The sequence below is a fragment of the Podarcis cretensis genome (assembly GCF_951804945.1).
Source record: "Podarcis cretensis genome assembly, chromosome: 5".
Taxonomy (NCBI): Eukaryota; Metazoa; Chordata; class Lepidosauria; order Squamata; family Lacertidae; genus Podarcis; species Podarcis cretensis.
In genome coordinates, this window is record NC_137174.1 from 11,208,171 (window position 1) to 11,352,349 (window position 144,179).

Sequence of the window (144,179 nt, forward strand, 5' to 3'; positions counted from 1 at the left end):
GTGCCCCAGGTCTATCAGTGTTTTGCAGGAAGGATTAAATGCAGATGAGGAAACTTAGGTTGCAGTTAAAGCAGATTAAAGGGCTTTGCCGCCTTAGCAGAACAAATCTACTTATTTTTTAAAAAAAACCCTGGACTTTTTGCTGTTAGGAAAGTGATGGAGAAATGCATTGAAAATTGTGGAATGAGCAAATGATTAACAGGAAGAGGTATGAACACTGGGAGTGCTAGCTGACAACCCACATGGAACCAGGTGGTTTTCTTATAACCTTGCTAGATAATCAGTTTATTGCACAATGAATACACAATCATGACTAATCTGAGTGGGATCCAGCTATCATCCACGAAGGTGGAACTTCTGTTGCAAGGAGGAGGATATTGCATTTTCCCTGCACTGAAGGCTGCAATCAATTGTTACTGGAAACACGTCATTCTTTCCCCAACTCAAAAAGCTTAGCGATGGAGAAGTGGATGCTTAATTCAGATTTGGGAAAGGGAGCCTCACTCTGAAATTCAGCCAGCTGGTCACTCATCCCACAGCTCTGAGCCTTTGTCCCCTGCGTTCGGCTAGTCCGTGATGTCGACAGCATCAAAGAGAATTCACGGTATTATGAGGACAGCTTTGGTAATGTTGCAGAGAAACACCTGAAAAGGAATTGCTTACATGACCAACTGATATTCTTTCCTTCTGGACACACTACCAGTGCTTTCTTTTTCTTCTAAAAAAATGTTTAGGGGTACTCGCATTCTGAGACTCAGGAAACACTGTGACACAAAATGAGCCTGCCATCAGGAGTAGCAACGGAACTGACGATTCACCATGCTATTCAACGGAACTGACGATTCCCTGTGCTAGAGAAGAAACTAAAAATTTTAAGTTTCTTCTCCCGTTAGATGTTTAGGGGTATGCATACCCTTGCACCCCCCCAAAAAAAGGATTGCACACTGCTAAGGGCGTGCATTGGAGACTTAATAGTTAGGAAAAAAGAGATGCATTTATACTATGCATTAATTTTATTGTCACTGTTTTCTGGTCTTATTATTGCTATAAATTTCTATATTATTATTATTATTTTTTTTTTTTAAGTAATTTTTATTCAATTTTCCATATATTTTTTTTAACAAATAAAACAAAACAACAAAAAACAATAAAATGCAACATGTATAATTTCCTGCTCTTAATTTCATATTTCTTACTCTCCCGACTTCCTCGTACCTCCCCTTTCTGCATTCTCATGTCAAATTAATTAATTAACAAATCCCTCCCTTACTTTCAAATTTATTATAAAAACATTCATTTTCTTCCACTTAATCATTATCGCTGTTAACCCCTATTTTTCTTATTCAACATCAATCTAGCATTCACTAATTTTGGAATATTTCTTTAAATAGTCTTTAAATTTTTTCCAATCTTCTTCCGCCGTTGCTCTTCCCTGGTCTCGGATTCTGCTCGTCATCTCTGCCAGGCCCATGTAGTCAATCACTTTCATCTGCCACTCTTCCACGGTGGGTAGGTCTTGTGTCTTCCAGTACTTTGCTATAAGGATTCTTGCTGCTGTTGTAGCATACATAAAAAAAGTTCTATCCTTCTTTACAACCAATTGGCCGACCATGCCCAGGAGAAAGGCCTCTGGTTTCTTAGGAAAAGTGTACCTAAGTACCTTTTTCAGTTCATTATAGATCAGTTCCCAGAAAGCCTTAATCCTTGGGCATGTCCACCAAAGGTGAAAGAATGTTCCTTCTCTTTCTTTACACTTCCAACATTTGTTCTCGGGCGAATGATAGATTTTCGCAAGCTTGACTGGGGTCATGTACCACCTATAAATCATTTTCATAATATTTTCTCTCAAGGCACTACATGCCGTGAATTTAATCCCGGTGGTCCATAACTTTTCCCAGTCAGCAAACATTATGTCATGACCAATATCCTGGGCCCATTTAATCATTGCAGATTTAACCACTTCATCTTGTGTATTCCATTTCAACAGCAAGTTATACATTTTTGACAAGTTCTTAGTACTAGGTTCTAACAGTTCAGTTTCTAATTTTGATTTTTCCACCTGGAAGCCGACTTTCCTGTCTAGTTTAAAGACTTCCATTATCTGATAATAATGCAGCCAGTCTCTCACTTTCCCTTTTAACTTCTCAAAAATTTCTATATTATTGTAAGCCTCCTTATAACACAGGTTGTTGTTTTTTTTAAAAAAGCCATGATATAAATCTATTCAATAAAGAAATAAAAAAAATAAGGTTTAAGTGTGCTCACTGAATGATGAGCTACTTGCCTGGTGAGAAGACTGCTGACATCACAAAAGGTATAGGTAGATCCAAGAGTGCTAGAATCAGTGGCCTCTCTATAGAACAGTGGGCAAATGAAGTGAAGGAGTATTGGAAGCCCAGTTTAGGTTGCCATGTAGGTTGCTGAAATGAAAGGCATCCAAATGTTTTCGGAAATCCTTTTCCCCCTCATGTGTAGGGCTGCTTTAGCAAGAAAATCTGCAATCATGGTGTTTGGAGGAAGGGCTTTGGTATGGTAACTACCGGGGAACATTTTGGAACAAAGTGAAACAGATGGATTCCCCTTAAATCATAATGGAACCAGATGTCTTATACTTGAAATCCAAAAGGTTGTAAGAGCACCTTTTAATTTGGCAGGGAGAAGAAGGTGACTGGGGAGGAGGGCATCTGGTTTAGGGTGATTCAGTCCTTTAGATTCCATTCTAATCTAACCTGACCCCCAAGTGCTTAATGTAGGAAATCCAGAAATAAAGCTCTCTCAACTAATTGGTTCTACTTCAAGACTTCCTACAATGGAGAACACATCACACTCTAGGGCTAGGCAATTTGTTTCCATTGTTGAACTGCTCTTAAACATCAATATTTATCTGAAGATTCAACTGATACCTGCCCTCCTATAACTTAAACCATTCGATCTAGTTCTCTCCTTGGGTGCAGTTGAGAACAAATCTTTGCCCTCTTCTGTGCGACAGCCTTCGGGTATTTGAAGAGTGCTCTTGTCTTCCACCTATGAAGTCATTGGTGAAATTTGGGTAATATAGTTGGTGACTGTGTAACGTTACTGTTGCTGTTGATTTTATCCATGAATATGGATAATTGTCCTTAAAATGGAAATACTGAAGGGCAGTGTATGATTTTTTTTAAAAAAAAATATGTATTTTTAAAAATACATTGCTGTGAAGGAAAAGTGGGGTGGGAGCAGCAGATATGCTCACTGAGTCTTGCATAAAGCTCAGAGACAGACACTATCAGATGTATATTTGACCAAAATGGATAGATAACCATCAAATTCAATGTGATCTTTTAGCTGAATGACGAACAGGACAGTGACTTATAAAGTAGATTTATTTGTTGTAGGTGCAACTTATTTTATCACAAGTTGTAACTAAAGAGCTACATGATTTGTAGAAGTGCTTATTGTTACCAACTGCTTCAGTGTTAGTGGAGTATATGGCAGATCTTGATATTTTTGGCACACAAAATATTTTTGATATTTTGTTTTTCTGCATACAAAAGCCAGTATTGACATATCTCAATCAACGGAGTACCGCTAAGCACAAAAATCCCAACAAAATGAATTGTCCACGTTCTTGTCTCTAGATCTTCCGTGGTTTATTTCTTATTGCCAGAATTCTGCAACTGAGAGAGTAATAACATCAGACCGACCACACACATTGCCACCAACACCAGGAATCATGTCCATTCTTTACTCAAAGGAATTGATGAAGACTGTCAGTTACTAAGGTTGCCTTATTGCAGGGCAAACAATAAATCACTAAACTTTTTAGAAATCTTTTTCTGGCGTACTGTGCTTCAGTTTGCACTCATTATCATCTGCCCATAACTCGTGGAGTAAGAAATGTGCAAGTTCCCAATAGAACCATACCCCCGAAAAGAAAAAGGTGGTGTTGGCGGCAGAATCCGAGATCAGGGAGAAGAGTTGGTGGAAGAAGATTGGAAGAAATTTAAAATCTATTTACAGAAACATTGTAAAATTATTGAATGTTAATGACGTTGGAATGAAACGAAGTGTTTCTAGCAATAAGGTAAAATAAGAATATGCAAGAATGGATTAATATTAGATGAGAATTTGAAGTTAGATGAATTTGCTGAACAAATTTTTAAATGGAATACAAAAAAGGAAGGTGTGAGGAAGTCATGAAAATAAGTAAAAGAGTGGTAAGATATTGAAAGAGGGATTTTTATTTTTTAATTTTACGTTAAATTTTGGTTTTTGCATTTTCTTTGTGTGTTCTTTGTTTACTGTTTTGTAATCCTTTTTTTCTTGTAAAAAAACTTAATAAATATTATTTAAAAAAAAGAAAAGAAAAAGGTGGTGTTGGATGAGGCACCCTGTCCAAGTTTGTCTCAATCATATTCATTTAGTAACCAAAGAGAGAATCATGACTTCTCTCTAGCCAAGCCTATGGCTTCCAGCCACTGCAACAAGATAGGCATTCGAATGGATAACACCAAGAAACCCCTAACCGAGAGTGTGAGAACTTCTGATATAGAGGGAGACCTGCCCCTCCGTCATTGCTAACACCCAAATAGGACACTGAGTCCCAGATCTAGACCAGTTAAAATCCGGCAGTAGAAGAAGTTATCATCTACAGATCACTTCCGAAGAGTATACAGTGCATATATATCTCAGGATCAAATGCAATTATTCTTAACATTGTAAATCACTGTGATTACGCACCCGGTACCCACCTAAGATGTCATCATGTGCAATACACATTTGGACCAACAACTTGTACTTTCTGATTTTTATGGCGTAGGTTATCAGAAAGCGGAATGGAAATCCAGTTATAAATCAAGTATTTTGAGTCACAGTCGTGTTCTTTTGCAAAAAAACACTGGGCTGCTAGCGATGCATTTCGAGGTAGACGGCACTTCGTGTGTGAAACAGTATATAAAGGTATTTAAAGCAGAGCACCAGGCACCAACCAGCTCACTACATATGATGAGCACAGCATCACTTTAAAAGCTGACTGCAAAAAGTGTCGGATGGACAGCACACACCCAGCAATAATATGTCAGGTAAACTCTGGTTTTAAGTTCCAGAGTCCTTCCCCGCTCGGCCTCCTATAAAAAGTGCAGAGGTTTCTCAGGAGCTCTCGAAAGACTGAGGACTGTTCCACAGTCAGTTTTGATTCAAACTCCTGCAGTATTTCCTGAGTGCTGGCTTGACCAGGCACCCGGGCCTGGAAAGCCAAGAAGTTTCGGACGTCCATCAGTAACTCCTGATGTTCTGAAGCTACAGAGGGTGCAGCTGCTCCCTGCGGGAGATTCTCCTCCGTTTGACTGTCAGCTGTCTGGGATACAGTCAAATGGTTTCTTTCCCTCATTTTAGCTAGCAGAGATGATGAGTCCATGGCATTTGAAGAAGACTCTCCTGCTTCCACCCTTCCATCAAAGTGAGCGGGAGAAATATTTCTGCTTTTATTCTCTTCTCTCCTTTTCTCAAGATCCTGCAAACAGAAATGGGAAAATACTGAAGGAAGCTCTCATATACACAGAACCTCATCCCCTTGTGAAAAACAGCAGTTAATAGCGAGAAGAACAACAGAAATCTTCTGCAGATGGCGAACTGCCAAGGTAGTGTGAGCCCAGAAGTTTACAGGTCCATCTTTTCTTGGTCACGAAATCTCTGTGGCTTTATAGCTTAGTGATCAAGTAGCGGAAGGGCCAGTGTCACACCAGCCCTGTTTTACACTATCAATTCAAGTCATATTGGACCTATCAAAAATCGAGAAAAAATATATATGTAGGAAAGCATTTTCAAAACAGCAAAGGAGGTGATGATAATCTGCCAATGCAATAGGAACCAGTTGAAATTATAGACACACAAGATGCTTTTGTGAGAAGGTTTTGGGTAGCTTTTCATTTGTACAAGTTAGAACACTTATGGTGCCTTCTGTCTGCACACTGGCTAATCTGGATCCAGCCAATTGTGATTTGAAAACACACAATTCTAATTTCCTTATTATTTCCATATATACACAGAAATTGTGTGTGTGTGTGTGTGCACACGCGTGCACACATGTACACATCATTATATTGCTGTATAACGAATGTAATTTATAATAATTATTTGTAGCATATTTTATCATCTCTCTGGAAGATCAAATTACATATTCTGTGCTTCACTGGAAAACAATGGTTTTTTAAACTGAACAGTAACAGATGTGTTTTGTTAGCGCAAGTGTTAGCACTGAACACTGACAAATATATCAAACAACATCACATTAAAGTGGCAATCACTTTGCAAAGGGTGATATTTGTCTACATTTTGATAGCTTCAATGGATTATATTATACAGGCATGGCTTCTTTTGCACTTAGTTTGACATAAAACTGCATTTTTACTTGTCTCAGTCTCAGCCCCAGCTGCACTACTGAAAGGAAGGAATAATGCTCCTGTTTTTAAGTTTATCTCAGCTAGATTGAGCAGTCAGCAAGCAAATGATGATCTCTGCTGGGAGCTTTCAAGCTGTGGAATGATGTTGTAGGCTTGTCATATGAAGTGCTTATTCACCTTGCATTTCTTTCCTGGAGATGGAGAGGAGGTAGACTCTGTCACCAAGGTTGGGTTCCTCTTCTGACCAAATCTGCTTCTGAAACATACCAAAGAATTGCACACAAACTCTTTGCAAATGTATACCCGTGATAAGATAGATAAATGCAAGGGAATGCAGACACCTTTTTCCACCCGTGAATAACTTTCTGGGGACTGCATGCTCACGGTGGGTGAAGCCAGAGGCAAAAGTGGATGCAGCTGGAAGATGTGACTTTTACTTTGTACAGTAGGTTACATTCCAGCCATGTGAAGGCTAGGTAAAGGTAAAGGTAAAGGTACCCCTGCCCGTACGGGCCAGTCTTGACAGACTCTGGGGTTGTGCGCCCATCTCACTCAAGAGGCCGGGGGCCAGCGCTGTCCGGAGACACTTCCGGGTCACGTGGCCAGCGTGACATCGCTGCTCTGGCCAGAGCCAAAGCCGCACACGGAAACGCCGTTTACCTTCCCACCAGTAAGTGGTCCCTATTTATCTACTTGCACCCGGGGGTGCTTTCGAACTGCTAGGTTGGCAGGCGCTGGGACCGAGCAGCGGGAGCGCACCCCGCCGCGGGGATTCGAACCGCCGACCTTTCGATCGGCAAGCCCTAGGCACTGAGGCTTTTACCCACAGCGCCACCCGTGTCCCATTGTGAAGGCCAGAGGTTTCCACAAACCTATAGTCATCTTTCCACACACACCCCGACAATCAAGAGGCATTATCCTAGTTCAAGGGCACATTTCAGCCAGACAAAGCGCTCAGTATACCTGAAGGAGTGTCTCCACCCCCATCGCCAAACCTGGACACTGAGATCCTCCTCCCGAGGGTCTTCTGCTCTTCCCCTCATTGCAAGAAGTGAAGTTACAGGGAACCAGGCAGAGGGCCTTCTTGGCAGTGGCACCCTCCACTTCAGATGTCAAGGAGATAAAGAACTATACAACTTTTAGAAGACATCTGAAGGCAGCCCTGTTTCGGGAAGTTTTAATGTTTGATTTTATGTTTTAATATATGCTGTAAGCAGCCCGGAGTGGCTGGGGCAACCTAGACAGATGGGTGGGGTACTATTATTATTATTAGGTAAAGATAAAGGGACCCCTGACCATTAGGTCCAGTCGTGGCTGACTCTGGGGTTGCGGCGCTCATCTCGCTTTATTGGCCAAGGGAGCCGGCATACAGCTTCTGGGTCATGTGGCCAGCATGACTAAGCCGCTTCTGGCGAACCAGAGCAGCGCACGAAAACGCGGTTTACCTTCCCGCCAGAGCGGTACCTATTTATCTACTTGCACTTTGAGGTGCTTTTGTACTGCTAGGTTGGCAGGAGCAAGGACCGAGTAACGGGAGCTCACCCTGTCGCGGGGATTCGAACCGCCAACCTTCTGATCGGCAAATCCTAGGCTCTGTGGTTTAACCCACAGCGCCACCCGCGTCCCTATTATTATTATTATTATCATCAGATAGGCTGCAGAACAGCTCAGGACAGCTTCAGAGCACCTTGCAACTGTTCTGCTTAGGCACAAGCCCAGCTCCATGCTGCTCTGTGGGAGATTATGAGGGCTGAAGCAGAGAATCCAGGCAGTAAAATGAGTTTAAAATTTGATCGTCCATTTACCTTTCTCCTCTTGGTGAAACTTTACGGAGGTAAAGCATAATGGTACCGGAAGTATACAGTTGTACCTTGGCTGTCGACCGGAATCCGTTCTGGAAGTCATTTTGACTTCTGAAAACATTTGACAACCAAGGCGCAGCTTCCAATTGACTGCAGGAGCTTCCTGCACACAATCGGAAGCTGCGTCGGATGTTTGGCTTCCAAAGAATGTTCGCAGACCAGAACACTCACTTCCGGGTTTGCGGCGTTCGGGAGCCAAAATGTTTGACTCCCAATGTTTGACTTCCAAGATACGACTGTACTTCAGATATACAAACTAGTAAAAGTCAATGAATCTGAAAGTGGCGTCATAGACCTTACTTTGTTCTTGCTGGAAAACCAGCAGAAGTGGCTCCCTGGTATCGCTGCCGAGAGATCTTCAGCACTCTGAGGGCATCCTGAGCAACACGATTGGCTTCTGCTTCCACCAGCACGTAATCCGGACTGGAGGCTTCCATAATGGCATCGTGCTTCATTACACTGTGTATTCCTGGGAAAAAGGAGGAACATGGCTTGCTTCAAAAATCAGAAAGCACATTTTACAAGACCAATGGAGGGGCTTAGGCATGGGTGGTGCCAGGGGGGCAGGGAGCAAGCCCCCCAAACAAGGGAAAAGATTTATAATGAATTGAAAAAAATGTTGAAATCTACATTTATAAAGAAACCAGAGGCCTTTCTTCTTGGAATAACAGGTTTGGAATTGCCCAAGAAAGATGTTAAATTATTTTTGTATGCCACAACTGCTGCTCGTATTTTGTTAGCTAAAAAGTGGAAAAACCAAGAATTACCAAGAATAGAAGAATGGCAGATGAAGATGATGGATTTTTCGGAGCTAGCCGACCTAACCGGAAGAATCCGCAACCAGAAGGAGGAGGAGTATCGGGAAGAATGGAATAAATTTAATGATTATCTAGTTAAATTTGTTAAGGTAAATTAACTGAAAATAGCTTGCAGATACTTAATTGGCTTAGGATTTTATTTATGTTAAGTGATGAATTAATATGTTTTAATTCCATAAGGTGAAGATTTAAGGATGTTAATGTTTAAGTTAAATTTCATAAGAATTGGGATTTGGAAAACCGTTAAAAGGACATGCAATGAAATTCAACCAAGGGGAAGCGAGGAAGTCACCAAACAAAGTCAATAAGTGTAATTTTCAATAAGGCTATGATTTATGTTTGTATGTGTGTTTGTTTGTGAAAACTAATAAATTTTTTGAAAAACAAACAAACAAACAAGGAGCTCGTGCCCCACCATTTGCCCCCCCATTTCTGAACCTCTGTCATTAACATATGCTGCAATTTCTCTCTCTAGCCCACTTAGAAATATACCGTATTTTTCGCCCTACAGGACACACTTTTCCCCTCCAAAAATGAAGGGGAAATGTGTGTGCATCCTATGGGGCGAATGCAGGCTTTCGCTGAAGCCTGCAGAGCGAGAGGGGTCGGTGCGCACCGACCCCTCTCGCTCTCCAGGCTTCAGGAAGCTATCTGCAAGCCTTGGGAGCTCCACGGGAGTTCCCGTTGGGCTCCCAAGGACTGTGGATAGCAGCTTGCATCCTGAAGCCCAGGGCGCGCTGCACAGCGCGCCCTGGCCTTCGGGCAGATATCGGGCAGCCCCACAAGCTCGGGGGACAGCGGGGAGGCCGAGCGCCGCCATCCCGCTATTCCCCAACCTGGTTTGGAGGCTGGTGGTGGGGAGAAGCGGCCTTCTCCCCAGCGCCAGCCCCACAAGCTCGGGGGACAAATATGCGCAAGCCTGGGGAGACTGGCGTGACTTCCCACCGGGCTCCCTAGGCTTGCGGATAGCAGCCTGTTCTGGGGCTGGGGAAGCTCGGGAATCCCCAGCCCCCCCCTTTATTCCCCCCCCCCCAAAAAAAACCTAGGTGCGTCCTATGGGCCGGTGCGCCCTATGGGGCGAAAAATATGGTACTTTGCCCCTTCTGTCCGCTCCCAGGAATTTCTTTCTGGTGCAGCCACAGGACTAAGCTTACAGTAATCCTTGAGACATTTTTCAATCTAAAAGAACAGCTCTAAGGGCTAAAGATTAGCACTCTACAATACCACGATTAACACAACAGAAGAAATAAGTACAACCTTGCTAAAGATTTCCCGTATCTCTTTTATGGGAAGAAAAATTTTGCTCAATGACCTTAGCCTAGCATGGAAGGTCCCTGAAGCTCCCCAAATATTACCAAATGATTTCTACCTAGACTACTATTGTCATGGGGTGAGAAATATGTAAGAGAGGGTAGATAAAATAACATCCTAGTAATTACCACGCCAGCCTCGATCCAAAGCATCTAATTAACAGATAATTAATATCTGAGAGGTAGTGTAAGTGGTTAAGTGCCAGACTAGGATGTGGGAGACCAGGATTCAAATCTCCACTTGGACATGAAGCTCACTGAGTGCCCCTGGGCCAGGCACTGCCTCTCAACCTCACAGGGTTGTTTGTGGGGATTACAGTATTTTTCGCCCTATAGGACGCACTTTTTCCCCTCCAAAAATGAAGGGGAAATGTGTGGGCATCCTATGGGGCGAATGCAGGATTCAGGAAGCTCTGCGCAACCCTTGGGAGACCGGCGCGACTTCGCTTGCGGATAGCAGGCTGTTCTGGGGGCTGGGGTCAGGGGAAGCTCTATGGGGCGAAAAATACGGTAAATGAGGAGGGGAAGATCATGTACGCTCCTTGGAGAAAAAGGTAGCCTATAGATGCAATAAATAAAGTATACACAGGCTACAAATATGCATGAACTTACATACAAGTTCAATTCAACAGTTTACTGGGACTGATTCATGATTTATTATCAGAAGCCCCAAGACCAGTATTGTAACTGGTAGTCAGGGATAAAAATGATCCATACAGAATGACAAGTTTATAAGGAAGCTCACAGGGTATTGCATCTCCTTACACAAATTCCATGAAGGAAAGGTTCTTTTCCACATGACAATTCTATTTTTTTATATATATTTTTGGATCTTAAAAACAAAACAAAACCCTGAATCAATAATGCAAAACAAGCAAATCTATTTAACATTTCTAATTATTGTTCAAGTGGCAGAATTTGGCTTATCCTTGTATCATATTTATAAAAGTATTTACATGCTGTCCACCAATACAAAACATCAAGTTGGGATAAAAATAATCATAAAAATGACTGGCTCGCCTTAAGAATATTTAAACAAAAATACTTGAGCTAGAAGAGCACTCCACATCTTGGGTCTGGCAACAGTAAATGCTTGACTTGCAGTTGAAGTTAGCTGGACTTCTGTGAAATGGGGACAACTGTCAGTGCTCTTCCAGATTATATCAGAGATCAAGCTGGGATAAGAGAGCTCAGGGGGTTCTTTTTAAATATATATATATATTTATTAAAGATTTCTTGGTTTACAAAAGTATGCGCCATGTCTCTTTTTTCAAGTTACATTTTCTACAGATCAGTTTCATTTGTTGAGACATTAGTGTTACATTAGGAAGAAAAGGGGGAAAGAGGTGATGAGGGAATGGTGAGTGGGGTGGGGTCGGGGGGCGATGCTTCTATTCTACTTAGTGTATGTGTGGGGTTTTGTGTCAGCGTCACTTGTGTGGGTTCTCTTTACTATTCGCTTGTATTCCTTTGGTGGTGAGAGAGGTTGGGGTGCCCTAGGGTGTGGTTGGTTGTCTTTGATTGGCTGTAGTGAAATTTGTTTTTGTGTGTGAGTGGTGTGTGTGTGTGTTTGGATCAGGTTAGCCAGATTGATTTGTATGCTGTTGGTGGGTTCTTGTTGTCTTGTTGGGCTGTGTATGTGATAAAGTGTAACCATACTGGGGTGAAGGCGCTTTCTTCAATTTGTCCCTGTGTCAGTTTCAGTTTGTTGATTAGTTTTTCTAATAAGGCTGTTTCCCATACTATTTGATACCATTGGTCTATGTTCACTCCTGACAGATCTCTCCAGTGCCTGGCTATGTTGTTTCTGGCTGCTGAGAGTAGGTGGGTTATGAGTTCTTTGTGATGTAAATGGGCATTGTTGTCTTGGAAGATGTATAGTAGGGCCAGTTCTGGGGTGCCCTCTAATCTCAGGGGGTTCTTAAAGTATCCTGGGCCCACGTTGTTCAGGGCTTTGTCTATTAATACAAGAACCTCGAACCTCGCTGGTAACATCTGGCAGTGCAGATGTTTTAGCAGAGGTGGCGCACGCTGCCATCCGCAATGGGCCTTCTGGGCCTGTGCCAGGCTAAATTCTGCACAAGGAGAGAGTTACCTGATTTTTTGAAAAGCTTCTCCAAAACATAATCCTCAACTTTCTTGGGATGCTTTTCTTCCTCGCTGTCCTCCTTTCGGTACTTTCTCTGCTTCACAAGGTGAGGAATCCGCTGGCCCTCAAATCTGGCATCCCGAGAACGTTCCTGCTTCCGTGGCCTGTGCTTGTGATGTTTCGTTTTCGAGGTGTGCTTGCTGCAATTATTCTCCGGTTCCTCATTCCCATCCTGCGCCTGGCAATGGCTATTTTTCTCATGTAGGAGATCAGGCCGACTTTCAACAAATACGCTTGTATCACCAACGGGAAAGGAATCCAAACACGCCATGTTCTCGGGCGCTTCTTTCTTCTCCAACTGCGCTCCCTCATCACCTGATCCTAAAGCTTTCTCTTCCACTCCACTCAACGGATCTGTAGGAGCAGCTGCCGTCATCCAAGCATCGCTTTTGGGAAGACTGCAAATCCGAGGAGACATTTCTGTGCTGTGCTTGACTGTTTCATCTGGTTCTGTTGCTGCAGTAGGTGAACTTACACGCTGTCTTTCCGAGAAGGCATCTGGCAGCCTGGTGCTTGTGGGTGATGTACGTCCTGCAAGGCGGTGCCGTCGCTTAGAAGCATCAGGTAAGTTCACAGCTTTACGCTTTAACTGCCATTTGGGTGTTGGAACATCAGAGCCAGTGCCTGAAATGAATTACACAGAAAATCACTGGCTGTTGCTATCCCATGTTTTGTTGTGCAGGTGCTACAATTCCTCATCAGGTAAAAAGGTAAAGGTAAAGGTACCCCTGCCCATACGGGCCAGTCTTGACAGACTCTGGGGTTGTGCGCCCATCTCACTTAAGAGGCCAGGGGCCAGCGCTGTCCGGAGACACTTCCGGGTCACGTGGCCAGCGTGACATCGCTGCTCTGGCGAGCCAGAGCCGCACACGGAAACGCCGTTTACCTTCCCACTAGTAAGCGGTCCCTATTTATCTACTTGCACCCGGAGGTGCTTTCGAACTGCTAGGTTGGCAGGCGCTGGGACTGAGCAGCGGGAGCGCACCCCGCCGCAGGGATTCGAACCGCCGACCTTTCAATCGGCAAGCCCTAGGCGCTGAGGCTTTAACCCACAGCGCCACCTGCGTCCCCCCAATTCCTCATCAGACATACCTGCAAATATAGCGCTGGTTTCGGTCCCTTGTGTCCCATCTGGGCTGCTCAACGTAAAGAGTTCATAGAGGTCGTTTGATTTGAAGAAGCGCCTCTGCTTTGGATCCTTCAACACTCTATTTGTTAGAAACTGTTTGAAGATTTGTCTGGAAAAAAACACAGAATTTTGTGTTAAGATATGCATAGCTTTCTGTTCAAAGTACTAAACTTAACATTGCGAATTTTACCCCAGGGAAAAATTACACAGTGCAGCAAGACTCTTGCTTCACATGAATGCTCTGAGTTGCTTTGGTAACTTTTAAGCAATCCACAAACTGCTAACCATATGAGTTTACTGCACTTAATCTCATGACACACCAAAGATATATCCCACGAGACACTGTTTATCCACAGCAGAAAATACAAACAAAAAGGAAATCCCCATAAAAGAGGAGGAAGGGGGAAAGAAAGCTAAATCCAGCAAGAAGTTTGGCAGAGGGTTCAAACCAACAAGCTATAATAAAAATTGCTTCAGAGATGGTAATATTAAAAGAAAAACTTGAGGGGAGTGAGAATATGGAACTGAGGGGAGCTATGCTCATCATTAAGCCTATCAATGATAACTTTTAACACTAAATTCACACTAGTCACCCACATAGTACCTGCTTCAGGGGCTTCCTGATACAGAGCCAACATTTTTCTGGTACATTTGCATCCCAGCATCTCATAATAAAAGAACCAAGCAAACCCCAGCCTAGAGAGGGCAAGTGAGATGATCTTAAAAGCTTAGAGACTGGTTAGAATAAAAACAACTTCTCCGGGACTTGAACCTTAGTCTCCTGCGTCAAACCTACAAGCTGTGGTTGTGCACTGGCCAGGCTTAGATGTCACAGCCAAACCATGGTTAGGACACGAGGAATATGCTGCAGAACGTATTGCTTTTTTCTTTACACCACGTCAGTGAGGCCAAGAGAGGGGTCCTGTCATCTGGGCAGCCCAGGACTGCCATACTGCTAACGCAGCAGTTTGACTTCACCCCCGGAGGCGCACTCCACTGACAGAGGGATGCCAACAACAGCAATAAGGCTCCTCCTCAGCTTCCAGGTTCGTGATAATTCTATTTACTGTGACATCTAAATCAGACAAGCGATGGTTGTTACTGAGCATAATTCACAGATATTACGGTTTGAGATAGGTTCCTAATTCGGGCTTGGAAGTGATCTATGCTCCATACAAACTTACAGCAGATTCTCAGTTACTGAACCATTGTTTTGCTCATGATGTCTAAGCCGCTTATTTCAGGCACAAACAGCTCCTGTCCTACTGGAAGTGGCTACCAAATGTTATTCTCTACTGTCAGAAAAGGCTTCCTAAGGCTTGTTGGATGGAAGAAGCTAGATCCACGGATACAGATTTGTGTCAGTTTTTACAGAAACAGGACATGCAAACTTTTGTTACGCTATACTGCCAGCCTTTAAAGTGTTGATCCGTTCTGGGACAGGGTGGGGTGGTTTGGAAGGAAGGAAGGAAGGAAGGAAGGAAGGAAGGAAGGAAAAGAAAGGACACCTTTTCTCTTTCCCATGTCTCCAAAGACCTTCCTTTGTGTGCAATGTGCTTTGTGTTCAGCCCAGTGGTGTAGCGTGGGGGGTGCAGGGGGGGCCGGCCGCACCGGGCGCAACATCGGGGGGGGGGCGCTCGCCGCCTCCAGAGTTGCCGAAGAGCCTCGGGCGCAGGCTGTAGCAGAGCCCCATGTCTCGCGGAACCGACGAGCTGTGCCCGCATCCGGGCTGAAGGCATCAGGCAGGCAGCGGCTCTCAGCGCTCGCCGCGCCAGGCAGCCCCACCGCCGCCGATGCTGCTGCTGCAGCTGCTGGGCCATGTTGCATTTTCCTTGCCTCTCTGCCCTCCTCCTTCTCCAGGCAAGCGGTGTCGTGTGGGCGGCAGTGCCAGCGGCAACTCGCCTCAGATCACCTGACACGGACCCGCCACCGCCGCCGTGGCTACCTTACCGTAAATACCCCAGCCCAGGCAGCAGCAAGAAGAAGCTGGCAACGGCAGCAGGTTAGGGGTTAGGGGCGCAAATTACTTGCCTTGCCCCGGGTGCTGACAACCCACGCTACGCCGCTGGTTCAGCCCCCAAACTGAACATTTTGTAGCTATGTAGTAGCTGCATTCACCAAGATATACACAAGCAGCATGCACTTCCAAGTAGCCCCTGTCCTGCCACTGCGCTCCTTGCTTAGCACAAATGGTGACACACAAGCCAAGACATACCCCTTTCCCCCAGCCCTCCCACCATCCATGGCTGGAATTTCTCTTTGCACATGTTGTCGGCATGGGCTGAAAAAGAACATGATGCAGCAAAACGGCTGAAGCTAAGTAGGTTTGAGCCTGGTTAGTGCCTGGATGGGAGGCTGCCTGAGAACCCTTTGTACACCACTTTGTAAGTTTCACAGAAGGGAAAAAAAACAGCAAAATACAAATAAATGCTGTTCCTCAGAGCTGCACCTTGTGAAACACTAGCAAGTCAATGTGAGTGTGCCACTCACCTGTGGTAAATCTTTTCTTCGATAGTGCCAGCAGTAAGAAGTCTGTACACGGTTACTTCTCTCATCTGGCCTATTCTCCAAGCACGTTCGCGAGCCTAGAATACAAAGAAGTGTTTTGCAAACGGCATTTTCAGACACAACATTCCGGAAGCCAGACCAAATTAAAAACCTTGACTAATTGCTTAAAAGCAGCCACATCGCCGCCTTTAGAAAAAGAAGCAGAGATGCAATTTTTTGCATGAAAATAGTTCAGGGGAAGAGGATTAAATCGCACTCCATCCGCACTGTGATTAAAAACTGGACCAGGATTCCCAGAGCTACGTTTTCTAAAGGAAGAGATGTGAGTGGTTCTAAGCACATTTGGCTAAAACACCTTCAACATGGATGTGCAGACTGGAAAACCACAGTAGTTCAACATCCTGAGCCTTGCATGCTTCTGAATGGTCAAAGTTAAGACATCCTGGCTCAAGGCAGATGTTGAACTGGCTTATTTATAAAGGTACATCTCAGATTTAATATTCTTTCCCATGAAACCTACCTGAGTGTCTGTGCTGGGATTCCAGTCGGGGTCATAAATAATCACTCTGTCTGCACCCGTCAAGTTAATACCAAGCCCACCGACTCGAGTGGTAAGTAGGAATACAAATAAGGATTCGTCCTGTAAATACATACACCATAAGGCACATTTAGGAAAAGTTTAAAAATGTGTTTGTAGGTCTTTCCCGCCTAAGGATGCAGTGAACATGCTTCTTGGCTGCCCAAGGTTGTAAAATCCTAAACATGGGAACAAATTCCACTAAAATAAAGCTAAAACTAACTTACACCTGTGATTCACATATAGCAAACAGTTATTTGCATGTGCGTTCAAAGGAGCAAAGCCAAACATCTGCAAAGTTCAAGTGCTAAGAATTATTACAGCTGATCAAATAATTGTTGTGACATGGGAACCATTAGAACTGAACAGAATAGTTGAAGGAAAACCTTTATTCACTGTTCCGTCTGAACTGTGAAACTAAATTTAAACCCTGCCAGGCTTGAAATTCAAAGGGTGGGTGGGTGGTTGGGCAATTTATGCAGTTTTAAAAACTATTTAGGAGCTATGGAAGTGATAAATAATAATCACAGTACAGTGGTACCGTAGTTCTCAAACTTAATCTGTTCCGGGAATCCGTTTGACTCCCGAAACTGTTTGCAAACCAAGGCGCAGCATCCGATTGGCTGCAGGAGCTTTCTGCACTCAATTGGAAGCCATGTTGGATGTTTGGCTACCGCAAAATGTTCGCAAACTGGCACGCTTACTTCTGGGTTTGCAGTGTTTGGGAGCCGATTTGTTCGACAACTAAGCTGTTTGAGAACCAAGGCACCACTGTAACTTTAATTTTAAATATTGGTGCATCTTCGAATCTCATCCTTTCCTGTTATGTAGCAGCAACAACAACAGCAGCAGCAACAACAACAACCACAACAACATTAATAATAATAGTTATTATCGGAACCTGGTAAATGTTTTGTTATTTTGAGTAATCCCTCATTCAAAATGTGTTGGGAATGCTGCACCAGAGGTTTCCTACAAGTCTTTTCATCTGAGTCTTGCTCTTCTTGTTAACCCTTACCAAACTGAATGCTAAATTCAATGCTTCTCCAACAAAGATCAGAGACTACCTGGCTGATCCAGAGTTTCTTACCTCATTAAATCTTGCAATAAGGGGTTGCCTTGATGCCACTGTTGTGGTACCATCCATCTTTAGATAGGAATAGCTTCTCTGCTTTAGAAACGCTTCGAGAATGTGCAGCATCTGCAAAATTGAGGGGGGAAAGATTTATGCTGAGCAGGAAAACAAAATCAAAAGTCACCGTACAGCATAAAAACTAATGGCAGAGATCATGATGATGATGACTTATTAAATGTCTATACTGCCACTCGTCCGAAGATCACAGGGTGGTTTACAATATAAAAACAGAAAAATACATTTAAACACTTCTCTCGTACAGAAATTGTTTCTGCCCACCCATGCCTAATAAGTTCAAAGCAGGTTCTAAGTAGGACATTTTTCAGCCACAAATTAAAATCCAGTATGTGCAACTGAAATTAGAATAGGGAATGCTCTCACTAAAGTACCAAAACCTGATTTTATTCATTATCTAATGGACTTAAAAATGGAAGATTCACTTTTACCCCTAATTTTTTTTTTTAATACCAGTTAATCCAATTAATAGCTATCTTATTTAGGTATATTAAAGGCTTGGTGCTAGCGGATGTCAGGGAAATTGTTCAGCATATATTGACAGTGGCATGAGCAACTATCTGTTATAATTTGGGGGGGAGGGGAGGGAGAAGGACTCCAACATTGGAATGGTAAAACTGATCAACAGAGTCATAAAAGCGAGGCAATCTTATCTCTTTGTTGAAAAATCTAGTTTTCATAATTGAAAACAGGTGTAAGAAGTGCAAGAAAATGTAAATCCACACACATTGTTGAGAATATTGTGAAATATTTTATGTATTGGAAGAAATTGGCATATGCATTTCTATTTGAATTCTTTAGGTGGTTCTATGTTGGAAATTTGCATCTATTTATCTACTACGTATCTTGCTAAATTGTACCCTGTTATTTTTATTTTTCTCAGTACAGTGGCAAAGGACCCCTGACTGTTAAGTCCAGTCGCGGACGACTCTGGGGTTGCAGTGCTCATCTTGCTTTACTGGCTGAGGGAGCTGACGTTTGTCACAGCTTCCGGGTCATGTGGCCAGCATGACTAAGCCACTTATGGTGAACCAGAACACCATTTACCTTCCCGCCGGAGCAGTACCTATTTAGCTACTTGCACTTTGACGTGCTTTCGAACTGCTAAGTTGGCAGGAGCAGGGACCGAACAATGAGAGCTCACCCCATCGCAGGGATTTGAACCGCTGACCTTCTGATCGGCAAGCCCTAGGTTCTGTGGTTTAGACCACAGTGCCAACCGCACCTCAGTTTAAGAACAGCCCTGTATACGAACTATTCAATATATGAACTCCGCAAAACCGGAAGTAGTGTTCTGGTTAGCGAACTTTACCTCGGTTTGCGAACAGAAGGCCTCCTTAGGGAAAGTGCGCCTCAGTTTAAGAACAGCTTTGGTTTAAGAATGGACTCCCGGAACAGATTAAGTTCGTAAACCGAGGTACCACTGTATTGTTATCATGTATTTATTTGAAAATATAAAGGAAAACATTTGTGCATATTCCCCAGGCATGTCAATCAGAACTACACAGAACCTTGCCCCTTGGCTTTAAAACGTTGCTTTCTGCGAGGATTCTGCAGGCAACTTTCTAGTATGCAGCATCAGGTCACAGCTGTGGGCTTCAGACAGAGAAGATGCAAAGTGTGATTTACCTGCCGAGACTGAGTAAAGAGAAGTACTCTGTGGCCTTGCTTGTGCCATATTTTCAGCAGAGACTCTACAACTATCATTTTCCCAGAACGCTTCCAGAATCCAAAATGGTCTTCTTCCTTCAATTCTTCATCAGGGACACCCTTCAAAATTTTAGGACCACCGGAAAAGAGGTCTGGGTGGTTGCAGATCTTTCTCAGGGCCACCAATCCGGAGAAAATCTACACGGAGGATAGCCAAATGTTTATTCTCTGCATGTTCCGGTCCTTCCACATTTAAGCCAGCATAACAGATCAGAATGAAAGCAAGTGGACACTGGAAGAAGGTTTTCAACAAGAGACTAGGGCTCTTATATCGTAACATATCACCAGCTAAACTTTGCAGTATATTAAGGCATCTGGGAGGAGGAAAGAAAGCGGGGAGGGAAAAGGCAGCTGCTGGCCATGCAGACGATTTGTGTCACTGTGCGCAACTTCTGCCTCTTCCTGGTGAGGCTGGGCAGACAGTGCTGCCCGGGGCAGAGCCTATAAGCCTGGGTACCGCATGACATGGCACTGCAGAGCTGCCCATTTCCCTGGAACCGCCAGCTGTGGCTCGTCCTGACGACAGCCGCTTGCTGCTTAAGAAGAAGTGGCTACCAGGAGCCACCATTCTGCTTGGTGCAAGGAGGGAGGAGGCAAAATGGAAGCAAGGAGAAATTCCAACGAAAGAAGAATGGCAGACGAAATTAATGGACTATGCAGAATTGGACAAAATGACAGGAAGGATTCGAAACCTGCGGGACCAGAGATTTACAGAAGATTGGAAGAAGTACATGAATTATTTGAAGAGCAATTGTAACCAACAAATTACGTTAGTAGGACTACAAGAAGTTTTGTAAGGAGAAATATACAAAGTGTTACAAAGTAGAAAAAGATAGAGATATTGGTTATGAGTTTGAAATGTTGTAGGGAAGATAAGAAATGCATACTGAGAGATTAGATTGGAAAATTTTCAGACAGGATTGATGGAAGTCAAAAATTTGAATAAGATGTAAAAGTATGTTTAATTACTGTTGAAAATGATATGTTAAAGAAAACACTAATAAAAAATTATATTTTTTTTTTTAAAAAAGGAGGGAGGAGGCAGCCTGCCAACGCTCGCACGGCTAGAAAAAGATACGAAGATGTTGGCAGGCAGGCAAGCACGACTCCCGAGCCTGGTAGCTGCGCCGCAGAGGGCGAGTGGGCAAGCATCAGGTGGCCTACTGAAGTGTGCAATGCCGCTGGCACAAGCAGGGACTCGCGATACATTGCCTGATTGGAAATTCTGAAATCGCTCTCACAATTTTAACCTTAAACCGGTTTCAGGCAATGCACTGATACATCTCCCAGGCCTACGAGAGACGTTTATTTCTCCCTCAGTAAAACTACTATAATTCTCATGCCAAATAAGTTATGCACTGCCAAAGGTACTGGCTGCAGAATTCACTCTTTCAATTCCACTGCCACTCCTCTGCTTTTCTTCCTACAGTGCTTGTTTTCACTGAGACATATGCACTACATGAAAATGCAGCTCCTTAGATTGAAGACGTTGGCCAGCGCAAATTTAAAGGACTTATTTGAGAACTGTAAAGGTAAATATGCTATGTTGTTGGTTCTGTTAACTTCTCATGCCTACTAACTAACCCTCTGCTAGTGCTCTGCTAAGCTGTTTGACAGCAAATGGAAAAGATGAACTTTTTCCTTTCATGCTATCTAGCACGCCAATTTCTTCCTTTGCACTGACCTGCATGTCTCCGTTGAGAATCTGATAAACCTCTTTGGAATCGATAAACGTTTTGTATACTTTGTGCTGCTCATCTGTCAAACGGCAAAACAGTACCTAAAAAAGAGACACTGCAGACATTATTACATGTAGAAAGTATGGAGCTATACTTAACATGAATGAAAAATACAGATCCTTCCCCAAGGAGCTCACGATCTATGAACTGGCATAGGTTTTGCTTTTATCGCAGGGATTAGCAGCTCTGTAGAGACTTTCCCAGCCCCTGGGCTCATCATCTGTTAAAACTCACGAGTTGCAGCCACAACATAGAATTTCCTCACCCTTGGTCCTCAAGGGGAAATCTTACTTAATTCTATATTGTGAGCTCTGCAGAGTTCTCCTGCTTGCTAATATCAGCCTGTGCTGCTACACAGTTATACATAATTTATTTCATGTTCTTAAAGTACCCAAATAAGCTTAGATCCGACAAGAAAATAAATATTGCAAAAAACAAACAAACACCTTTCTCAGGGCGGAGTAAGGGGAAGTTCCATCGTTAGAAGCAGACGTCTGTTGCATGAATGGAACAGCAGCATTGGATATAACCCATATCTTTTACTACGAGGTCAGAATTCATTAAATTGGTGGAAGTGCGTCACGAGGAAGCAACAGGAAAGCAAGTGGGGCAATGTACTATGGTTATCCCTGTGACTTCCCACCCTAGACATGCAGTGAGCTGCTCAAACCATAACTTCACATGTAGCCTCTCTCAGATAAATTTTGGGGTGCAAAATATAGAGTCAAACAATACCTGCTCATTTTTCTCCGGTAGTGACAGGCTCATTTTAACATCCGCCTTCATTCTCCGCAACAGATAGGGATTAATTGTGTCCCGTAAAATGCAAGCACACTTATAGGCTGTTTTTACCTTTTGAAGGGAAAAGACAACACCAATGCTAGTTTATTAATCATACTTGCTCGCAAGACCTACCTACCAGGGAAGAATGGCAGATGAAACTGATGGACTACATGGAAATGGCAGAAATGACTGGTAGAATCCGAGACCAGGGAGAAGAGTCGATAGAAGAAGATTGGAAAAAATTTAAAGTATATTTTAAAAAATATTGTAAAATTAATGAATGTTAGAAAGATGCTGGAGTGAATTTACATGGTCTTAGCAGAAAGGTTGTAAAGAATTAAGTTAAATTGGATTGTTAATGGGTTAAAGTGAAAAATTCAAGGTTAAATTGCGTTAAGATAAATTTATGGAACAAAATCTGAGAAAGAGGGAAAGGACTTGCTGAAACAATTATGAATTAGAATACAAAACGGGAGGCATGAGTAAGTCAAGGAAATAAGTAAATGAAAGATAAAGATACGAAAATACTGGATGTTAGTGTTTTTAAAATGTTATTGTTTAGGTGTATTGTTTTTCTTTTCTTTTTTTAGTATTGTATCCTCTTTATAGTTTTGAAGTATTGTAAAAAAAAAATCTCTTATTATTATTGTCTGTTTTTCTTTTATTTGTAATTGTTAAACCTTAATAAATATCTTTTTAAAAAAATTAATCATACTTGCTGTTCACATTTTACCCCAAACCTCTCACTGAGAGCTCAGCATAATATGCATGGGGCTTATTCCATTTTATCCTCTCGCAAAAACAACTGTGACGTGGGATAGGCTCAAAGTACGCTGACTCAAAGGTTACCTGTTAGGTTTCATGATTGACTGGAAATCATAACGCTGGTTCTCCTGGTCTGTCCAACACTCCAACCAGTGCACCACACTGAATATTTATTTTAATGTACTTTGGAGGATAAAATACTTTGCTGGTTAGTGAAAACTTTGTGCTGATATTTTGCACACTTATTATGTCTGTTTCCATGTACATTTAAATGAAAGCAAACTCATACAGGCACCAGTTGCGTCTAAACCAGTTGTTCCCAACCTTTTTTGGGCCATGCCCCACCTAAGCATCTCTAAAATCCTGATTCACCCCTACCCCCGACATATAATTCTTATTATTCAAAAAGTGAACTCCTATTCACGTGGAGGAAGCCTAAAAGACCATTAACTGTTGCCCACCTTAAAAATCAAATTGCCCCCCCCCCCGGGGGTTGGGAACCACAAATCTAAGCCAACAGCAAATCATTCTCCATTCGCTTTAAAATTAGTTGGTGGAATTTATTTGAAAGGACATAAAAATAAAAACTACATAGAATTGCAGCAAACCCCACTTGAACATGTGCTATTCCCTCCAGCAGTGCAGCTGGGTGCCTATCAATCTGGAATCAAAATAGGGTCACCCAAAAAAAGGTAGAAAGTTCGCTATATTCAGGAGAAGCCCAAGGTAGGTCGAATTACACAAGTTTGTAAGTTAAAAGTGAGGAATGTGGACATCCGGAAAACAACCAAAAATGACCTGGCAGAGAGATTGGGAGTGGGGAAGTGTCTAAAGAATTCAAAATCAGCAGACTGGGTGAGTCTACCAATCAAGTCTATAACTGTGAGCAATCTGAGAAACTGAATGAACCTAAGTGAAGTTGAAAACCCCTCTCCTGCCCTTGGAGGGAAAAAGAATATCAACTCCACCAGACATCATTTTAAAAAGGACTTTGGTGTGACTCCAAACTGTGTTCAGAAACGGTTTGTCAAGTGACGTGGGCCTTGCTGTTAAGAGTACAAGTTCAATGCTCCCTTGGCAAAACCTCTGCTTGGAAGCACGTTAGTGATTGCTTGGATACTGGTCAGTGCGCCTAAGACACCCTGCTATAGAATCTGCCTTTGTATATTATGCTATCCAGTAATTCTCTTGCATTTCTTCAAGCACTAAATGGTGGATGGCCTTATGTGGTCAGTTTGGAATTAATAAGGCTCTCTATATCATCCTGCTCATTCATTTAGATCAATAGGGGAGGCCTCCTGTGGTTCTATCATCAGATGAAGTTTGTGGGACAGCAGTGTGGGACGGGGTCTTCTTGATGGTGGCACCATCTCTGAAATGCATCCTTCTGGGGTTCATCTGGCACAAACATCATTTACCTTTTCAGTAGCAAATGAAGATGTACCTGTTTGCCCAGCTCTTTGGCAGGGGGTGAGGTAAGACATTCAGTCACTATGTTATGATGGCTCAATTTTTTTTAGTGCCTATTAGCACTTTTGTTAATTTTTACCTGATTTTTGTATTTTGTATGCAATAGTTTTTATTGTCTGTTATATGTAAACTCAGCCTTGGATTGTCTGATGAAGGGCACAATTAAGAATCCAGTAAATAATAATAGTAATAGCATGTCTTCATTAGCCGGAGATCTAAGTCTTATTTAATTAGTTTTGAATTGTGGTTTTATTCTGCACGGATTTTAGGATTCTCTTTGTTGTTTACTGTTTTATTTTTTTTAATGTTAACTGTCCACGAGATGATAGGACATTTAGTGACTGTGTTAGAACATGGCCTGGAACTGAGCTTTCAATGGGACCTGCACAAGGCACATTTTCTGAGAACTGCATTCTTTACCTGAACTGGAGAGGCATTGGAATAGCCTCCCATGGTTATTGGAACAGAAAATTGCTCCATGAAGACAGGAAGTGTTCCTAGTTTTCCTGGAAATACGAAGTCAAAGAGGGACCACAGCTCTTTTAGGTTGTTTTGCATAGGTGATCCAGACAAGATGATTCGATGAGGAGTGCAGAACTGTAAATGCAGGGAGAAGCGTATTCATGTCATAATAAAATACAGAAAAGTGCAAATTCCACCAACAATTTACACATGACACAAAGTCTTTGAAACATGGCCTAAGCGTGAAGTAAGTGTTAAGACCAAGTTTACCACTAATTTAACCGATCGAAATGCTTTTGTTTTTAAAGAGTCTTACCTGTTTGCAAGCAACTGTGACTGCAGCATTTGGATTCCGAATTTTATGTCCCTCATCTAGAATCACATAATGCCAACTGTAACCATGGATGTTATCTTGCAGCATGCGAATGTAAGAGTAGGAGGTTATCAGAATGCCACTACATGCTACAATTTCCTGAATCAGTTTTACCTGCAAAGAGAACAATACGTTGTCAATTACTGAAACTATGAGAGTCCATAAAGAAAGTACTGTTTTGGATAATCAATGTCCCAGGCAGCACTAACACGGCAGCACTTGTCACAGGACTTAAGCACGCATTAAAATAAACACGTTTCATTCCAATATTGCAAGGGGGAAAATAGCAAGTCCCGAAAAGCCAAATCTAGGACTGAACAATCCTCCATTACAAGGTATGAGTTAAGGCACTAACAAATTCAATTGTATCTCTTCCCCTTCCCTTAAAAAAGCATGAACACTGTAAGTTAAGACACCTACTTTGGCTTCAGCATCATGTATGCAAGTAAGGATACTGGGCTCACATAGAGTTTAGCGAGTCACAACAGGGCACTACAAAGCACTGAGAATGCACTATGAATATAGCAGAGCAGCAAATTGAGAACTTGCTGGGCTACATCAACTTGATTTGCTGCTGTGTCACTATCACCTCTTCCTCCCCTTACAACTTCCTGAGGAACGAACAGACTAGGACTTGATTATTTTTTTTTAATGTCTTTTTTAACAGAAAGGAAAAAAAAACCACATTTATTTTAAAAGGAGACTAACTTTCATGAATAGTTATTGAATTTGATACCGCTAGAAAGGATCTCTAATGCCAAATGTCTATTTTTGTAAGGAATCGTATTTCCAAAAGGAGAAAGGAAGTATGATCACTAGTTAATGAAATTAACAGATTCAGTTTACTATGGAGGTAAAAAACAGACTCTCTTACCCCTATAGTAAAATCTGATATTTTTAAGCCCCCACTGCAACCCACATTCATTGCATCTATTTCCTAGCAATGGTCTACTGCAGAATACTATAGGCATCTCTACTCAAACACTTAAGACAAATCATCTCAGGCGATTTCAAATTAAAAGCTTGTAAAATATGTAACCTCTCCTAGATTTTGCAATTAATAGGGTATGTCTGCAATTAGCCTGACTTACAGAAGGCTGCTACAATGTTGTCATTAAAAGATGTTTTGTGAAAGTGCTCCTGTTATTATGGGGGCTCAGGAGACCAATCCCTCCTAGAGGGCAAACAGTGTAGTGGTAGAAAACAACAGCCATAAATCACACTGTCAGGCAGCACAGAGAACAGGAGTAAAAACACAAGGCACATGAAGGCCATTCACTGTAGACACAGCACAGCAGAGAGTCCTACTCAGGATTTACTGAACCTGTAATTAATTAAAATTTCCTTCAAGCCAAATCTTTTATTAAACAAGGATTTGTGCTGACAATGAAGGAAAAACACAGAAAGGCAATTCATCACCGACCACTTCCCCCAGTTCAGGTTAAGGTAATGTAAGCTTTGCCACACGAAAGTCTGTTGAGTTCTGTAAAGGGAAAGGGATTTGCAGAGCTCAGAGGGACCTTGTGGTCCACCCCGACAGAACTCTCCGATAATTTATAAGCATATTCAATGTTGTGCTCTAAGGACGCGTCTGCTTCCGCATTTCATCATTGCCCGTTTCTACCCAGGAACTGACCGACAAACACATACCTTCCTCCTAACATCACAGGCGAGGGCTTTTAATATTTTCTTCTCTTAAAATTCAATTTCCACAACTACAGCCTTTTACAGCCACTTCAATCACTTCTGACACAGAAAAGCAGGATGGGATAAGACTAAGGATTATGAAGTAGCCAGAATCTGGGATGGAAAAACAGTCAGGTTTTCAGCTTCTATCGTCAGGTTAAATGAGGATGGCAGCTAAAATAGCAGGTAAAAGCCAGAGCAATCCCCTAACAGCTTTAACTTTTGTAATGAGACACATGATTTTGTGGAAGAAGGGAAATGGTTTGGTGCCCTAATTCCCCCCTATGTTACTGCATAAATGCTTTTTAGCACGTGTGTATTTTGAACCTGCTTCCACCAGCACACCCCAAGACATAAGGAAGAGCTCCTAGGTTACCCAGCAATGACTGTGAAAACATATACAGTGGTGCCCCGCAAGACGAATGCCTCGCAAGACGGAAAACTCGCTAGACGAAAAAGTTTTCCGTTTTGGAGGTGCTTCGCAAAACGAATTTCCTATGGGCTTGCTTCGCAAGACGAAAATGTCTTGCGAGTTCCTGCGGGGTTTTTTTCCTCCCCCCCCCCCCTTTCGCTAAGCCGATAAGCCGCTAAACCGCTAATAGCGCTAATCTGCTAAGCCGTCAATGGGCTTGCTTCACAAGACGAAAAAACCGCTAGACGAAGAGACTCGCGGAACGGATTCTTTTCGTCTTGCGAGTCACCACTGTACTAAACTTTACAGAGCGAAAGGGTCAGCGTAGTAGGTGTGCTATTCTAAAATCTGTTTTGTCAAGAAAAATAAAGGGCTGAAGAAATACTGCACATGCTCTGCTCTGCTCTGCTTTAGAGAGAGGTCTACTGAGAGAAGGAACTACTTTACATCAATATGCCTTCTGGCCCTGAAATTGTGCCAGCCTTATGCCTTAACTCTGCACTTAATGAAGTTTCTGCCAAGGGATTTATACACTTTGGGAGCAGATACGAATGGTGAGAGAACAAAACAGATGTCAAGATTTCACAGAGATGTGTGCTACTAAATGAGAAGTGCCACCCTACATTGCCACAGTATCCTTTCCCCACTCTTCCTCCGACTTCTGTCGTAGTGACATCTCTTTTCTCAGCCCCCTTCTACTGCTTAGCCTGACCTCTTCTGAGCTGTTCAGATAGTAAGCTCCCTTTGTAACCTTATGTCCATATTCTGCTGGTGCCCAGATCAGGACTGCACCATGCTCACAATCCTTTCTGCAGCTCAGGTTTCCCCAAACTTGGGTCCCCAGCTCTTTTTGGACTACAATTTCCATCACTTCTGATCACTGTTCCTGCTAGCTAGGGGTGATGGGAGTTGTAGTCCAAAAACGGCTGGAGACCCAAAGTTTGGGAAACCCTGCTATAGCTAAACAAAATATTGGCCCCTTTTGAAAGTGGGTGGGAAGGGGCTTCAGATAATAATGAAAACAAACAGCTTTAAGCTCAGGAATCAAGACATATGACATTTCGAGAACTGAATACTCACAAACGGCTAAGGCTGCTGAATGATCAGAGAGAAGTCCTGCCGTTTTAAGACCTAGTTGGGGTGGCTGCTGGGAGCAATGGCTTGGGTAAATAGGATTGGGTATATGCAATGCCTGTTGTCTTTGTCCATGGAGTTTTCTTGGCAGGGATATTGGAGTGGCTTACCAGTTCCTGCTCCAGGTGGATCACGTTTGGTCAAAACTCTCCACTATGACCTGTCCATCTTGGGTGCCCTGCATGGCATAGTTCATAGCTTTTCTGAGTTATTCAAGCCCCTTCGCCACGGCAAGGCAGTGATCCATGAAGGAAATCAGCCCTGAGTGCTCACTGGAAGGACAGATCCTGAAGCTGAGGCTCCAGTACTTTAGCCACCTCATGAGAAGACTCCCTGGAAAAGACCCTGATGTTGGGAAAGATGGAGGGCACAAGGAGAAGGGGACGACAGAGGACGAGATGGTTGGATAGTGTTCTCAAAGCTACCAGCTTGAGTTTGACCAAACTGTGGGAGGCAGTGGAAGACAGGAGTGCCTGGCGTGCACTGGTCCATGGGGTCACGAAGAGTCGGACATAACTAAACGACTAAACAACAACATATGCAGTGCTATTTTTCTAGAAAAATATGTGCTTTAATTCACCATGAACGCCTATCTGATTCTCTAAGAATAGCAATGGCACCCACCTGAAAGGTGCTGGAACCCACCTGAGAGGTGCCAGAACTGAGTTCCAGCTGAAAAAAGCAGGGATAGCCAATGGGGGCATGTTCCAGATTTTGTTGCACTCCAACTCCCCCGAGTCCCACCAGCATGATCAACAGCCAGGGAGTTACAGTCTAGCAATACCTGGAGTGTTACATCTTCCCCACCTCTGATTTCAGTGAAGCTAGTGGGCAAAACCCTCTGTGGCCTTTGAGAGCCTTGCAGGGTGCTCGTTTCTATGCTTGTGGCACATATTTACAAGTATGTGAACAATAGACTGGTGTGCGCTCATAAACGGAACATGGAATCTTTGTGCTGTCTACAACTTTCTCAACAGAATCCTGAGAAGCTTCCCCTACCGGAGTTCAGTAAATTCCCAGCTCTTGGGCATGCCAATAAACCGTGTCCTTTGAACATTGGAGAATATTTACAGGGACTGGTGAACAGCCCCCTGCTCTCTTTAGTATTCAATTCTTTGGATCCTATCCAATGCTGGCGCAGCAGACTTCCACTTGCGCAATGGAATTCCCCCTACCGGCCCCGTGCGCAATGCTCCAGAGGATCAGAGGACCCTACGGAAAAGATTTCGATGGCGCCCGGGGAGAGAAATGGAAGGGAAGTCTCTTGTGGTAAGTGGGACTGTGTATACACAGTGTTAGATACAACCCTTTGTAAATACATGGGGAAAAACTACCCTAAGGGAGTTCTGTGAGTATTTGCACGTAATGCTCACAAAATCAAGATGGCATATGTTTAATTAAATCCCGTTCCCAGCCACTTCCTCCAGCTTCACAAACAACTCTCCCGCTCCCCCATCCCTTACCACTGCGGAGGGATAACCAACAGCTGGAGGGAGCTTAGTTTGCCCTGTCATTTTACTCTGGAAGTGTTTGGGCTTAGAAGAATCGTTCCCCCCTCCCCCCCAAAAAAGCCACAATTCCTGTGATCACCGCAGAAAATGTGATGCTTAAGTTCTGGAATTAGTTCGTTTGCCAGCTGGTTGACTGGCCCACCTGCCTGGTTTTCAGCTTGGCTCACTCCCGCTGCCAGCTAACCTCCTAACAGTACAGTTGTCTTGTTTAGTTTTAACTTGCAAAAGAGCAGTAGCGATGGAGGAAAATTGCAGGTGAGAAAACGAGGGGTCCGGGTGTGTTTAAATACACAATAATCTTTGCAGAGGACCCTTTGTGCATGTTTCGGTGCTTCCCAGATAAAGCGAGATCCTCGGAGGTGACAACACCAACTTAGCTAAACCTCAGAAAACTATCAGCACAATTTATCAGACTGATCCATTTGTGTATATAACGCAACACGTCACTCCAAGATTCACCATGGGCTTAGTGCAGATGTGCGAGCTCCCGGAGTGGAGACTCCAGCCGTTTCGCTGCTGTGTATCATTCGCCTGAGGCTCATGTTTTCGATCTCTCCAGACTAATAAATAAGTTATTAGTCTAGGTAAATAATTATGATGTGCAATAGTATCATGGAAACACCACCGACGCTGATCACTATATGCGGCAATGATTCTCAATAACAGAGTGGAGCTTTTGCTCTTACAGCCCCTACTTTGTGGAATGCACTTCATCACGTTATCAGACAGACGCCGACAATTTTGTGCTTCTACCTGCTTCAAACTTTTATGCTTACCCGGGCATTTCCAGAAGGATGATATCAGCTACGAGAGCCACACCATAGTGCAATTTTGTTGGACCCGTTTTTCAATATATTTAACGCTGCGTGTAATTTTGTATTTTTATCTTGCATGCCACTTTTGAGATCTTTCTGGAATATGAAATGGCCCATAACCGTTCTAGATAAGTAAACAAGATGCTCAAGAGCCCAAGAATTCACCCAGGCGTCTGCAACGTTGCCCCCAAACTCACAAGATTAGCACTCAGGAGGTTGCACTGCTGCAGGTTTCCTAGGCAAGTGCTCCCTGAAGACGGGAAGATCATGGTAAAGTCTGCAAGGGGCATGGGGAATGGTGAGATCAGCTGCCAAGTCCAGCTGCACAGGGAAGGCCAGCCTAACTAATCACTGATCTAAGGGCTGAACTACGGAAAGCATGTACGCATGTGCAACAGAAGCTAGGGCAATTCTGAGTGGAGAAGCAGCAAGGAGAGGGAGAAAAGAGCAAGTTTGGGGTTGTTGTTTTTTTAGAAAAAGAACCCCAGGCAAGACACCTTGCTGCAACAAGTTCCATAGAAAACTATTTGCTGGGACACCCGACTCACAGACCTTGGTGCTGAACGAAGGCAGACATGGATATAAAAGTAGCAACCCTATAAGTATCATTAAAAAGGTGGCCTTTGTGTATGACGGAACCTATAGCAGTGGTGCTAAGCCCTCTGTGCTGTATTTGTCCTTAAATTATTTGGGTGGAGGGAGGAGTGTGTGGGGGGGGGGTTATAAAAATGGAGGACCTGATGGGCTGGGCTTTCACTGATGCTGAATCGCTGCACCATACAGCTCGCTCAATGTCACACAGCAACAAAAACTCTCAAGGTGTTTCATGGGGAAAAACATGCATTCCATTTAACAATGAGAGGGAGTGAGCAAAGCTAAAACTTCAAGGGTCATCTTCAGTACTGGCAACAAAATTCTCACGACACTTTCGAAAGAAAGAAGTGCAAGCTGTTCCTATTCAGTGGAGAAAGAGAAGGTCTGAATTTGCAGCATCCTGAATGAGCAGGTACCTTTTTATTGGTGTAAGAGCCCGTGTCGTGTAGAATTGCAACTCTAAACGGAGGCCACCATGTATGAAACTCCTTCACCCACTGATGCATCACTGTGGTTGGGCACACAATCACTGTTGGACCCAGCCCTTGGAACCTAGAAGAGATCACAAGATGACAGCACCGTGAAATAAGCAGCAATGCATTATGAGAGCTATCAGAACAACTGTATTCAAGTTGGAAATGAAGAGATGGACTAGATGACTCTACAATTCCATGATTTTATGAAATGGGTGCAAAACTATAAAATTAAATGGCAGGATGATGCTGTAGAAGACAATGGAAAGGGGGATGCTAAGGAGTTGGAGTCAATAACAGCCACAACACTAAATGAAAAGTTTTGGGGAAGCTATGCTAGCTTTCTCCTTCCAACCAATTAAACCAGTAAAACACAGAAACAACAGAGGACTGCAGGTTAAATTTAGAGAACCAGGCTGATCCCAATTTTGAAATAATGCCTGCAAGAGCCAGTGGCAGGGGGCGATCGTGGTAGAGAAATAAAAGCAACAGCATATGAAGGGATGTAGCAGATAAAGTTACTAGGAATAATTACCAGCACAGAAAAAATGCCACAAACTCAATCCAGTCTACCGTCTGTGCAACAGCCACAAAGAGAGGAAACTCAGTAAGGCATAACAGTCTGGAATAGCCTTGTGCATAGAAGGTACTACATGCATCAATCAGGCTTCTATGTGCCTTCTACATGCCACACAGTCTGCAAGTCAAGGAATGCAAATCCAGACAGGATCTTATCTTATTTAGACTAAGGCTTGGATACACTAAGCAACAGCCATGGTTGTTTGCTTAGTTCTCCAGACAGCAGCATAAGTAACAGCCTCTTGGGGGCTGCTGGGAACCCCTTTTGTTTCAGCCAGGGGCACCTGAATCAGCAGCGAATTTGTGAATGCCCATTAGGGCTTCCAGGGGCTGCAAGACATTTTCCCCTGACTGTTCCGATTGCTGGACTGATAACTACAGTGGTGCCCCGCAAGACGAATGCCTCGCAAGACGGAAAACTCGCTAGACGAAAGAGTTTTCCGTTTTGGAGGTGCTTCGCAAAACGAATTTCCTATGGGCTTGCTTCGCAAGACGAAAATGTCTTGCGAGTTCCTGTGGGGGTTTTTTCCTCCCCCCCCCCTTTTTCTAAGCCGCTAAGCGCCGCTAAACCGCTAATAGCGCTAATCTGCTAATCCGTCAATAGGCTTGCTTCGCAAGACGAAAAAACCGCTAGACGAAGAGACTCGCGGAACGGATTCTTTTCGTCTTGCGAGGCACCACTGTACTGATACTTGAGGTTCCAGGCGAATGGGGTGGGAAGAGGAAGACAACAAGGAGCAGGTTGTATAAGAAAAGAAAGCGGGAACTCCCTCTACTTGAACGTGGGTTGTCTGTGCTGACCCAAGGAAGGATCTTGCAAGGAGGATCCCTGCTCACTCTTGACTCTCACTTCCAGCATCCCAAAGAAGACTGTAACTGCCTATGAAAGTAGTCCACTGGTCTCTTGCCAGAGCAAATATTTTAAAGTAAAAACGTAATAAGTTGACCTAAAGGTATTACCCCTAATTGAAAATTCCATACTGTGTAAACTATCAATATTAACATAATTGAATTGGTAAGCAATCCATTTGGGCTCTATAACCTTAAGACATAGTATTGACCCAAAATAACTGGCGAGGCTCATCTGCAAAATGAAGCATCAATGCCTGGAATTCATTAAGAGTGTTACATGTTTAATTTTTCCTGCCCTCCAGCTCCATTGTCTCGTAAAAAAAATTTCCTTTGATGTCCCCCGCTAAAAGAATTAAAGGAATATTGTAATTGAAATGCCATTAATAATTCACGGGGCCCTCCTCCACGGCAATACATCCAATGAAATATTCATCGCGTTCCACAGACTGACAGTCTGCGGAAGAGCACTTGCCTGTAATTTGAACCACGCGTCCTGATCTTGCTGTAGCTCAGACCTGCCAAGAAAGCAATTATCTGGATGGTCTTGCCCAATCCCATCTCGTCTCCCAGAATTCCTCCCACCTGCTGGCAGTGCAATTCCCAGAGCCACCCAACACCTGTCTGCTGGTACCTGCAAGCAAAAGGGCAAAATCAGATGGCAAACAAGAGACCGCAACAGGACAAACACATGAATTAGTCATTTGCAATGCTCAGAAGCTAGTTACCGTAACATGCTGCAGCATGTGTTTTACATGAAGGCTGTATTTACAGCGTTATGCATTTTTTATGCCTTTGGACGTTGGATGTGATGAACTCGCTCTTTGTGCAATGTTAAAAGTACATCTAATTAAACCGGGACGTGATAATTGGAGGGTGTTTTATTTCGTTTTGTATAAATATTGCTAGAACGGCCCCTTCTGGTTCTTCAGAACAGTAAGTGCAATTGTTTCCGTGGCCCAACATATAGGAGGACTGTTAAATCACAGTGGAATGTGGCGGAGTGGTTCCATGCCCAGGAGCCCAACAGCTAGTGCCGGAAAGGAACAAAAAGTAAACAGTGGCTACAAACTAAGAAGAGGGAGGTTTTAAAAATAACAGTAATTCCTTTGCCAGTGAAAACTTACCAGGCTGTTCTTGCTAAATTACACAAGTTACAAATTGCAAAAACACAGAATCATAGAATTGTCGAGTCGGAAGGGAACCCGGGGGGGGGGGGTCATCTAGTCCAATCCCCAGCCATGCAGGAATATGCAGCTGTTCCATACAGGGATCGAACCTGCAACCTTGGCGTTATCAGCACCACGCTCTAAGCAGCTGAACTATCCAGGCTAATTTTTGTCTCTCCCTATTTGGAAGCAGGAGGATGGGCTATGCTTTGGGCACAGTTCACCAGCAACTTCTCTTTACGTAAGCAGCATTGAGATAAAAGATAGCTGTCAACCTAGATGAAAGGGGTTGGGAGCAGGGGAAGAGCTGTCCTTCAGGGATGGATACAGCAAATACAAACAATGATATAGGTTAGGTCAGATTAGGAGTACAAAAACAACGGCTGCAAACTGCCTGCTAGTAAGTTTAGGGGTGGTTTTCAACCAAGAATGTAAAATTCTGCCAAAACAGAAGTTTTGCGGGAAGAATCTCCTTTGTTCAGAGGAATAGTTGGATAAATGCGTGAAAGATGACAGTATACTGTAATTCCATCTCATGCCTCAACTGGGTGGTCAGTGAGGTCAGAAAGAGATTATGGTCCCCCAAAAGCACTCCAATTGGGAGAAGGAACATATTTCCATCAGGTTAGATTAGCGAGTGATTCCCTAGGGGTCTTCTGCCATCTGTAGTGTGTGGAGAACGTCTGGCTCACTTGCTAATCTATCCCCAGGGCTTTAAGGCAGGTTGCACACATGAGACATGATCTAAATTTTGGCTTAAAAAAGAATCTTTCTCTCTCTCACCACCTTCTCTCATCTGAGGATGCTGACTCCTCACAAAAAGCTCGCCAAATTCTTCAGCTCAACTGAAAAGCCTATTGTTTATTTCAAACCATTGCCCTCTTTCTCCCATTGACAGTTGGAAGGGTGCCTTTTGTAGATTCCTACTCGCATCCCTCAACAAGCTAGTTTCTTAACATTTTCACTTCAGTAGGCACAAGGATACAGAGACCGTTCTCCCCCTGATATTGCAAAACAAAGCATTTCTTCACATGGGGTGTGGGATGTACAATGATGAGCAACCAGTGTGATTGCTAGAGGAGCAGGTAAGTGTGGCAAAGTCTTCCTTCTCCCTTCAGATGGCATCTGCCGAACAGAGGGAAACAGTGAGTTCTTGCCGAGAGTGAGCAAGGCACAGGAGTCCTTGCTCATTTCATTCTCTGCAACGTATCAGAACCAAGAAGCTAAACTCATGCAAGAGAGAGAAGAGCAGCAGCAAGCAGAGCATCATGGGAAGGGATACAGCCCATCTCTCCTCACATACCAGATGGACTCCAACACTGAGCTCTGGGCCTGCCATTCTAGCCCTAGATGCAGAGAAAAGCCTAAAAAAAGAATAGACCAAATTCTCCATTTAAAAAACAACACCCAGTAGGACCTACCAAGTCACATACACAAGTTTTGGCCTCTTCCTCATGGTCTCTTGTAGCTCTCAACATCCTATGCCTTAAAGTGCCTCTTAACTGCATAGAATTTAGCATATTTCATAGTCTTTTCAGAGAGACACAGTAGGTTGCAACTGGTATAGATCTCTATTCTATTAATACTTGATATACGAACAGAATGCTTGAGAGTTGGGAGGAGAAATGGGCAAGCCACTTTCTACTCTCCCATTTCTAGCTTCTCTTTTCCAAATATGTTTTTGAAACTGCAAAGCACAGAAACTAAAATGGAGTTTTCAGGACTGCCCTCATTCAACTTCAGCGAAAACAAACCCTAGAAAAGGATAAAGTTTTCAGAAGACCTGCTGAGAAAAATTAAGAGCCAGAAACAAACTAACTGGGAGTTGATCAATCTGCTTCGGGATTCACTGCTGCCATCTTTGCGCTCCAGTGTGGTCAGAGGAGCCTCTAATGCTTAATGATGGCAACCTCCTTTTCCTGCTGGGGAGATCTTATCTTTTAAATTGCATGTCAGACAAATCATTCAGCTCAATTGATCTTTTTAACCACTCAGGAAGTTTTGCCAGCTGACTCATGCTTGCAAGGGGATACCCTTCATTAGGGACGGCTATCATGCCAAGACTCATATTTAGTTGCCCGTCTTGGTTGAATTCTCTTTGGGTTTCTCTAATCATAGATCCATTTTTAGATTCTGGTTACAGCAGCGTAACACACCCTTAAGTCCACCAGCAGTTGGTGACGAACCTGTAAACCAAGCAGTGAGGTCCAGGGAAGCGATAAACACTGCTCAAGACCACCATGCTCAATGAAGTGTTACAGCCAGGCAGCTCACAAGCTACGCTGCTTGAATCAGAGGAGAAGATGCTTGAATCAGAGGAGAAGATGTTGAAATGCAAACAGGGGACACAGAAAGGGCTGAACTCCTCAATGCCTTCTTTGCCTCAGTCTTCTCCGATAAAGAAAACAATGCCCGACCTGAAGAATTTGGAGCAAATGATTCAGCAGAGGAAACACAGCCCAGAATAACTAAGGAGATAGTACAAGAATACTTGGCTAGTTTAGATGTATTCAAGTCTCCAGGGCCAGATGAACTGCATCCAAGAGTATTAAAAGAACTGGCAGATGTGATCTCAGAACCACTGGCAGTCATCTTTGAGAATTCCTGGAGAACAGGCGAAGTCCCGGCAGACTGGAGGAGGGCAAATGTTGTCCCTATTTTTAAAAAGGGGAAAAGAGATGACCGAAATAATTACCGCCCAGTCAGTCTGACATCAATACCAGGGAAGATTCTGGAGCAGATCATTAAGCAAACAGTCTGTGAGCACCTAGAAAGGAATGCTGTGATCACCAATAGTCAGCATGGATTTCTGAAAAATAAGTCATGTCAGACTAACCTGATCTCGTTTTTTGACAGAATTACAACCCAGGTAGATGAAGGGAATGCAGTGGATGTAGCCTACCTTGATTTCAGCAAGGCATTTGACAAGGTGCCCCATGATATTCTTGTAAAGAAGCTGGTAAAATGCGGTCTTGACTATGCTACCACTCAGTGGATTTGTAACTGGCTGACTGACCGAACCCAAAGGGTGCTCATCAATGGTTCCTCTTCATCCTGGAGAAGAGTGACTAGTGGGGTGCCACAGGGTTCTGTCTTGGGCCTGGTCTTATTCAACATCTTTATCAACGACTTGGATGATGGACTCAAGGGCATCCTGAACAAATTTGCAGATGACACCAAACTGGGAGGGGTGGCTAACACCCCAGAGGACAGGATCACACTTCAAAACGACCTTGACAGATTAGAGAACTGGGCCAAAACAAACAAGATGAATTTTAACAGGGAGAAATGTAAAGTATTGCACTTGGGCAAAAAAAATGAGAGGCACAAATACAAGATGGGTGACACCTGGCTTGAGAGCAGTACATGTGAAAAGGATCTAGGAGTCTTGGTTGACCACAAACTTGACATGAGCCAACAGTGTGACGCGACAGCTAAAAAAGCCAATGTAATTCTGGGCTGCACCAATAGGAGTATAGCATCTAGATCAAGGGAAGTAATAGTGCCACTGTATTCTGCTCTGGTCAGACCTCACCTGGAGTACTGTGTCCAGTTCTGGGCACCACAGTTCAAGAAGGACACTGACAAACTGGAACGTGTCCAGAGGAGGGCAAGCAAAATGGTCAAAGGCCTGGAAACGATGCCTTATGAGGAACGGCTGAGGGAGCTGAGCATGTTTAGCCTGGAGAAGAGGAGGTTAAGGGACGATATGATAGCCATGTTCAAATATATAAAAGGATGTCACATAGAGGAGGGAGAAAGGTTGTTTTCTGCTGCTCCAGAGAAGTGGACACGGAGCAATGGTTCCAAACTACAAGAAGGAAGATTCCACCTAAACATTAGGAAGAACTTCCTGACAGTAAGAGCTGTTCGACAGTGGAATTTGCTGCCAAGGAGTGGGGTGGAATCTCCTTCTTTGGAGGTCTTTAAGCAGAGGCTTGACAACCATATATCAGGAGTGCTCTGATGGTGTTTCCTGCTTGGCAGGGGGTTGGACTCGATGGCCCTTGTGGTCTCTTCCAACTCTATGATTCTATGATTCTATTCTATGAATCATTTGCTAAAGGACTGAATGGAAAGACTAACGGCATGAATGGAGTGATCTCTCTGTTTTACACACTGACTATGCTTGTGTAGGATGGACACATGTCTATGAATTTGGCAGCTACAACACAACACAAACGTATAACCACAATGGATTTCAAGTTCTTCAGTTGGCTGCAGAAAGCCATAATAGACTTTAGCTACCCAGTTTGTACTGATACATTAGCAAACCACTTATAGCAATGAATTGTTGTTCGCTACTTTAGCATACATACTTGAAAAGTTTTTTGAAAAGGAAACCTGGAACTCTAAAACCCTCAGCAAATTCAGCATCGCTATCATCCGAATCTTCCCCCGCCTTCTGCTGCTCCTCTCTGTCTTTCAGTTGTTGCTTGTGCCACCTCCTGAAATTACAAGAAGAATCACCATTTAATCACCAGTGTTAGTTTAGGCAGCTAGGAGAGAACAGAAAGCAAATCTGAAAAGCAGCTATTGTGGTCCAGCAGACAGTGTGTTGTTTTTGACATAAGAAACCTGGGCTCAAATTCCAGCTGAGCTTAGGTGCTTATGCCTTGGGCAAGCCTCTGGCTGGCTTTCCTACAGGAGGAATATAAAGAAGTGAGAAAGACTGTAAGGCACTCTACAAAGTAGTGCTCTGCAAATTGCAGGCTTCCTGTAGGCATCTGGTTGGCCACTGTGAGAACAGCATGCTGCACTAGACGGGCCTTTGGATGGATTCAGCAGGTTTATGTGTTTAAATTTAGAAACATAAGAAAAAAATGGGTGGTTGGGGAAAAGAGGGAGAACATGTTTTCATAGTATCTGGATACAAAATATGTTTGCAAGACATTTCACACAGTTAACTGAATCACTAAACCCAACCAAAGTTCAAGGCAAATTAAATGTCGGCATAAAAACTTTTATCAATCTATTGTGTCCACTGCTATACGGCCTTTAGAAGACATTTGTTATCGGAAAAATAGGATCATTCTGTACAACAGGATGACAACATGCTACAGCAAGAGAGAGTGTGCGATGATTTAAGATGGAAGTGCAAATCCACACCTGCTAACTTCAATGGGAGGTGATCAATCCATTGTACATTTCAGCCCCATCCTTACCAAAACTTTCTGTGTCCTGCGTACTTTTCCCAGCTGGAGCCTGCACCCAAGTAGAAAAAGGTGGGTGGAGGGAAGAGTGGGAGAAACTTACTTCAAACTAACACTATTTCATTATACAGAAGGGAATTTCTCAGGGATCACCACCATGAACAAGACATGTCATTTCCCTCCAAGGTATACAGTGGTACCTCGGGTTAAGTACTTAATTCTTTCCGGAGGTCTGTTCTTAACCTGAACTGTTCTTCACCTGAAGCACCACTTTAGCTAATGGGGACTTCTGCTGCTGCCGCGCCGCCGGAGCACGATTCCTGTTTTCATCCTGAAGCAAAGTTCTTAACCTGAAGCACTATTTCTGGGTTAGCAGAGTCTGTAACCTGAAGCGTATGTAACCTGAAGCGTATGTAACCCGAGGTACCACTGTATTCCCTACAGATTAGAAACAGAAATTCATCTGGAGCAACCAGATTCAGAAGAGTTGAAAGCAGTTTAAGAGCTTTTGCTTTTTTTTTCTTTTTTTTGCTACATCCCCACCTTTGGTAAAACATTATTTTTAAATGTTTTGGAAAACAATTCAAAAGCTTCTGATATTTGTTTGCCAGAATTAAGGAGGGAAAGGTGTAAACAACCTGATCAGCAACCCTTCTTTCAGATTACCTTCAGGTTGTGTGAAGGCAGATACATTTAATATGACTTTCCCAAGCAAAATAAAAATAAACCATCTGCAAAATGTTGACAGAAGTTCCAGTCTCTGCTACAGCAGACAGGGGTTCAGACACTGTCAAATACCCTAAACTCTAGCCTAGAGATGGGAAATTCATGGCCTTCAGTATGTTAAACCATAAAGCTCATCATTTCCCCTATCGGCCATGCTGATTTGGGTTGACTGGAGTTGTAGTCCAACAATATGGGAGACCGGATATTCCTGTTCTAGTTAAGATAAGCATGGTCAAGAGAGAATAAAGTTGCTCCAAAAGACTCTGCCAAAGAGTGATTCAAATTCATTTACTAAGAGGAAAATGGGTACTATGTTTGTGTATGAGCTGAGTTTTAATGCTGGTGATAAGGTAAGGAGCACCCCAGTTGCAACAAAACTTGTCTCTCTCCTGTATTCTCCCAGAACTTTTAAACAATTTAAGATTTAATCATAGAACTGCAGAGTTGGGAGGAAGGAGCCACGAAGGTCATCAAGTCCAACCCCCTGCAACACATGAATCTTTGTGCCCAACGTGGGACTTGAACCCATGTCCCTGAGATGAAGAGTCTCATGTTCTCCTGACTGAGCTATCCAAATGCTTAAAGGTAAAGGTAAAGGTACCCCTGCCCGTACGGGCCAGTCTTGACAGACTCTGGGGTTGTGCGCCCATCTCACTTAAGAGGCCAGGGGCCAGCGCTGTCCGGAGACACTTCCGGGTCACGTGGCCAGCGTGACATCGCTGCTCTGGCACCTTCCCGCTGGTAAGCGGTCCCTATTTATCTACTTGCACCCGGAGGTGCTTTCGAACTGCTAGGTTGGCAGGCGCTGGGACCGAGCAGCGGGAGCGCACCCCGCCGCAGGGATTCGAACTGCCGAACTTTCGATCGGCAAGCCCTAGGCGCTGAGGCTTTAACCCACAGCGCCACCTGCGTCCTATCCAAATGCTTGGGAAAGGGCTAAAGATCTGTGGTAGCAGACATGCTTGTGTACAGAACATCTCTGATTCAAGCCCCAGTGTCGCCAGGTAGGACTGTATTGTCATCGCTTGCCGGCAGTGGCACTCGACTTGGTTTAAGACAGCCTCCCAGTCAGATTTGGTTTAAGACAGCCTCCTATGTGGTCCCCCTTGCTAGGTTTTAGTTCCGTTTATGGATTCCATACTGCTTTTTAAGAATTTTATGCTGGTTCTATGGTAACTGTTGTGCCAGCGCTGCTTCTGAATTTATTAAGCTGAGTGTTGATTGCATAAACGTTTTACTGATTTTAATTTGTCAGTTGGTATGTAAAATGGCAAAGAGCAATGAATAATATTTCACACATTTTGCATGCCCAGCTAAAGGTATCATTCGTGAAGCTGGCAACCATTTTTCCACCACCTGTAACAGCTTACCTGTGTGCCAAATGTCTGAACGAAATTCGCCAAGCAAAAAGAAAAGGCGAATGAGCATTTAGCAAACTGTACTCAAGTGTCATACGGCCACGACAAAGAGCCATCAATACCAACAAATAAAGAGGTAAAGGATAAATAGTGAATATTGCTGCTATTTCCAGGTTTTGCGATGGCAATAAAGTCACTGATAAAACAATTGATACATCAACTAAAACCCAATGGAAGCATATTAAAATGCGCAATTAAAAGCTCTGATTTATCACTTGTTAGCAAACTATTTTATTTTGTGCAAGAGATGCAAGCAGGATTAGTGAATCATTTATGTTTTTACAAGGATTTTGAGTGCTTCCAAATGTCTACTTCCTCTAGCAAATCGACCATAGTGCATTTGCAGGAGACTGGAATACTGACAGGCTGTCATGCTAGACACCCGTAAGCTAAACATCAACAGCAGCTAACAGAACGGGGAGTGCTGCTGGTCCAAATGTATTGGACGCAAAATCAGCATAGGTTGATACCACTGTGAAACAAGGCATTCATTCATTCATTCATTCATTCATTCATTCATTCATTCATTCATTTAAACTAGTTACGGAGCCACCAAACCACTGTGATGAGAGCTATCTCCTTTTGTGAAGTATTCATCTAGCTCCGTTATCACATGCTGAAGGGCTTTCGCATCACCCTACAGAAGTGGTGAACTTTTCTTTGGCCTAAAGGATGCATCCCGGCTTGGCCAACCCTCTGCAGCCATGGCCAAACTCGGCCCTCCAGATGTTTTGGGATTACAATTCCCATCATCCCTGACCACTGGTCCTGTTAGCTGGGGATGATGGGAGTTGTAGTCCCAAAACATCTGGAGGGCCTAGTTTGGCCACGCCTGCTCTAGGGGACATACACCAGAGGTGTGCATGGTCACCCAACATGCACACAGAATTCTCTCAGCAATTAAGCTTGAAGAAAACACTTTAGCTTTTCTTTCCAAGCCTAATTGCCAAATTACTTTCCCCCGCCGCACTCTCAAGAAAGGCTGCCCTATGACTTGTTCTCCAGTTTCCTGATACGTTTGAACCAAGCGAGTTTGTTGGCTCTTTGGTTCAGCTTTAAGAAATTGCAAGCATCGGTTTAAAATGCTTGGATTTGGATTTAATTTTAACCAGGAAACCTACAATATTAACAATTAAAATGATAATTGATCATCGATGCAGGAGAGCTGGGCTGAAGTCTTCTTTGGACAATAAAGCATCACTTTGGGAATAAAAGGCCTCCTTGGGTCCAATAATCCTTACTGGATCTTTGCCTCTTTGCCTTATTCCTGCCCTCCTCGCTGTGATTCTGTATCCTTTTAATTAATGCAGGTGGTTTAATTAACGAAGGATGGAATTTAGATACGAGTTCATTTTCCATTTAGTGCATTCCCTTGCTAGAAGATGTGATGCCTGAAAGTGGACAAAAGTTGAAAAGGGTTTTCAGGAATCCTGAAGTCAATGCAACATAAAACCTTTAGGTTGTCTTGTTAAAGCCTGGGTAATTTGAGTTCATCTGTCTTTAAATATGGGCTTCTGAAAACATTTTTATTTATTTATTATTACATTTATATCCTGCCCTTCCTCCAAGGAGCTCAAGATGACTTACACAGTTCTCCCCCCTCCCCATTTGAACAAAAGTGCAGCCAGGCACTTCAAACGTGTAGCTCACAACAGATCACAATCTGATTTTTCCAAACATATTCAGGAACCAAGCTGGGTATTTAATATAGTTTGTGTTTCTGAAGCATAATATATTTTCCATTTCAGACAGCCAAGATTCCCTTAATGATCATTCTCATTTTGTAAATTGAGACAATGAGTTACTCTTCCGATCTGGCTTTTTATGAGTTGTGTGGGGGTCGCTCTAATCGCTGTCTCCTCAGCAGATTAAACATATGCCATTAGAGTTACAAGTCTCAGAGAGCAGAGCCAGGATGATGCTGGGGATTAGGCATCTACACCAAAATGAAGGATTTTCCTTATCAGTGAACTGTCTTTCCCTGTTTCATCAGACAACGGGCCACGCCATGAGGAGCTCCTTGCTCTCCCCAGCTGGAGGCAGGACCTGTTTTAATTTGGATATAATATGCCCAAGAGGCTGGGCTAGAAAGGCACCTCTCTTGCTAATGAAACTACTGGAGGAAAAATGTGGTCCTCCAAGGTGGAAGTTGGAATCCAGTGCCACCAGCCATTCACAGGTAATAATAATAATAATAATAATAATAATAATAATAATAATAATTTTGATTCATACCCCACCCTCCCCAGCCAAGGCTGGGCTCAGGGCGGCTAACAAGCAATAATAAAAACAAGCTGAATGAATACAACTTAAAAACAAGATTAAAATACAAAAATTAAAATATTGAAATATTAAAATGCAGCCTCATCACAGGAGAAAGGAAAAAGGAAAAAGAAAGAGGGGGAGGGAATCAAATTGGCTCCAAGCCAAAGGCTAGGCAGGAAAACTCTGCCTTATAGGCCCTGTGGAAAGAAATCCTGCAGGGCCCTGGTCTCACGAGGCAGAGCGTTCCGCCAGTGTTGAAAAGGCCCTGGCTCTGGTTGAAGCCAATCTAACTTCCTTAGGGCCCGGGACCACTAGGGTGTTGCTATTTATGGGCCTTGAGGCTCTCTGTGGGGCATACTGGGAGAGGCGGTCCCGTAGGTACAAGGGTCCTAGGCCGTGAGGGGCTTTAAAGGTCAAAACCACCACCTTAAATCTGACCCTGTACTCCACCGGGAGCCAGTGCAGCTGGAAAGGCACTGGGTGAATATGCCCCCAAGGCAGAGACCCCGTGAGGAGCCTCGCTGCTGCATTCTGCACCCGCTGGAGTTTCTGAGACAGCTTCAAAGGCAACCCCGCATAGACCGAATTACAGTAGTCAAGCCTGGAGGTGACCGTCGCATGGATCACTGTGGTAGAGAAACACTGTCTCTTCTCAGTGGCATTTGGTGGTCCAAACAGTGGGACAAATCAAAGTAGCTCCCCACACATATAAGGGGGTGTTGATGATGTACCATTTGGATTCATGGCTAAATAATTTATTTTTCCTCCAAGGATCTCAAGGTGTTCTCCCTGCTCTTCAGTTAATCCCCACAACTGGACTGGGAGGAAGTGACTGGTCCAAGGTCACCCAGAGAGCTTTATAGCTGGGTAGAGATTTGAACTGTGATCTCCCAGGTCCTAGACTGACCCTCTAACCAGTAAACCACACACTGTGGCAAAAAGATGGATCAGCAGAACAACTGCAACAAAATCCAAGCAAAGGGGTGAAAAACCAGCGGCCCCCAGGCACTTTCTCATCTGTTTCGCAGCATGACCTTATTCCCCCAAACTTCCCCCCACTGCAATTAGACTTGAACAAATTGGGTGGTTTTTTTCCAAGATCAAATGCAGCGTTAGGAAACCTTTGGAGGGACATGCATTTCCCCGGACATGGCCAAACCCGTGCCACAATTTGGATGGAAATATTAGGCTTGAAGAAACAGCTTCAAACTAGATTCCCACTTTTGCATCTGGCTGCACCCACCACTGATATGAACCCCCTGGAAATTAAAAGTTTCCCTATGCCTCATCTTATTTTAATTTTCACCCACCCTGATCTAAAAGCAACACATCTCACATAATAACAAAGTTACGCTTGCATATGATAAATAAGAATGCCTATTGAAATCATTGGGACGGGTCCAGACTTGGCCTTCTGCAAAGCAGAAAGGCTCGCTTTGTTTGCAGAAGAGACTGAGATCCAGCAGAGGCTTCTGCTGGGTGAAAGAGGGTCGCCATTTTTGCTAATTCCTCTTCAGACTCCAGCATCACTTGCCACATCATTTGAGACAGTTGCCCAACCTTCTGGGACCGCTTTTCAGGGGTGGAATCAACCCATGGTCTCAACTGTTACTAGGCGTTTTGGTTAACGCTGCTTTTATGTTTTACTTGTCCAATCTACTGCTATTATGACCTTGTTCTTACGACATCCATTTCATTATATTGGAATTTTCAATGGTTTTACTGGCAGGCATTTTGGAATTTTTTGCGCACAATAAAGTGGGTTATGAATATTAGATTTTTTTAAAAAAACACACAACTGAAGTACTTAAGGTAATGGCATTCAAACCAATCTAATATGCAGCCTCCAATTTCCCATCCACACTTGGGCATACTAAGAGAAGTAAACTGCCTCCCTCGCTCTCACACCTTTCTTCCTAAAATGAGGGCTCCCTCTCCCTCAGAACAATCTGCCACAGAAAAATGACAAGGCAGAACTACTACAGAGTCCCCCTGTTTGCACGTTCTCCCTCTGGAATCACAAACTTTTAATTGGCCTTGTGTTTCAGATGTTCAGAGGAGAATCACAGCTGGCTCACTGTCAAGCTTTACAAGCGTAATATTTTCACCTTGATGCAGGACCATCTCCCAGATACAATCTTGAAAGCTTCGCTGTGGAAAGAAAACTCATTTTCTGCCTCTTGAAGTATGTGGGACTCCCCACACAGCAAAATGCTCCACTGAGCAATCCAGGAGGACTGCATCCGTCACTGGGGGGGGGGGGGGGGGGGTTGAAACTTGCCAGACACTCATCCAGTTGTTTTTATAAACAACTATAACTGACAAGGAATAAGATGCAAGCGTAAGCAAATGCCATTCCTTTAGCAAATTCACTCCACTTTATCTCCTAGCAGCATTTCCCACGGTACAGATCACCTGGGGAATGCAAGTACAAGAACATCAATGTGGGCAGCTGCAGTTTAACAGCTACAATAACTAGAGCTATGAAATTTTAGGAGATATGATGTTTTGGTGGCAATTACAATTATTGATATTTCTAAAATTCATTTAGGCTTTTATTGTAACTTAAGCAACTGCAGGAAATGTATGACTTTAGCAGGGATAAATTGTTACGATCTTAACGTTATTAAAAAACTTGTCTGGATGGATTTAAATTGTGAATCATATTAAAACTTTCAATCAAAATAAATTACTCTTGATGAAAACTCTGAATTAAAAATGATTTAATATTGAGCTAAGTCAATGGAAAAAAGTTGAGCTTTATTCAATAAAATGGCAAATATTTTACAGATTAATACATTTATTAATTCTTTAGTCCATCTCTCAGAAAGGCTATTATTTCTCCAGCCAAAAGGAATCAGTTGGGTTGTTCTCCTCGGGGGCCTAGATTAGGAGAACATGGTTTTTCTTTTAAATAGTTTCAGAGGTCTCACAATTCTGTCTTCTACCAGCCTAGCAATGGGCCAATTTTGGAATAAAAATTATTCTGTGACAAGGTAGATTAGCTTTCAAAACAACAACAACAACATGTGGTTTATTTTAAATTAAGTCTTTTGATTTAAAAAAACAAGTGCATTCACTTTCATTTTTCTAGAAGACAAATCCTTTGAGTAAGCGCAACTTATCCAGCAGAATAGACTTCATGCCACTACTGAGTGTTGTGGCACCGCAATCACCCAATAGTGGAGCTGCACAACCAACACAGGCTGCAAATCACTACAAGCACTTATGCTAAGACTTTTTGAAGCAATCAATCAATCAATCAATCAATCAATCAAAGGAATAGAGAGAAGCAGCAAAAGGGCAGTCAAAGGAAGGCCCCTAAACAGAACATCCTTTACCCTGTTTGAAGATGAAATTCTGCCCACTGGGTACTGTACTTTGCACCTCCATATTTAATGATATATGTTTACTTATAGAGTACCCTGTTAGTCATTCACACATTACAATATCCAGGCTTTTTTGCACTGACTGGGAATATACATCTAATTATTTCATTGGGATAAAAAGAGCTCTCCAAGAAAAAAATGAAACCACAGCATATTCTGATATTAAGGATCTTCTGTTCTGTTGCCCAGCTGTTAGTTCTAAAATGTAGGAGGCATACAACAGTCTAGTTTTCGTATGTATTAAAAAAAACCTGGAATTGCCACTAGAAATCTTTGGGTGGGTGTTGTTGTTTTTTACTAACCTTAACCTTTGTTTATAGTAATCTTCATTGCCGTCATCTCTACATTTTTTAATTCTCTTTTTCCCAGCAATATCATCCTCCTCTTCATCAGAGCTTGGGAAAAAGTCGTCATCCCCAACATCTTCTTGAAATTCGTGTGTTAATGAAAATCTCTTTCTCCTTGGCAGAGGTTTCACTTCATAATCATCACCATCATCTTCTTGAAAAAATTCATCTTCCCCGTCCAGACTGCCAAGCTCTTCTTCATCAGGCCTGTATTCCGACTCCTCGCTGTCTTCCCGTTGCTCCTCTCCCTGTATCTCATTGTCCTTAGGAAGTCTGGCCTTGGCCTGAATCTTAAGAACGTGGTTCTGAAGCTTTCTCATGTGCTTCTTCAAACGGCTGTCCTTTTTAGGCCGGTTTTTACTCTCGGTTCCTTTGCCTTTTATGGGACATACTGGAGTTTTGATCAGATTCTTCTGCGAATGAGCTTTCTTCTTGGTCCCCTTACGAACTGAAGGCCTCTTCCTTTCAAATGAGAGTTTTGCTTGATCTGCCAAGTATTTTTCAAAACCAGCTCCTTCATCTAACATTATCCGACGGGGCTTCTTCTCTTGGCTCTGGAGTACCTTTGTTCCAAATGGAGTCATCTGTCCAGTTCGGATGAGGTTCTCCCATTCAGTTTCCTGGGCTGGCATAAGCATGCTCCCAAGGGATGAGGGACCAGGTTCTACAAAACACAACACCCCCCCCAAAAAAAAGATTAAAAAGATCTATACAGGACTGCTTTCCCTCCAACAGAAACATATACAGTGGTACCTCAGGTTACAGATGCTTCAGGTTACAGACTCCGCTAACCCAGAAATAGTACCCCAGGTTAAGAACTTTGCTTCAGGATGAGAACAGAAATCGTGCGGCGGCGGCAGCGGGAGGCTCCATTAGCTAAAGTGGTGCTTCAGATTAAGAACAGTTTCAGATTAAGAACGGACCTCCGGAATGAATTAAGTTCTTAACCCGAGGTACCATTGTATGTGGAAAAAGACAAGTGCACCCATTTATGTCAGTGTGAAACAATCTTCAGGATAAAGCTATTATCCTGAGAGTTCAAATGAACAGATCTGTTATATCCTTGTGCTTTATAGAAGGAACACAGGGCAGAGAGGTGGGGAAACTATAAATGTAAAGAAAGTCAATGCACAAAATGGCCGGAAACCAAAATAGAGACTTGACAAAAGGGGGGAGAGAAAGAAAGAGAATGGAGAAAAAATAGCAATAGGTGCAGACAGACGGGTGGCTCTTACAGATGCTTAAATGAAAGAAGCTATAGGACTGAAAGTGGGAGAAGGCAGACATCTAGGGGTCATCATTGTAAAAGTGTTACCAGAAGCCAAATACAGTGGTGCCCCGCAAGACGAATGCCTCGCAAGACGGAAAACCCGCTAGACGAAAGGGTTTTCCGTTTTGGAGGCGCTTCGCAAAACGAATTTCCCTATGGGCTTGCTTCGCAAGACAAAATGTCTTGCGAGTTTTTCTGACTTTTTTTCCCTTTCCCCCCCTTTTTCTAAGCCGCTAAGCCGCTTATCTATTTATCCGCTAAGCTGATAAGCCGCTAAAAGCCGCTAATAGCGCTAATCCGTCAATGGGCTTGCTTCGCAAGACGAAAAAACTGCTAGACGAAGAGAATCGCGGAACGGATTCTTTTCGTCTTGCGAGGCACCACTGTAACCTATTTGGAGCACATGGTGAGACAATACAGCATAGAACATGGGTAGGTAAACTAAAGCCCGGGGGCCGGATCCAGCCCTATCGCCTTCTAAATCCGGCCCGCAGACAGCCCAGGAATCAGTGTGTTTTTACATGAGTATAATGTGTCCTTTTATTTAAAATGCATCTCTGGGTTATTTGTGGGGCCTACCTGGTGTTTTTACATGAGTAGAATGTGTGCTTTTATTTAAAATACATCTCTGGGTTATTTCATTCTTTTTTTTCCTTTCAAAATATAGTCCGGCCCCCCCACAAGGTCTGAGGGACAGTGGACCAGCCCCCTGCTGAAAAAGTTTGCTGACCCCTGGCATAGAAGAAACAGAAGACCAATAAATTTTCTTTAGAGTCAGTTCCTGAAGTTGGGGCCAGCTCCCTCCCACTGAGGGAGACCTTCCACGGACTTGGGTGCACTGCCATCAATATGCGGATAACAAGCAGAAATATTTCTAATTTTTGTCTAATACCAAGAAAGCTGCTGATACCCTAAATTCTGGGGAAATAATGGGCTGGATGAGGGTCAATTAATTGAAGTTTAAACCAGAAAAGGCAGAAGTGCTCCTGGCCAGGAGAGAAATGGACTCTGTTAGAAGGATTCAACAAGTTTTGAATGTGCTAGTATGCCCCTTGAAGAAATAGGCTTTCAGTCTGGGGGTGTGCCTGGATTTGACTTTGGATTTGTATGCCCTGGCTGTGGCTAGGAGCACTTTTGCCCAACTTATGCTGGTGTACAAGATGCACATGTTCCTGAATCAAACCTGGCCATGATAGCACACATCTTAGTTACTTCTAAACTGGATTACGGTAATGTAGCCCAGAGGGAAGTCAACCTGGAAAGGCAGCCCATCTAGGAGAAGGAAATGAAAACCTGAAGTTTACAGCATGTATCACATTAAAAGAAAATGTTATGAAGATGGTATATAGGTGGTATATGACACCAGTAAAATTAGCAAAAATGTAAAAAACTTGTAATAAATGTTGGAAATGTAAGGAGAAAGAAGGTACATTCATGCATATGTGGTGGGATTGTAAGAAAGTAAGGGGGTTTGGGGAGAAGATATATAATGAACTAAAGAAAATGCTAAAATATAGCTTTGTTAAGAAACCAGAAACCTTCCTGCTGGGAATAACAAGAATGGAAATAAATAGGAGAGACTGTAAACTTTTTCAGTATGCAATAACAGCAGCAAGAACATTGTTGGCCCAAAAATGGAAACAAGAAGAAGTACCGACTCTGGATGAATGGAGAACAAAATTAACAGATTATGCAGAACTGGACAAATTAACTGGGAAAATTAGATTCCAAAAGGATCACAGGTTTTTTGAGGACTGGGGAAAACTTACAGAGTATTTGAAAACTGTATGTGAGGAATGTACAACGCTAGTGTGCTTTAAAGAAGCTTTGTGAAAATATAAGGAATATTTTAAGAAGGCAAATAAGGACAGAAATATAGTATTTAATGGCAATATTAAAATTAAGGAATGTGAAGACAGGATTTTAACTACGAATGATTGTCAGAAAAGTTGAGGGAGGTCCAATAAGCTAAAAAATGTGATGTGTAAATTGATATGATTGGAGTTCTTTATGGAAAAATTTTAACAAAAATTTATATATATATATAGAAAAAGGAAATCTCTCATCTTAAGCCTCCACTGCTTTGCGGGATATCTTTTGAAGAAGAAAAGAGTAAACCCTGCACAAATCCAGAGTGGAGACCCTAAGGTGGTTAGACGGCGCCTTGTATGCCTCCAGCAACTCCTGCAGCTAAGCTGGTGCCAAACATATTTCTCTGCTTTTCTTTGGACCACATCAGTGAAGCTGAATGGGGGATCAATCTCTGCGTAGCTCAGGACCTCCACACACACACAGTTCAGGCTTGTGCCCCAGGGAGGTCACTTCAGTGTTGCTAATGCAGCCATTTGACTTCACTTCTGGAGGCACACTCCATTGTCTCTTGAGACAGACGGATGCCAACAATGTGGTCTACACTGGACTTACTTTCAAGGGTCCTGGAGAGGTTTCCATTGGTACAGAATGCAGTAGCTAGGATGTCAATGGGTGCTTGCCCTCAGGACCATATGACCCCTACTCTGCAACAACTGTACTAGTTGCCAATTTGTTTCAGAGCACAATTAAAGGTGTTGATTTAGCTTTGAAGCCCTAAATGGCTTGGGTTCAGGTTATTTTGAGGACTGTCTCCTCCTGCATCAGCCTGTCCACCCCCTAAGATCCAGTAGAGAGGCCCTTCGGTGAGTTCCAACTGTGATGTGCGCACGATTAGGAGAGACAAGGCCTTTTCAGTGGCTGCACCGAGACCACCTGATGAGGTACATTTGGCCTTTCCTATTCCGTCTTCTTCTGTTTGGTGAAAACTTTTCTGTTCTGACAAACTTCTGTCTTGTTGTGCAGATTGTCTTTTCTGTGGTGTCTTTATCTGCTGAATTCAACTCTGTTTAATATGTGTTTTTATTGTTGTATCATGAGATTGTAACATTTTTATTGCTGTAAATCAGTATGAGTGATGCATATGAATGAGAAGGGTGGTATATACATTCTATAAAAAAATGAATAAAAATAAAAAGAGCAGCAGAAACCTCAGTAAGAATGCTTTCAACAGAGCAGAAAGGACTGACAAGACATAAGGGCAAAACTTCCAATATCTTTGCAAAACTTCAGTTCTCTAATTTAATAGCCTGTTCAATGCATGCTCATTGATACTTAAAAGGTGGTAGATTGCAGCTGGAGCTGTGAGGAACAGAAAGTGACAGCTCTAACAACAATGCAAAACATACCTTTGTGCTTGTGTTTACTGCATATAATTTTCTTTCCACATATTAAAAATTGTGAATGTTGATTGATTGAATTACATCTTTCAGTGAAATGCTATCATGGTGTTTGTCAACTTAAAACATCATTTTTTCTTTGCAGCTCAGCTAATTTGATTAACAGTTTCAATTTATTAAGAGCAAAGCTCTAGCGATTCTAAAGAACAACCATCCCTTCTGAACTGAACCAAGATTTATTTTCATCCATGAAGATTCCCATACGAGTGCTCAGATGAGCAATTCTGCAGGTGCAGAAAATTAAAACAGTGCTAAATCTCTCTAAAAAAACAACTCATTGAAGTTAATAAACTTGGTGTATTTTTTCCAAGCGTAATATTAAAAGTTGATTTCAAATGAAGGTATTATACCAAGATGACCCAAATAAATGATCGCTTTCCTTACCAACATCTTCCTCAAAGTCAACACCATCTATTTCACCAGAAATTTCTTCTCCAAGAATTATCTGAAGGCGTCTCTGTTTTGCTTTGATTTTTTTCAACTGCTGCTCCTGAAATCATGAGAGAATACAGTTTAAACAGAGTAGAAAATTATCTGGGTTATATCCAGTTATTCATGTTGTGAGAAGACCTATTAAAATAAATGGGCTTAAATTGGTCATGTCCACTGAGTTCAATGGAGTATGACTTATTAGGATTCAACCCTATATTCTCAACTATGACAACAAATAGCAAGACAGAATGGGAACAGTACTTGCTTCATAAACATAATTTGTAAAGCTCACTTAAGTTTTCATTCAATTCCCAAGGGGGAAGGAAAACAACAACATCTACTTCTCAGGTGAACAATTTGCATTTGATATGTATAAATGTAAAAAGAAATATAAAAACATGTTTGCATGTTTTTACAAATACAACAACTGGGATAACTACAAACACATAGAACCCTAAAATAATAAACATTTTACTTAAAGCCAAGTTTAAAAAACCAAACTTTTAGAACATGCTCAAAATAAGATACAGTGGTATCTTGGGTTACAGACGCTTCAGGTTACAGACTCCGCTAACCCAGAAATAGTACCTCAGGTTAAGAACTTTGTTTCAGGATGAGAACAGAAATCGTGCAGCAGCGGCACAGCGGCAGGCCCCATTAGCTAAAGTGGTGCTTCAGGTTAAGAACAGTTTCAGGTTAAGAACAGACATCCGGAACGAATTAAGTTCTTAACCCGAGGTACCACTGTATTATGTGTTTAGTGCAGCTTTGTCCAACCTGATGCCACCAGATATTCTGGACTAAAACTTGCATCCGCACCAGGCAACATGGCTGGTGCTGATGGGAACTGTAATCCCAAACTCCTAGAGCGCACCAAGTATGGAAGGACTCGTCTAGGAGAACAGTATTCCATGACAGAAGACAGCCAAGAGAATGCCCCTCTTTCTACAAACCCCTGAAGGATTTATGGTTCATAACTTCAACTTGAATCAAGCCCAGAAGGCAACACAGAGCCTGCACACATGTGCCAGCACTGATACAATGGGTAGAATTCAATATCATGCTATGAGGAACATTTCATCTGTGCAAGCACTGCCACTTGCCAGATGGAACAATCCCCCTGTCCCCTACTGTTCTTGGGGCTCCACCAACCCCAACTCTGAGCCAATTTTGGTGGGTGCAGGGGAGATAGGATGGGGGAAGGCACCATTCCATCATTCCACAAGTGGAAGTCCTTGGACTTAGGGGCAAACCAATCTATTTGTTGAATCTGAAGGAAATAGAAATAATCTGACAGGAGGAGTGACAGGAAGAGTCTTCCCCTTCACCACTGATAACGAGTTTAAAGCACAAAACAGCTTAAGGGAACTGCAACCTACACCTACAACAGTTACAGTGGAAACTCATGTTACGGATGGGATCCGTTCCGGAGGCCCGTCTGTAACATGGAACTGATGCAAGCCGAAGTGCCGCATTTTCATGCAGCACAATTTAGTGCTTCTTGCGCATGCACGAGCGGCGAAACCCAGAAGTAACCCATTCCTGCAGCAACATGGAAGTACCAGAAAAGGGTTACTTCCAGGTTGCCACAGAACGCAACACGAAAACATGTAACCTGAAGTGGACACAACATGAAGTTGAAAAATAAAATAATCTGACTCATTTAGCCAGAACCAGCAAATTAGCTTCAGTGAGACTTGTACAGAGTTCTTTAAGATACTAACTTAAAAAAAGATTTAAAGGTGATTTAACACACTTACAATTAGGAACTTCCAGTTACCTTGTTGTATTTTTGCCGCTTCACAGAATCTAGTTTTCTACTAATATCTTTATTAGTGGCAGCTTGTGGAGTAAATTGCTCAATAATTGTAGCGATTTGTTTCAAGGATGTTGTACATGACCTGAAAACACAAATCTAATCATCATCTATTGAGCACCACTGAGTAGCTTCAAAAACTGAATACAGATAAAAGCATATTCAACGCAAACACTCGGGAATGTTTAAAACTGAAAACCCAATATTGTTTCTATAAATAGTAGCTGAAAAATAGATGCTCACAAAACCTGCAACTTTGAAGATATGACCATCAGAAGACAATGGTCCCTAAAACATTTTTACTGTGTTAGGAGGAGGAGGAGGAGGAGGAGACGCTTGGTCAATGAAATCTCACTAGAAATTATTTAGATTTATTTCAATTCTTATGGGACGCGGGTGGCGCTGTGCGTAAAACCTCAGTGCCTAGGACTTGCTGATCGTAAGGTCGGCGGTTTGAATCCCCGTGGCGGGGTGAGCTCCCATCGTTCGGTCCCAGCTTCTGCCCACCTAGCAGTTCGAAAGCACCCCTAACTGCAAGTAGATAAATAGGTACCGCTTTATAGCGGGAAGGTAAACGGCATTTCCATGTGCGGCACTGGTGCTGGCTCACCAGTTGCAGCTTCGTCACGCTGGCCACATGACGCAGAAGTGTCTTCGGACGGCGCCGGCTCCCGGCCTCTTGAGTGAGATGAGCGCGCAACCCTAGAGTCGGTCACGACTGGCCCATACGGGCAGGGGTACCTTTACCTTTTATTTCAATTCTTGCTTTACATTAAGTATTTTAGAGAAAATTGAACATTGATCAGTGGTGCCTGCAAATCCCTGCATTTGTCCACGTGGCTTGATTTCAAACTACACATGTAATGGAGAGCACTTCAGCTGACATCAGGTAACTGACAGGTAGGCAGTCCTACCCACCTATCAAAACCGCTTGAGGGGTTGGAGAGGAAGTAAAAATCTGGCACTTCACCTGAAAAAGATTCCCCACTCCTGCTTTGGGGCATTAGCATGAAGCAGGAAGAGTAATTCAGGTGAAACAGAACTGCCAACCTTCCATATCCCAAGGCTCAAATCCTTCTCATAGAAGAGAGAGCAGCTACAAATGCAATCTTGAGCCTACCAAAATTCATGACAAAGTATGCACTCACTTCAATGCAACACAACTGCAGTCTAAAATTTTAGCAGCTGGCTGGTAATCATGCAAGCAATTAAGAAAGCAAAACATTTCTTCCTTTCTGTGAAACTGTGATGTTTTGGCAATGCTTTGTAAATCCACTAAAGGGGCACTGTTCAGATTTTCTTCTGCCAGCTCTGGTCCACAAGCTATTTCATAACCAGCCTGGAGAAGCTCCACTGGCTTACCTAGCATAAATGATCAGTGGATTTCACCCAAATATTTATCTGAGCTAGCTAACCAGAATGGTTGGGTTCTGAGTACTTGTGTAAATACTGTAAACCTGTTGACATTTAGTGGACTGAAATATATTTTGGAGTATGTTGGCAGTTAACTAGGACAGGGCTTTTAGTTTACTTGATGAAATGTGTCCTAAGGCTGCTACAAATGTGCCATCAGTAGGGTGAAATTCAATGTAATGTTGAGTGGGCTATGCACACAGGGAGCAAGGTCCATTCGTGCAACAGGACTTTCTTCTAACCTTCCAGAGCAGATTTAAGGGGTGTGGGGGCACAGCACAAAGAGAGGGAGAAGACTTCAGTCTGTACATGCAAGACACAGTTGAATCCTGTCCACAATTTCTACTCCCCATGATATGTATACCCTTCACCTTGAAGTAAAAAGAAGTAACTCAACTTACCTCAAGTCATCCAGTACAGATTGGTATTCTTTTTCTGCATCAGCAATTTGCACCGCCTTGTTTGCTTCATTTATTGCATTGTCTACCTGCTGAAGAACTCCTTGTTCCAATACATCCTGGTCATACACATCAACTTCCAGGTCTTTGAGTTCATCTGCCTGAGCACCACGTGCCACAGACTGGATTTGCTGCCTGTCGATGAGCAGCAGCGGTCCCTTTCTCAGTGCTCCAGAAGACGTGCCTGCCACTGCAGGTAGCTTGCTTTCCAAGGCAAGAGCTTCCAGATGGTCTCCCATGTGACCTTCACTAGGAGGAAAAGCACCTCTTTGTTCAGCTTCCATTAGTCCTGTATTACCTGAATCACTCCCAACAGAAACATGATTCCCTCCTTCTGGCTGATGTTTTTCGGCAGGCATCTTCTGCTCATAAAAGAATTACAGTTTTAAGTTCTGAAGCTTTTTGACTAGAAGCAGGCAACCAATAAAAGTTCACCTTCAAGCAGGATCTCAAATTGGTCCCATTTTCTTGGAGTGGATGGGTTGAGTCAAGGGGTTAGACAATACGCCTTTCTTAAGCACCTTCAAGTATTTAATTTCAGCCCCCAAATCTCACCACAAGCCGCTCTAGTATTGTAGAGCCTGACATTCAAACCCCTCAAAGTGAATCTCATTGGCTAAATCACCCATTCCCAAGCCTTGGTTCCCAGGGAGCAAAACCTCTCATGCAGGTTCACCGAGAGGACGGCAGATGATAAGATTTCAACAGACTTTGAATATATACGTATAGTTTTAGTTCTGTGAATGATTAATCCTTTTCAAATGATTTCTCCTCCCATGCTTTCTTCAGCTGTTCTTATCTTTATCTCTGAGTCTCTATTGGGGTAAAAAGGTTGGGTATAAAACAAATATATAATAAAAATTCCCTTGGCACAATAAAACTACCAAGACCTACCTTACTTGGCAGTTATACAGCCCTCTGTATAACACGAGCTGTGGGCAATTCTATATAGCAAACACGAACTTTTGGTGCAGCAGCGGCAATTTAAAAAAAACGCTGCAAAGGGAAACTCCACCCCCCCACCCCAATTTAAACCCTGAATTTAAAGTCCCATGGGGAACAGTGGGAAGAAGTGAATACAGGCCGAGGTTGGGTGGCCATCTGTCATGAATGCTTCAGCTGAGGATCCTGATGACTCTCAAGATTGCTTCCAACTGTATGATTTTCCAACCCTGCTGATCTGCCCTGGGCGGGGGGACAGGGAAAGGAGTGGGGAGAGGGAGGAGGAGAGGAGGGGTGACAGCAGGCCTGGGTTATGTATCAACACATCACCCAGGACTGGTTTGAGGGCCAGGTGCTGCTTGCCTGCACCTGACTCCCTCCTCTGCCAGCGCCTGGAGGAACAAGCTGCATCAACACAGGGCCAGGCCTGACAGGGCTTGTCCCTCCCTCTGCTTTCCAACATTGCCATGTATGTGATGTTGGGCTTCTGTTGAGAAGCCGACATCACCCAGCCTTAGGTGAGAAGAGGCATGAAGTGGGAGAGGAGAGGGATGGGGGAGGAGGAAGTGCAGGAGGGAAGCCCTGTATCAGGAAGTTGTGTTGTGTGTGGTTTTTTTAATGTTTTAGTATGTTCTGATATAGCACATTAAAGTGCAAGTAGATAAAGGTAAATGGCGTTTCCGTGCGCTGCTCTGGTTCGCCAGAAGCGGCTTAGTCCTGCTGGCCACATAACCCGGAAGTTGTACGCCGGCTCCCATGGCCAATAAAGCGAGATGAGTGCTGCAACCCCAGACTGGACCTAATGGTCAGGGGTTCCTTTACCTTTACGCTACAGTGGTGCCTCACAAGATGAAAAGAATCCGTTCCGCGAGTCTCTTTGTCTAGTGGTTTTTTCGTCTTGCGAAGCAAGCCCATTGACGGCTTAGTGGATTAGCGCTATTAGCGGCTTAGCAGCTTTTAGCGGCTTTTCGGCTTAGCGGATCAGCTGATAAGCGGCTTAGTGGCTTAGAAAAAGGGGGGGGGAGGGAAAAAACCCCGCAGGAACTCGCAAGACATTTTCGTCTTGCGAAGCAAGCCCATAGGGAAATTCGTTTTGCGAAGCGCCTCCAAAACAGAAAACCCTTTCGTCTAGCGGGTTTTCCGTCTTGCGAGGCGTTCGTCTTGCGGGGCACCACTGTATATGGTAATTTATGGACCTCATAGGTCTCTAAAGCCATTTGCCACTGTTCCTGTATGTAGGTTTTATTTTTATTTTTTTATCTTATATCTTGGAAATGTACATCCAGTTGTTATTCCTTTAACAAAAAAATGGGGGGGGGGGCAAAAGAGTGGGGCCCTAAGCCGTAGCTTGTTTAGGTAAATCTGGCACTGGTGGCGAGCAGACCAGAGTGACACTGGGGTATAAGGTAAGGTAAAGGTAAAGGTACCCCTGCCCGTATGGGCCAGTCTTGACAGACTCTGGGGTTGTGCGCCCATCTCACTCAAGAGGCCAGGGGCCAGCGCTGTCCGGAGACACTTCCGGGTCACGTGGCCAGCGTGACATCGCTGCTCTGGCCAGAGCCAGAGCCAGAGCCGCACACGGAAACGCCGTTTACCTTCCCGCTGGTAAGCGGTCCCTATTTATCTACTTGCACCCGGAGGTGCTTTCGAACTGCTAGGTTGGCAGGCGCTGGGACCGAGCAGCGGGAGCGCACCCCGCCGCAGGGATTCGAACCGCCGACCTTTCGATCGGCAAGTCCTAGGCGCTGAGGCTTTTACCCACAGCGCCACCTGCGTCCCTAAACAATAACATTATTATTATTAATATGATTAGGGAAAGGGGGAGGGGAGGGTACAAGTGGGATTAAGGAGAAGGGTGGGGGAAGAGGGGAAGGGAGTGATAGAGGTAGAAGAGGGGAAGAGAAAGGAGATGGAGAGATGAGCAGCGTGGAGGGGGCCGGTTATGGGACCCCCTCGTGCCTGGCGTGCTCTGGTCCAGTGTTTCCCAACCTTGTGCCTCCAGCTGTTTTTGAATTACAACTCCCATCATCCCTGACTAGCAAGACCAGTGGCAAGGGATGATGGGAATTGTAGTCCAAAAACAGCTGGAGGCACAAGGTTGGGAAACACTGGTCCATGGGGTCACGAAGAGGCCGACACTCTTCCGACCGCGTTTCCCTGCCCCCGCCCGCCCCCCACCCCAACCGTGGGCCCAAATTTCCTCCCAACCGCCCCTCGCCTCAGGCGCTCTGGCGACGAGGGCCTTCCCTCAGCGCCTACCAGCTCGGCCGCCACCCCGCGGCGACGAAGCCGCGCCAGGCCCACCAAGCCCCCCACCCCTCCTCCTCCTCCTCCTCCTCACCTTCCCCCCTCACGGAACAACCGCGCGGGCCTGGCTCCAAAGGTTCTCAAAGCGCACGGGCGGCCGGGGGTGGGTTTTGCGCACGCGCGCGTGGGCTGACTGACTGACGGGCGGAGGGAGGGAGGGAGGGAAGGAGGGGCGGGGCGGGCTCCTGGCTCCGCCCCTGCTTCCGGTTCGACCCGCCCAGCTGCCCGGGATCGCGAAGGTTGTCATCTGGGCCACGCGGCGTCTCCGGTGCTTCTTGGTTGTGGCTATTGTGGCGGCGGGGGCTTTTCGCTTTGGAACTCCCTGCAGGCCCCATCGCCGTGCAATTTTTTGGAGGCCTTAACTAGTTTTCTTTGCTGCCCTGTTGCTTGTCAAACACCTTACAACCTCCACCTCTGTGGAACATAGAACTATCTTATACAGAATCAGACCACTAGTCTGTTTCTGTACTGGCAGCAACTTTCCCACCGCTTGAGCTTGAACCTACAGTCATAGCTGTCAACTTACAGATTTGAAAATAAGGGACCAGCAGCTTCGAAAATAAGGGATCAGCAGCCAAAATAAGGGATTTTCCCAGCACAGGTATGTTCGACTTCTGAGCCCCTCCGAGCCAAAGGCAGAAAGCCCAGCCAGCAGCCAAACAAAGCCTCAAGCGGTGGTTCCCACAGCGCAGCAACCCGGCAAAGGGGATGCAGCAAGGAAAACACCGTCACCTCTCCGCTGGGAAGCGCTGAGCAAAGGCGAGTCCCCAGGCAACGCAGCCGATTTGATCGGCACAAGGCATGCAAGCTCCACCGCCCAGTCATTCTTAGACTCCTTACTGGGTGAGCAATGCAGCCAAGCAACACAGTTGGAGCCTCCTTCCTCCCTGGCCGGCAGGGAGGGAGAGAGAGGAGCTGCTTCCTTTGAAACCCAGGAAATTTAAGGGATAGCATCAATAAGGGACAGCAGCAGGACACGGCGCTGGGATAAGGGACTTTTCCACCAAACAAGGGACGGTTGGCAGCTATGCCTACAACTAGTGCAGAACTCAGCAGCTCAATGGCCACTGTTGAAAGGATTGCACTGGCTGCCAGTTAGCTATTGTTAGTTCATAATTTCAGTGTTCTAGCCAAAGGCCATGACAAACCTGTAGCAATAATATTAATGAAATAATGTAGAACATGCATCTCTACTTATAAGCCGACATCCATGAAGTACGAGAGAGAAGATACCGGAGACACCAACAAGCTTAAATCTAGCTTGCTTTCAGATTAAGCCTCTGAATCACCAAAAACAATTGATAGTGATTTTATCTAACTCCTTTTTTCTGATTTATTTATTTTTTAGCTAGCGCATAGAGCAGGGGCTGCAACCTTTTCCAGCCGTGGGATGGTCCACCGTCCCTCAGACCGTGTGGGAGGCCAGACTATATGAGTGTGTGTGGAATGAACGAATTCCTATGCCCCACAAATAACTCAGAGATGCATTTTAAATAAAAGGATACGTTCTACTCATGTAAAAACACGCTGATTCCTGACCGTCCACGGGCCGGATTGAGAAGGCGATTGGGCCGCATCCGGCTCCCAGGTTGCCTACCCCTGGCATAGAGGGCCACTTTGTGCATTATGAAGTTGTTATTGTCACTCAAACCGAACCATTTGTGTGCCATTTGCATGAACAGAAAACGATCTCTTGGGGCAAGCTAACAGATAATGAGTGATGTCTTCCACCTGAGGTTGAACACAAATACATAGTCTGTCTGCATATGGGACCTTGTTGTAGCAGCCATCCAAGACTGCAGTGGGCATTACATGGAAATGTAGCTCAATAAAGGCACTTCTGAAGGACACTAGCAAGAGTTTGCTAAGATAAAGGTAAAGGTAAAGGTACCCCTGCCCGTACGGGCCAGTCTTGACAGACTCTGGGGTTGTGCACCCATCTCACTTAAGAGGCCAGGGGCCAGCGCTGTCCGGAGACACTTCCGGGTCACGTGGCCAGCGTGACATCGCTGCTCTGGCGAGCCAGAGCCGCACACGGAAACGCCGTTTACCTTCCCGCTGGTAAGCGGTCCCTATTTATCTACTTGCACCCGGAGGTGCTTTCGAACTGCTAGGTTGGCAGGCGCTGGGACCGAGCAGCGGGAGCGCACCCCGCCGCAGGGATTCGAACCGCCGACCTTTCGATCGGCAAGTCCTAGGCGCTGAGGCTTTAACCCACAGCGCCACCTGCGTCCCATAACTAGTACTAAATATAAGTATAAGATAAGATATAATATAAATAAGATAACTAGTACTAAAATGCTCTGTTCTCAGTGGATACCAAGGGGGAAATTAGGTGTTTCTAATTAGTTGCAGATCCCTTCTGGATTCTATCCAGAAGAGCCAGTCCCTTAGTTGATACTTACTCAAGGTCAGTGCAGGGCTCAGTTCTGGAAAATAATAATATTCCAATATCTATTGGGATAAGTTCAATATGCTGGTACAAAGCCCTAAACAGTTTGGGACCAGGATACCTAGAAGTGTGTCTGCTTCCTTTTACAGCCAGCCAATCACAGTGCTGTGCAGAAAAAGGCATTCTGCAGATACCATCTTAGAACGTCCATTCCATGCAGTGTCAAAATGGAGCATCTATTGTGGTGGCACCTACGCTTTAAAATGCCTTCCCATTACATTTCAGAGAGGCAAAATCTCTGTTGTCTTAAAACTCCCCATTTTCAGCAAGCATTCTAGTTGGAGATGTTATATCCCAGTTGGTCTCTGTACTTTGTTTGAAATCATAAAAAAGGCAACCATTTTAACTACAGTGGTACCTCGGGTTAAGTTCTTAATTTGTTCCGTAGGTCTGTTCTTAACCCGAAACTGTTCTTAACCTGAAGCATCACTTTAGCTAATGGGGCCTCCTGCTGCCGCTGCCCCGCCGGAGCCCGATTTCTGTTCTTATCCTGAAGCAAAGTTCTTAACCTGAAGCACTATTTCTGGGTTAGCGGAGTCTGTAACCTGAAGCGTATGTACCTGAAGCATATGTAACCTGAGGTACCACTGTATTCTGACATCCGCAATTGGTTTTGTATGATTTTATTGTATTGTGAAATCGCTTCATTGTGAGAGCTGCTCGTTTATTCCTGCTCAGTGCTGATCTACACACACAACACTAAAATTCTGATGAAATTAGATGACATCATTGATTGGTCACTTTCATTTTTGGGAGGGGGGAGGTTCCTAGTGTGTGGCTTCATTGACAGAAGTGGGAGTTCTGGTCACAGCATTAATAAAACAGAGAAACCTTCTTGAGCCAGGAATAGAAGCAACAAGTATGTCTCAGAGCTATGACAAAGTAATGAAGCTAATAAATCAAGGTAACAGAGAGACATTTAACTATACAGAAACAATTTGTTTGTTTGACAGGTGACGGTTGCTGCAGCTTTAGGTGCGGCTGGGAAATCAAACTCCTGTGCAAATTAGTTAAGGAATTGAAAGCATAAATGCTTCCACAGTTGCATCTCAGTCTGGAACTGCTAGCCTTCATTCATTTTGTCCTCCTACCTCTTTTCAGCTCTTATTTGTGGCGATTTCCCCCACCCGTCCATCTCTGGTACAGCAAAAATTCTCAGGATTCCTTCTTGCTATCCCATCTCACAAAGTCTTTGTGACGAAGGGATCCAGGAAGCCTAACAGCAAGGACTAAAAACCGTAGTCCGTGGTATTTAGCAAAAATGTCAGTAAAGGTAAAGGTAAAGGATCCCTGACAGTTAAGTCCAGTCACAAAAGACTCTGGAGTTGCAGCACTCATCTCGCTTTACTGGCCAAGGGAGCCAGCATTTGTCCACAGACAGTTTTTCCAGGCCATGTGGCCAGCATGACTAAGCTGCTTCTGGCGAAAGCAGAGCAGCGCATGGAAACACCGTTTACCTTCCTGCCGGAGCGGTACCTATTTATCTACTTGCACTTTGACATGCTTTGGAAGTGCTGGGTTGGCAGAAGCTGGGACCGAGCAACAGGAGCTCACCCTGTTGCAGGGATTCGAACCGCCAACCTTCCGATCGGCAAGCCCTAGGCTCTGCGGTTTAGACCACAGCACAGCAAAGCCTAAGAATTTGATATGCTCCTGCCCCAATCCAGAGTCCAGTCCATTTTATTTTTTTATTTTTTTTGCAATGCTCAGCAGATTATGAAAAATAATCTGGCTAATCAATTAATACTTCCAGAGCACACTTGGGCAGATCTGCCTATTAATACTAGCAAACAATTTCCATCTAGGAGGAGGAATGTGCAGACTCACAATAACATTAAATAACAAGAAGAGCTGTTTTTGGTATATTTTCTATTATAGTGTAGTGTATGCAATCATACCCTCTAACATTTCTCCAGTGAAAATAGAGACATTCTATTCCATACCCCCCCCCCAACATTTCTCTGATGAAAACAGGAACGTCCTAAGGAAAAGCGGGACATTCTGGGATCAAATCAGAAACTGGGATGGCTTCTGTAAATCCAGGACTGTCCCGGGAAAATAGGGACACTTGGAGGGTCTGTGCTAGGTGCTGTGAAGGTACAAAGTCCTATTTTACCTACTCAGAAGTAAGTCCAACGGAGTTTAGTGGGACATAATAATGGGTGGACAACGCTAGGAGAGGAGAAGGGGGGAGTTCTATTACACAGCCAAAAGCCATTGCGTTAGTGGAACTGCTTTATTTGGATCCCACCCTAAGTGTGCAAGGGACGCGGGTGACGCTGTGGGTAAAACCTCAGCGCCTAGGACTTGCCGATCGCATGGTCGGCGGTTCGAATCCCCGCAGCGGGGTGCGCTCCCGTCGTTCGGTCCCAGCGCCTGCCAACCTAGCAGTTCGAAAGCACCCCCAGGTGCAAGTAGATAAATAGGGACCGCTTACCAGCGGGAAGGTAGACGGTGTTCCGTGTGCTGCGCTGGCTCGCCAGATGCAGCTTGTCACGCTGGCCACGTGACCCGGAAGTGTCTGCGGACAGCACTGGCTCCTGGCCTATAGAGTGAGATGAGCGCACAACCCTAGAGTCTGGCAAGACTGGCCCGAACGGGCAGGGGTACCTTTACCTTTACCTAAGTGTGCAAAGGATGACAGTCCAAAGGATTTAGATGGCTTTCCTGAAAGAGTTAAAAGAAATTTGCGGCAACTGTTCCCATGATTTCCGTAGTCTTGCTTGTGAACCCTGCAGAGCTGTACCTTATTACAGCAGATTTCTGTACAGAGCAGGAAAGATTTCTCAAGGTGCTGTTTAAGACTTCCTGGTTTGTGCTGGCAAATTGTTAATCAGTCTCTGACAGCATAAATAAAATTAAAGGGTTTAATTAAAACTAATGAATGAGTGAACAGAGAATAGGCAGCATGTTCCACTGGCAGAACCTTGATGCTCTCAGTAATTAAAGTGTCACAGAGCAGGAGATGTCTTAGAAATGTCAGAACTGCAAAAGGAAAGATGCCCCAACTTCCAGAACAGCTTGAAGATTCATGTAAACACTCAGTAATCATAAAAACCCAGTGGGAGCATTTCTTGCAAAAGTCCCATCTCCGTAAAGGCAGAAAATGGTGAGCATTCTTCTGTTTTTCAGTGCCTATTCATTCTGTGAAGCAAAAATTCCTCGTGGCTCATATATAATCACTATAATTCCCGATCTTGATGTTTGAGCATGGCTGCTGTCTGCCAAAAGGGCACCAAGCTTAGGGTAATTACAGAAGTCCTGTTAATTCCGGGACTGTAGCTGAAAAATAGGAACGCTTGGGGGTTATGATACTGCTTCTGTTGTTGTTGTTTAGTTGTTTAGTAGTGTCTGACTCTTCGTGACCCCATGAACCAGAGCACGCCAGGCACTCCTGTCTTCCACTGCCTCCCACAGTTTGGTCAAACTCATGCTGGTAGCTTCGAGAACACTGTCCAGCCATCTTGTCCTCTGTTGTCCCCTTCTCCTTGTGCCCTCCATCTTTCCCAACATCAGGGTCTTTTCCAGGGAGTCTTCTCTTCTCATGAGGTTGACTGAAAACATCTGGCTACTGAGCCTGGAAGCCTGTTTCAGGGTGTGTGTGTGTGTGTGTGTTTTGGCCATGCTATGAGCTTGGTAGGGACGCGAGTGGCGCTGTGGGTTAAACCACAGAGCCTAGGACTTGCTGATCAGAAGGTTGGCGGTTTGAATCCCCGCGACGCGGTGAGCTCCCTGCCAACCTGCTCCTGCCAACCTAGCAGTTCGAAAGCACATCAAAGTGCAAGTAGATAAATAGGTACCGCTCTGGCGGGAAGGTCAACGGCATTTCCGTGTGCTGCTCTGGTTCGCCAGAAGCGGCTTAGTCATGCTGGCCACATGACCTGGAAGCTGTATGCCAGCTCCCTCGGCCAATAAAGCGAGATGAGCACCGCAACCCCAGAGTCGGTCACGACTGGACCTAACGGTCCATCACGGGTCGCGATTCGGCACTTCTGTGCAAAGCGCGATTTAGTGCTTCTGCACATGCACAAGCGCCAAAACCAGGAAGTAACCTGTTGTGGTACTTCCGGGTTCAGCGTCATGCGCAACCCGAAATCGCACAACCCAAAGCATCTGTAACCCGAGATATGACTGTACCGTGAACTGCTTTGAGAACTGCTATGTTTGATAAGCAGTATACAAACATTGCCACATAAAGATGGCATACCCTCCCACATATCTCTGATGAAAATCAGGACGACCCATTCCATAATGATAATTTTACTATTTATACCACCCCACATCTTACTGGGTTGCCCCAGCCACTCTGGGCAGCTTCCAGCATGTATAAGATCATAATAAAACCTTGAACATTTACAAAAACCAAAAAACCGTCCCTATACAGGATTGCCTACAGACGGCTCTTGGGGTTGGATAACTCCATACCCTCCAACATTTCTCCAATGAAAATAGGGACATCCTAAGGAAAAGTGGGACATTCCAGAATCAAATCAGAAACAGGGACGGCTTCTCTAAATCAGGGAAAGTGTCCCTGGGAAATAGGGACTCTTGGATGGTCTGAGATGGCAGGGAGATTCTTGGGTGCATTTTGAGTTTGACATCTTAATGATGTTGTTGTTTAGTCGTTTAGTCGTGTCCGACTCTTCATGACCCCATGGACCAGAGCCCGCCAAGCACTCCTGTCTTTCAAAGCCTCCCGCAGTTTGGTCAAACTCATGCTGGTAGCTTCGAGAACACTAACCAACCATCTCGTCCTCTGTCGTCCCCTTCTCCTTGTGCCCTCCATCTTTCCCAACATCAGGGTCTTTTCCAGGGAGTCTTCTCTTCTCATGAGGTGGCCAAAGTATTGGAGCCTCAGCTTCACGATCTGTCCTTCTAGTGAGCACTCAGGACTGATTTCCTTCAGAATGGATAGGTTTGATCTTCTTGCAGTCCATGGGACTCTCAAGAGTCTCCTCCAGCACCATAATTCAAAAGCATCAATTCTTCGGTGATCAGCTTTCTTTATGGTCCAGCTTTCACTTCCATACATCACTACTGGGAAAACCATAGCTTTAACTATATGGACCTTTGTTGGCAAGGTGATGTCTCTGCTTTTTAAGATGCTGTCTAGGTTTGTCATTGCTTTTCTCCCAAGAAGCAGGCGTCTTTTAATTTCATGACTGCTGTCACCACCTGCAGTGATCATGGAGCCCAAGAAAGTAAAATCTCTCACTGCCTCCATCTCTTCCCCTTCTATTTGCCAGGAGGTGACCAGTGGCCATGAGCTTCATTTTTTTGATGTTGAGCTTCAGACTATGTTTTACACTCTCCTCTACACTACTTCTGTAGCAGGAGATAATAGTCCTACTTATCAAATATGCCTCCCCTGGCTTTGCTGCTTATCTGAAGCCACTCTATTAATATTTTCATATTGGGAAGATTTATGGATACATCTGAAAACAATCCAGTCAGGCTTCATGTTAACTTTCAGTCCAGTTTGCAGAAGTATTCATGCAGCCGACACCTTGGGCAACAAATCCATCTTGAAGTAAATTTTAGCAGGGAGTCGGGCCTCATCCTGAGCATCAGAGTCACAAAAAATTAATTCGGCCTCACCTTCCTCTCCCCCACTCCATTCGGCCTGCCCCCCCACCCCACCCCGATCCGATTCATAAGAGATTTGCACGCATCACCGATACAATTTACTTGCTGTGGAAAGAGAAACCTCAGCAACTCTACGAAGCAAAAGGCATTTTTAAGTGATCTGTGCTGAAGCAATTCCCTCCACAACAGGTATAAGCAAGCCCAAACTGATGCTTTCTACACAAATGATTATAAATAAAAGCCAAAATTTTGTCAAACTGATAGTGTAAGTGTAACATATGAGTCCCTTGGTATCGTTTGAAGGAAATTAACGTGGAGGGCCAAAGAGATGGAGTCTGCAGTATGTAATGCTCCAGAGGGTTGGCTGAGATTTTGTTCCTGGTGTAGCAGAAATAAATGCTCTTGGCAAACCTTAAGGGGGAAATAAGACATATATGTAAGTAAGATTAATCTGTAAAGCTGGCATCTATCATGAGTCATCTTTTACATTATAAGCCCTGGAATACACATGTTGGTGCAGGCCAGATGTGTGCAACTGCAGGGCTAGGTTGAAAAACACCTGTCTCTCCTTACACCCAGGCAGCCCTGGGGAATATCTAAACATGAAAGAAAGCAGAGGATCCAGGAGAAGAGGGATATGTTCTCATGTTTGTGGGACTTGTTAAGTTGTGGGTGAACATATCAGACGACACAGCGATTCTTCAAACAGCTCTTGTTTATTCACAGGCCAGAACAGAACTGAATTGAAGGGTTCAGTCAGCCTGCTTATATAGAGCTCCAATACAATACAATGTTACTGTAACAACTTTCCAAAACTATCCAATCACTGAACGTCACTTTTGACCCTTCATTTGCATAACTATCTACAGTATCCCCCTGCTGGCCCAGGGTGAGAACTTCAGTACATAACAGGACTTATCAAAGGCACTGAATTAATAATAATAATACTTAAAATACTTACCTGGAGTTAGTGTTCCATGGTACTGCCTGCCCAACATCTCCATCAGAGTCTTCAGGCTGTGTACATACCATTTTTAAAAAAAACAAAAAAACCCCAAACCAGAATCCTGCATTTGATATGCGATGGAATTGTAAGGTAGTAAAAGGATTTGGGGAAATGATATATAATGAGTTGAAAAAAATAACCTTTGCGTGTTCAGACCCAGAAATCTCCCACCTAAATAAATTCACACTTGACTCAAATTTTGGTTTTGGTTTTTGGCAGAATTTAGGCCACAACTTTATTGATTACAGAATGTGACTGGTTGCATAGGCTCTGGTTTGACTAGCTCCCTGCCATGCAGGTAGCGCTGACCCAGGGTTCCAGCATAGGTCAGCCAAGGGTGAACACCTGGATAAGCGGAAAGCCGGGAACGGGCTATCTCCGCCACCCATATGTCCCCCTGGACTCAGACACGGGCACAACCCCCTCTCAGGGGTTGACCAAACCATTGAGTCCCTGGATTCCTTTAACGGAATACCCTTCACATAGGGATAGCGAGAGCGTTGTCCCATCCCTATCACCTGAACCAGAGCCTATCTGCAACCTTACAAGTTGTGACGATTTGCTACGCGGCAGGTGAAACCCAAATGGCAACAGCCAATCAGCCAAGTGGGGGAAATTCCTGCTGTGCCCCTGTCCCAACGACAGGCGACACACGACGGCATAGAAAAGCCAAGCGCAAAACCCTAAAATTAGGGAGAGGTGGGCGGGTGTTCCAAATGCACACACCGAAAGAGGAAGCTCTGGGTCACGTGCATGGGCGTAAATAGGTCCCTCGAACTGTTTCGACTGCATCCCATTGGCCAGATTGCACCCAGCTACGAGGGACCTACCAATCGGGTGTTGTGGCTGACCAATCGTACCCACCCACAACACAGGGTGTCGGTTTTCCAGGTCTCACCGCAATACGTGCCCTCTTTAAGGGAGGACCTGATTTGCTATAAAAGAAAAACCTGAAGCCTTCCTTTTAGGAATTCTAGGTGCCGAAATCCCAAGGGAGCAGAAAAGATTTATATCCCAAGGGAGCAGAAAACAATGTATGCGACCACGGCTGCGCAGATGTTATTGGCCCAGAGATGGAAAGAAGACAAAGTCCCTACCAGAGAAGAATGGCAGATCAAGTTGATGGACTATGCCGAAATGGCTAAAATGACCAGAAGAATCAGAAATCAGGAAGATCAAAATTTTAATAAGGAATGGGGAAAATTTATAACTTGTCTTAAAGACCGTTGTAAACACTTAAAATCATTAGTAGGATTGGAATATCACTTGTAGTTTAAGGGTGAATTCTGGATACAATGGAGATGTAAAAGATTTGGACTATCATAAAAGATGCAGAAGGAAACGATTAACAACAGGACCCACAAAGGGAAGGATGGAAATCCAGGAGATTCCTTGGATTCTTGATTTTATGATTTACGTTTGATATATCTCTGTAAAATTTTAATTTGAAAAACCATTTTTTTAAAAAGAAACCCAGAATCCCGGGAACTGTAGTTTGCCCCTCACATCACCCTCACCGAATTACAGTTCCCAGGATTCTTGAGGAGGGTGGGGAATGCAAATGTGCTTTAAATGCATGGTTTGTATGCATCTTCGAACTGGTTTGGTGTTTTGCAACGATCTAGGTATATGGGTGGCGAGGAAGTGCTCTGGCTCAAGTTCAGAGCACCCAGCTGAGGAACAGGAGAGGAGCCTCAGAAATCTAGAACAGGGGTGGACAACATGCCCCAGGGAGGGAATGAAGTCTTTCCTGGCCTCACTCTCTGGCCATGGATGGAAACTGTCCCCAGGCCACTCAAAATCACAGAATTTTAGAGGTGGAAGGGATTCCAAGTACAATCCCCTAATTTGCAGGAATCTCAATGGGTGGCGCTGTGGGTTGGCAGTTTGAATCCCCATGATGGGGTGAGCTCCCGTTGCTCTGTCCCAGCTCCTGCCAAACTAGCAGTTTGAAAGCACAGCAAAGTGCAAGTAGATAAATAGGTACTGCTCTGGCGGGAAGGTAAATGGCATTTCCGTGAGCTGCTCTGGTTCGCCAGAAGCGGCTTAGTCATGCTGGCCACATGACCTGGAAGCTGTACACTGGCTCCCTTGGCCAATAAAGCGAGATGAGCACCACAACCCCAGAGTCGTCCACGACTGGACCTAATGGTCAGGGGTCCCTTTACCTTTACCTTTATCACTGGCTGTTACGTTTATACTTTACCTCCACCGTCAGAGACAGTATTTGGAGAGAATGTTGCTGTGCTCAGACCTTGCTTGTGGACAGGGGTGCCAACCTGAATAAAATAGGAGGGGCAGATAAGCTCCACCCTACATGATTGATCACAGGACATACACTATTTGAGCAGCAATGCCCATCAACTGGGGGGGGGGGTGGCCCTGAAGGGACCTTGGCCCTTATTATTTGGCTTCTACGTTTGCGGGCATCTGGATGGAAACAGGATCTTTGGTTAGCCTTCGCCTGATCCAGCAGGTTCTCTTTACGTTCTTAAAATGTTTTCTGTATAGCTGGACAGCTCAGTTGGTTAGGTCATGGGGCCGATAAGGCCAAGGTGGCAGGTTTGATCCCTGTATGGGACAGCTGCATATTCCTGTATTGCAGGAGTTTGGACTAGATCAGCCTTTCTCAACTTGTGGTTCCCCAGATGTTGCTGAACTACAGCTCCCATCACCCCTAGCTAGCAAGCCCAGAGCTCAGGGATGATGGGAGTTGTAGTCCAACAACATCTGGGGACCCACAGGTTGAGAACCTCTGGACTAGATGATCCTTAGGGTCCTTTCCAACTGTACGATTCTATCACTCCTGCAATTGTCTCACCAGCCATTTGCAGCTAAGAGTTCGTTCAGACTTCCTTTTGAGCCGTGTTTCTAGGCACAGATGTCCAGACTTTAAAGCTCCATGTCTGAGTGTCGTTGGTTTGTTTCTGAAATATACTCAGAGCTGAGAGTAGATTTCATGCTCTTTATTCAGCTCATAGCGGTGAGGAGGAATGGAGGTTCCCCCGCAATATCTGCTTTGTATACATTATTTACACAATGGGCTGCACGTGATTGGCTAATTCTGGGATTCTCCTGTAGGCCAACCAGGTTGTGGATTCACTTCCACCTGGAGCTGGACTGGGTGGCTCCTGCAGACCAATCATACTGCTGCATTGTTCTAGGACCAATCAGACTGCTGCATTCTGAATCCTATTGTTCTAGGACCAATCAGACTGCTGCATTTTGGATCCTATTGTTCTAGGACCAATCAGACTGCTGCATTTTGGATCCTATTGTTCTAGGACCAATCAGACTGCTGCATTTTGGATCCTATTCAACTCAGTACATAAGTTCCTTTCCTTTCCTTTCCTTTCCTTTCCTTTCTTTTCCTTTCCCCTTCCTTCCTTCCTTCCTTCCTTCCAGCAGTTTCTCCAGGAAGACCTGTGTTTTACCGCTGATTGCTGTTTTCTCTGATTCAGCAGTAAGATGTGGGTTTTCCCAGCCCTGAGTTACACACCAAGCAATCTGCTGAAGTGGCCAAGGGACAGCAGAGTATCCTGGCAATCGTGTGTATCTGTTAGCAGCAGCGGACTCCCAGGCCAGAGCCCCCCCCCCTTCCCTTGTCCACAAAGCTCTGCATTGTTTCACAACACAGACGTCCTGAACTCTGCAGCTGTCATAACACTCAGAAACTTCCCTTTCTTCCCAGACACAATTCCATGCAACCCGAGCGCCAGCCTTTATTTAGCACATTCTCTCCGGTCGCCCCAGAAGATGCTCATCTGTCTCACAAAATCCTCATGTTTTTCAGCACCGGCAACCACAATCTGGAGTGCCCCAATTTGTTTTCAAGACCTGGCGACCTTGGGAATATTGTAACCAGACACAAGGGTGCAACCATCATCCTTTGGAGACCCTACCAGTGTCACCTCGCATTCCTTCCTGCCCCTCTTCTAGGATTAAATAACAGGATGATTTATCTCTCACCTAATTGGACTGGATTATTTGTCAGTTCCATTCTCATCTGGTTTGATTCCTTTCACCTTGTTTTCTTCCCACAGCACAGATGTGGATCAACAGCACTTCTAGTGATTTATTAAACACTGGCGTATACAGCTCCCCAACTTGAAGGAGCCTGAGCACATTTTATTATATTTAAACATTTTTACACTTCCCTTCGATATGGTTCCCAGGGCAGTTTGCAAAAAGGGCAAATCGTTAGAATGTAAATGCAAAAAAAGTAAAATACAATGGTAAAGGTAAAGGGACCCCTGACCATTAGCCCCAGTCATGACCGACTCTGGGGTTGCGGCGCTCATCTCGCTTGATTGGCCGAGGGAGCCGGTGTACAGCTTCTGGGTCATGTGGCCAGCATGACTAAGCCGCTTCTGCAGAACCAGAGCAGTGCACAGAAACGCCATTTACCTTCCCGCCGGAGCGGTACCTATTTATCTACTTGCACTTTGACGTGCTTTCGAACTGCTAGGTTAGCAGGAGCAGGGACTGAGCAATGGGAGCTCACCCCGTCGCGGGGATTCGAACCGCCGACCTTCTGATTGGCAAGTCCTAGGCTCTGTGGTTTAACCCACAGTGCCACCCGAGTCCCCTAAAAATACAATTGTGCCTCAGGTTAAATATGCTTCAGGTTACATACGCTTCAGGTTACAGACTCCGCTAACCCAGAAATAGTGCTTCAGGTCAAGAACGTTGCTTCAGGATGAGAACAGAAATCGTGGCAGCAGCAGGAGGCCCCATTAGTTAAAGTGGTGCTTCAGGTTAAGAACAGTTTCAGGTTAAGAACGGACCTCCAGAATGAATTAAGTACTTAACCCGAGGTACCACTGTAAGGGAAATACCACCAATTATAATAAAACAGCACACCATGGCCAGCAGGCTTCAAACTGCAACTAGAAAGCTTAGGGAAATAAAGATGTCTTTGCCTGGTGCCAAAAGGCCAATCAAGTAAGTCCCAGGAAAACTTCTCTGGGAAAAAGCAGCCTGCAACTAGCCTCTCTTGGGCACCACCTGCCTCACCTCCCTGGCTGGGGTCTCCCACTGGAAGCCCTTCATTGAATATATGAATAGACACATATGGAGACAATTGGTTTTTTTCCAAGTGCCCTGGTCCTAAGCCACGAAGGGATTTAAAGGTCAAAACCAGCACTTTGAAGTGAGCCAAGAAGCTGACGGAGAGCCAGGGCGGTTGGCAGCACACGCAGATGTAATATGATCCTAACGCTCCGTCCCACTTAGGAACCGGGCAGCTGCATTATTCTGCGGTTAACTGCAGTTTCTGAACAGTCTTCAAAGGCAGACCCATGTATAATGCACTACAGTATTCTAACCTGAGGTTACAAGGGCATGGATAATAGCATCTAGGACAGGGGTAGGCAACCTAAGGCCCGTGGGCCGGATGTGGTCCAATCGCCGCCTCAATCCGGCCCATGGACGGTCTGGGAATCAGCGTGTTTTTACATGAGTAGAATGTGTCCTTTTATTTAAAATGCATCTCTGGGTCATTTGTGGGACCTGCCTGGTGTTTTTACATGAGTAGAATGTGTCCTTTTATTTAAAATGCACCTCTGGGTTACAGTGGTGCCTCGCAAGACGAAAAGAATCCGTTCCGTGAGGCTCTTCGTATAGCGGTTTTTTCGTCTTGCGAAGCAAGCCCATTAGCGGCTTAGCGGATTAGCGCTATTAGCGGCTTAGCGCTGCTTAGCGGCTTTTAGCGGCTTAGCAGCTTAGCGGATAAGCGGATAAGCGGCTTAGTGGCTTAGAAAAAGGGGGGGAGGGGGAAAAAGTCGTAAAAACTCGCAAGACATTTTCGTCTTGCGAAGCAAGCCCATAGGGAAATTTGTCTTGCAAAGCACCTCCAAAACGGAAAACCCTTTCGTCTAGCGGGTTTTTCGTCTTGCAAGGCATTCGTCTTGCGGGGCACCACTGTATTTGTGGGGCATAGGAATTTGTTCATACTTTTTTCCAAAATATAGTCCAGCCCACCACATGGTCTGAGGGACTGCGGACCGGCCCACAGCTGGAAAAGGTTGCTGACCCCTTGTCTAGGAGATCTCTATCCAGACCAGGCTTCCTCAACCTTGGCCCTCCAGATGTTTTGAGACTACAATTCCCATCATCCCTGACCTGGTCCTGCTAGCTAGGGATTATGGGAGTTGTAGGCCAAAAACATCTGGAGGGCTGATGTTGAGGAAGCCTGATCCAGACCCTCTCCTTCCCTAGAGAGAATGTTGGGTTGGAGCCGCCATTACTTTCCATGTGGCAGGAATTGTTTGAGCATTCAGCCACAAAGCCTTTGGTCTGGCCTGCAGTCTCGAGAGGCACAACCTATAAACCACAGGTTTATGCCCTTAGCAAACAGACTCTCAAAGTGTCCCAATTTTCCAGGGGCAATTCTGGGTTTACAGAAGCCATCTTGGTTTCTGATTTCATCCCGTAACGCTTTTCCTTAGGACGTCGCTATTTTCATTGGAGGAATGTCGGAGGGTATGGAGTTATGCGACACACCCCTGAGCTACGGAGATAAGTAACTATACAACCTTCAGAAGACATCTGAAGGCAGCCCTGTACCTAGGGTTAAGAACTGATTCGTTCTGGAGGTCCATTCTTAACCTGAAACTGTTCTTAACCTGAGGTACCACTTCATCCTGAAGCAAAGTTCTATTTCTGGGTTAGAGGGGTCTGTAACCTGAAGCGTCTGTAACATGAAGCGTCTGTAACCCAAAGTACCACTGTATAGGGAAGTTTTAAGCCATTAAAAAAAATACATTATGTTTTTATGCATGTTGGAAGCTGCCCAGAGGGTGGGGGTATAAATAATACAATTATTAGTATTATTATAATTATTATGGAATAGGATGTCCCTATTTTTATCAGAGAAATGTTGGAGGGTATGAGTGAAGTCTGTGAGTGAATGTTGTGCTCGCTTGGAACGACTATTTCTTATGTTTTCTCAGTTTTATTTAATCCAAAGCAGCCGAGGGAAACTGCAGTCTGGACTGGAAATTTGTGCACGGGAACCTTTCTTTCTCTTATCTATAACTCTGCTTCTTTTCTAAATTGCATTTTGCACTGCAGGGGGAAAGAAACAGTTCCTTGTATTTCCCCCCTTCCAGGGAAAGGGGGTCGCAGCTAGCCATGTGGGGAAGAAAATGGCTCCCTGGAGTTGTTTTGGTTAACAAAGGAAACCCTCAGCGAAAACGCACACAATTGAGCTTTGTGTGTTGTTTGACCCTGAGAACCAGGCCTTTCAGGAGGTCTATATGGGATTTCTATCAAGTGTGCAATGGGCTGTTGCCGCTAGGTGGTGGCCTTGCCTCAGCTGTGCACCAGTCAGCTGCTTGGAAAGGAGCTTTGTTCCATTTATACCTGCAACATGTCTCCCTGAGCCAACCTGAATGTGCTGCGTTGCCATATGGCTAATTATTCAACACGGGCATCGCAGAGCCACTGGCAATCCGAGAGGCAGAAGGCGAACTCGTGCTTAAGTGTCACACTAGGGCTGTGGAGAGCTGACTTCAAACCGTCGCTTCGCTCTGACGATGATCCTTGGGTGACCCTCGGCCAGTCACTCTCTCTTAGACTAAGGTTACCAGATTTTTTTCAATGACTCTGGGGACGCTTTAATTAATTAATTAATTAATTAATTAATTAATTAATTACTACACGTTCGGCTAGCCCACCCATGAGGTAAAGTGAGGCGGCCGCCTCAGGCGGCAGGATGCACAGGGGCATCAGATCCCAATGGAGACATTTATTCCCTCCTTGTTCCTGATGTAGACCTTCACCCACTCCTCCTTCTCTGGTGGGGAGGGGAGGGAAGGGGCACCATTTTGTGCTTTGCCTCAGGTGCCAAAATTTCTTGAGCCAGCTCTGCCCTCTACCCAATCTAAACATATATTTCTAAAGATTTTAAACTGCTCACATTGTAAAATACCATAGCCATTGGCGCTGCATGGTACTGGGCAAGGGGCTCAACCTTCTCCTTAGGATGCGTGCTCAACACGTGACATGACGTTGCCCCTCCCCCAAAAAAATATTGGGCCCAAGCTGGCATCTCTGGTATCTCTCATCATCATGTACTTGTCTCCTACACCCAGAAGAACCTCATTCCCCTCTTGGTTAATGGCCAGAATATTAGCCATGATTTTGTATGAAGACTTTGCAATGGGTGTTTAAGGAGATAACAGAAAATATGAAAATCCAGATAGCATTATTATCAATTTACAATGGGGTGGAAGGTTCACAGGCTGTGAAGGACTTGCTCACAAATTTATTGGCAGCTGCACGCATTATTATAGCTAAGAAGTGGAAGGAGCAAGCAGAATATAAAATGGAAGAATGGTATAAAGGAATGTGGGATATAGCTATCAATGATAAATTAGCATGTGCTGTTAAGGTAAGATGGGGAATATGCAGGAGAAATGATTTTGAGGAGATATAGAAGGTGTTTGTAGAATTTGTACCGTTAAAACGGAAAGGGATCAAACCATCGCAAGAGGTGCTGAAATGTTGGGAGGTTGGACTGTTACAATAGAACGGTCTCAGTGGTGGAGTGCACATTTTTTATTTTTATTTATTTATGATTATTACTTTGTCAAAATAAAATTTTAAAAAAGACTTTGCACTAGTTTTGCTTTTAATAGCATAGGGCTACTGACTGCATTTTTTAGGTCCATGACACTATGATTTAGAAGTATAACAGGAAATGCTCCTGTCCTGAGTAAGGCTATAAGATAAGAAAATCCCTGCTGGATCAAACCAAAGGCTCATCTAGACGAGCATCCCATTCTTAAGTTGGCCAACCGGATTCTTGCAACCAGTAGTGGTCCCTGGTCCTGAATGGGGTAACTGTGTCCCTGAAGGACCAGGTGCGCAGCCTGGGAGTCATTTTGGACTCACAGCTGTCCATGGAGGCGCAGATCAATTCTGTGTCCAGGGCAGCTGTCTGCCAGCTCCATCTGGTATGCAGGCTGAGACCCTACCTGCCCACGGACTGTCTTGCCAGAGTGGTGCACACTCTGGTTATCTCTCACTTGGACTACTGCAATGCGCTCTATGTGGGACTACCTTTGAAGGTGACCTGGAAACTACAACTAATCCAGAATGCGGCAGCGAGACTGGTGACTGGGAGCAGCCGCTGAAGATCACATAACACCGGTCTTGAAAGACCTACATTGGCTCCCAGTATGTTTCTGAGCACAATTCAAAGTGTTGGTGCTGACCTTTAAAGCCCTAAACAGCCTTGGCCCAGTATACCTGAAAGAGCGTTTCCACCCCCATCGTTCTACCCGGACACTGAGGTCCAGCACCGAGGGCCTTCTGGCGGTCCCCTCACTGCGAGAAGCCAAGTTACAGGGAACCAGGCAGAGGGCCTTCTCGGTAGTGGCGCCCGCCCTGTGGAACGCCCTCCCACCAGATGTCAAAGAGAACAACAACTACCAGACTTTTAGAAGACATCTGAAGCAGCCCTGTTTAGGGAAGCTTTTAATGTTTAATGGATTACTGTATTTTAATATTTTGTTGGAAGCCGCCCAGAGTGGCTGGGGAAGCCCAGCCAGATGGGTGGGGTATAAATAATTAATTCTTATTATTATGTTATTATTATAGAGCTCTCCTGCTGATGATCCTCAGCAACTCGTATTCAGAGGCATGACATATTTGATGCTGGAGCCAACAAAGATTTCATGACTAATAGCCACTGTGAGCCTTATCTTCCATGAATTTGTCTAATCCCCTTAAAAGCTCTCCAAGTTGGCAGCCTTCAGGACATCTCTTGGTAGTGAATCCTAGAGTTCCACAATTCGCTGTGCACTTCCCTTCATCTCTCTTGAATCTCCCACACATCAGCACCCGATGACTCTGGGTTCCTGTATGTTGAAAGAAACTTCTCTCCACCCTCGTTCTTTACTGTGCATAATTTTATACGCTTCTGTAAAATGTCTCCCTCTCACTTTCCCCACCCGCCAAAGCTAAAAATTCCAAATTGCTGTAACAGGGGGGTGGAATAAAGATCTACACTGGGGACAAGGGTGGAAGGAGACCACTGAGAGGCTGCTGTAGAGGCTGCATTCAGGGGGATGGGTCTGGTGTCCAAGGAGTGGGCGCATCTGTTGGAGCAGCAGCAGGGTTTCTTGGAGGTTAGATCCGCTGCTCCTATGTATCCTGACGCCCAAAGTAGTTCATAGAATCATAGAATCATAGAATCATAGAATCATAGAGTTGGAAGAGACCACAAAGGCCATCGAGTCCGACCCCCTGCCAAGCAGGAAACACCATCAGAGCACTCCTGACATATGGTTGTCAAGCCTCTGCTTAAAGACCTCCAAAGAAGGAGACTCCACCACACTCCTTGGCAGCAAATTCCACTGTCAAACAGCTCTTACTGTCAGGAAGTTCTTCCTAATGTTTAGGTGGAATCTTCTTTCTTGTAGTTTGGATCCATTGCTCCGTGTCCGCTTCTCTGGAGCAGCAGAAAACAACCTTTCTCCCTCCTCTATGTGACATCCTTTTATATATTTGAGCATGGCTATCATATCACCCCTTAACCTCCTCTTCTCCAGGCTAAACATGCCCAGCTCCCTTAGCTGTTCCTCATAAGGCATCGTTTCCAGGCCTTTGACCATTTTGCTTGCCCTCCGTTCCAGTTTGTCAGTGTCCTTCTTGAACTGTGGTGCCCAGAACTGGACACAGTACTCCAGGTGAGGTCTGACCAGAGCAGAATACAGTGGCACTATTACTTCCCTTGATCTAGATGCTATACTCCTATTGGTGTAGCCCAGAACTGCATTGGCTTTTTTAGCTGCCACGTCACACTGTTGGCTCATGTCAAGTTTGTGGTCAACCAAGACTCCTAGATCCTTTTCACATGTACTGCTCTCAAGCCAGGTGTCACCCATCTTGTATTTGTGCCTCTCATTTTTTTTTGCCCAAGTGCAATACTTTACATTTCTCCCTGTTAAAATTCATCTTGTTTGTTTTGACCTTTACCTTACCACTGTATAGGAGCAGGGTTTATCACCAAAGAATGTGCCATTGAAAGCAGTTTCCTGGCGCACATCGCAGTTATTTGTGCCTTGCCCGTTTGCTAAAGCAAAGCGTTCTTCCTGACACCTTCCATTTCTGGGTGGAAAGAAAACGGACTGATCTTCAACTCCGACTACTTCCCTCTGCTTTCCAAACATGTAAATTTTTTTCTGTTTGGCAGGTCTCTTCTCATACGCATCCAGGCCAATTTCCACCAGAAAATTGTACTCTGTCGCAGAGCTGCAATGCAAAAGCAATCGCCCAAACTGACAGAAGGTGGTTGCCCCGTCGCTGGAATTCAGCCTCTTAACATTTGCCTTTGTTTACAAGCCGTGCAAAGTATGCCAAAGAGAGGCCTACCAGTTTTATGGGCACCGGTCAGCCACCAATGGGCAGAGACTCTGTAAACAGCCCGTTTTGCATTAGAAGCCGACAGCTGGGTCTGATTAAGCTGCCTGAACTCCAGCATGGCCAGCGTGGAGTCTTGTCATGCAGCAAGAACTCAGGAAACTGCTGAGGAAACTGCCTGTGACTGCTGTTTAATGTGAGGTTGGTCAAGGAGCGGCTCAATGGAGGGAACGCTCAGAGTGCGTCTTTCCAAAGAGCACTGCAACGTTTGATGTGATATTCTAAATCAGAGGTTTTCAGCCTTTCTGAGTTTGTGGCTCCCATGTGGGGTAACATTCTCCGAGCCTCAGAAGCCCAGTCATGTCATCCCGGAGCTGCCAGCCCCTCACCCTTTTTCTTTTTTTAAAAAATTGCTTTTTATTAAATTTTTCACAAATCAAAATAAAACAAAATAAAACAATCTTTTACAGTCATCATTTTATGTCATCTTATTTACACGGCGTATATTCATGCCCAGACTTCCTTCCTTCCCGCTTCGGTTTTCTTAATATATGTCTTCTCTTGTAGATTCTTATTCACCTTCCATACACATCACAGGATTTATATCAACCCTGCTGTAGTCTTTAAACTTCTACAGTTAGATCTTATATATGCCACAAATTTACCCCACTCTTCTTCAAACTTTGTCCCTTTTAGGTCTCGAATTCTGTAGGTCATTTTAACTAATTCTGTATACTCAAAAAATTTAGCCTGCCATTCCATTATCGTTGGGGTCTCCTGTAATTTCCATTTTTGAGCTACCAGTATTCTAGCTGCTGCAGTAGCATATTGGAATAATTTATGGTCCTCCTTCTTGACAACCATATGTCAGGAGTGCTCTGATGCTGTTTCCTGCTTGGCAGGGGGTTGGACTCGATGGCCCTTGTGGTCTCTTCCAACTCTATGATTCTATGATTCTATGATTCTTAACTTCCTCCCCTATGATCCCTAATAGAAAAGCTTCCGGTTTTTTCGTGAATGTGTACTTAAGGAGTTTCTTCAGTTCATTATATATTAAATCCCAATTTTTTTTCATCTTTTCACACTCCCACCACATGTGATAGAGATCCCCATCTTTTACTTTACATTTCCAACAGGCTTTATTACTCAATTTATACATTTTGGCCAATTTAACCAGGGTGATATACCCCCGGTACATCATTTCCCCTAAATTTTCACTTAAGGTGGAGCATGCTGTGAATTTCATACCTACGTTCCATAATTTAACCCATTTGTCATATTCAATATTATAGCCAAAATCGACCGCCCCTCACCCTTTTTCGAACACCCTCCCATGAGGAGTGTTCCCTCAGCCTCCTCTCCTCTCCCCTCTCCTTGGGAGTTCTCCAGGCAGCAGCTGCCACCGCCCCTCTCTAAGCCACCCCACACGGCCCAAAGAGAGGTGCCTTCTGAAGCCACCCCCCAGGGGCCTGGGAGGAGGATATCCCCAGCTGTGGGAATGTTCAGGGAGGCAGGAGAGGATATGTTGTTTATTAATATCCTTCCTAACTTGCGCTAGCAAGTTCTATAACTTAGCAGAGTTTTACATTCCCCTTTTCAAATGCACAGCAGATAGCTGGTTGCAGGCTTGTTTAAGCCTTTCACTATTAGGTTCCTGGTAAGGTAAAGATAAAGGGACCCCTGACCGTTTGGTCCGGTCGTGACCGACTCTGGGGTTGCAGCGCTCATCTCGCTTTAGTGACCGAGGGAGCCGGCGTACAGCTTCCGGGTCATGTAGCCAGCATGACTAAGCCGCTTCTGGCAAACCAGAGCAGCGCACGGAAACGTCGTTTACCTTCCCGCCAGAGCAGTACCTATTTATCTACTTGCACTTTGACGTGCTTTTGAACTGCTAGGTTGGCAGGAGCTGGGACTGAGCAACGGGAGCTCACCCCGTTGTGGGGATTCGAACCGGTGACCTTCTGATTGGCAAGTCCTAGGCTCTGTGGTTTAACCCACAGCACCACCCGCACCCCCAGGTTCCTGATAAGTTCCCTTATATTCCTCTTAAAAGAATAAACATGCCAGAATCTTATTTAAGATACAGTGGTACCTTGGGTTAAGAACTTAATTCGTTCCAGAGACCTGTTCTTAACCTGAAACTGTTCTTAACCTGACGTACCACTTTAGCTAATGGGGCCTCCTGCTGCTGCTGCGCCGCCGCCACACGATTTCTGTTCTCATCCTGAAGCAAAGTTCTTAACCCGAGGTACTATTTCTGGGTTAGCAGAGTCTGTAACCTGAAGCATCTGTAACCCGAGGTATAAAAGTAGTTTACTCACATAATCAGTTCACAGTTGGATCCCTGAAGGCAGACTTAGTTACAGCTATACAGATACATGTGGATTTACTTCATATGGGGGGTTAATCCCACTGACTGTAGACTGACAATCACTGCAGTTCACACGGCGAAAGGAAGATGGAGAAGAAGGGAGGAGGGCTGCGGGCCTTGTGCTTTTGTTACCTGAACAGGTAAGGTCAAGCCCACCTCTAGTCACATGCAAGAGGAAGTATGTCCCAGCCCAGGAGGAAACGGGCAGTTTTCGACTGGCTGGTCCAAACATCCCCTTGCATGTCCACTCTAGGAAAACAAGAAATGTTGTAATTGACTGCTACTTATGTATCATAGCCCACACCAGCCTTAGTGGCCCAACAGAGACTGGCCAAAGGTGCGGACAACACATTACTCACTTTGGGAGGCAACAGTGGCAGCAGCTTAAATTCAATCTTAAATTTAGTTCTCCACATTTCCACCGCAATTTGGGTTGTTATTGTTTTCCTTTTTTTAAATAAAGGAAAGTCTTAATGAAAGTTCATCAACATTTGAATGCCCATTTCTTCTAATGCACACATTTTTGTGTGGATTAGACTAATATGCAGGTTTCTGCAAGGAGTTTTCCCTAATATAATATATATGTTTACCATTATTATTATTATTATTATTATTATTATTATTATTATTATTATTATTATTATGTTTTATCTGTGTTAGCCGCCTTGAGTCCTGGACTGGGGGGGGATATAAATAAATACAAAAATAATAAGATGCTTCACTTGTAAAAATGACTCAAAGTGACTTAGAAACACAACATGCCATTTTGCATGCTTTCCCCCAGAGGACCAGGCAGAAAGAGTTATAAAATTACGAGGGTTTTTCCTTTTTCTATCTGTCCCATGCTGCAAGAATTAGATCCCGTGGTTATAGCAAGAGGTTTGCATCTCCTCCTGATAGCTTTGTAGATTTCCAAATTATGTACCTCCTTGCTGAGCAGAAGAGCTGGGGCTGACCAAGAAAAATGCAGCACAAATTTTATTTTTATTTTTCTTTGGCTTTTAATTTAAAATTGATTTGTGGGAGGAAAAGCCTAAATTAAAGTTGCTGAAAGGCCATGGGGGAGCCGTAAGTGGACCTTCATGTCTGAGCTCATATCTCTTTGGTCCCCGTTTGTGTGTATCTCATGAGTCTTTAATGTTTATTGCTGTTTATTTTTCATAGCCATGGCTTTATGTGGTTTTAATTATTAGCTTTTTTTCCAGAGGAGTCAAGAAGGGCCCGTTGGCTTCAAGGCTGGCTGCTGGGAACCTCAAGCTGGTTGTCTGCGTGCGCCTCTGCAATTGCGTGGCTCACCGTGGTCGCCTGGAATCGCCATGTGAGGTTTCCTGCCACGCCGACAACTCCTTGGCCAGTCACAAAAGAGAGGCAGCTGAAATTAATAAAATGTGTTTCACAAAAGCAATTTCCTTCGGGCCATCGCTGACCTCTCCCCTCAATTTATGTGAACTTTTGTCCTACCAAAGAAAGATATTAATTCTTAAAAATGTATCCTTCGCGATACAACTTTAAAAGAGCCGGGCTCTGAAATCTGAGAAGCGATGGGAATTCAAAGCCTGTAACCAGCAGACCAGTTGGCGTGATCGCCAAGGCGACTTGAAAAACAAAGAGCAGCCAGGGGAGCATTAGGGCTCCTGATTAACATAAACATGGAAAGCAATTGCTGAACATTGGGGTCCCAACACCTGCAAATAGGAAATGTCCAACTGTTGATCTTATGAACCACTGTACCAGCAAAAAAAGTGCTTACGGTGCAAATTAATGACAGTCACGGCTGATGACACATCTCTTGTGCTGTGTTGGAGTTGCAAGCTGGTAGAAAACGGAGCGACTTCCATTCCTAGAGGCAGCCTCTTCTGCCAAGCTAAGAATACAAGAAGAGCCCAAAGGCTTGTCTAATCCACCGTTCTATCCATACAGGGGCTAACTAGATGCCAACGATTAGGGATGGAAGAGGGATCCGTTTTCAATGGATTAATACACAGACGTTGGCAGTTGTGGCTCAAGACAGCTTTGCTTGCATCATAGGATTGTAGAGTTGGGAAGGATCCAATCTTCTACAGTGCGAGAATCACAGCTAAAGAATTCCTGACTGGTGGCCATCCCAAACCTCCCTTTAAAAACTGTCAATGAGTCCACTTCTCCCAGTTGGGTGCTGTAATGAATGTATGGGGGTTGCTCGTGCGTAAGTTGCCACCACGTCTGGGTAGGTAGCCTGGTTAAACCTTTCCTGACTGGACAGCCCTTCACTTCGTGGCTGTTCAGTCGCTAGCAGAATCCGTCAGTGGACGTTTCTTAAACTTCTTCCAGCACAAAAGCTCTTTGACGCCAAGTCTACGCCTACTTTCCCTGCGCGGAAGTCTTCTGCACAGGGTGGGTGTGGGCAGAGGAGGACCTGTGCACTCCCCGCTGGTCTCCAGCGAAGAGTCCTGGAGACTCCTCTCCGATTCCCCCAACCACCCCCCTTTATCCCTGGTGTTACGCTGATTTCCTTCCCCAGCCGATGAGTTCCCTCTCTCCCTGCTTGGCCCTTCTCCGGCATCGCTTGGGAGCCCTGCCTCCACTTCTGGCTCTGATGTCAGTTCCCTGACAGGTGCCATCTACAGATTCAAAGAGTGCCTCCTGCATTCCTTCACCCAAGTCATCGGAAGATATAAAGATGTTGATCAACACCAGACCCAGGACAGAATCCTGCGGCAACCCACAGGTTACTTTTTTCCATTGGTGAGCACTCCTTGGCTTTCAGCCTTCAGCGCACAGCTGTATGTGTCTATCTGTTCCAAAAAAACCCTGCTTTTTTAGGACTTTCACACACACTCAGGCCCCTTATTACATCTTAGCTGAGTGGGATGGGATTTGTCACCTTCTTAGCTCTAATAGCAGTCAGCATTCAAAACACTAAAAAAGAGATCTCGTGCCATTTCCCAACTATTAACTCTGCCTGAAGAAACATCTATCAACCATGCTGGCTTGTTGTTGCTGTTTAGTTGTTTAGTCGTGTCCGACTCTTCGTGACCCCATGGACCAGAGCACGCCAGGCACTCTTGTCTTCAATCATTTTTGAGATTGCATCCCAGTACAGCTTTCGCCACTCTTTTGTTGACTATGAGGGCCACTCCATTTCTTTTACGGGATTCTTGCCCACAGTAGTAGATATGATGGTCATCCGAACTGAATTCGCCCATTCCCATCCATTTTAGTTCACTGATGCCCAGGATGTCAATATTTATTCTTGCCATCTCATTTTTGACCACATCCAACTTACCCAGGTTCATGGTTCTTACATTCCAGGTTCCTATGCAATATTTTTCTTTACAGCACTGGACTTTCCTTTCGCTTCCAGGCATATCCGCAACTGAGCGACCTTTCAGCTTTGGCCCAGACGCTTCATCAGCTCTGAATCTACTTGTACTTGTCCTCCGCTCTTCCTCAGTAGCATGTTGGATGCCTTCCGACCTGAGGGGCCCATCTTCCAGCGTCATAACTTTTATATGCCTGTTGTCTTTGTCCACAGAGTTTTCTTGGCTGGGATACTGGAGTGGCTTGCCGGTTCCTGCTCTAGGTGGATCACGTTTGGTCAAAACTCTCCACTATGACCTGCCCATCTTGGGTGCCCTACACGGCATAGTTCATAGCTTCTCTGAGTTATTCAAGCCCCTTCATCACGGCAAGGCAGTGATCCATGAAGGGGCTTATTAACATGCATTCTGACCAAGGAAGGTCATCTAGAAACCATAATAAGATGGTCCTGTATCTATCCTCCCAGAGTGCCACATTTGCTCTACTAAGTGTGGGAGACCTCTTGGGAGTGATTGTGTGAACAAAAGATTAATTATCACATGATAATCTATTCTTCACATGTTCATCTATTTTACAAACACACCGTTCATCACTTTCCCATTCAGAAACTCTTGCCTTTAACACCCACCCATCCATTTTCCTTCTCTGCTCTTTGTCTCAAGGTGGCACTGGAGGAATGGCGTGACCTACCTGAAGTGGTTAAACACCTCATCCAGGTGTTTATTGTACACCAAAATCCAGAGTACTTTTGGACCATGAAATGCTTAAAGTCCCTTCAGCCATGGTTGCTTCTTCCACTTTTTGACCCAACTGTGATCATGGCAAAGTGGTTGCCATATATCAAAAGTATTATCTGTGCTCCACTGAAGAGGCTTTGCCTCTGTCCATTGCTGACCTTACCAACTGCCTCTAGGAGACAATTGATGTAGACTTCCTCTCTCCGGACCAGAGAGCCCCACTAGCAGATCTATACGCAGGTTGAAACCTGGCAAGGTTACAAGCTGCAGACTCCGCTCCCACGGCCTTCATCTAACCCAGGGTTGCTTAATTCAGTCAACAGAGACTCTATATTTCAGGGGCTCTATCACATTCCCAAGGGCTTCAACCACTAATCTCCCTACCTCTTTAAGCCAAGTACCTTGGCCTCAGGGGAAGAGTCATATTCCCTGAGAGCTAGAACAGGCATAGGCAAACTCAGCCCTCCAGATGTTTTGGGACTACAACTCCCATCATCCCTAGCTAACAGGATCAGTGGTCAGGGATGATGGGAATTGTAGTCCCAAAACATCTGGAGGGCTGAGTTTGCCTATGCCTGAGCTAGAAGCTCCTTCTACTGAGTGCACACCCACAACTTAAGCTTAGCAGGCGGATAGTCATAAACGTAACACCCTGTGCAACACATTGGAGAGCTCTCACACTCATGCTGATTCTCTGCCTTCATAATGGGATTTCTGCTTAATGGGTTTGTTAATGTTTGTAGGATCAAAAGGGTAGAGCGTTGGCCTCCTTACCCTGCTGCTCAACTCAGCCATCTACTGGGTTGTTTCCCTTGACGCTTTGTCACTGGGACCAAGTTCTTTACTGTATGGGTCTGCCCCTTGTGCTCAAAGAGCTGAACCATGATCTCCCTTGCTCCTGAGCCCCTCTAGGACGTTCACCTTCATTTTCAACAGCCCTTTAATGTAGCAAAACACTGCAAAGCTGAAGCAGCAGCATTGCGTTTTGCAGCAATGTCACTGATGCATCAGTTAGTAGCCCACAATAGCAAGTCATTTAGAACTAGACTACACAGTGGTGGCGGCACCCAAACCATCTGACCTGGAGTTGCAATGGTATTCTGAGACCAGTTTTGCTTGCCTTCCTTGAAATTTGCTATAAGCTTTGGGATCCAGGTTTCATGACAGACTGGAAGGCTAAGTTAAATTAACTTGGGCTAAGTTATCTTAATTAATCCAATGGGATTGCTTCCCACTGGATGCAATTTAAATTCTCCCCACCACAAACACCTATCATCTATCTATCTATCTATCTATCTATCTATCATCTATCATCTATCATCTATCATCTATCATCTATCTGTCTATCTATCTATCTATCTATCTATCTATCATCTATCTATCTATCATCTATCTATCTATCTATCTATCTATCTATCTATCTATCTATATCTATCTAATCTATCTATTATCTCTATTTATCATCTATCTATCATCTCTATCTATCTATCTATCTATCTATCATCATCATCATCATCATTATTATCTATCTCTATCTATCATCTATCTATCTATCTATCATCTATCTATCTATCATCTATATCTATCTATCTATCTATCTATCTATCTATCTATCTATCTATCTATCTATCTATCTATCATCATCATCATCTATATCTATCTATCTATATCTATCTATCATCTATCTATCTATCTATCTATCTATCTATCTATCATCTATCTATCTATCTATCTATCTATCATCTATCTATCTGATTTATCTACCTCCCTTACACAAACCACAGGGCACTTTACAGCATTATTATTATTGCTAGATGTTAGTATAATATATCTTGCCTGGTGACACACAGATTGTCTTGCAGGTGACTTTTGGACAAAGGAGATTATCCAGAGTGTCTGGAGCTTTGTCACAGTCCAGGCAGCTTGCACATTAATGCCATTTCCAAGCAAGAGTGATTTTATTATTCCCAGATGTGCCTCCTTCTCTTCAGCTGCCTAAATATTGTGGTGGCATTTTTGTTTTCTTAGGAGCTGTTGGGGCAGAGGGTCAGCTTGAAAGGATTTGGAGTTGCAAGGAAAGCAATGTCTGGCTTCGTGCCTCTCTCCCGGGTGCGACGATGGCGAAGCTTTTGCCCAAGTTTCCGAGTTATAACTGGCAGTTATGATTGATGGAGAAGTGAGCCCACATGCAGTGAGGGAATGCTACTTGATAGGTGTGCTTGTGGGATGAGGTCAGTAGTTGGGGACTGGTCCCATGTCCTTTGTATATGACACCGCCACTGGTGTTGCCAGGAGACAACTTGTTTTGCACTTTTCTACAGCGAATCTCACAGTGAGGCATCATTTGGACTAGGCCATTGTGGTTTTCAGAATATTTTAGGGAAGAGCTACAGTAATCCTCTCCAGCTCTCTTTATAGGTTAGGAAAATACGGAGCACAAAGGCAGACAGGGAAGGTGGAAGGGAACTAGGTAAAGGTAAAGGGACCCCTGACCATTAGGTCCAGTCGTGGCCAACTCTAGGGTTGTGGTGTTCATCTCGCTTTACTGGCCGAGGGAGCCGGTGTACAGATTCCGGGTCATGTGGCCAGCATGACTAAGCTGCTTCTGGTGAACCAGAGCAGCGGACGGAAACGCTGTTTAGCTTCCCGCTGGAGTGGTACCTATTTATCTACTTGCACTTTGACGTGCTTTCGAACTGCTAGGTTGGCAGGAGCAGGGACCGAGCAACGGGAGCTCAACCCGTCGCGAGGATTCAAACCACCGACCTTCTGATCGGCAAGCCCTAGGCTCTGTGGTTTAACCCACAGCGTCACCCGGGTCCCTGGAAGGGGACTAGAGCATCACAAAATTCAGGGAAGTGCAGAGTTCAACGGATAGCTGTGTTTTGGTTTATATATTGTTACATTCGCTTTAAAATGTGGTGCACCTTGAATCTCTTTCCCATCCCTAATGCTATCCACTAGCACCATCCAGGCCTCAGTATGCAATTGATCCCATAGGAGAAATACGATGACAGCTGGAACAGGTTGACACCTCTAAACAGATCAACAGATTGCTCAACTAGCAACACTTTTATCTTGTCTGGATTCAGTTTCAGCTTGAAAAATCGCAATTGTACAGGTTGGACCCAGTAGAATATTGGATTGTTGGCAATTCCAGAACTCATGAATAAGGGGGGGGGGGATGGCAGAATTTCCTTTCCTCTTTTTATATCCCCTACTTCCCCCCTTCCCCTTGGACTTTCAGTCTTTCTTTTTGTCACTGCAGTTTGAAAATGGGAGTGGGGGGACTTGCATTGAAGATTCAGTTCCATTTCAGTTGAGAGGGTTCAAAATGAGGTTATGCAAGTCTATCCATTCATGTTTCTAGACCTCTGGCCTGCTGTCTGCCTCTGTGGGAGTGTCGGAGCCTCCCAGTACATTACCAGGGATGGGAGAGAGAAAAATGTCTTCCATCGTGGACTTTGATGCTGAGACAAAATCCAAATCCTGAAAGTGGGGGGAAGACATGCACAAAATTCAGTGGAAGCATCAATCTTTTTTGACGCGTGTAGCAGAAAGAATAAATAATAAGTTGCAGCTGATTCAAGACCACACCAGGCAGAATAGCTTGGCTCTAATCTGTAAAATCCAGCCAGAATACATTCTGGCACACCCATGTAGTTTCAAAATGTACATTACTTCACGCCCAATTCATAAGAGGGGGGCTCTGTATTACGGGATCCAGAAGTTTAGTACAAGGCACAAAATTGTGCCTTTTTCTTTCCAACAGGGGGAGGCATTGGTTGCGCAGAGATGTTTGTGAATGGCATTGTGGTGAAAATGATATGAAGCGGTGATATGAATACTTCCCTCCTCCCCACTTGGAAGCTGCTACCAAATAACTGTTACTTTAATTTCCCATTTTATCCCCCTTTATCCTTGCCAGTAAACCCTGAACATTTCTGGAAGCTGAATTCTCTTTTGACAGTAGAGCATCACTCCCATTTTTGTCCATAGCCATGCATTTTGAGAAGTGTATCTGTTTCCCAGTGCTATTTTCCTGTCAATTTTTATTTCTCTCCGTTTCTCATTTTCCAACCTTAAGTTTATGGGTTTGGGGGTTTTTTAAGTCCTCAAGAATATTTGCCAGCGTTTTTATACAACATTCTCCTAATCTACACACATTCGCAAGCAATTGTGCCTAATGCAATGCATTTTTCTATGTTATTTTCATTCATACATGCTTTCGTACGCACACTTTTCCCTAACGTAAAAAAGAAAAAAGCGTGTATTTTTGGTTTGGAGAACAGCGCCTCGAAATCTGGAGGTGTATGGATTTAGAGGGGTAGCTGTGTTTCAGTTGGCATACTGCTTCAGGAAGGATGAATTACTGTATTTTTTGCTCTATAAGACTCACTTTTTCCCTCCTAAAAAGTAAGGGGAAATGTGTGTGCGTCTTATGGAGCGAATGCAGGCTGCGCAGCTATCCCAGAAGCCAGAACAGCAAGAGGGATTGCTGCTTTCACTGCGCAGCGATCCCTCTTGCTGTTCTGGCTTCTGAGATTCAGAATACTTTTTTTTTCTTGTTTTCCTCCTCCAAAAACTAGGTGTGTCTTGTGGTCTGGTGCGTCTTATAGAGCGAAAAATACGGGTACGTAGGTTCACACCAAGAGGAGAACTGAACTCCATCTCCTGTAATGTGTAAAGCGACAAACATTATTTAACAAATGCTTTATAGCAAAGATGCCAGCTGTTTATGTACTCCCTGCCTACTGGGGAGGCTTATGAAACATGCTGCTCTGCAACCACATTCTTGTAGCAAAGAGCAGCTGTCTTGACAGCAAGAAGGGAGGGAAAGGAAAGTGGGGAAGGCTCACCCCTCCTTTCGTCTTTGAACACGGCAGTTTGTCAAATCAAACTGCGGCCAAGCAGGGCTTAAGGGGTGAAGCTTTCCCAGAGAAATGTTTTGGGAAGAGGCTGCCAGTTTCTCATGTCCTTGCTTGCTGCTACTACACACCACATGTAACTGAGCGCAAAATGGAGCTGCCCAAAGTGTCTGTCTCTTTTTCTTTTTCTTTAGTAGGAAACATTTTTTCCTCCGTCTGGAATTTTAAAATGAGGAATAACCAAGTTCGGCTCTATCCGGGAGTTCATTATCAAACCAAACATACTGCTTCTCTCAGGTTATATTTCAGACCCCCTGCAGTTGTTTGTAATGGACAAAGGTTGGCACCTTGATTTTGCACCCCAGCCATAGCTGTCAACTTACAGATTTGAAAATAAGGGACCAGCAGCCTCGAAAATAAGGGATCAGCAGCCAAAATAAGGGATTTTGGCTTAGCTTATACATCAATCCGGCACTGATGGAGCCATGCTGCTTTTGCTGCGACTGACTGTGTTTTGCAGGGGGTTGGACTAGATGATCCTAAGGGTCTACAACTCCCACCAAAGAAGAGGGGCAGACAAAACTGATGAACGACGTCCAGATGGCAAAGCTTACAGGCAGAATTAGAAACCAGAAAGAGGACCTCTTTAATAAAGAACGGGGAAAGTTTATAATTTATTTAAAAAGCTATTGTCAAGAGTTACATACATTGGTAGGATTGACAGAAAACTTGTAGTAAAAATTTGAACCATGGATGGACAAATGATTTATAAAAATAGAGCTATGAAAGGGATGCAGAGGGGGAAATCACTAGATTAAGATGCTGCACTGGTTGGAGAGTATGCTAAGCAGTACGCCGGGGCTGCCATTGTCCTGGTGCGAGGAGTTCCATTGGCTCTTCCCCACCCGAGAGAGAGGGAGGGAGACTCTTGCCCACACCGCCCGTGAGCCTGGCATGAAGTGGTTGCAGCGCCACCATGGCCACTGAAGCGCCACGCTTCTGCGTCCCTCCCCATCCCCTCCTCTTCCTCCTCCCTCAGGCCGCCTCCTCAGCTGCCGCTTCTAACTTCCCCTGGCAGTGAGGCGGAAGTCTCGCAAGAGAGGGGCTGCCTGCCCGCCTGCTGCCACCCATCTCCTCACAACGCGCCCCTGAGGGGGAAAAGGGAGAGATGGAGACGTGGCAGCTCGTGCACATGCTCTCTCTCACGGCGGAGGACCCCGAGCCACTGCTTCCCTCCTGAGCCGGGTGAGCATGAAACCCGGGAAATTTAAGGGACATCATCAATAAGGGACAGCAGCGGGACACGGTGCTGGGATAAAGGAGTTTCCCACCAAATAAGGGACGGTTGATAGCTATGACCCCAGCATCTGGTGTGAGAGAAGGTAGAGAGGGAGCAAAGAGGAGGAAACGTATCTCATTGGCTCAAAGTAACGGAAGTTTGGGAACACATGGTTCTTTTTCCTCCTCTGTTCTCACCTTGCCCTTTTCCTTTCCTGCGACTTAAACAAAACTAATACTCCTTTCCCATTGTCCCATTTTACTCAGGACAGACGTGAGGATCATAGGGCCAGATGCTGCTGTATTACAGCTCCAAGCATCCCTGGCCATTGGCTATTCTACCTGGGACTGATGGGAGTTAGAGGGTCTAAGAACATCTGGAGGACCACAGACTTCCTGCCCTACACTTGAGCGATTGGGGTCATAGATGCAGAGCCCTCCCTGAAGAACACCTGCCTGCAGGATTTCCCTTTGTTGCCATTGCTGTTTAGGAGCAACGGAACCAAGATGCACATTTGGTCATCAGCCAACGAGAGAAAGCATCACTGGAAACAGTTGACTGAAAACATCTGGCTACTGAGCCTGGAAGCCTGTTTCAGGGTGTGTGTGTGTGTTTTGGCCATGCTATGAGCTTGGTAGGGACGCGAGTGGCGCTGTGGGTTAAACCATAGAGCCTAGGACTTGCTGATCAGAAGGTTGGCGGTTTGAACCCCCGCGACGCGGTGAGCTCCCTGCCAACCTGCTCCTGCCAACCTAGCAGTTCGAAAGCACATCAAAGTGCAAGTAGATAAATAGGTACCGCTCTGGCGGGAAGGTCAACGGCATTTCCGTGTGCTGCTCTGGTTCGCCAGAAGCAGCTTAGTCATGCTGGCCACATGACCTGGAAGCTGTATGCCAGCTCCCTCGGCCAATAAAGCGAGATGAGCGCCGCAACCCCAGAGTCGGTCACGACTGGACCTAACGGTCCATCACGGGTCGCGATTCGGCACTTCTGCGCAAAGCGCGATTTAGTGCTTCTGCACATGCACAAGCGCCAAAACCAGGAAGTAACCTGTTGCGGTACTTCCGGGTTCAGCGTCATGCGCAACCCGAAATCGCACAACCCAAAGCATCTGTAACCCGAGATATGACTGTACCGTGAACTGCTTTGAGAACTGCTATGTTTGATAAGCAGTATACAAACATTGCCACATAAAGATGGCATACCCTCCCACATATCTCTGATGAAAATCGGGACGACCCATTCCATAATGATAATTTTACTATTTATACCACCCCACATCTTACTGGGTTGCCCCAGCCACTCTGGGCAGCTTCCAGCATGTATAAGATCATAATAAAACCTTGAACATTAACAAAAACCAAAAAACCGTCCCTATACAGGATTGCCTACAGACGGCTCTTGGGGTTGGATAACTCCATACCCTCCAACATTTCTCCAATGAAAATAGGGACATCCTAAGGAAAAGTGGGACATTCCAGAATCAAATCAGAAACAGGGACGGCTTCTCTAAATCAGGGAAAGTGTCCCTGGGAAATAGAGACTCTTGGAGGGTCTGAGATGGCAGGGAGATTCTTGGGTGCATTTTGAGTTTGACATCTTAATGTTGTTGTTATGTTGTTGTTGTTTAGTCGTTTAGTCGTGTCCGACTCTTCATGACCCCATGGACCAGAGCACACCAGGCACTTCTGTCCTCCACTGCCTCCCGCAGTTTGGTCAAACTCATGCTGGTAGCTTCGAGAACACTAACCAACCATCTCGTCCTCTGTTGTCCCCTTCTCCTTGTGCCCTCCATCTTTCCCAACATCAGGGTCTTTTCCAGGGAGTCTTCTCTTCTCATGAGGTGGCCAAAGTATTGGAGTCTCAGCTTCACGATCTGTCCTTCCAGTGAGCACTCAGGGCTGATTTCCTTCAAAATGGAGAGGTTTGATCTTCTTGCAGTCCATGGGACTCTCAAGAGTCTCCTCCAGCACCAGAATTCAAAAGCATCAATTCTTCTGCCATCAGCCTTCTTTATGGTCCAGCTCTAAAATCTTAATGGTCGGGGCCTATTCTGGAGCCAAGCCAAAAGGAAATTGTGTTGGATTCAGGACAGCAATACTTGGGTCTTCCACCGCATACAAATAGTAGCAAACAATATTTGGACCACGTCCACGCCAAAAGTCATTGTTAGCTTACAATTCAGGAGCAAAAGAGAACCCGTTAGTTGTTGCTATTTAAAATGGAATGCCAGTGAAACTGCTGCAAAGTCAGGATGAAAAAGAGCCAGTGATTAATGCACGGGCAGGAAGTATGGGGGAGATTAACAAAGGATTTGTTAGCAACTGGACTGAGTGGCCAGGCCAAAAGCCCCACCCACTTGGCTTATTCATTCCTGCTAAGGAAGAGCTTCCCACCAAAACATGTTGATACCTTTCAGGATTCGGAACTGCTCAGAGACACCAAGTCTGCTGGAGATGCAAGCTTCTTTTCTTCTCAAGGTCTTTCCGGATAATATTTAGGCTCTAAAAGACCTGGATAGCTGGGAGTGGGGAGAAGGACATAGCCAGTTGAAAGCCAGTGTGGTTTAGTGGTTAGAGTGTTGGACTAAGACCCGGGAGACCAGGGTTCAAATCCCCACTGGGTGATCTTGGGCCAGTCACATGCCTCACAGAATTGCCATGAGGGTAAAAGTTAGAGGGAGGAGAACTATGTATACAACCTTAAGCGCCTTAGAGGAAAGGTGGTGTTAAGTTGTGGGTGAACATATCAGACGACGCAGCGATTCTTCAAACAGCTCTTGTTTATTCACAGGCCAGAACAGAACTGAATTGAAGGGTTCAGCCAGCCTGCTTATATAGAGCTCCACTACAACGCAAGTGTAGGTGGAGGTGGCACTGTGGGTTAAACCACAGAGCCTAGGACTTGCCAATCAGAAGGTCGGCGGTTCGAATCCCTGTGACAGGGTGAGCTCCCGTTGCTCGGTCCCTGCTCCTGCCAACCTAGCAGTTCGAAAGCACGTCAAAGTGCAAGTAGATAAATAGGTACCGCTCTGACAGGAAGGTAAACGGTGTTCCATGCGCTGCTCTGGTTCACCAGAAGTGGCTTAGTCATGCTGGCCACATGACCCGGAAGCTGTACGCCGGCTCCCTCGGCCAATAAAGCGAGATGAGCGCCGCAACCCCAGAGTCGGCCACGACTGGACCTAATGGTCAGGGGTCCCTTTACCTTTACAACGCAACAGTAATCATTTTCTGTAACTATCCAATCACTGAATGTCACTTTCAATCCCTTATTTGCATATATGGACCTGAGTGAAAACTATCTACAGTATCCCCCTGCTGGCCCAGGGTGAGAACTTCAGTACATAACACCCCTCCCCACCGATATAAGGAGTTAGTTACAATTGTAATGGTTTCCTTACATACAGCACTACACGTAATGGTTCAATTTGGCACAAAAGCATATCGGTTACATCCCACCTTCGTCGCCAGTGTTAAGTTGTGGGTGAACATATCAGATGACACAGCGATTCTTCAAACAGCTCTTGTTTATTCACAGGCCAGAACAACTTAACTGAAGGGTTCAGCCAACCTGCTTATATAGAGCTCCACTAGAACGCAACAGTAACCATTTTCTGTAACTACCCAATCACTGAACGTCACTTTCAATCCCTTATTTGCATATGTGGACCTGAGTGAAAACTATCTACAGTATCCCCCTACTGGCCCAGGGTACATAACAGGTGGGATACGAGCATAACAAAATAAATACATTTCTCAGTTGTGAGCATTAGCTACTGAGCCACAAGAGTCAGATTGTAACAGTGCACACACACGGGGAGAGGTTTCGCCAAAAATAAAAAAATTCCAAACCAAGTGAAGCTGCTGAGGGCAGAACTTTGATACGTGGGCCTACCCAAACCAAACCCTCGCATATCGGTGCTTGGCAAGTGATGGCTGCACATCAATGGAAGGGTCGGTGACTCAGGTGAGCTTGACCTCCATTATTTTCTGCAGAGAAAGGAGCCTCTACTGTAGGCTGAGAACGTCTTCTGCCCTCTTCAATCTTTCCGTTTCTGGTCTTTCTCATAGGCGTCAGCTCCAGGGGGTCACGGCTCTTTGGGCCCCCTCAATCTCTCTTTTGAAGGGGCTGGTGCCTCATTGTTGAGGCTGAATGCAGATCTGGGTGCCATGCGACGTCAGGAAGTTGTGCAATGGCAGGACATCGTGTCAGGCTCCCTCAATTTACTTCAGAATAATGGCTCCTCTGTGTGGAGTAACACCCAAATTGGACTACATGTAAAGTGCATGAGGGACGCGGGTGATGCTCTGGTCTAAACCACTGAGCCTTGGGCTTGCCGATCGGAAGGTTGGCAGTTTGAATCCCCGCAATGGGGTGAGCTCCCGTTGTTCAGTCCCTGCTCCTGCCAACCTAGCAGTTTGAAAGCACGTCAAAGTGCAAGTAGATAAATAGGTACCACTCCAGTGGGAAGGTAGACAATGTTTCTGTGCACTGCTCTGGTTTCGCCAGAAGTGGCTTAGTCATGCTGGCCACATGACCCAGAAAAATTGTCTGCGGACAAACGTCGGCTCCCTCGGCCAGTAAAGCGAGATGAGCGCCATGACCCCAGAGTCGTTCATGACTGGACTTAACAGTCAGGGGTCCTTTACCTTTAAAGTGCATGAATGTCAATTTTGGGTTCTCCCAGTTTCTCATTTTTCCAGTCTTCAACTCAGCCTGCCATCGCTGCATCAATATGAGGTTATTTTTGTTTTTAAAAAGTCCTCGTGAAAATACACCAACCCTTTAGTGTGTACTTCTCTTGATATGCACAGTTTTTGTGAGGAATTTCCCATAAGACAATGCATTTGTGTATTTAACTTTCTCAGACCTGTGTATTTTAATGAAAACTTTCCCTTAATGGATAAGTTCTTGTAGACATCATTTGGTTGCAGAACTGCAAAATTATGAAAACTGAATTTTCCAGTCTAGTTGCATATCCATTTGCCTTTTGTTGCAGGAAGTCTGAATTAGGCAGGTTCTCACCGAAATGCAAACCAAGCCATCTTTCTTTCTCATCCCTTGGTAGGGAATGGTTATATGTTGGCCTCCATTCATCATAAAGGTGAGTTTGCTGCAGGCCCCTACTTTTGAATCTCCACAGATTTTATTTTTCTCTTTTCTTTTTTTAGCAGCTGTGAGGCGTTGTGGGAGTGGAAGGTAAAGTCCATCTCGTTTTATTTTTAAACCCTAAATCTGGAGGGAACTGTAGTCTTGTTTTGGAACGAGATACTTTTTCCATTTCTAATGTAAACAGAAGTGTTGGGGCCATTCTCCAGCCTCTCTAGCCCCTTTCTGTCTTTTCCCATCCCTACCCTTCTCTATCTTCTGCCCACCACTTTCAAGACCATTAATGAATTTTGAAGAAAGCTTTAAGTCAATGCTGGCGTCAGAGTGGGGCAAGGGAACACGCCAACCCACCTGAATGTTGATTCACGTCATCTACTCATTAAAAAGGGACGTGGGTGGCGCTGTGGGTTAAACCACAGAGCCTAGGACTTGTTGATCAGAAGGTCAGCAGTTCGAATCCCCGTGATGGGGTGAGCTCCCATTGCTTGGCCCCTGCTCCTGCCAACCTAGCAGTTCGAAAGCACACCAGTGCAAGTAGATAAATAGGTACCGCTGCGGCGGGAAGGTAAACGGCGTTTTCGTGCACTGCTCTGGTTCGCCAGAAGTGGCTTAGTCATGCTGGCCACATGACTCAGAAGCTGTACGCCGGCTCCCTCAGCCAATAAAGCGAGATGACCGCTGCAACCCCAGAGTCGGTCACGACTGGACCTAATGGTCAGGGGTCCCTTTACCTTTACCTTACCCATTAAAAACAGACAGACATTTACTTTTGATGACACACTTTCTTTCTAAAGTGATTTTTTTTTTTTAGGACAATTTATGGCTTTACAAAAATCAATTCACACTGAACGCAACCTACCAAACTCTGGACCCTCCCACCCCTCACAGTGCCAAAAAGATAAATAAATGTATAAATAAAGGACCTATCCATGTGATGCTGACACAAATCCCCACAACAGAACAATAGAACAATACCCCAATCTCCTCCCTGTACTATTTCTTTCCCCCTTCTCTTCCCCCAACCCTAAGATGTCCATGTCTCATAATGAACATAAACGAACTCCGAAAAAGACTCTATGAATCGAAAGTGGAGACGCTCTATGTACTTTCCCATTTATAACACAAGAAAATCTTCAGTAAAACTAATTTTAAAAACCAACAAACACTGGTTCACTCCCCCAGAGTGGTACTGCCCCATTATCTGTGCAGAACCTGCTCAACTATTCATCCTCCTTTGGCAGCGTGAATTTTTCAAAAGGCATTTCACTCTTATTCAAGGCTACATCATCTTGGAGACAGAGAAAACCTACCTTTATTAAGACAGGGAGCATGCCAGGGTTCCTGAAGGAGATAAGGAGCAGCTTATTTAAAGAAGCTGTTTGTTATAAGTAGGTGAAAACCTTCTGAACTTGAATCACTGTATATCTTAAATTTCATGCCCTTACGTCCAATGCTAACGTTTTATAGGCATTCAAATGCATAGAGGCTTTTGAACTTGGCAACAGGTTTATAAAAGGGAGCTATAAAAGGCAGCTTAAAACGTGGCCACGTTGTTGTTCTTCCCGTTTTGGATCTGGCAAGAAAAGCCACTTTTTCGTGTGTGTTTTTTGGTTCGGCCTTGACCAAAGTTTTTTTTCTTGCAGGCCTCTGGGAAATAGAGAAATTGTTTTCTGGCCTTAGCTTTCATTAATTGGAGAGGAGATAATGGATTGAGGGCACTTAGCAAGCAGCGGCTCATATCTCATGACCAGTATGTCAGCAAGCCTAATTAACAGGAATCATGCACCTATGATGTACATGAAATGTTCAAGCCATCAAGTTATCAAGCAATCTTTTTACAATTGGATTTTCTCCAAAAACTCACAAATCCAATAGCCTCTGTGGTTCATTACCAGGGTGGGGAAAGAGAAACACTTTCTAATTTGGAGAATGGGCATTTTTTCCGAATCTTTGTAAACAAGCCGCTTGAGGATTCTGGCCTCCAAATTCCTATTTGGATAGCGCTCTAGACAGAGCGAGAGTCAGAACTGGAATACACCTGACTTTCTGTAAATATTTAAGGCTCGTGGAAAACTCATCAGTTGTCAGGCAGGCAGGAAGAATATAGGTCTTGCAGGCATATATGCTTGGTTGACAGTCATATACAATCAATTACGGGCACGCACACAAAACCAGCCTGTTTCAACAGACCATAATAACTATTGCTGCGATTATACATGCTGAGCCTGTACATTTCCCTAGGTAGGCAAACCAAGGCCCAGAGGCAGGATCCGACCCAATCGCTTTCTAAATCCAGCCCATGGACAGTCCGGGAATCAGCATGTTTTTACATGAGTAGAATGTGTGCTTTTATTTAAAATGCATGTCTGAGTTATTTGTGGAGCATAGGAATTCCCCCCCCCAAAAAAAAAATATAGTCCGGCCCCCCACAAGCTCTGAGGGACAGTGGACTGGCCCCCTGCTGAAAAAGTTTGCTGATCCCTGCCTAAAGAGGAGACAGTATGCCTCTCTTAGTAACTCCATTTTTCTGGGAGTAAGCTCCACTGAATTCACACGCCCCGTTTTCTAACCCACGACCTCCCACCCACAATCCAAGCCCAGGTGTGGAAAAGGGAATTTCAGCAGATGGGGGGGGGAATCCCTCCTCCAGCTGTGTGTCACTAGGCCAGAGACCAAAGGGGTTAGGATTTCAGGGTGGATGACGTACAGTGGTACATTGGATTACAGATGCTTCAGGTTACATAAGCTTCAGGTTACAGATTCTGCTAACCCAGAAATATTACCTCGGGTTAAGAACTTTGCTTCAGGATGAGAACGGAAATCTTGCTCCGAGGGCGCGGCAGCAGCAAGAGGCCCCATTAGCTAAAGTGGTGCTTCAGGTTAAGAACAGTTTCAGGTTAAGTACGGACCTCCGGAACGAATTAAGTACGTAACCAGAGGTACCACTGTAGGTTGTGCAGCAAAACAGATCTTCAGGTGAAGGGTGGAATACAAATTTAATAAACAAAATAAAAACGGAACTTTGAACTGCAGGGAAATGCTCCATGACTTACTTATGGGCAGCACAGCACGCACTGAACTTGCTCATGCTAGTACAAATTATGCTATTTCTGTCTATGTCGGGTCTATGCAACTATGTCTATGTAACTATGTTGGGTTGCATCTTTCTGACAAATCGTGTCCTCCAAATCATGGAGAGCCACGTGTTGCAGTGAGATCACCCAGCTGCCTTCTTGTTCTTGGGGCCCATTTGGATGATCCCCTCACCTCATTGGTTGCCTCTTTGTTACTGGGGAAAATTTTCTGTCAGTTGGGGCTTGATTGGCAGCTAAGGGGCTATTTAAGGGGCTGCACGAGGCAAAGTACTTTCTCTTTCGCATCCTGCAGCGGATCTCCTGCCCTCCCTCCCTCCCTATAATTTAAGGTTGTGTTTTTGACCTTGCTATGCCTGTCTAGGGGTCGTCTGTTTTTGGAGCAGGGGCCCGGTAGGAATTTTGCCACTTGGCTGATTGGCTGGTGCCATTTGGTTTTTGCCTACCGTGTAGCAAATCGTCACAACTTTGTAAAGTTGGCGGTTAGGCATTGGTTCATTCTTTGGTGAAGGGGATTATGAATTGGCTGTGCCTGCCCCTCATTTTTGTTGCTGCTGCTAGGGAATTCCGTTAAAGGAATCCAGGGGCTTGATTTGCTCTGTCCAACCCCCTCTCAGAGATAGGGCCATGCCAGAGTTCCTGGGAGCATCTGGGGTGAACTAAGAGGTGGAAATCCGCCTCTGTGCTCCCCCAGTATGTTTTCCCATACTGACCTCTGGAAGTTCCAGTTTGTGATGGCCTGGGATTCGGACTCGGAGGCTGAACCTGAGGAATCCCAGCCTGCACAGGAGTCCCTGCCTCCAGAACCAGCTGATCCGGGGCTGGGGCTTGAGCCTGAAGGGTCCTCACCTGTGCTGGATCCTCAGGTGCAGGCATCAGCTGAGTCTGCTCTGGCTCCTGAGGTGATGGAGGACCCATTGCCTGCAGGTGCTCTGCTCTCAGCCCCATCAGAGGAAGGTGAAGTTGTCTCTGGGTGTGATGGCCTGGGATTCCGATTCAGAGGCTGAACCAGAGGAATCCCAGCCTGCACAGGAGTCCCCGCCTCCAGGGCCGGCTGAACTGGGGCAAGGCCTAGATTCTGAGGAGCCTGCACCTGTGTCAGATCCTCAAGAGCAGGCACCAGGTGAAACCCTTCTGGCCCCAGAGGTGCTTGAGGACTCAGTGGCTACAGGTGAGCCTCCTCCGGGGCCCAGTAACCCTTCGGCCTCTCCTGAACTACAGAGGCTTAGGGCAGAGAGGCGAAGGGAACTGGTTGCTCCCAGGAGGAGTGCTCGCCTTAAGGCCAGAGGAGGCGGGGCTCCTGGGGGCCGGGACCGCCCCTGGCCTTAGAAGAAGATAAAGGTCAGTCAGCCCGGTCCCAGGTTGCGGGAGCAACGTCGTTGTTGGCTTCAGACCTTCCAGTGTTCCTGTTCCCTGCTCGGCCTCCTGCTTCTGATCTTCCAGCGCTCCTGTTCCCTGCCCGGCCTCCTGCTTCTGATCTTCCAGCGCTCCTGTTCCCTGCCCAGCCTTCTGCTTCTGACCTCCCAGCGTTCCTGTTCCCCGCCCGGCTCCCTGTTTCGGACCTCGCCTCTCATCTCGTGAACTCTGACTACGATCACGGTACCTTTCCCCCGGGACCAGCACACTGGGTCTGGTAACCCTCCAGCCTCTCCTGAGCTGCAGAGGCTCAGGGCAGAGAGGCGGAGGGAACTGAGTTCTTGCAGGAGGAGTGCTCACCTCCAGGCCAGGAGAAGCGACTCACCTGTGGACCGGGGCTGCCCTGTGCCTCGGGACAGATAAAAGCCAGCCAGCCCCAGTCCCAGGTTGCGGGAGCAACATTGTTGGTAGCCTGTTCCTGCCTGCACCCTGTCCTGCTCTTCTGTCACAGTTCCTGAGCTCACCCTGCCTTGGACCCCACTTCAGCTTTGACGGACAGCCTCCATACTGCACCCTTGACCTCGGACTGGACTTGGACCTCGCCGCACGGTTAACCCTCAGGACCAGCACACAGTTGTCAGTCCTGTTCCTGCCAGTGCAGGTTCAGGTAGTCCGAACCAATGCCTAAGCAACCACTCACATGCTGTAATCAATAAAGCTGTGGCCAAATTAATGCCAAAAATCTTAAACAAATATTCTGTGTTCTGTGTGATTTATTTTGGAGGGGGTTTGGGGGTCTTCATACGCAACCCTGCCTTCTGTGGGGTACACAGTGGGGGATCTTATGCTATATGATTCCATAGCATTCAGCTGACCATAGGACACGTGAACTGCAGTTTAGTGAGTGCACTCCTGAGACCAGATGATAAGCGTTTGATGAAATAAGGCAGAGGAAGCAAATTCAAAGGAAAGAACAGAATGCCAGAGTTCTATTCATTGGAACTCACAAAACCACCAATTATACAGGAGTTTCTCAATGCTTTCTATATACTTACATCATTAGATAAAAATGGGACTCCCATGCATTTTGGGGGAGATGTTTACACTAAAGTATTATACCTATTTTCCCTTCTAAGGGCAAAATTTCCAATTTCCTTCCTGTTTCATGGGGAAGCCTTCCTGAAATCTAATTGGAAAATTAATTCTTTGAATGTGCAGTGTAAATATAGTTCCTAACCGAAGAGGTCTGTGCAACTGAAGTCACCCTCAAAGTACAATGGTTATTGTATCCTATGAATGAGGGGAATGCGTTATCACGAGGCCAGGTCTGCAGTCAAGGTGCTCCAGAAACCATCTTCCAACTGGCTCATGGCAAAAATTCCAGCACTCCCCAGAGTGGTCCAGATGAGGGTGGTTTGTGGTTGGAGTCGTCGGGGAAGCCTCCACTTAGTCTGCTGGAAATGCCAAATGTGCGTACAAAACAATCCGACATTGTTTCATTGTTTCCTGAAGCCGAAAATCCTGACCTCATTTATTGTCCTGATCTAATTTTGCAGTGTTTTCAAACATTCACTCAAGGGCAAAACTCTCATGGAGAATGAAGTCGTGCTCGTTGTTGATGTGTGCTTTCAGTGCAACCTTGTGTTCTCTTATCTCTCCATCTCCTCATGGCTCAATTCAAACGCTGCTGTCCAGTGTTAGTCCTGCTCAGAGGAGACCCATTGCAATCAACTTGAGTGCATTGATTTCGACGGGTCTGCTCCAAGGATGGCTTTGTTGGATCTCCCAAAGCGTCCCTCAAAACAGTCTTCTTTTGTAACGTGAGATCACAATGGGACCCATTTTGTCTCTCTGAAATGGACTGGAGAAGACTCCGCAGCACAAACAGCTTGCAGCTTTCTCTCGAGGTGAGTGCAAAATCCTGGTGCCTTCCAAGCGAAAAAGAAAACCAGGCTTAAGTGGCCTCTCTGTTCCACAATTGCTCCAAAAATTGGGAGGGACTGTGTCATGGTGGAAGCACTCTGTGGTTGCTCCCCTTTAAGTTACCACATGAATATACAGAACGTCCTTCATACCCAAAGCTGAGAATGCTCTCCTGGGTTGGGTTGACTCTGAGTAGTGGGGACTCACTTGAAATCATGAGTAAGCACAAGGGAGCAATACAGTTCGATTCACATTTAGAATAACACACACACACACACACACACACACACACACACATGCACACCCTGCCCATTAAGCTGGGTTTCCCCAGCCACTCTGAGTGGCTCCCAACAGAATACTAAAAAAAAACAAATAAAACCCAATAAAACATCAAACATTAAAAACTTCCCTAAACAGGGCTGCCTTCAGGTGTCTTCTAAAAGTCAGATAGTTGTTTATTTCCTTGACATCTGGTGGGAGGGCGTTCCACAGGGCAGGCGCCACCACCAAGAAGGCCCTCTGCCTAGTTCCTTGTAATCTCACAACTTACAGGGAGGGAACCACCAGAAGGCCCTCAGAGCTGGACCTCCGTGTCTGGGCTGAATGATGAGGGTGGAGACGCTTCTTCAGGTATATTGGGCTGAGGCTGTTTAGGGATTTAAAAGTCAGCACCAACACTTTGAATTGTGCTCGGAAACATACTGGGAACCAATGTAGGTCTTTCAGGACCGGTGTTATGTGTTCTTGGTGGCCGCTCCCAGTCACCAGTCTAGCTGCCACATTCAGGATTAGTTGTAGTTTCCGGGTCACCTTCAAAGGTAGCCCCACGTAGAGCGCATTGCAGTAGTCCAAGCCGGAGATAACCAGAGAATGCACCACTCTGGCAAGACAGTCTGTGGGCAGGTAGGGTCTCAACCTGCAGACCAGATGGAGCTGGTAGACAGCTGCCCTGGACACAGAATTGACCTGCACCTCCATTTAACGATGAGCCTCTCATTTCCCGAAACTATAAGAGAACTGAAACACAGAACCACCCCCTGAAATTCACACTTGTCCAAATTTTGCAATGAAATTCTCCAAGCATCCAACATTTACCAAAAAGATCGTGTGTTAGGGGGAAGTGTTCAGTATGTGTGTGTGTGTGTGTGAGAGAGAGAGAGAGAGAGAGAGAGAGAGAGAGACATAACATAAAATTCCATTTGTTGTTGTTTAGTCGTTTAGTTGTGTCCGACTCTTCGTGACCCCATGGACCAGAGCACGCCAGGCACTCCTGTCTTCCACTGCCTCCCACAGTTTGGTCAAACTCATGCTGGTAGCTTCGAGAACACTGTCCAACCATCTCGTCCTCTGTCGTCCCCTTCTCCTTGTGCCCTCCATCTTTCCCAACATCAGGGTCTTTTCCAGGGAGTCTTCTCTTCTCATGAGGTGGCCAAAGTCTTGGAGCCTCAGCTTCAGGATCTGTCCTTCCAGTGAGCACTCAGGGCTGATTTCCTTCAGAATGGATAGTTTTGATCTTCTTGCAGTCCATGGGACTCTCAAGAGTCTCCTCCAGCACCAGAATTCAAAAGCATCAATTCTTCGGCGATCAGCCACCTTTATGGTCCAGCTCTCACTTCCATACATCATAAAATTCCATATATATGGGGAAATTGCCTGCAAAAATGTGTACATGGCTGGTCAGTGCTTGGGTGGGTAGAGGCCGGAGAACGTGAGGATGAGTTCTCCTCTTTTTGCTTCTGGGAACACAACTTCTGAGAAGAGGTCGAACTGGATCCAGAATAAAAGATTGCTCCTTTTTGCCTTTTTACCATTCCATTCCATTTCATGGGAAGTTCTTTTTCGCAACGTTAGAATTCCCTGCTGTGAGGTTTTGAAGAAATGTTAAAAATGCATTGACCACCGCTTATGTTGAAACAGAAACCACACTATAGCTAGTGGCCAGCAGCTTCAGTCAACCACAGCAAGAACTTTCAACATGCAGGAACCAACGGATCTTTCCACTAGCACAGGGTGAAGTTCACAGCCAAAGTCAGCAAATTCTTAAAAGAAAGTCCTAGAGACATTTACAAGGACAATACAACGTGTCCCCCAGATTAACCATTATATTCTGAATGGGTGGGGACATATCAGGAGAGAACATATTAGGCAACCCATTTACAACAGGCCTGTTGTTGTTTAGTCGTTTAGTCGTGTCCGACTCTTCGTGACCCCCTGGATTAGAGCACACCAGGCACTCCTGTCTTCCACTGTCTCCCGCAGTTTGGTCAAACTCATGCTAGTAGCTTTGAGAACACTGTCCAACCATCTCGTCCTCTGTCGTCCCCTTCTCCTTGTGCCCTCCATCCCTCCCAACATCAGGGTCTTTTCCAGGGAGTCTTCTCTTCTCATGAGGTGGCCAAAGTATTGGAGTCTCAGCTTCACGATCTGTCCTTCCAGTGAGCACCCAGGGCTGATTTCCTTGAGAATGGAGAGGTTTGATCTGCAGTCCATGGGACTCTCAAGCGTCTCCTCCAGCACCAGAATTCAAAAGCATCAATTCTTTGGCGATCAGCCTTCTTTATGGTCCAGCTCTCACTTCCATACATCACTACTGGGAAAACCATAGCTTTAACTATACGGACCTTTGTTGCCAAGGTGATGTCTCTGCTTTTTAAGATGCTGTCTAGGTTTGTCATTGCTTTCCTCCCAAGAAGCAGGCGTCTTTTAATTTCGTGGCTGCTGTCACCATCTGCAGTGATCATGGAGCCCAAGAAAGTAAAATCTCTCACTGCCTCCATTTCTTCCCCTTCTATTTGCCAGGAGGTGGCAAATAGGCCTAGGCAACCAGAAAAACATCAGCCCCCTGGGTGACCTTTTGACATGACTGCAAAATCTTCTCCACAACTGCACATCAGTTTGCTATAATCAATCATGAAAAAAACAAAAATACAAAAACTACCCTGAAGCCTTCCTTTTAGGGATTATAGGGACAGAAAACCTCAAAAAGACAATTACTGTTACATTGTTTAGATACAATACGAGAGCAGCAAAAATGAAAGGAGGAAGAAATTCCCACAAACGAAGAATGGATAAGTAAGGCAGGCATAGGCAAACTCGCCCTCCAGATGTTTTGGGACTACAACTCCCACCATCCCTAGCTAACAGGATGATGGGAATTGTAGTCCCAAAACATCTGGAGGGCCGAGTTTGCCTATGCCTGAAGTAAGGTGATGGACTATGCAGAAAAGTCAATGTTAACTGCTAAAATAAGAGAACCCAATGATGACAGTTTTGTGGAAGAATAGAAGCCTTTTTCGGACTATTTAAAGATATATTATAGTTTGATGAATTTGCGAGCAGGATTTTAAGTATGAGCAACAGAAAGAATTAGAACTTACAGTAATATTGTTATGACACAAGAGATAGAAGATGGTGCAGAGAAAGAGGAAGAAAACAAAATCACTATGGAAAACAGGATGGGAAGTCGACAAAACAAAAAACAAAATTATGAATTGGAGTGTATATGTAGAAACTTTCTTCTTGAAACTTAATAAAACATATTTTTAAAAAACTTCAGATCAATATATGATTTTTTTAAGTTCTCATGAAATGCTGCAGAATTTTATTGTGAAATTATCCTAATATATTTCTCCAAATAGAATGCATTTTTGTATGTTGTTTTCACCGATATATGAATTTATATGCATACATGACCTCCATTTATGCATTTCTGTACACATTACTCTGTTGCAGAACCGCACTGCAAAGTTTGGAGATGTGATAATTCTTAAGACTGGTTGCTTTTTTCGGTTCACCTATTGTTACAGAACCTCTCACTGGAGTAAGTTTTCCTATGAATGCAAACTGAATTGAATTTCACTTCCAACCCCTCTCTTTGGTTGAAAAATATTCTCCACCCCTATTGTAAGGACAACTCAGATTGCAGGCTTCCCTGCCCCATTCTCTTCCCTTGGCAGAGGAGAAACTCTCCAGCTGGTCTGTGCTTTAGAGTCCTGCCAGGGAATGGTACAAAACCCTACATTGTTTTTGAAGTTTAGTGTATAGTACATAAGGTTATATATAGTTACAAGCCAAGCAAGCTGTTACCTGATCTGAAAAATCTGGAGTCTTAATCCTTAACAAGATGCCATTTCTCTTTTGAAAAGTTCCTCTATTGATAGTACAAAACCCTGCTGATAAGCTAATTAATACCAGAATCCTAACCACTCTCTTTTAAACCCTACTGAATTCAGTGGGGATCACTAAGTGAGATTAAAATTACAGCCCGCATTGCTACCCGCCATGTAAAACCTATATTCAATAACCAAGGTGCAGTGATCAACACACTTGTTTTAAATTCAAGTGTAAAGGCATGTGCCTTGGTCCAATGAAACAAATATGGGAAATTAACGCAGATTAATAAAGTGATTGCTTAGCAAAGCAAGCTCATTAAAGGGAATCCATGGGTTCAAAAAGGAAGGCCAAACTCTGTGAATGGGGCAGCTAGTCACATCCAAAGCATGGAGGGGGTATTAAAGGGAAGGGTGCAAACCAGTCTCTTGTTCTGTTCTGCCGCTCATGCAATTTTCCGCAAATCTGGCCAGAATTATAAGTGAGATGAGTGGTAATAAACAGACATCAGTGATACATCACCCTGAGTAAGCTGGCCAAAATGTATAGATGCCAGGACAAATTATGTTGGAAATGTAAGATGAAGGAAGGGAACTTCCTACACATGTGGTGGTCCTATGCTAAGGTTAAGGCCTTCTGGATCATTATCTGCAATGAATTAAAAAACACACTAAAATATAACTTTAGCAAAAAACCAGAGGCATTTCTATTAGGGCTAATTGATGAAGAAATTAATAAAAAAGATGTAAATTTATTTATGTATGCCACAACGGCAGCGAGAATCCGCTTGGTTCAAAGGTGGAAGCAGCAAGAACTCCCTACATTAGAAGATTGGAGAATAAAAATGGTACAATTTGCGGAGTTGGCGAAGCTGACGGGGAGAATCAGGAATCGGCCCAAAGAAAAATATCAAAAGGACTGGAGCAAATTTATTTATTACTTGAAAGGAAATTGTATTCATTTTAAAACGTTTGTAGCATTAACGTGAAACGTTATGTAATGTGAAATTATGATGCTGATTTATAAATAAGAATGTGATTTTTTAAGGTGATTATAAGATAAAGAAGGGGACGCAGGTGGCGCTGTGGGTTAAAGCCTCAGTGCCTAGGACTTGCCGATCGAAAGGTCGGCGGTTCGAATCCCTGCGGCGGGGTGCGCTCCCGCTGCTCGGTCCCAGCGCCTGCCAACCTAGCAGTTCGAAAGCACCTCCGGGTGCAAGTAGATAAATAGGGACCGCTTACCAGTGGGAAGGTAAACGGCGTTTCCGTGTGCGGCTCTGGCTCGCCAGAGCAGCGATGTCACGCTGGCCACGTGACCCGGAAGTGTCTCCGGACAGCGCTGGCCCCTGGCCTCTTAAGTGAGATGGGCGCACAACCCCAGAGTCTGTCAAGACTGGCCCGTACGGGCAGGGGTACCTTTACCTTTTAAGATAAAGAAGTGATTATAGGAATGCGAAAGATATGTTATAGGCTATAGGGATGTCAGAAAGAGAGGTAGAAGGAAGTCAAAGCTCACTTTGAGCAAATAAGATGTTGTGAATATGTGTATTGAATTAAAATGAAATATGTAAAAACTCAATAAAAATTATTTTTAAAAAAGAGAAACAGACATCAGTGAAACAAAGGGAGGCAAGAAGAGTGAGTCCACTCCGTTTTAAGTACAGAACAGACCATGCCTACAACTTTGTATGTGAACAAGGCAGCCGTGTGAATATAATACATGTGGCTGATTTATCACACAATGCCTAGTTTGGGCCACCATGTCCATTTCTCCTTGAGCTGCTTTTTAAGAGGTAACTAGGCGTTTGGGTCATTTCTCTGCTCTCTGCCTGGTAGAGAGTGTGGAATGCAACAGAATCAACAACAGCGAATGAAACAAAAGCCATTCAATTTCATCAGGACCCAATTCACAGGCCTTTGGAGAGCAGCTATCTAGTCAATGTGGCTGGGTTCCCCAGTAATCTCTGAAGCCTGAAAAACTGGATTTGTTACAAAGGCAAGAGTTGTTTGTCCGATCGCTATGAAATTTGCCACGGAAAATCCGCCTGGGGAAATGTATGGCATGGCCAAATTTCAAACAAATGTTTGCATCCTTTGGCATTTATTTTCTTATAAAGCTGAAAGTATGGTCTGGTTTTTGCACCGAAACGGTTTGGTTTCAGAATGAAGATCATTGGAGGTGGATAATATTTTGTGTGATATAAGGCTTATTTATGATTATGAATGGGCTGAGCATGAGATGTGAGATTCACAGCATTAACACCCCACCAGATCTTGCCTACCAAAGCCATATCATCTTCATCATCATCATATTTTTTATTTATACTCCGCCCTCTCCAGCCAAGGCTGGGCTCAGGGCAGCTAAGAAGCAATAATAAAAACAAGTTGAATGAATACAACTTAAAATCAAGATTAAAATACATTAAAATATTGAAACATTAAAATATTAAAATGCAGCCTCATCACAGGAGGAGAAAGGAAAAAGAAAAAAGAAAGAGGGGGAGGGAATCAAATTGGCTCCAAGCCAAAGGCCAGGCGGAACAACTCTGTCTTACAGGCCCTGCAGAAAGAAATCAGATCCTGCAGGGCCCTGGTCTCATGAGACAGAGCATTCCATCAGACTGGAGCCAGTGTTGAGAAGGCCCTGGCTCTGGTTGAGGCTAATCTAACTTCTTTAGGGCCCAGGACCACTAGGGTGTTGCTATTTATGGACCTTGAGGCTCTCCGTGGGGCATACCGGGAGAGGCGGTCCCGTAGGTATGAGGGTCCTAGGCCGTGAAGGGCTTTAAAGGTCAAAACCAGCACCTTAAATCTTACCCTGTACTCCACTGGGAGCCAGTGCAGCTGGAAAAGCACTGGGTGAATATGCTCCCATGGCAGAGACCCCGTGAGGAGCCTCGCTGCAGCATTCTGCACCCGCTGGGGTTTCTGGGACAGCTTCAAGTGCAGCCCCGCGTAGAGCGAATTGCAGTAGTCAAGCCTGAAGGTGACTGTCGCATGGATCACTGTGGCCAGGTCCGGGTGGGAAAGGTAAGGTTTTCATATTGTGATAGAGAGAGAATCACACATCTCTACTTCTTTCCAGCTCAGTTAAAAAAAACCAAGACTGCCAGGCAACCGCTTGGAGATTTTCAAAATATTAAGTGGCTTATAAATGCTTTTGAATTTATAAGCCACTTAATATTTTTAATGAATGAATGAAAAGTTGCCTTTTGCACTCATTTATCTTGTTGACAACACCGGAGGTGTGGCTTTCTCCTTAGTAAAGGCAAGATCCTTGGTCATGCACAGGGTTTCCCAAACTTGGATCGCCAGATCTTTTTTTGGACTACAGTTCCCATCATCCATTACCACTGGTCCTGCTAGCTAGAGATGATGGGAGTTGTAGTCCAAAAACAGCTGGAAACCCTGCTCTAGATACATCAAGATAACCATCAGCAGTCCAGCTTGTTCCATTAATGCTCTCTTCACCAAACCTCAGGGTTCTAGGAGACTCCCTCAGATTACATCCAGACTCACCCCACAAATTTTCAATCGTATCAAAGAAAACATCGCCTGATGTTTTTTCTCACTCCTAACCTATGGGAAGATTTGTGGATTTTGCTTTATTTGTTTATTTAAAATGCAAGCCCTGATTTTCCCCTCCGCGAAGTGGTTTACATAGAAAAAGCAAACCTAAAGCAACAATAACAGTGATAATGCACAAAATTTATAAAACTTTATAACACAAGTTTCTGACTTGGTTTTAGTTTTAACAAAGCTAGAAAGAGCAGCACGAAGTGAAAACGCAAAGAGCAGCCCCCCCCCCCCAAAAAAAAACCAATACCCTAAAGAAGCAACAGAATCGAAAGCTTATTTTAAAAGAAAAGTTGTCAAGTGCTGGAACACAAATAACTTATCCTCTTGGGTTTAAATGTGAATTTGGCAGACCTAAACAACAAATGTGTCTCCATCGCATCTAGTTTCACCTTTAGCATGTAGAGAGTTTTCAAGAAAGTTATATACTGTTTCTATGTCTGTATCAGACTTCAGATATTTATTCATTTAAAATATGTCTGACCTGCCCTTCACAATTTTATGCAAACACCAGCATGGGATATGGATCATAAAATAAAAAACTAACCCACTGAAATCATATAAAGGAAACAATAAAGCACTCCACCTAATACAACTGGAGGCAGCTTTTAAAAACAGAGCAAACTAAAGAGCCGCAAATGTAAAAAGCTTAAAACGCCGAGGCAAGTAGATAAGTTTTACTACATTTTTTATTAGTAAGGGGTCTTATTCCTTCTCCCCAAGCTGGCCCCCTGCCTTTTGCCTTTTAGTTTAACGTCCAGCTTGAGGAAGGGTTCTGTGTAACGAGAAAGCTAGCTCACTGCTTTGTGACTTTTAGTTGGTACCAACAAAAGGATACTGATTCTGTTGTTTTTTGGGGGTGTTTTCCTGTCCCCTCATTTGCTGTCCTGGCTGACTCCATGTTTTTGATAAAGCAGACCTTCCAAGTGTCCCTATTTCCCAGGGACAGTCCTGGATTTACAGAAGCCATTCCGGTTTCTGGCTTGGTCCGGGAAGTTCCCGCTTTTCCTCAGGACGTCCCTATTTTCATTGGAGAAATGTTGGAGGGTATGGCATGTCCCAAATGAAACGAAAAACACTCAAGGGATTCTGGAGAGCAGCAACCTCTGAACAGCATCTCTGATGGGGAAGAAGCCTGCAGACCTATGCCCTTGCTTTAACATACCCTCCGACATTTCTCCAAGGAGAATAGGGACCTCCTATCCCATAATAAAGGGACGCGGGTGGCACTGTGCATTAAACCACAGAGCCTAGGACTTGCTGATCAGAAGGTCGGCGGTTCGAATCCCTGTGACGGGGTGAGCTCCCGTTGCTTGGTCCCTGCTCCTGCCAACCTAGCAGTTCGAAAGCACGTGAAAGTGCAAGTAGATAAACAGGTACCACTCCGGCGGGAAGGTAAATGGCGTTTATGTGTGCTGCTCTGGTTCACCAAAAGCAGCTTAGTCATGCTGGCCGCATGACCTGGAAGCTGTACACCGGCTCCCTCGGCCAGTAAAGCGAGATGAGCGCTGCAACCCCAGAGTCGGCCACGACTGGACCTAATGGTCAGGGGTCCCTTTACCTTTATTTCATAATAACAATTCTAATATTTTTACCCTGCCCATCTGTCTTGGTTGCCCCATTCACTCTGGGCAGTTTCCAACTTCTATAAAAACATAATAAAATAAAACAATTAATAAACTTCCCTATACAGGTCCGCCTTCAGATGACTTGTGGGTCAGGTAACTCCATACCCTCCTACATTTCTCCAATGAAAACAGGGACATCTTACCATACCCTCCAACGTTTCTCTGGTAAAAATAGGGACATCCTAAGGAAAAGCAGACATCACCAACAAAGGTCCGTATAGTAAAGGCTATGGTTTTCCCAGTAGTGATGTATGGAAGTGAGAGCTGGACCATAAAGAAGGCTGAGCACTGAAGAATTGATGCTTTTGAATTCTGGTGCTGGAGGAGACTCTTGAGAGTCCCATGGACTGCAAGAAGATCAAACCGATCCATTCTGAAGGAAATCAGCCCTGAGTGCTCACTGGAAGGACAGATCCTGAAGCTGAGGCTCCAATACTTTGACCACCTCATGAGAAGAGAAGACTCCCTGGAAAAGACCCTGATGTTGGGAAAGATGGAGGGCACAAGGAGAAGGGGACGACAGAGGACGAGATGATTGGATAGTGTTCTCGAAGCTACCAGCATGAGTTTGACCAAACTGCGGGAGGCTTTGAAAGACAGGAGTGCCTGGCGTGCTCTGGTCCATGGGGTCACGAAGAGTCGGACATGACTAAATGACTAAACAACAACAAGGAGAAGCAGGACATTCTGGGATCAAATCAAAAACTGGGATGGCTTCTGTGAATCCGGGACTGTCCCGGAAAACAGGGACACTTGGAGGGTCTGCTCTGATATTCTCACCCCACGTTTTCCAGCACAATGTGTGGACGTAAGCGCTTTCCTGGGGCTCCATCCTTACCTCAGCACGTTGTGGAAAAGTGACAGAGCCTGGCTGAAGCGGCAAGTGTTGTCAGATGCATGTTGGAAGAGCAGCCAGCTGCTTCGAAGGGGACTCAGCTGGATGCAGGTAAGGAAACGAAACTGAACGTTGGCGGCCTGAGGAAGTGCAGACAGTTCAAGGCCCATTTAAAATACAAATATGAGCTCAACGCTACAAGACCCCCGTGGGCCTCTGGTTTCAAATCCTCAAGTGTTACCATGGGAACCACCGTGCACAGCCAAGTACCTCAAATTAATTTGACTGGTGGGAAAAGGGAGCAAAGGGCTGGTTTGGAATGGCCTCGTAACTGACAGGATGCTCAGAATTCTTATTTAGATGGCTGGTTCCCTAATATTTCACAAATTAAATGCAGGCTGAGATATTTTACGCGGCAAAACAAGAAACGTCACAGTAGATGGAGAAGGGGTGTGTGTGTGTGTGTACACAAAACCACTGGGAATTTAGTGATAGTATAGTAAAATCTTTGGCTCCACTCTCTGTATTAGGGCTGCCCAAGGTAACTGAAGGAGCCTTCAGCTGTGAGGAGAGAGATCTTGAGAGTTTCCACCAGGAGGTGCTGTGCGATATTTAGATTCCCCTCTGCGAAATGAAAGTATTAAATTGCAAGGGAAATTCCAAGGCAGCAAAGGGAGGTCAAGCAACACGAAAGTAACAATGGTTTTTATTACTCCGGAAGTGCCAGATTCCATCGCCATGTGAACAACTGTGTGTTCATGGCTGCAATGTGGTGGCTGAGCTATGAAATGTCCGGCTTCTATCTCACATCGCTCATGAATTTGTTGGCGCTGGGAGACCTTACATAGGCAAGCCCCTCTCTCAGCCCTTCATATACAACGTTGATATAGCACTGGCCTATCTTACAGGGGTGTTGTAAGGGTTACTGTGATAGGTGGAGTGCACTGAACGCTCAAAAGTGCCGCATACATGCCAACGATCAAGAAATATGTTAGTTTTTTAAGCAGTCACAAGACTCTTCGTTGTAATCTTTGTAGCGGCAGTAGGCTGACAGAACCTGCTCCTTTCACTCAAACCAAACAGACCATTATTCTCAGCAAGCTAAAACATTCACATCCCATTTTCAAAGTCAGCCCACAGTGAGGAATTGGTTGTGAGGAAAAAGTTGTTGTGAATCGGCGACTCGTTCGAAAGCGATAAAAGTATTTGCCTTCCACAGGAACCCTGAAAATCAAAATCTTCAAAATGGTTCCTTCCTTGTGCTGATTTCTAATCCAGAAATGAGTTGTGGTGAGTTCTGTACGTTTTGAAATCTCCTAGAAAATACAATATTCTGATGTGACTCTTTTTTTACTTTACTAAGGTTGCTTCACTACCATTTTAACGGAGCTGCAAGGCGAGTAAATCATGGAAGAGAAACATAGGGGGCCTTAATGAAATCCTCTAGCCTGACTGTCTGTCCCAGTTTCCATAAGACATACACTCCGACTCCTCCTTAGTTGCATGGAAATGGTAGAACTAAGTTCTCAGGAACATCAAGGATATGTGTGTGTGCTTCTCATGAAACAAATAGACAAACAGCAAAATGCTGCCACAACAACATTTCCCAGTTCACTACACTCATGATACACCTCCCCGATACTGGGCTCACCCAGTATCAATTTAGATAGTGTGTGGATGACACACGAGGGCAGCGATGCCCAGTGGGTTTTGGTCTCACAACTGTCCATGGAGGCGCAGATCAATTCTGTGTCCAGGGCAGCTGTCTACCAGCTCCATCTGGTACGCAGGCTGAGACTCCTGCCCATGGACTATCTCACCAAAATGGTACATGCCCTGGTTATCTCCCACTTGGACTACTGCAATGTGCTCTATGTGGGGCTGCCTTTGAAGGTGAGTTGGAAACTACATCTTATCCAGAATAAGGCAGCTAGACTGGTGACTGGGAATGGCTGCCAAGACCACATAACACCGGTCCTGAAAGACCTACATTGGCTCCCAGTATGTTTCCGAGCACAATTCAAAGTGTTGGTGCTGACCTTTAAAGCCCTAAACGGCCTCAGCCCAGTATACCTGAAGGAGTGTCTCCACCCCCATCGTTCAGCCCGGACACTGAGGTCCAGCTACGAGGGCCTTCTGGCGGTTCCCTCACTGCGAGAAATGAGGTTATAGGGAACCAGGCCTTCTCGGTGGTGGCACCTGCCCTGTGGAATGCCCTCCTATCAGATGTCAAGGAAATAAGCAACTATCTGACTTTTAGAAGACATCTGAAGCAACCTTGTATCAGGAAATTTTTAATGTCTAATGTTTTAGCATTTTTAATGTGCTGTAAGCTGCCCAGAGTGGCTGGGAAAACCTAGCCAGATGGGTAGGGTATAAATATTATTATTATTATTATTATTATTATTATTATTATTCCATTAATAACCAGTCAAGCTCCCCTTGTTCAGAGAAATCTCTGCACCGGACTGTCTCTATAACTGTAACAAAATGATATTTACAGTTGCCTTGCTTCCCCCAAGCTGTCTGTCCTCCTAGAACTCCCTTAAAGGGGAATTTTAAGAAGTTTGCTCACTGCGTATCCCCCTTGCTGGACCTTCATGTAACAAAGTGGTCAACAAGCACGAGGTCCAAATATTTATCTTGCGCCAGTGGTTCTGACTCTGCAGAACAACCAGCCCAAGACACAGGAACTTCTCCGTGGTCCTTGACAACCTCCTGTGCCCTCCTGCTCCTTCCTCTGCTGGAGTTCTAAGAACTAAGAACTGAACTCGGGTTTTTTTTGGGGGGGGATGTAGCATGATTCCCCGCAAGACATTGAGCCCCACTGGGCTGCTGATGGTCGTTTTGTGTCACAACCTGTGCCCGAGAAGCAATTCAGCTTAGGAAAGAACAGCTGCTTCCCTCCTTTCTTACCACAGCTCTTACATAACCTAAGAGCAACTCTACCCAAAGCTTTCGCTTCCTTCCATGCAGCAAGCAGCTCTCATTTTGCCTGGCATGACACCACGGGCCTTTGTGTTGAACTCGATTGTATGTTGGGCTGTGCTCAGGGAATGTGGGGTTCTGTACATCTCTTGAGGGGTTTGGCTCCACTCACGACTGAAACATGGCCCCACAACAGCTTTCGGTCAGGACACTGTGGCCCTCATCCCAGCTGGGCCTTCTCCGTGGTGGCTCCGCAGTTGCAGAATTTCCGGAATCTCCTTGCTATCATTTAGCCAGGTTCTTAGCAACATTTTTATTTGCAGCTGTTTTTAGTGAGGATATTTAAGTCGTAGGGTTCCAACTGTTTCAATTGAGCCGGCTGGCTGATGGAATTGGGTTAGAAGAAGTGAAATCTTTTGCTACTGCTGTTATTACTGGCGCATCGCTTGATATTTTACATAATGTTACAGTGTGTTTATATGTCATAAGCCACTGTGGGAAGATGGCATAACTTGAATGGCAGCATGTGAATTCCTAAAACAAAAATAAAATAATGTATAATAACATAAAACAACAAGATTTCCCACCCCTGGTGTATAGAATTGTGTTGTACGTACAATTAGCTTGGTCTGTATTTATCCCAACAAATTTTGTTTTTTTAAAAAAATAATCTTCCCCCCTTTTTAAACATTTAGTTTTTAGATTAAGTTTTGTGATGGTATTGATTTTGTTTCTTCTTGTTTCTTGTGTGTTGTGATTGAATGGTAGGACCTAAATATTACACAAGAGGAATCTGTGCATTACACAGGTATTAGGCTGTTACCACACACACAAGAAAGAGTGGCATCTTAGATGAGCCTTTTCCAACTTTGCTGGGCTTTGAATATTGTTGGACTCCATCTGCCTCAGTGAGCATGGATGTTGACAAGGATGATGGCAGTTGCAGCTCAGCAACCTCTGGAGACAGTGCTGGATTTACGTATAAGCTAAACAAGCTAAAAGGGATGCGGGTGGTGCTGTGGGTTAAACCACAGAGCCTAGGACTTGCCGATCAGAAGGTCGGCGGTACAAATCCCTGCAACGGGGTGAGCTCCCATTGCTCAGTCCCTGCTCCTGCCAGCCTAGCAGTTCGAAAGCACATCAAAGTGCAAGTAGATAAATAGGTACCGCTTCGGCGGGAAAGTAAACGGCATTTCCGTGCGCTGCTCTGGTTCGCCAGAAGCGGCTTAGTCATGCTGGCCACATGACCCGGAAGCTGAACGCTGGCTCCCTCGGCTAATAAAGCGAGATGAGCGCCGCAACCCCAGAGTCGGTCACGACTGGACCTAATGGTCAGAGGTCCCTTTACCTTTAAACACGCTATAGCTTAGGGCCCCACTCTCTTGGTGGCCCCCAAAAAAATTAAAGGAAAAGAAACCTGGATGTACATTTCCAAAATATAAGATAAAAAACAAATAAAATAAAACCTACATACAGCAACAGTGTTTTGTGTTGTGTAGGCTCCTGTGATGTAAGTCATGGGCCCTGCCTGCTAGCCTGCTCCCTAATATATCACTGGTTTGCTCATTTCTATATATAGGGTGCCTACATTCTGCATGGACTGGTTGCATGGCAACATGTGCAAATGGCTTTAGATACCTATTAGGCCCAGAAATGACCATATAGCATATGTTCAACACAAAAAACAGTGGCAATTTGTTGTTGACAAGGGACAGCTGGGCATATAAAGGGCCCCATTACCTTCAGTAGCTTAGGGCCTCATCAAATCTAAATCCAGCCCTGTCTGGAGAACACGACAGGCTCTGGAAGGCTGCATTAGATTAAGAGCTCAGCTACACTACTGCTTGGTCTGTACCTAGAAAACACAAGATTTCTGCTTGTCCCATGTTTTCTAGGCACAGGTCCAAGCGGTTTCTCATTCGCCCTGCAGCTTTCGCCAGGAAAACCTGCTCTTTACCTCTGACTCAGAACAAACAGCAATCCGCAGAAAATGGAATTGCTGTTTGTTTCGATTCAACGCTAAAGAGCGGGTTTTCCCAGGAGAAAGTGGCAGGGCAAAAAGAAGTGTGGATGAGTCCTGGCAGTTCAATTGTGCTACAAGTCTCTGTTGCCTAAGCCCATTTTGTGGATTAGAGCACAGCTCATGGAATCATAGAACTGTAGACTTGGAAGGAGAGTCCACAGCCTCCCAAGGAAAACCATTCGACCATCGAACACCTCTTACTGCCAGAAAGTTCTTCCTGATGTTTTGTCGGAATCTCCTTCCTTGTAACTGGAAGCCTGTGGTTTGATTCCTACCCTCCAGAGCAGGAGGGAACAAGCTTGCTCCCTCCTCCATGTGACAGCCCTTGAGATATTTGAAGATGGCTACCATCTCTCCTCTCAGTCTCCTCCTAGTTTTCTCCTTTGCATGTTCAGACCCAGAGACCTCCCCGCTAAATAAATTCACTCTTGACTCAAATTTTGGTTTGGTTTTTGGCAGAATTTAGGCCACAACTTTACTGATTACAGAAAGTGACTGGTTACATAGGCTCTGGTTCTACTAGCTTGCAGATAGCGCTGACCCAGATTTCCAGCATAGGTCAGCCAAGGGTGAACACCTGGATAAGTGGAAAGCCGGGAACGGGCTATCTCCGCCACCCAAATGTCCCCCTGGACTCAGGCACAGGCACAACCCCCTCTCAGGGGTTGACCAAACCATCGAGTCCCTGGATTCCTTTAACGGAATACCCTTTACGTAGGGATGGCGAGAGCGTTCTCCTATCCCTATCACCTGAATCAGAGCCTATCCACAACTTACAAGTTGTGACAATTTGCTATGCAGCAGGCGAAACCCAAATGGCAACAGCCAATTAGCCAAGTGGGGAAATTCCTGCTGTGCCCCTGTTCCAACAACAGACGACACACGACGGCATAGCAAGGTCAAGCGCAAAACGCTAAAAGTAGGGAGAGGTGGGTGGGTGTTCCAAATGCACACGACAAAAGAGGAAGCTCTGGGTCACATGCATGGGCATAAATAGGTCCCTCGAACCATTTGGACTGCATCCCATTGGCCAGATTGCACCCAGCTACGAGGGACCTACCAATCGGGTGTTGTGGCTGACCAGTCGTATGCACCCACAACACAGGGTGTCGGTTGTCCAGGTCTCACCGCAATATGTGCCCTCTTTAAGGGAGGACCTGATTAATGTCAAAATGAGGAATATTGCTTTCGCTCAAGGCCATAGAGTCTGAAACAAGTTTTCTTGTAAGGCAGTCTGGAAGATCTTAATTCTTGAAAGTCTGAAATATATTCAGGGACACTTTCTTTGCATTCTTTGCACAGCAGTTTCCTATCACACAGAAGGATCAAGTGACACATAGTAGCTACAGACAGAAGAAAGATGGGATATATAAAGCTGTTTTTCTAAGGACTTTTTTGTGTGCGTGGCTTTGCTGGATTTCAGAACTAATTTTGGTCTCTCCCTACCACAAGTCCTCATAGAAAGGAGAGTCCCAAATTAGTATAATTGGTTTAAAATTCCACACACAGCTCTGTCATTAGCGCTCCTATGGTTTGGCAGTCCAGGTATGCACACAATCGTTGGCCACTGGCTGAAAGTCTACATCACAAATACAGGATCCACACACATTTCCCACATGCTTCAAGCAGCCTTTCGACTTAAAAGTCCCTAGTCACCTGGCAACTTTATCTGGTTTGACATTTATTCAACACCCTTTCTTTTTTTTTTTAAAAAAAGGGTGCAGTATACATGATAAAATGAATTCATATTTCCGGAGTAAAAAAGGGGAAGACTGTGGGACAATAGATTTATTGAAATGTATCAGCAGTCTGATGCCAGACTGATGCCAGCGAACTGTCAGGGGCCCCAATCCAGAGCTTCCCCACTCCATTCAATGGCAGCAGTGTTGTGGCAGGCAGCAGCAACACTGAACCATCCATCCTTTTTATTTTCTCACTGTAGGCTAAACCAGCCTCATATATAACCAGCATGCTTGAGCCTAATTAATGCACGAAGGGGTTAATGCCATAGAGTAAGCTGTCCAGCCAGGCTCAGCTTTTGTCACTTCTCCTCACCTTGGGAGGAAATAGGTAACCAAGCCTTTGTCCCATCTGTCTGCAGTATATATGAACTTTGGTGTGAGGATCTCTGAGCTATTCCCTCCAGCCACATGGCTTTTGATCAGGCTCTTTTGTTTCAGATGAGAATGGAGTCTGAAACTAATGTTTCCCTATATATATAGTGTAGGAACATTTACCATTTTGTTATTATGCCTGTGCAATTTTTTGGACTGTTGTATGGAAAAACACATGAATCTGGCCTTTGGAGTGTTTGTAAGTAAACCATAACTTACCAAACGTGTGCTCTGCATCCAGGTGGAAATTCCTTTAATGTGGCAAATCACAATCAGAAGTGAGATACTTTGGAAATAACTATTAACAATGATATTCTGAAGTTCACTGGAAAGGAGATATTTAAAGGTTTTGCAGTCTGTATTTCCACACTTTTCTTTGCTGCATGTTTTGCCATGTCAAATCTCTGCTGGAGTTCTCTGACCAAAGACTGCTTGCCCCAAACTTGGATCTTGGATTCCAAAGACTTTCCAACACCCACACCATCCTGAGATAGGCATTGTGAGAACATCTGAATGCTGTCTTCCTGTCTTCCTCCTGCTGCCCCTCAGAACGAGTCAAGAACTGAAACACTGCTGGGATTGGGTCCCTTGAAGGTTGCTGAACCATGCCAGGGCTGGTTTGAATGTTATAAAGGTAAAGGTAAAGGGACCCCTGACCGTTAGGTCCTGTCATGGCCGACTCCGGGGTTGCGGCGCTCATCTCGCTTTATTGGCCGAGGGAGCCGGCATACAGCTTCCAGGTCATGTGGCCAGCATGACTAAGCCGCTTCTGGCGAACCAGAGCAGTGCACGGAAACGCCGTTTACCTTCCTGCCGGAGCAGTACCTATTTATCTACTTGTACTTTGACGTGCTTTCGAACTGCTAGGTGGGCAGGAGCAGGGACCGAGCAACGGGAGCTCACCCTGTCGCGGGGATTCGAACTGCCAACCTTCTGATCGGCAAGTCCTGGGCTCTGTGGTTTAACCCACAGCACCACCCGCGTCCCTTGAATGTTATAGGGTGTTGCTTAAAAAACTAATGCAAGTTATTAGGGTGGCTTGTGTTGATATAGGATATGTCTACCTGGGTATTTTGTTTGTAAAATGAGTATTACATAGGAAAAACATTTAATGATTTATTTGTATGTTTTGCTAATACATTAAAAAAACCTTAACACTGCTCCAGGCAGAGCAGCTTCTCATGAAAAGAGAGGAAGAACCGGTCACTTCCTTATTTGAGGAAGCCATGAGGACCACGCAGATTTCTGAGCATAACTCTTTGTTTTTATCAGCACTTGTCAGCTGGGACAAAATGACCCTGAGTCCTTGACCGATGCTAACTAATACGGAAAGCCATTTAGCAAGAACCAAAATGCTATGTTGACTCTCAAAACATTTCAGCGTGGGGCAGAAGGAGGCATAACTTATCTGTTGCAAGAGGACATGTTTTCCTTTTAGCAAAAAAAAGACAAAGTAATTGACAAATTTCGGCAATACGAGTGAGAAGCCAGCAACCCACAATGTTGCGCAATGGGAATAATAGCCTGACGCTCTGAGTGGAGCAAAAGTTCAGGCCATCTTACTTTTGGTTTCCAGCCCCATAGTTGTGGGAAAGGACTCTTATTGGCCTTGCTCTGATGAGGGTCTGAAATTGATGTTATTACAGAGCCTTCGCCAGATCTGTCTATTTTTGTCTTTCAGTAACAATAAAGTATCTTATTCCTCAGCCCCAATGAATCTGGCAACACGTGGGGAGTAATAAATAAGGGGAATGTTCATAACTGCTCTTACTGCTGACACGGCCAGTTTTTCTTTTTTTTCTAATGAGCCAAATGAGCACGGTCTGTGTTTGCTGCATATGTATAAGAAAAATACACCGCCGTCCCTCTGGGGGTCAGGAGAGACCTCTAATACGAAACACATTTTGGAATCCAACGACACAGTTATTTTGACTACACGAGTTTACAATTCACGGGCAATGTACAGTTTTGTTTTGCTTTGAATTAGCTGTTTTATACAAGTCTTGAACTAACTCGGGAGCACTGCTTTATGCATTTTTTGCACTGGTAGCATGAGGCGCTCGTCCTTTTCTCTCAAATTTGTGCGTGCACCCTCCCAAATTCCACTTCTTAAATGGCGATGCACGCTTAAAAAAATGGCTTTCTTTTTTGTTTCGCTGACCTAGAATTAAGTTATAAAGCAAAATGGAGTTTCGATTTGAGGACTGACCTGGCGTGGGAGTTCCATCTCATGGACCCATACTTCCCTTATTCTAACTTCTTCATCGTCTTACAAAAGTTGGGTACCTTCCCCCCTCTCTGCAAGAGCCCATGGGGTTCATGGCCCTCACACAAAGTCTATGTTCCTTTGGAGAATTGAGACACTGCGGAGACTGCCGTAGCTTTAAGAAATATGGTTTCTTCACCTATTTACACCTTCAGTCTGCATGGAGGGAGTCCAGATCTTATGGCATGGTTATTTCAAGAGGGGCTTGTCCCCCATAGCAGTGCAGCCATGGAGTCCAAGGTATCTCTCCCAGCCAGACTTCAGCCAGCCTGCCCAAGATGGATCCCAGCCTTCCTTCCTTCCTTCCTTCCTTCCTTCCTTCCTTCCTTCCTTCCTTCCTTCCTTCCTTCCTCTTCTTCCCTGAATACCTTGCTAAAACCTCTCTTTTCCTGTCACTTCAAACAAACACCATGGCAACATCTGTCTCTGCAGGCCACAGGATTCCTCTCAGATGGCCCATCAACCTCTTTTGTCACGTCAACAGTTGCTCTTTCCTAAGCCAGTCAGGCTGGTTTGCATAAGCCAGCCCAGCTATTCCTTGCCTGACACAGCTTTGCAGTTTGCACTTTCATCCTGGTTAATCAAAATCCTACACTTTATTGATTTCTAGGGTTTGGCAGGGGGTGCTCTCCCGCAAATATATAAAAATAGTTTCCTGTCTAAACTGCTTCTGCTTTTTGGAGGGGTGAGGAAGAACCCTGATTATGAGAGGAGGAGTTCTCGCTTTTGCTCTGCCATGTGCGCACCTTACTCTTCCTGCCTGAATCCTCTGCCTCTTCCCCAAACGAAACGGAGTGGTGTCATCCACACAGGTGCATGGTGAGGTTGCTGCTGCTGGGGTGCCCGACACAACTTCGAAGTTGTCCTCCCAGCCCATGCTCCACCACTTGATGCTTGCCTCGGAGTGAGCAAAATCTGCGGCAGCATCTCTCCTCCTGCCTGCGACAGTGAAGCTGTGTTTGAGCTTGGTGGGGGGAGAACGCAACTGGCCAACATGTCTTGCCACCACTGCCCCTTCTGCACCTGGTGCACAGGTAAAAAAAAGGTGAAGGACCCCTGGACGATTAAGTCCAGTCAAAGGCGACTATAGGGTTGCGGCACTCATCTCACTTTCAAGCTGAGAGAGCCGACGTTTGTCCACAGACAGCCTTCTGGGTCGAGTGGCCAGCATGCCTAAACTGCTTCTGGTGCAAAGGGACACAGTGACAGAAATCAGAGTGCACAGAAATGCTGTTTACCTTCCCCCTTTTTTTAAAAAAAAAATATTTATTAAAATTTTAAAGGTTACAAAAAGAAAAAAGAAAAATACCACATTAAACAAAATTAAAACAAAAATAAAACAACACATCACAATATGAAAAACAGAAAAGTAAAATCCATTAAACAGAAACAAAAACGCAAAGAAAAATACAGCAAATCTTCTCATTACTTATCTTTCATTAGCTTATTTCCTTGACCTCCTCACACCTCCCTTTTTTGTATTCTAGATCAAATATCCATTTCAGCAAATCCTTTCCCTCTTTTAAAATTTTAGTCCTGTAAATTATCTTAATATGATGTAACTTTACTTTTCCTCCTTTCACCAATTAACAGTCAGTTATTCCCAAATCCTTTATATCATTCCTGCTAAAATCATATAATATTATTCCAACATCCTTCAAACAGTTATTAATTTTACAATGTTTCTGTAAATAGTCTTTAAATTTCTTCCAATCTTCCTCCACTGACTCTTCTCCCTGGTCTCGGATTCTGCCCCAGTCATATCCGCAAGTTCCATGTAGTCCATCACCTTCATCTGCCATTCTTCCCGGAAATGCTGTTTACCTTCCCGTCACAATGGTACCTATTTATCTACTTGCACTGGCATGCTTTCAAACTGCTAGGTTGGCAGGAGCTGAGACAGAGCAACAGGAGCTCACCCCATCGCTGGGATTTGAACCGCCGACCTTCTCATCAGCAAGTCCAAAAGTCTCAATGGTTGAGACCACAGTGCCACCTGGCGCACAGCATGGTTGCTGGCAGCATGACTATGTGATGCTGACGATAAATGACAAAATGTGTATTGTGTATTCCTTACACAGCAGCACCGTTGTCCAGTCAAAGGCAGTGAGGTATAAGGTAAAAGTCAAAGACAGTATTCTGAGTGTGTGCTTGTGTGAAAAAGCTGTGTGCATCTGCACACAAACACAAATAATAATGTTACAATAGTTAATAAAGCACACTGTGGTGTGATGATGATCTGGACTTTTTACATTGTTTGTTCGACTAGATTATGTCTTCGCTACAGCTGGTGAAATTTGGTGGCTTCTCCCATTATGAACTATCTTTGACCCCGGCACCAGCTCTTATTGTAAGAATGTCTAGGATGGTATGAATAAATAAATATCCTGACTTCCTAATATTTAATGTAAAGATCAACATACTGATTCTGTGTTAATGGCCATTTTTAATTGGACCCTCCTGTAACAAAGAACCACACTCCAGACAGACAATGATGTCATCTATTCTAGATGACTCGCGATCCAGGAAACACTGAGATTGGAGTGTCTGGGTAAATCCTTTTCCTTCGGAGCTATGAGTCACAGCAGAGCTCCCTCTCCTCCCAGGGGGCACCTTATTTGCTACACCCCATCCCTAGGGATGAGCAGATTGGACAGTTCTCTCCATTTCTCACCCTTCCAATCTTAAATTCAGTTCTCCACATTTCTGCAACAATTTTTTTTTAATTGTTAAATTAAATTGTTAAATTAAAAAAAATTATCAGTGTGTTAGTCCCAATTTCTCCTAATAAGCATGCATGTATGCAGTTTTGACTAATGGGCACCTGTTTGCAAGCAATTTCCCCAATATTAATCCACAAAGGTATGTTATTTCCACCAATATATTCATTTTTATACTCACTCTCCCCCAATATATGCATTTTTCTAAACATAGCTTGGTCGGAGAAGTCCACCACGAAATTTTCATAAGTGTAAATTTCAAAGGGCCACCTGTGCCCTTTAGGTAGGTAGTTTCTCATTAAAATGCAAACAAAAACAAATGTCTCTCGCCTCTCTACTCATTCCCCTTCCCAAATGGCATTTTTAAAAATTACCGTATTTTTCGCTCTATAACACGCACCCAACCATAACGCGCACGTAGTTTTTAGAGGAGGAAAATCTGTAGGCATGCCACCCGTAGGCATTCCCCCCATAACACGCACAGACATTTCCCCTTACTTTCTAGGAGGAAAAAAGTGAGTGTTATCGTGCAAAAAATACGGTAATTGGTTTAGAGTCATGAGGTTTCACTTTTAGCAGACATTTTTCCGGGGCATTTTCTGTGTGTCCAAAACACTTCCTGGGGGAGCCTGCAATTCAGGGCACCTCATACCTGAAGGAGCGTCTCCACCCCCATCGTTCATCCAGGACACTGAGGTCCAGCACCGAGGGCCTTCTGGCGGTTCCCTCAGTGCCAGAAGTGAGGTTACAGAGAAGCAGGCAAGGGCCTTCTCAGTAGTGGCACCTGCCCTGTGGAATACCCTCCCACCAGATGTCAAAGCAACTATCTGACTTTTAGACAACACCTGGAAGCAGCCCTGTTTGGGAAAGTTTTTAATGTTTGGTGTTTTATTGTGCATTTAATTCTGTTGGGAGCCGCCCAGAGTGACTGGGGAAGCCCAGCCAGATCGGTAGGGTATAAATAATAAATTATTATAATATTATAATTATCATACAGATCCCTCATAATCTTGGACAATCCCAGAAACCCTCGGAACAGAGGTGAATTTAGGGCAGCGCGACCGGTTCCATTGCACTGGGACCGAGCCAAAGGGGCGCCTTCCTGTCTCCTTCCCAAAGTCTAGTTAATGCTTGTCCAACTTTGAGGAGAAGCATAGAGAGCCCTAGGACCCTACCAGAGCCCCTCCCCACCTCCTTCCCAAAGCCTGGCACCTTGATTACCTGCCTTTGGGAAGGCAGGGAGTGCTGTGGGGGGCATCAAAATTTGGGTGCCATATTACCAAGGTGTGTCCCTGCTCTGAAGCACCCTATACACCCCTATGCCAATGATTCTTTGCAAATAATCTGAAGCAGGAGTTAACTTCTACTTTTAAAATCCTCCGGAAAAATAATCTCTCAAAGGACCGGTTGATGGCATTTTACCATTGTCCTGTTGAGAGTGTATTAACGTACGGTCTGTGTGTGTGGTTTGGGAGCTGCACGGTCAGGGGAAAACCAGTGTTGTCCAATGTTGTCCAGACTGCGGAGAGAATAATTGGGTGCACTCTCCCTACCTTGGATCAAATCTAGGATAGCGTGCACCCCAGAAATGATCTCTTTCAGAAGAGACAGAAATTAAGTGGTTTCCAGCTGTAATGCTTAAGAGATATGAAAAATAAGGTTCAGAAAAAAGTACAAACTAATGGTGAGGATTTGTTGAACTAACAATTTGAATTGGAATACAAGAAAGGGATATATGAGGAGGTCTGGAAAATAAGTTAAAAGAAAATGAGTAATGGAAATTTTATGTGTTTTTAACTATTTTTGTATTTCTGTATTTTTCTTTTTTGTATTTTTGCTATCTTTTTATCTTTTCTTTTTCTTTTTCATTTTATATTGTATTATTTCTTGGAAACTTTAATAAATATTTTATATATAAAAAAATAAATGATCTCTTTCAGCTTTTGCCTTCTGGAAGAAGGTACAGGGTTATGAAGAATAGGACTAGCCACCTGAGAAACAGTTTCTATTCAAATGCAATTTTGGTTTTAAATGCAGTGTAAGGTAGTCTTTATGGGAGTATATTGTATTTAATTATGGGGTATCAGAGCTTTAGGGGGCTAACCAGGCTGGGATAGCAGGCTAGTTGGTTTCTGAATGTCTGAGGTAGATTTTCAATTTCGTTGTTCTGTATGGGACAATGACAATAAAGATTATCGTATCATAAAAGGATAACACAGCTAAGGTGGGTGCTTAAGGCACCCATATTCAGATGTGAGGCACTGAGGAAGGATGGCTGCCGAGGCAGAAATCGATGGTAATCATTATCTCCAGGAAATGATTCCCTAGAACGATAAAACAGTTCAGGGAACTTTACCACCAATGACCCCAAGCAGCCTGGAACGTAAATCGGATGGAGGGATGCTCTTCTGCCTTTCTGTTTGTCATCAAATGGAACAAACATCTGGGGAGAGCGGATCCAAGCCAATAGAACTGCTTGACCACAAATGGATTAAAGCATTATGTGCAGCGCACTTGCATTGTGTCCTCTTCTAGATAAAATGCAGGATCTTAATAACAAAAGGGCAGAAATAAGGAAAGTAATAATTCCAGTTACATACAGGCCATATGGTTTTGACAACTTCACAGTCAGATAATTTCTTATTTGGGTTCATTCATTTTCTAAAGATTCAGTAAATAAAGTAAATGTAGTTAAAACATCCCATCACCTCCTGGCAAATAGAAGGGGAAGAAATGGAGGCAGTGAGAGATTTTACTTTCTTGGGCTCCATGATCACTGCAGATGGTGACAGCAGTCACGAAATTAAAAGACGCTTGCTTCTTGGGAGAAAAGCAATGGCAAACCTAGACAACATCTTAAAAAGCAGAGACATCACCTTGCCAACAAGCGTCCATACATTTAAAGCTATGGTTTTCCCAGTAGTGATGTATGGAAGTGAGAGCTGGACCATAAAGAAGGCTGATCGCCGAAGAATTGATGCTTTTGAATTATGGTGCTGGAGGAGACTCTTGAGAGTCCCATGGACTGCAAGAAGATCAAACCTCTCCATTCTGAAGGAAATCAGCCCTGAGTGCTCACTGGAAGGACAGATCTGAAGCTGAGGCTCCAATACTTTGGCCACCTCATGAGAAGAGAAGACTGCCTGGAAAAGACCCTGATGTTGGGAAAGACGGAGGGCACAAGGAGAAGGGAACGACAGAGGATGAGATGGTTGGACAGTGTTCTCGAAGCTACGAACATGAGTTTGATCAAACTGCGGGAGGCAGTGGAAGACAGGAGTGCCTGGCGTGCTCTGGTCCATGGGGTCACGAAGAGTCGGACACGACTAAACGACTAAACAACAACAAGAAGTTAAAACATAGTTAATGGCATTCCATATACCTGAGGTTAAAATGCTAAATTCTAGGTTTAATGGGAAAACAGTAAAATAATCAGGAACGCTTTTTTTTTTTAATGATGACAAAACATTCCATTATAATTATAATTTGCTGGAGGAAAACAAATTAAAAGTGAACCAGAAAGATGCGAATTTCTTCGATCTTCCCTCCATCATGAAGATCCATAGTAAAATGAATGTCCTGCAAAATATATATATTTACTATAATATATTCCAATAGCATTAACAGAGACAAAAATCAATTTCGTAACATATTTTAAATGATTTTGTATCCAATGAAAAGAAACCCAGGATAAAAGCAAAAATAATGCAGAAAATGTTTTCTAATTTAAAAACGTGTTTTATTTCATCGGCAGTTCAATAAAAATGGATGTATTAGTATTTCTAATTAGCAATAGGCAGGGCTGAGTAAATTGACATACTGCCTAAAGAACAATTATGTTGTATCTTTATCACAAATAAGGGAATGTTTGGGAGACTTGAGAATAATATTATCTGAGTAGTTTCGATACATTATTTTTTGACTGATTGGTTGAGTGACTGGCAATGCATAGAGACCATTAAATGATTTGGAAAAAATAATTTTGGAGAAACACACACCCCCACCAAAAAAACCCACCCAGTTCCAAAGTTTATTTAATTATACAATTTAAGGAAGAGGGAGCCAACCCAGCCAGTTATACCCAAAGATGGCTTAGAGAAATAAGTCCTGAGGGGAAACTGAAATATATTTAGTTACATATTAAGAAATATATGGCATCACTCATCCTAATAGATAATACATTTAAAAATGTGAGCAACCTGATATTTATGCCCTGCAAAGCTCTCCATAATTTATAATAGGAACAACTCTAATTGTTGGAATTGTGGTTGGCTACTTTCACTATTGGTCGGGATATCGGCAACAGATCTTAGGGAACAGTCAAATGATTTTGGAGCTTAAGAGTATGTCTTGAAGCTAAAACATTTCTATTGCCGTACTCAAAAGGTACATTCCCAGCAGATTAAATGATGGGATTTTGCAATTTTAAGCAAGATCATTTGGATTTTAAGGATAAAACGAAGATGGAGGAGGCTGAACCATTTTGAACAAGGCTGAATAGGAAACAAGGAGAGAAAGCTGTTAATTTTGACCTCTTCCCTGTAACCAACTACGTCTTTAAAAATACAGCATTTTTGCCAGTAACCGTTTTGTTATCTGGCAGATAACATCACACCATGTAGCATATTACATAGCGTGTTCTCCTTCATGGAGAACACGTGTTGTGGTGGGGGCCGACAAGACACACCAAAATTGTGGGACGTGCTAATTAATCATTGGCCACTGTTGTGATTGGGCTTCCCTTGTTGTCGGGATGAAGTTAATGTTGCCATTTTGTGATTGACAGCCAGAAACGTAGAGCTTCCTCTTTTCGCCCTGTGCATCGGATTGCCCGCCCCCCCCTTCCCTAGAATTAGGGTTGTTCGCATTGACCTTGCTATGCCTGTCATGGGGTCGTCTGCTCTTAGTAGGAAATTTGTCCATTTGGCTGATTGGCTGGGGCCATTTGGTTTTTGCCTACTGCGTAGCAAATCGTCACAATTTGTAAGGTTGCGGTTAGGCATTGGTTTTTGGTTTGGTTGGTTGAGGGGCATGGATTGGCTGTGCCTACCCCTCTAATGCTGCTGCTGCAAGGGATTCTGTTAAAGGAATACAGGGGCTCGCTATTGCTTTTGTCTGAACCCTGTGAAGGGTCTAGGGCCACGCAAGAGCCCCTGGTTGCATTTGGGGAGGGCTGAGGGCAGGTTCCCTGCTCCGTCGCTGTCCCCAAAATGTATTCCCCTTTTCTGACTTTCGCGTGCGTGCGAAATGTCAGTCTGTCCCCACCGGGGTCAGATAGTCGCAACCAACTCACATTTTTGTATTTTAATAAAGTTGTGGCCAAAATTATGCCAAAAACCTTAAACAAAAATTTGGTGTGAAGTGTGAGGTATTTGGGGGGGGGGGGGGGCTTGGGGACCTCGACACGCAAAACATTACACTAAGTCTAGCCATTATTGTCACAAATGTCTCCAGAGAGAGCTGCTTCTGCGGTCATTTTGGGTTTGCTAAGCCCTGCTTGGTTGGAGATGAGGGTCTGCATAAATTCTACCTTATGCTAAAGGTCAATTAATTTTGGTTCCTGAGCTTCCTGACGCCTCCAGCTCAAACCAAGCTTAGAGCGGCAGTTTCCAATTACGTTGGCTTGCCATCATCGTTGACATGGGGCGTTTTAACATTTCCTGCCAAAGCAGAGGCAGTGTTTTCATGCTGAAGAAATATTTGGAGTCTGCTATTTCTAGGTCAGTGCAGATCAGAAAATGCCGATTCCTGCTTAAGAAGCAAGCAGATTTAGCTTCCCCGGCTGAATATGATGTCCTTGTAAATGTCAGATACGATTCCAAGAGGAAGCTTACATTTCTCCGATACTGATCGACTCGATGATTTCATTTGCGGGAAGCCAAAACCGATGCAGATGGACTCTTCTTCCCCCTCCGAGAGGATTTTGATTGACCCAAGATTGGAACCCAGCCTTGGAGCAGTAGGTCGAGGATGAGTTGTAAACCACTAAATTTTGGCTTCGCAGGCTTCACTGTTCAGTGAAATGTCAGCATGCCGTGGAAGATTTGGGGAAATACTTGCAAATAAAAGCAGATGTGTAATTGATTTGAGATTCTGAAATTAGACACATGACTGACTCTTAGCATTTACGACCCACAGTTGAAGCCCCCTCTGGGCTGGAGGAGTTGAGGTTTCTCAACCTTGTTACTAAGTTGTATCTTCAGAGTTGAGTGCACCTTAGTCATGTAAACTAAGCTCGTGCCATCATGGTTCATCCAAGATGCTGGAATTCTTTGACATCCAATTGTTTGTCCTGAAGCATCGTGGTTTCAAAGGGAGCAACTTAGGCTAATCCCCACAGAAATGCATAGCTCAGTGGTAATGCATATTGCATAGCCAAAGCTACAGGTTCAACCCCTGGTAGGGCTGCCATACGTCTGGGGTTTTCCAGACATATCTGGGATTTGGTCTCCGGAAATAGTGTTGAGGAAAATTTCCGGAACTCGCTAAAATGTCCGGGAAAACCCAGACATATGGCAACCCATGTCGGGAATGGATTTATATATATATTGGGGCAAATTTCCTATTAAAAAAAAAAAAAACCAGGTCAGAAATTTTACACCTCAACAACTTTGGTGTCCGGATTGTCACTCTCTGAAATAAGGTAAAGGTAAAGGGACCCCTGACCATTAGGTCCAGTCGTGACCGACTCTGGGGTTGCGCGCTCATCTCACTCTATAGGCCGAGGGAGCCGGCGTTTGTCCGCAGACAGCTTCCGGGTCATGTGGCCAGCATGACTAAGCTGCTTCTGGCGAACCAGAGCAGAGCACGGAAATGCCATTTACCTTCCCACAGGAGCGGTACCTATTGATCTACTTGCACTTTGATGGGCTTTCGAACTGCTAGGTTGGCAGGAGCAGGGACCGAGCAACGGGAGCTCAACTCGTTGTGGGGATTCGAACCACTGACCTTCTGATCGGCAAGTCCTAGGCTCTGTGGTTTAACCCACAGCGCCACCCATGGCCCTGTTCTCTCTGAAATATGGCAACCCTAATCCCTGGCCTCGTGAGACAGAGCCTGCCTGAAACCCACTACAAAGAGGCTGCCAATCAATCTCAGCAATACTGAGCTAAATGGACTCAGGAAGCTGGTAAAATGTGGACTGGATGTGATAACTATTAGGTGGATTTGTAACTGTTTGACTGACCAAACCCAAAGAGTATTCAGTAATGGTTCCTCGTCATCCTGGAAAAAAGTGACAAGTGGGTTGCCACAGGGTTCTGTCCTGGGCCCGTTGTTCTGCAACATCTTTATAAATGACTTGGATAAAGGAATTGAGGGGATGCTCATCCAATGTGCAGATGGAACCAAAGAGGGAGGGGGAGCTAATGCCGCAGAAGAAAGAATCAGGATTCAAAATGACCTTAACACATTGGAAAACTAACAAAATGAGTTTCAATAGGGACAAATGTAAGGTTTTGCACTTAGGCAGGAGGAATCAGATGCACAAATATAAGATGGGGGACACCTGGCTTATTAGTAGTGCATATGAAAAGGATCTTGGTGGACCACAAGCTTAATATGAGTCAAGAGTGTGATGCAACAGCATAAAAAGAGCTACTGCTATTCTAGGCTACATCAACAGAAGTATAGCATTCAAGGGAAGTAATAGTCCCACTCTATTCTGCCACACCTAAAATTCGGTTCTGGGTTCTGGATGCCACAATTTAAGAAGGATGCTGACAAGTTTGAATGTGTGCACAGGAGGGCAACTAAGATGATAAAGGGTCTGGAAACCAAGCCTTATGAGGAGCGGTTGAAGGAGCTGGGCATGTTTAGCCTGGAAGAGAGGAGGTTGAGAGGAGATATGAGAGCTAGTGCTATTTTTCTAGAAAAAGAACTCACTATGAACATCTCTCTTGTTCTCTTAATGGCGCCCACCTGAGAGGGGCCACAACTGCAGTTCTCCCACCACCACTATAACCCCCTCCTTTCCTTGAGATCACTTTGCAAACACGCCCTGTATTTCTCTCTTTTTAAAAAAAAAAAAAATAATATTTATTAAAATTTTAAAGGTTACAGAAAGAGAAAGTAAAAATACCACATTAAACAAAAATAAAACAACACATCACAATATGAAAAAACAGAGAAATAAAATCCATAAAACAGAGAAATAAAGTCCATTCTCTCCCTTTCCCATTGCGTGGACAGGCAGAGTCCCCCAGACCCCGGGCGCCCCCCCCCCGTCATGTGGAATAACGACTCAAGACAATGTGCTATGGGATTAAATTGGCCACAACTTGATTATATTTCAGATGTGGGTAGACCTTGGCTCAGGCATTGGGCATTATCCCTCCCAGTCCCATGCCGGGGATCTGGGGAAAATCAGGGTTATCCAGTGTGTGGGGGGGGGGGGAATGGGCCGGCTCTGGAGAACACATGTTCAAGCACAGATAGCTGCCCCCATTACGCCGCCGTAGCAGGGGAGAGCAATGATGACCTCTCGGCGTACGGTCAAAGCCTCCCCTCAGAAACCCCTTTAACGGGGAACCCTGGCATTGCCGCTGCAAAGATTCTGCAAAGACTAAAGGATTCTGCCCAAGGCCTGATACCACCAAAGTTGTGATGTTTTGCTACGGGAAAGGCAAAACCTGCCAATGCAGGGGAATTCCTTTCCGGCCCTTTAACAGTGACCTTGACGTAGCAGCGCCCGCGTACCTGTGAAGAAAAGGTTAACCTGAAAAATAAGACTTACTTGAGGGTGGGTAGGGTGGGAGAAGCTCTGGAGCCAAGTGAGGATTCCCAGGTAAGATCCTCCCTCTATTGTGTGGGCAGGTAGTCCCTCCCCTACCTGGCCTGGTCTCCTTGGCAACGCTTCCCCCAGGCAGGATTGGACAGCTGACTGAGGTAGGCAGAGACCTCCAGGTATCCCACCTGGGGGAAGGTGAAGCCAAGCCTGTGTTGATGGAGCCGCTCAAGATCCAGGGGCTTTGTGCATCCACACAAAGGGTGCTCCCCGTTGTGGGGAGCAGTCATTACTTTGTCCAACATTGGGGGGAGGGGAGGAAACCACCCGTAACTTATGCTATGCTTTTCCTGTGACAGTTTCACTCCATCTCAGGCACAGCACGTTCACACGCTAGTCAAAAGTTTAGGCTCATCATGGTTTTGCTGCCATTCCTAAACTGCTACTCCAGGCAACATCCTCCTGGAAAACCTAGGCTGACAAAACTACTATTTATTTACCCATGAATGCATGGCATTGATTTTCTCAGTCAAACTGTAGACAAAGTGAGCACTTTTAGCTCTTTTCTGAAGGAGGAGTTCAAACACCTATTTCTCCTTGCTGGGGCACAGATTGGGGGTTTGGAAGTTTTGTAGGGGAAGCAGTTTCGCTTTTTGTACGTGTTGTACTCACCGGGGGATTAATAGAGGACAGGATTCTCAGGTGCTGCCTTTCTCGAACAATTAAGGTTCACATTAAACTTCCTTTTAAAATATCCACACGCAACATAATTAATCCATTGTTTTTACAAATAACCCAATCTGTCAACTCGATGTTCCACTTTGGTTTGAGTTGTCAACAATTTTAATCTCTAGAACACAAGGCCATGGCAGAATTGGCTGATGACCATTAAATCAAATATGAGTTATTTGAGGCATGATCCTAGGATTCAAATATCCCAGCTGGTGAATTTTAGGATATACCGTATTTTTCGTCCTATAGGGCGCACTGGCCCATAGGACGCACCTCGTTTTTTCGGGAGGGGGAATGAATTTAAAAAAATTATTTCCCTCCCAGCCGCAGCTGCCGCCCCAAGCTTTGTGCACACTCGCCCGAAGCACGGGGTGCGCACCGACCCCTCTCGCTCTCCAGGCTTCAGCGAAAGCCTGCATTCGCCCCACACATAGGACGCACACACATTTCCCCTTCATTTTTGGAAGGGAAAAAGTGCATCCTATGGGGCGAAAAATACAGTACATACCTTGGGTTACAGACGCTTCAGCTTGCATTTATTTGGGTTACGGACCGCCGAAACCCGGAAGTACCGGAACGGGTTTCTTCCGGGTTATGGTGGTCGCGCATGCACTGAAGCGCTAAATCACGCTTTGCACATGCACATAAGCGCCAAATCGCAATCTGTGCATGTGCAGATGTGCCGCTGCAAGTTGCGAATGCTGCAAGTTGCGAACGTGCATCCCACATGGATCCTGTTCGCAACCCGAGCGTCCATTGTGGTGGAAATAGGGACGGTGGCAATAATTCAATTTGGTTTTCATTTAAAGGCCGGCCGAACTAGTTTGCATTTGCTGAAACAGTATGCCAAACTTTGAAATTCACATTTCTCCAAGTTTTGCAGTGCAGGTGGCCAGCCCAATAATACATACCAAAAAACACGTATATTACTAAATATAATGTACAAAAAGGCATCATTTGCTGTGCAAAAAGATGTGTGTATGAGGAGAAATTTACGCTGAAATGCTGGTGAATTTTCACGAGAACTTTGAACAAACAAACAAAAAAGGCAAACTGATGTGGAGAACTGAATTAAAGGTTGGAAAAATGAGAAGCTGAGAGAAGTGGAAATTGCTCATCCCTGGGTGTCTACCCAGTGCCGTAGCGTGGGTTGTCAGCACCCGGGGCAAGGCAAGTAATTTGTGCCCCCTAACCCGTGGATTTGCGCCCCCTAACCCATGGATTTGCGCCCCCTAACCCTAACCCCCAAATGTTGTGCGCCCCCCCTGCACCCCCACGCTACGCCACTGTGTCTACCTATAATGCAGATGAAAATTCTCCAGGACAAACAGGAACAGAGTAGGAAGAGCAAAAAGTCTCTCATATACAGTCATACCTTGGCTGCTGAACGCCCTGGAACTCAGAAATTTTGGCTCCTGAATGCCAGAAACGCAGAAGTTGTTGTTTCAGTTTGCAGAAGCTGTACGCCGGCTCCCTCGGCCAATAAAGCAAGATGAGCGCTGCAACCCCAGAGTCGGCCATGACTGGATCTAATGGTCAGGGGTCCCCCTTTACCCTTTACCCTGTTGGATGAAGGGAAGTATAGAAATGTTAATAATGATAATAATAATAATAATCCCTGCTTAGAGGCTCACAACAGTTCATGAAAGGGAGGGTGCCATACTTTCTGTGCCTGGCAGATTGTGCTTTGTATGGGTAGTGGAGTTAGGGGCTGCCTTGGGGCTAATTCCTTGTTGCTGGGTGCAGATTGGCCCCATTCAGGCTGACGTGAACAGTCTTCTTCTTTGGCGATCACTCATAGCCGAGTAAGATTGTCTTCCATGAACGCAGTCTTAACAGTGAGTCCGTAAGTGACTGGGGAGGCCAATTCTGGATCCACACATCCTTCCACAGTGGGGACATTGGTTTCTGGGGAGGTGATCACGGTGAGGGTTTGCCAAGCGTGCCTTCCTCTTAGCACGTTTCTCCCTTTCGTCCTGAGTTCAAGCATCTTCAAGGTCCATGACACCAGGCCAGTGTTTCCCAGTTGTCAGTGTTCATACTACATTTTTAAAGATTTGCCTTGAGAGTCTTTAAATCTCTTTTGTTGACCACCAGCATTATGCTTTCCTTTTTTAAGTTCGGAATAGAGTAGTTGCTTTGGAAGATGATCACCAGGCATCCACACAACATGACCAGTCCAACGAAGTTGATGTTGAAGAATCATTGCTTCAACACTGGTGATCTTTGCTTCTTCCAGTACACTGACATTAGTTCGCCTGTCTTCCCAAGTGATGTGCAATTTTTTTCAGAGGCACCACTGATGGAATCTTTTGAGGAGTTGGAGATGGGATTTATAAGTGGTCCATGTTACACAGCAAGGTTGGTAGTCCAATAGCAGTGGGAGTTGTCAGCCTTGTATGGCCACTCTGCTCTGTTTTTTGAAGGGGATTCCACTACCTCCAATTGCATGTTGGAAGTGCAACAAATGCTGAACAACAACCCTACCATATGCTCCAATATTTCCGAAAAAGAAATCAGGACCCACACACCCCATCCTGTTACTCATGCGGTGGTGGTGACTGCCTGCCACCACACACTCATAAGGAGGGCTGCAGAACGAATTTCTGGAAGTGGCCCTGTTCTGCAGGAAGCCAGGGCCCTCCTTGTGTATGTGTGGTAGGCAGTGGTGTCAGACCAGCAAGCAGCGGAACCAAAAGAGCACGGAACCCAAAGAGCACATCTTTTGGTTCCACCCTGTTTTGGTCCCCCTCGTCTGAAATCCTGGGACACTCCTGGTTGGAATCAGAAGCCAGGGCAGTTTCTGTAATTCTGGGATGTCCCAGTAAAAACGGGACAATTGGAGGGTCTGTCCTAGTCAGAATAATTTCCTATTCAATTTAATGTGGTCAGGTTATAGGAGCGCACCTTAAATTCCATTACGCCAGTGCGAGTGGCTCATATAAATGCTCTCCCAGCCTGTGTTTTACAAGCTGGTACCAATGAATAAAATCCCCCCCTGCTGCTTTGGTTGTGTCTTGCCAGCAATAAATATGATGGATTGTATCTCACGGACCAGGCAGACTGTTGTTGCTAGAGAGCTGCAGTGTTTACCAAAGGATGGCGAGGAATTATTCCCTTGAGTTAATTGTAAATTTCAAGAGTTTGCCCTAGAGAGCTAGGAGATAAAGTGTCGTGCAAACAAATTATGCGTAGCCCCAACAGTGCTTCTGAGGTTGTCACAGATTCGCTGGCACATGCTAAATGCATTAGAGAGTAGACACAGCTAGAGATTGCCAACAGAAGGTGGAAATGGACTGTGGTCCCTTTCCCAGGAGTTCCTTTGCTGAATGGCAGAACGTCTGGGATGGAACATTTGCAAATAATTAGCTATAATTCATTGCTACTGTAGCTCTGAAAGCAGTGGCACAGACCTTGGCCCCCTTGAGGGTTTCAGGAATGAGCCGTTTCCATGAGAATTTAGACAGTGATTTGCTACTGCACATCTCCTGGTACATTGTGTGGCTTCTCTACTCAACAACACACAAGGAGATACCTTCTGTTCAGGGTCGGCTCTCGCAAAATACCTTTCTAGGGAGCTCGTGACTGCAATCTAGCTGTGGTGGAGACCATTGGTTGGCGCAGTGGGAATCAGCTGAATGAGCATTTTACACTGTGGCTGAAAAACAGCCCAGGGGTGACAACAAATACCGTATTTTTCGCTCTATAGGACGCACTTTTCCCCTCCAAAAATTAAGGGGAAATGTGTGTGCGTCCTATGGAGTGAATGCAGGCTCCTTGGCTTCAGCGATAGCAACATGAAGCCTCCAAAGTGCAGAGGGAGCGCTCCCTCCGCACTCCGGAGCCTTTGCGTTGCTTTCGCTGAAGCCTGGAGAGCGAGAGGGGTCGGTGCGCACCGACCCCTCTCTTTCTCCAGGCTTCAGGGATAGCCACCTGAAGCCTCCAGAATGCAGTGGGAGGTCCTGCTGCGTTCCAGAGGCTTTGGGGCTCCATTTCTCCTGCCGCTTCGCTGAAGGGGCGCTGAGCAGAGAAGGGGAGAATTTTTTTTTTCTTATTCTCCCCCTCTAAAACCAGGTGCGTCCTATGATCGGGTGCGTCCTATAGAGCGAAAAATACGGTATATATAAATTTAGGAGTAATACATGCACACAGGTAACATTTCCACGGGCGAAGCATTCCCCACGACTGCTTCTCCATGCCAGGAAAAGATCCCCCTGTTGGATTCCTACCTGTCACAGGGCTGTTGATGGCTCATGCCCGCCAGGGGCCAAGTCGAATGGTCGTTTCAATGCCTTCCTTTTCAATGGGTGCCAAAAGGAACCAGCGGTTCAGCATCTCTGGCAAAGAACGTGGGGCAGGTTTCCATTCCATGAGTCAGGGCAAGAAAACTAATTGGGATCAGCTGGTGGAACTCTCTTAATGCTTGCATGAAAAGAGCAAATTGCATCCTGGCAGCAGAAAGCGTCAATAAAACCAGATCTTCCAGCCTTATTATGTGGCTTGTTTTTATTGTAATACTAATTCGCAGCTACAGAATACGCTGCGACCATTTCCATATACTGCAGGAGAGTTATGCAAGTCCTAGGGCCTGGACTGCATCACTAGCAGCTCTGTAACCCCGATGCCACTCACACAGGGCTCAGAGGCCCATAAATCATTCCCAATCTGTTTCTCTCCTCTCCCTTCCCCCTCCCCTTTAAACTGCACCGGGAGTTAAGAGAGCATTGTACTGGGAAACACATTTTCACTCAACATGCAATTTACCTCGAGGGAAAGCTTCACCTATTAATTTTTCTTTGTCACACAGCTGCTTGTGGCATAGGAGCCCATCCAGGAAAAAAGGTGGCAAACCTAGGTAAAGGGACCCCTGACCATTAGGTCCAGTCGTGGCCGACTCTGGGGTTGCGGCGCTCATCTCACTTTATTGGCCGAGGGAGCCGGCGTACAGCTTCCGGGTCATGTGGCCAGCATGACTAAGCCACTTCTGGCAAACCAGAGCAGCGCACAGAAACGCCGCTTACCTTCCCACCAGAGTGGTACCTATTTATCTACTTGCACTTCAACGTGCTTTCGAACTGCTAGATTGGCAGGAGCAGGGACCGAGCAACGGGAGCTCACCCCGTCGCGGGGATTCGAATCGCCGACCTTCTGATCGGCAAGTCCTAGGCTCTGGTTTAACCCACAGCACCACCCGTGTCCCTCAAACCTAACAGGGTGGAAAAAACCACACCAGAGACAATGGTGGCTCTTCAATGCCAGTGTCTCTTCCAGAAAAGAAGACCTCTGCAGGATGAGATGGAAAGGCCGAGTTAGTCCAGCATCTTGTCTCACAGTGGCCAACCAGTTGTCCACGAGAAGCCCCAGAGCAGAAGCTGAACACAACAGGTTCTACATAAATTTTATTTATTAAATTTGCCGGTCACTTTATCTTACCCAGGGCAACCCAAAGCAGTTTACAGATGAAGGAGAAAAAAGCCTTCTTATGAGAAGCTATCTACCAAGAAGGCTGCAGTTATATGGCCGCTGCGTGTTCCAGGGGATCTTCTTCTTCCACAATCACTCGTAGCCGAGTAAGATTGTCTTCCATGAACTTAACAGTGAGTCCGTAAGTGGAGGCCAATTCTGGATCCACACATCCTTCCACAGTGGGGACATAGGTTTCCGGGCGGGAGTTGATCACGGTGTGGATTTGCCAAGCGTGCCTTCCTCTTTGCACGTTTCTCCCTTTCGTCCTGAGTTCCAGCGTCTTCAAAGTCCATGACACCTTTGGTAAAACTGCAGCGCTCGCAGGCCAGTGTTTCCAAGTTGTCAGTGTTTATACTACATTTTTTTTTTAGATTTGCCTTGAGAGAGTCTTTAAACATCTTTTGTTGACCACCAGCATTACGCTCTCCATTTTTAAGTTCAGAGTAGAGTACAGTGGTACCTCGGGTTACATACGCTTCAGGTTATACACTCCACTAAGCCAGAAATAGTGCTTCAGGTTAAGAACTTTGCATCAGGATAAGAACAGAAATCGGGCTCCGGCGGCATGGCGGCAGCAGGAGGCCCCATTAGCTAAAGTGGTGCTTCAGGTTAAGAACAGTTTCAGGTTAAGAACAGACCTCCGGAACAAATTAAGTACTTAACCCGAGGTACCACTGTAGTTGCTTTGGAAGATGATAATCAGGCATCTGTACAGCATGACCAGTCCAATGAAGTTGATGTTGAAGAATCATTGCAATATTGTGTGTGTGACACACACAGAGAGATAGATTTTCAGTGCCATTGAGTGAGTTCCGATGTTGCAGTCCCTCCTCCCCTGCAGCCCTGGAAATCTCTATTGTACTGGTCCAACCAAATTTCTGTTGCTAGTGCCAGAAAGTGGACGCATTGGAAACATTTCAGGGCCAGGAAAGGAGAGGACTGATTATTCCTTCAGTGGTTTTTGCCTGTCTGTACTCCAAATGTGCAGAAAACAGCAAATGAGCATCTTTGTTGAGCACTTCTTCCAGTGTGATTTCACTGAAGTGGCTGAGAGCAGAAACTTATTGTGAGAGCGTTGTAGACCCTCCAAGTGTCCCAATTTTTGGGTGACGGTCCCGGATTTACAGAAGCTGTCCCGGTTTCTGATTTGATCCCGGAATGCCCCGCTATTCCTTGTTGTTGTTGTTGTTGTTTAGTCGTTTAGTCATGTCCGACTCTTCATGACCCCATGGACCAGAGCACGCCAGGCCCTCCTGTCTTCCACTGCCTCCCGCAGTTTGGTCAAACTCATGCTGGTAGCTTCGAGAACCATCTCATCCTCTGTCGTCCCCTTCTCCTTGTGCTCTCCATCTTTCCCAACATCAGGGTCTTTTCCAGGGAGTCTTCTCTTCTCATGAGGTGGCCAAAGTATTGGAGTCTCAGCTTCAGGATCTGTCCTTCCAGTGAGCACTCAGGGCTGATTTCCTTCAGAATGGATAGGTTAAGAAGCAGGCATCTTTTAATTTCTTGGCTGCTCTCACCATCTGCGGTGATCATGGAGCCCAAGAAAGTAAAATCTCTCACTGCCTCCATTTCTTCCCCTTCTATTTGCCAGGAGGTGATGGGACCAGTGGCCATGATCTTCGTTTTTTTGATGTTGAGCTTCAAACCATATTTTGCGCTCTCCCCTTTCACCCTCATTAAAAGGTTCTTTAATTCCTCCTCACTTTCTGCCATCAATGTTGTGTCATCTGCATATCTGAGGTTGTTGATATTTCTTCCGACAATCTTAATTCCGGCTAGGGATTCATCCAGTTCAGCCTTGCGCATGATGAATTCTGCATATACTGTATTTTTTGCTCTATAAGACTCACTTTTTCCCTCCTAAAAAGTAAAGGGAAATGTGTGTGCATCTTATGGAGCGAATGCAGGCTGCGCAGCTATCCCAGAAGCCAGAACAGCAAGAGGGGTTGCTTCTTTTGCTGCGCAGCGATCCCTCTTGCTGTTCTGGCTTCTGAGATTCAGAATATTTTTTTTCTTGTTTTCCTCCTCCAAAAACTAGGTGCGTCTTGTGGTCTGGTGCGTCTTATGGGGCGAAAAATATGGTAAGTTAAATAAGCAGGGAGACAAAATACAGCCTTGTCGTACTCCTTCCCCAATTTTGAACCAATCAGTTGTTCCATATCCAGTTCTAACTGTAGCTTCTTGTCCCACAAAGAGATTTCTCAGGAGACAGATGAGGTGATCAGGCACTCCCATTTCTTTAAGAACTTGCCGTAGTTATTGCCATAGTTATTATAGCTATTCCTTCGGACGTCCCTATTTGCATCGGAGAAGTGCTGGGAAGGGTATGGTGTTGGCCATTCCCAGGCCTGCACAGGAAGCGCAGTTCACAAGCAGGAATAATGGACTTGGTGAGGAATGACCGCTCCCCGCTTAAAACGGGGGGCGCCCTTTGCGTGGACGCGTGCAGCCCCTGGATCTGGAGCGGCCCCAACAGCACAGGCTTGGCTTTGCCTTCCCCCAGGTGGGATACCTGGAGGTCTCCGCCTACCTCAGTCAGTTGTCCAATCCCACCTGGGGGAAGCGTTGCCAAAGAGACCAGGCCAGGTAGGGGGAGGGATTACCTGCCCACACAATAGAGGGAGGATCTTACCTGGGAATCCTCACTTGGCTCCAGAGCTTCTCCCACCCTACCCACCCTCAGTTAATGTCTTATTTTGCAGGTTAACTTTTCTTCACAGGTTTTGCAGGTTAATTTTGCTTCACAGGTATGCGGGCGCTGCTACGTTAAGGTTGCTGTTAAAGGGCCGGAAAGGAATTTCCCTGCATTGGCAGGTTTCGCCTTTCCCGTAGCAAAACGTCACAACTTTGGCGGTATCAGGCCTTGGGCGGAATCCTTTAGTCCATCTTCCTCTTTGCGGCGGCGATACCAGGGTTCCCCATTAAAGGGGTTTTTGAAGGGAGGCTTTGGCCGTATGCCGAAAGGTCGTCATTGCTCTCCCCTGCGGCGG

General features: G+C 44.9%; 1 protein-coding gene and 2 long non-coding RNA genes across 3 annotated transcripts in view; 1 reads left to right on the top strand and 2 right to left on the bottom strand.

Annotated features, from left to right (window-relative positions):
* The first annotated feature begins 2,245 nt into the window (after nt 1–2,245).
* LOC307215810 lies at nt 2,246–4,876 on the top strand. Its single transcript, XR_013838623.1, has 2 exons — nt 2,246–3,919; nt 4,351–4,876. It is a non-coding gene; the product is annotated as an uncharacterized lncRNA (long non-coding RNA).
* Nucleotides 4,877–5,030: 154 nt separating this feature from the next.
* ERCC6 (ERCC excision repair 6, chromatin remodeling factor) lies at nt 5,031–57,172 on the bottom strand. Its single transcript, XM_079975094.1, has 20 exons — nt 56,307–57,172; nt 54,457–54,577; nt 52,629–52,734; nt 47,661–48,369; nt 38,727–38,855; nt 33,714–33,872; nt 31,754–31,889; nt 25,129–25,299; nt 24,771–24,947; nt 22,068–22,184; nt 21,278–21,373; nt 19,513–19,731; nt 17,824–17,934; nt 16,677–16,796; nt 16,139–16,233; nt 13,612–13,757; nt 12,466–13,143; nt 8,543–8,711; nt 6,558–6,636; nt 5,031–5,491 (listed from the first exon to the last, which is right to left on the bottom strand). Exons 1-20 carry the CDS (start codon nt 56,720–56,722, stop codon nt 5,057–5,059), a joined length of 4,389 nt encoding a protein of 1,462 aa, XP_079831220.1. The 5' UTR covers nt 56,723–57,172; the 3' UTR covers nt 5,031–5,056.
* Nucleotides 57,173–100,137: 42,965 nt separating this feature from the next.
* LOC307215809 overlaps nt 100,138–144,179 on the bottom strand; it is a 275,531-nt gene continuing 231,489 nt past the window's right edge. Inside the window, exon 3 of the long non-coding RNA XR_013838621.1 lies at nt 100,138–100,167. This is a non-coding gene — a long non-coding RNA (uncharacterized lncRNA). The remainder of the gene's footprint in view (nt 100,168–144,179) is intronic.

Coding starts and splice junctions, on each gene's coding strand:
- ERCC6 (XM_079975094.1), bottom strand. CDS start 56,722: ATGCCTGCCGAAAAACATCAGCCAGAAGGAGGGAATCATGTTTCTGTT. Junction 38,856..47,660: donor TACTATAAACAAAGGTTAAG/GTTAGTAAAAAA, acceptor TTGTAATTTCAG/GAGGTGGCACAAGCAACAAC. Junction 33,873..38,726: donor CTTTTCAAAAAACTTTTCAA/GTATGTATGCTA, acceptor TTTTGCTTGCAG/GTACCAGCAGACAGGTGTTG.